General features: G+C 37.5%; 1 protein-coding gene across 1 annotated transcript; it reads right to left on the reverse strand.

The window, feature by feature from the left end:
* Positions 1 to 5,661: 5,661 nt before the first annotated feature.
* LOC149192718 (uncharacterized) lies at positions 5,662 to 75,832 on the reverse strand. Its single transcript, XM_089407071.1, has 13 exons — positions 75,291 to 75,832; positions 73,442 to 74,951; positions 72,642 to 72,839; positions 72,067 to 72,476; positions 70,681 to 70,810; positions 70,470 to 70,558; positions 65,858 to 66,102; positions 47,322 to 47,408; positions 47,125 to 47,224; positions 46,811 to 47,015; positions 46,386 to 46,716; positions 6,856 to 6,928; positions 5,662 to 6,615 (listed from the first exon to the last, which is right to left on the reverse strand). Exons 1-13 carry the CDS (start codon positions 75,336 to 75,338, stop codon positions 5,995 to 5,997), a joined length of 4,047 nt encoding a protein of 1,348 aa, XP_089263197.1. The 5' UTR covers positions 75,339 to 75,832; the 3' UTR covers positions 5,662 to 5,994.
* Positions 75,833 to 144,179: the final 68,347 nt, after the last annotated feature.

The raw sequence follows: 144,179 nt of genomic DNA on the forward strand, positions 1-144,179 counted from the left end.
AATCAGGTTGAAAGCTCTAAGTGGAAATATTTGACAACCTTGAGAGTTCATATAAATTTATATTCACCACCATTGGATAGAGACCCTATTAGACCTTGAACCCTTAAGTGAACTGGCTTTTTCACCAACACTATGTGGAGATTTGTGGAGATTCATGTTCTGACACCTTTCCTCCCCATCTAAATTATGACCCATCCATATTACTACTAGAGACTTGAGAAGGTTCCTCCTCAATTTCCTTTGCTCTACCTAAATTTTGTTGAAACTTCTTTCTAGTTGTGGGACAACAATGGAAAGTTATTGTTAGCAGTATTATAACATGAGAGTATGGAAACGGTATGGAAAGGGTATTGTTGCATTGTTGTTGATTCCCTTGCCCAAGATAAATTGAACTTGGAAGCCTTAGTAGAAATTGTGCTCAACCTAAAAAATTCTAGAATTGCAGCATAGCCAAAAAAAGTTCCACACTTGCACATTGATGGTGGAATCTCCAAATTAGTGTGTACTCAGGTTTGCAAAAATGCTTGGGTTAATATTAGCAACTGGATTTTCTTAGAACCACACCAACATGATCAGTGCAATGGAATCCCATATTTTCCTTATTGAATAGTTTAACTAGCTTCGTTCCATACCATATTTTATGAAAACCCTCTACCAAAGAGTAGGTCCACATATTTCTTTTTTCTGTCACTTCATATCATTCATTTGACTAATGGTGTCCACATCATATGCTTATGGTTGAGAGGTAACCACTCCATGATTATATGACATGTTGAAATTTTGTGCAAGACGAGTTTCTTGATAGATTTACATGATTGATTTTTGTTAATTTTGTGCAAGACAAGTTTTTTTTATAGGTTTACATGATAATTATTACTTTTTGTTAATTTAAAAATGTATTAGAATCCCCTAATTTGTAAACTATTCAATATAAGAATCATCATAGTTCTCAAGTTTCAACTTGAATTAACACCCAAGCAGATAAGGACTAGTTATTGGGTACATCTAAGACAAGGTTGTAGTTACACCATTGGGTATTTGGCGATTGATCAATTAGATTGAAATCACTGAACCACCCTATGACCAGGTAAAATTCAGAGAACATGTGATTGTTGCTTTGCAAATCAACAGTGGTTAGGTACAAGCTCATAAATTTAAATTCTCTTCTTGATCATAAGGCTTGTGGTTGGGCAGGTTATTCTGCGAATAAATGACTGTTTTTTTCTTTGTGATGATTGGCACAGAAAACTTTTGCCAAAGAATAGAAAAACCCATGTCAAACATTGTGTTTTGGTCATTGGACCTTTTTATTTGTGATTGGTTCGGAAAATTGATAAAAGATATTAAATTTACGAGGAAAACAAATGGGTAATAATTGCCAGAACCTTGATTAATGGATTTATCGTCCTCACAAACTGATTGGGAATATCAAAAAACAAAACACAAATACAGTTGTCTACGTAAAATCAAAACAATTTTATAGTTAAAAGTTCTCCATGTCATGGGCAATCACAAAAACCTCAATTCATAAAGAAAAATTCAAAACCTCAATTCAATAAAAGTTATTGAAAAATCAAAAGTTATTGAAAAATCAAAGGGAGAGAGAGAATGAGGCAAGAAAAAAAAGGGTCCAAAAAGAAAAAAGCAAGGAGGAAGAAAATACCCATTTGTATATTAAAATATAAACATACAAGATATTAGTGTTATAACATGTCATTCAGACACGTCTTGACAGGGTTAATTTTCATCGATTCGACTGGAAAGTTTTCTTCTGAAATAACGTGACATACAAACACCAATTCACCTAAAGTCACTTGTACCTAAAGTCACTTGTGAAAGATTGTCTCGTAATTCTCAGAAAAAATGTTTCACCAGCGTTTAGCTATAAATTCAGATAAAATCAAAATTTCAGTTTTACGGGCCACAGCATGAAATCGACCAACCTCTATATATTGAAACAAAATTGATTAACGGGGATCTAGTAGGTACCTCAAAATCAGGTTTTAAGGATTCAATGAATTATCAGGTTTGAATGATTCAATGAATTTGAACAAAGGAGTGTCAATGATTGCTTTGATTTTTGCTTTCAAAAAACTTGGGGCACCATTGGAAACGTCCTTTAAGAACAGAGGACAGCTATACAGGTAGTTTCTCGATATAGAACTCTTATTTTTATAAAACACCATATCAGTGAAACAAAAATCTCTAATTTTCTGATTTCAGGGTGTCAAGTTTTCCGAGTGCAATCTTGCTGAGTTTTGCTGATTATTTTCCCAATCTCCGCATAAACCCAGCTGACTTTTCTCTGATGCCACAGTTTTGCAACACTGCACCATATAATAGAACCTTTGGAATTGATTGTAATCAAGTTTCCAATATGTAAGCGTCTCTACATGCCCAAAATTTACATGAGAATTTCCTTAATGGGAAGATGTGAACCAAGAAAAAGTAGGAGGTTTTGTTTGTTTTTAAGAATGTTGCCAGACAACATGGAGATCTGCATGTTTTGTCATGTCCAACAAAGATGCAGGCAGTCCAGTCAAATCTAACTCGACCAAGCCATGAGTTTCAGTCTCACGTCAAACATAATTATAACTGGGCCTCGCTGGCACTGACATGTTTGTCAGAACAAAACTGACTCAGCCAAGTCACCACTTTTGGTCTGACTTGGCAAAAGTCTAGCCGTGTCAACAGCAGACACGGATCATTTTTTCGTGAATCTTTATCGGGTTCGTCTAACTCGTAATTCTGACTACACTGATTCAACACAGTTAATCATCACTTCCCACGAAACTATGATCATGAATGAAGCCTACATAACGTTTTTTAGAATAGAACCAGAAATCAATAGTATATAATGAATCTTACATATGAGATTTACAATATCCTTCGCGCTTTACACAGTTTTCTGAACATGTTGACCCAACTCAAATGCATACCAACACTAGTGTATTTACAATCAAAAATCAAAATTGCCGTCTAAATTGTCAATTACCAATGAAATTCACCTATCTTATGCATGGTGGTAGTGCACACGCATATAAACTTCTGTATTCAGAACCTAGTAAATGACTTCAAAAGACGCCGTCTTTTGAGACCTTTACCTAAATAAATGCATTTATAGCACATATACATGTAAATTTATACAGGTATATCCACAGCTATATAAAGAACCTTTACTTCCTGGGAAGTAGCATTCAGACTTGCAAACGGATCATATCCATAAAAAAACACTAAGATTGACTGTAATTTCCCAGCAAGATGAACAAAAATGAATAGATTTCTTTCATTTATAATGGAAATGAATTTATATTTAGCAAGTTAGATGTTAAAATGCACCATTATCACAGTCGTCCAGTGCAATTTGCATGATGTTGAACTGCTACAAGATGTCCAAACAATTCACCTTTTAAATTACTAGCAAATTAATGTTTTATTCTTCCCGAGGGAGCAAATAGCAGTATACAAATGTCAAAAATGAAGACAATGATATGTACCCAAATATTTGTATGTACTGTCCAAACGAAAAGGGCGAAGTGAAATTCTCATACTATTTTCAAAAGACAAGGCAACAAGCACTAGATGGGCACAACGGTCTCCGGGTACAATCATGTTCTGTAAACTTTTACACATATACATTACACCGACAATCAGAGAGAAGACTTTTAAAAAATGCATGTAATGTGGATCACAGCATAACTCAAATATTGACACAACTTGCCTCTTTCTTTGCAATTCCTCCAAAAAGAAAAGGACAAACTTTACACTAATTCCTTGGACATTGTTAACTACAGATTTGCATAAGCAATCATGCGGAAGCCAACAAATCCCCGTTTGAGAAATATCTCTCAACTTCTAGAAAATCACAATGGCTTCCTAATGAATCAAAACTAAAAGTTATAGGTGTTTCAAAATCTGTCCTTTATTCTTTGAACAGACAACACCGTGGCCAATCAAGTGGTAATCATATTTTACAACCAGTGTCTTAACCAGAGATAATTGCTCTCCTTTGATAATATCTTCTGTAAGCTTACTTCAGCCCCAGACTGCTGCTATATTCACATTGCACTGTATCAATTTTTCATGGTGCTCAACACAGCTGCAGCTCATAATGATATTTTCCATATAAATTATGGGCATATATCTTATGGGGTATGGCCCCTTTGATCACCTTAGTATGCTTCCATGCCAATAAGAGAAGCAGCTGGCCAAGAAAAGTTCTCGTTCACAAATACAAAATCACTTTTGGCCACATTACCACATAAATATGCACCAACTTTGTACATAGGTATTGAAATCCTGGTAACAGAACACTTCAACCATTTCCTAGGAAGTAGCATTCAGACTTGCAAACAGACTATATCCATAAAAACACTAAGATTGACTGTACTTTCCCAGCAAGATGATCAAAAATGAATAGATTTCTTTCATTTATAATGGAAATGGAATTCTAATATTTAGCAAGTTAGATGTCAAAATGCACCATTATCACAATCGTCCAGTGCAATTTGCAAGATGTTGAATTGCTACAATATGTCCAAACAATTCACAAATGTTGTATAGAGAAGATAATGATGTTGCGTGGGATTTGAACCAATGGTTAAGACAGTTGATATCATAACTGGTACCCAGGTTCAAATAGCAAGATCCTAGAGGAATATGTCTGGCAGGCATGTGCCAAGTGGTGGTGAATAGACCAAACAGATCATTACAGCAAAGCAAGATATTTATTAACATAATGGCATTCACTGAAACTCGATTATTTCTGGTAATTCATTATAAAATAATATGACTAATTACTCTGCTTAATAAATGCAAAGTAGATGCATGTATACGCCATAGACTCATACAGCTAGTTCTCACTTTAATGACCTTTCATAAAAGATCAAACAACATAATATTTATGTACATGGAGGCAATACCCAAGCTCCACAATCACAGCCACCTTTTAAATTACTAGCAAATTAATGTTTTATTCTTCCCGAGGGAGCAAATAGCAGTATACAAATGTCAAAAATGAAGACAATGATATGTACCCAAATATTTGTATGTACTGTCCAAACGAAAAGGGCGAAGTGAAATTCTCAGACTATTTTCAAAAGACAAGGCAACAAGCACCTAGATGGGCACAACGGTCTCCAGGTACAATCATGTTCTGTAAACTTTTATACATATACATTACACCCGACAATCAGAGAGAAGACTTTAAAAAATGCATGTAATGTGGATCACAGCATAACTCAAATATTGACACAACTTGCCTCTTTCTTTGCAATTCCTCCAAAATGAAAGGACAAACTTTACACTAATTCCTTGGACATTTTTAACTACAGATTTGCATATGCAATCATGCAGAAGCCAACAAATCCCCGTTTGAGAAATATCTCTCAACTTCTAGAAAATCACAATGGCTTCCTAATGAATCAAAACTAAAAGTTATAGGTGTTTCAAAATCTGTCCTTTATTCTTTGAACAGATAACACCGTGGCCAATCAAGTGGTAATCATATTTTACAACCAGTGCCTTAACCAGAGATAATTGCTCTCCTTTGATAATATCTTCTGTATGCTTACTTCAGCCCCAGACTGCTGCTATATTCACATTACACTATCAATTTTTCATGGTGCTCAACACAGCTGCAGCTCATAATGATATTTTCCATATAGATTATGGCCATATGTCTTATGGGGTATGGCCCCTTTGATCACCTTAGTATGCTTCCATGCCAATAAGAGAAGCGGTTGGCCAAGAAAAGTTCTTGTTCACAAATACAAAATCCCTTTTTGGCCACATTACATCATAAAAATGCAACAACTTTGTACATAGGTATTGAAATCCTGGTAACAGAACACTTCAACCATTTCCCATAAGACTTTACGCCACTTCTCTCCATAGAATAATTGCATGCAGCTCATTGTTGTAACCACACATGCAAGAAACAAAGATGCTATGGTTTCTAATATGGTTTTTACTGTATTGTCATGAATAATTGTATCAGCATACAGTATGGGACTGCAAAATGGAAGATCCTACTGGTAATGATACATCAGACTGAATCTTCCCAGACAGAACATTGCCACCACATATTTGTTTTCTTCGGCGGCTGTAAAAAAACTTGAAAGACTTCAGAACACTCAAATACCCAAATTCATCTTTGCTGTAGAATTCACTAGAGCATAGATAATCTGAATTGCCAACTACAATTCCTGTGTAGTCTTCTGATTTATCTGAAGCTTCATACTCCGATACACCTCCAGGTAATTCAGGTCTATCAAATAAAGCTGCACTTGCTTCCAAAGTGGATAAATGGTTATCCAAAGCTGTTGTTGAACCTGAACCACAGCCAACGGATAGTTGTACATCAGGATTCCTCGGTCCAAATGAATCAAACTGAATATCCTTTTTTTTTGACAATCCTAAGGGGGTGGTGATGACAGGGTGATTATTATCTGTAACATTTTGCTCATTCCTTCTCCTCTTGTAGATATTACCTTCACTCCTCCTTTTCCTTTTGACTACAGTTCCCCTGTCATTCGATCGAAGCTCCTCTGATATATCTGGTTTAGGTTCATTTCTTCGATATGAATATGCAACTTTCCGTTTTACTTGTTTCACCTGCACACCACACAAAAATTGTAAGACATTGCACCGAGTAGCTGAAGCAGCATTTTACAAGGCCAAGATTTTTATACTGGCCAATGATCAATTTGATGTGGATTACTGTGGCAAGCTGTGAATTCTATCTCTTACCTGAAAGCTTTAGAAAACAAAATATTATGGTTTTGAAACTACAATAGCTTTGAAATTGTATGTGTTCCCTGTTTAAGTGTATAACAGGGATAATTGCACACTTACCAGACGATTTGAGCGTGTAGTTGCAACAACCACCATAGATTCATCATCCACATCATCATCCACAGAAGTACCTCTGGGATTAACCATAACAGTGAAGAATCAGAAAAGAAAAAATCCAAATTATTTACTAAAATAATTATTTTCAAAAAAGAAACCCTCTTATTTATTTCCTAGCAGAAACTAAAAACATCCCCATCCTATATTTTGTTGAAATCTTCACACAGTTATGACTGTGCTGTACTCTAGAAGAGGCAACGATTATTATTTTCTAAAAGAAACAAGAGGATGCTCATAGAAGAAAGGGACCACACATATACAATAAAAACTTCACATGTTTGGCAAGAAGGCTATTCAAAATTTTCCTCAAAAAACTACACAATGTTCATGACAGTTCTCCCTCAGCAATTTTTTCTGTTGAAAAGGTGTTTTTTTTAGCTATTAATCTATTAATTTATTATTGTAATCGAGCATATACTAGGTTTAAGTTGTGTTTGCTTATGAATGGTTGGATTAGTGACTATGTTGCTAGAGGTCATGAGGAGAGTAAAGGGGGTGTTATTTGCATTGTTGCTTCATGGTTGGTTATGTTACCTTTCAGGTTACTCTGAATGTGTTTACGCAGTGTTTGGAGGTGCTTCATGAGATTTGGGGTATACATGGCCTATGTTCAGCCCCTGGATGGTCTGTGATGGATTGGCATATATTGAAGATAACTGACTTGGTGGTTGCTTAGCCTCAGTTAGGTGCTTATTTGGTATTTTTCCCTTGGGTGTTGAGTTTCTTTGACAGCTTGAGGGATGTACTTCATGATGGCCACATGGAGAGCTTGACTTGCTTGGGGAAAACAACACTTAGGAGGATCACTGTGCATCTTCGAGGAGAACATCAAGCCCTATACAGCAAGTGATAGTTTGGATTCCTGTATACAAGCTTGGAGTTGGCTCAGGGATGCTTGGGTCATGACAGTGTTCATGTAGGGGGTGTGGACTCGTGGTGGAGTGTGAACACACTTGTGTAGATACATCATCTTCTAGCCCTTAGTGTGTACAACATCACCAATGAGCTTTACATGTGTACTCTTGGATGCAGCACTTCACTTGTGTGAGCCTACATGTCATTATTGTGGGCTGCTTATAGAGGCACTGACCCACATTGTATTGTTAACCTCCCTTTCCTCCAATAAATAGAGGAAGGAGAAGATCCTTCATTCACTCAAGTTGTACTCATCATTCTTATCACTCTTGTGCAAAGATATGGCTGGAAGTCATCCTCACTCTCTTATATCTTCATTTTTTATCTCTCTCTCTCTCTTGGAATTGTTAGGGTTTCTTGATCTTCTTGAAGCATCTTGAAATCTAGGATTTGAATTTCATCCCTTGGAGATTAGGATATTAGGGTTTTGAGATAAACCTCAATAGTATTAGGTAAAGAAGAAGAGGAAGGGATGTCCTGCCTTGGAGGACTAGCTTGAGTGATTCACACTTTATTGACCTCCTTGGTTGAGCTAGGGTTTTACATTGTTTTCGCTAGCAAGGGTTTCGGATAACAAGTGAATTGCACTCGCCTTGTAAATCAGGCTAATGTGTGCACATCTTATGCATATCAATGGAGTTGTCCAATACTCTGTAAATTGCAGATTTGATTTTCCACCATCTATATTCTTCATGGTTTGTAATTTTCAGTGATATATGTCTCACTGATTTGACATAAGGGAAATTTGTTCAGTGATTTAACATTATAATTGAAGAAGATAAGAGCTGTTTTACTGTTGTATTACCGCTGTAAAAAATAGTTTCCAGCTCTGCTCTGTCCAATTTCACCGTATTATATTGCATAACAACCCTAAGGCTGAAAATTCTAAGTGCTAATATCTGGAAAACCTCTAGTTAAAAGGTGAAATTTCTGTTTTGCATTAACTGCCATTTTTCTAGAAACTTCAGTAGGTTCCACGTATTCTCAACAAAGTGGAACCTATGTCCCATTGTTGCCAGATAACTATGATGTTATCAAGGAGAGTTTGAAGTTTATGTTCAGTTTATGCCCCCATCCCATTGGCCACACACACACTTATGGTTTGGGTTCAAATAGTGTCTCCCATGAGCTAAGTGGGTCACTGAGGGAGATTTTAATATGGTTGAATGGGATAGTGATCATGTTGGATGACATGATATACACGGATCCATTGTGATGAGAAGGAGGCATGTACACATTGTTAAAGGTGTCTCAGATTATTTTGGGGGTCAAAAAATTCTTGAACCAGCAGGGCAGTACATATGGTCTAAACAACAATGTGGTACTAACCACATATATGCTAGACTGGGCAGGTTTTATGCAAACTTACATGTCACCATCTTCTCCACTACTAGTGAACATTAAATGCACATTGGCTTGACTAGCACTAGGTCTGAAGTTTGAACGTCTCTCTATATCCACTTGCATACATTTTGATAACAACTGATCTTCCTTCAAGCTCAATTTCTCTCTGCTTGAGTTCATCAATTGTAGGCATGCCGTTGCTTAGGTTTGGTTTTTATTTCCTACCCTGGACAGGGAGAGGGCTCAAATTTCTTGGTAGGAAGCAGCTAGTCTGCACAGCTAAGTTCATGCAACCCAATTTTGAACACACCTTCAAGTTATGCAACAATTGGAGTCGATACCTTTAGTGCTTTGTGTTAGCAAGATGTCAGAAAGATAGAATTGAAAATATAGAGATGTGAACACTGAGAGTATAAGGGGAAGGGAGCCAATATCAGGGAGTGTGTGCAATATAACACAAACATAAATCAGAGTGGATCCTTGCTTTACGAGACCTTAGTGGTAACCTTAGAAAAGATGGGGTAGAGATCCAACAGAGTTTGAAGATCATTTTCAGTTATCTCACTTCTAACCCTTTACAGATCGTTGTCATGGAGCTTTTCTATCTAGTTCTTCCTCAACAAGTTGAGACCCTTGAGACGACCTTTATCTCTAGAGAGATTTATGTTTGATGAACAACTGCCATGAAGGATTTCAAAAACAAGAAGTTTTGTATTCCTAATGGATTCCCTATCGAATTGTATACAAAGATGTGGCAAGCAATGGGCCCTGTTTATTTGAAGTTTTGCCAAGAAGCTATCAAAGGAAGTGGTATGGGGAGTTGTTAATATTGAGATCATCAAACTCATTCCAAAAAATAAACAAAATTTATTGGCTGGATAGCCCAATACCCTATTAAACATCACTTATAAAACATTTATGAAAGCCCTTGCCAAGGGGATTTGGTTGTTATGAGAGACTTGGAGAAGATTGTTGATATTTCAAGGGCAAACAAGCTAGAATAAGTTTCTTCAACAGATAACTACTTCCAATGATCATTTAGCATTTTATTCCACATAGCATTCATCCAATATCATTAAGCAGCTATACAGAAGAAATTTCAACCAAGAAGCATTAAGGAGCAGTAAAAAATAACCATGAGACAGTGAGGCAAAAGATACCAAAATTAGCCCTGAGGCCAAGGCAAAACCCACAAGGGAAAAACCCAGCAAAGTCCTTCCTTATCAGAGAGAGAGTTCAATTCATCAATACATCAGGTAAACAAGACATCAAGATAACATCTAACCAGAAACAAGAACTGCAAAGCCTCTTCTTTGCAAAAGACAACCAAAGTCTTTCCTTATGAGGGAGAGAGTTCAATTCATCAATACATCAGCTAAACAAGACATCAAGATAACATCTAACAAGAAACAAGAGTTGCCAAGCCTCTCCTCCATCCTTGAGGAATTTTGACCCTCCTTTCCTCTTTTTCCTTCGTTAGAACAGAGATAATCAAGACCCAAGTCGATGTGCCAAATGTCAAGGAAAGGTCTCATTTATATAGACTTTGAAAGGGGTCGAATGGATGCCTCCAAGGGGCCCAACCGACTTTGACAATAGGAGGCCAACTTGAGTGATTTGGAAACATAAATTCAAATGTAAATTTTCTTTTTCTTTTCATGATGAAAATACCGACCATGGCTACCATATTTCCAACACTCCCTCTTCGCCATGGAGGTACATTTCATTCTCTCTCAAGATCAATCTCCCTGACCAATTCACAGGTCTCACAACCACAACCTAAGGTAGAGATCACAAGTCTGATCAATAAGTTAAGATACAAAGCATCCAACACCTCCCATAAACCAAAACACAATGGCATCCAGGTCAATGCCCAACTACCCAACAGGATCAATCAATGAGGCCAGACCAATCATATGCACAGGGTACATCTCCCCGACCACAAACAAGATCTTTTGGTCCATGACTTAGGGGAGGAAACACTTTCTACATCCCTGACTATATAGTTTCACGATCCACGACCTAAAGGAGAGAACTAAAGATCAATATCCCCGACCAATCCATAAGTCTCACAGCCACAGCCAAAGGGAGAGATGACAAAATTGGTGTCCCCAACCAAACTCATTGGTCTTCTAGTAAAACCATAAGGGATCACTTTAGGCCTCAGAACAAAACTCCCCAAACACACAAGTCTCCCATTCCATGACTTAAGGGAGTATCAAGGACAATCTTCCTGACCATAACCAAGGTCTCCCAACCATTGCTTAGGGAAGATTGTTATGATGTTATCCAACCAATGCTCCATCTCCAAGTGGGGTTCTTAGTCATTCCAGAGCCCAAGCTTCTCACAAAAGCAAACATTAGTAGCCTACTCAACAGCAGAATTTGGAAAAGTATGCCATGGTCGAATCCAACAGACATCTATAATCACCTATTCATTCAACTTCAGTCATGGCTTCCCACAGAAGCAAACATCAACAACCTCCTCATCGGCAAACATGTATACCATGGTCAATTCCACCACAAGATCAAATAGATCAGCAAATAGCTTCCAAAACCATACTACTTTACAAATCAGCTACATTTCCAACTTCAATTGTGCTAAATGTAGTAGGGACATCTATGTCATTCATACCAACACATCACCCAGAAGTGCTTGCTCTTTCTTATATACATCTAGTCCAAATAGAGTCAACAATTACATGCATCAGGTGGATCAATGAGCCAATCAGAGAATCAACCAAGTCAACAATAGAGATTTGTAGCTTTTTCATCATGGAGATGTCTATAGACTCGCAATCCATTATGCCAAATCGCAACAAATATTTTTAACAAGCTTATGCCTTTACGAAAACAACTCGCTCTTACACATGACACAAAAGTCCTCAGCCCTTGTCAAAAACATATCATCAATACATAGCAAAAAAATCATGAGCTCATCTTCAGCAAATTTGGATCAACATCACTCTTCAAGACTTCTAGCCATCTTCATATTGGAAGTCACAACTGACTTCTTTACATAATGGATCAAAACATGCTTCATTTAGGTTGATCTTTTTTTTCCTATATTCAAGCTGTTGTGATCCATAATGAATTAAGCAAAGTCTTCTGGTAGAAATCACATAAGAGAAATTTTTGACCAACGCGTTTCGAACCAACAAGTGTGGTTCATCATCAAGACCAAATGAAGAGGCAGACCATGGCAAAGGCTTAAATAGAGAGCAATGTAAAGACATAATTTCAAGTAACGACTATACTTGAACAATAATATTTAAATTATGATATTGATTTATTAATATATTAAAAACAGAAAGGTTGATCTTGTTTGCTCCCTCTGAGTACATAGCTCATCCAATCACGAGTCTTCTTGTCACATTGTTCTTCCATCCATTTCCAACGATTGTCACACCTTGGCAGTCTCCATTATGTACCTGTGATCCTCACAAGGAGGTCATGGAAGAACAAATACAATCAAGCAAGATATGCAAAGATAAGAAGCAAACCAACATCAGTAATGATTAAAAAATAAAAGAAATACAAGATACTTATATTTTGAGAACATGAAAGCTCCCTCTTAATCTTTAGTCATCTTGCATCCAACTTGCAAGTCAACCTCATCATCAAGATGTCAAATCTTCTAGAAGCTAGGGTTCCTTTATTTAAGCGATAGCAATCAATCTGTAAGCCCTAGGATTTTATTTCCAACCCCTTTTGTCTTATTAGGGTTTGCAATCTGATTAGCTAGGGTTTTGACTCCAAACCCTAATAATTCTTTTAGTCTAGGGTTTACAAACCCTAGATGTGAAACATTCATCCATGCATTATTTTCCTACTTCATCATTTGTTTTTAATATCAGCATTAAGAATGATCAAACTTAGATTTTAGCCCACAAACCTTGGTCTCCCTTGCTAAGGTTTACAAATCCAAAACATTTTACTCTTCCAAACCCTAGATTTTGCAATCTCAACAAATTTTAAATCTATCATCAATAATTCGATCAAATTTTGAAGAGGAGCTTCATCCTCTTATCATATCTTCTCATTCTTGCATTTGATTCCAATGTCCAGCGCTACATGCCTGCAATGATCTTCAAATAAAGAAGTTATTTTATCACAGCGTTATTGTAACAGCAGCATTAGTTCATGCAATGAACTCCATCATTCCAAGTCTAGGCATATTCTCAGACTATTTTGCAGACTTGCAACTTGCCATCCATCTTCGTTGATTTCTCCAATGAATACAACAAACCTTAAAAGGATATTAAACATATGTTAGAGCCTTCCATAATTTGATTGCAATCATCTTAACATACCTTGGATTTACAACTTTCGCTCTTCTTATAAGGATAATAGCTTATAACAGAGAGAATATAAGTGAGGTTTTCTTGTAGAGGTCAACGTTCTCCCAGAGTATTTCATCCCTTCTTTTATATATAAAAAGAAACATTAGATTGAGCAGCCTTCTTCAGATTCAGTGCACTTTTATTAACAATCAGGCTTGAGGGCTTAGATCATTGGAATATCCTTCCAGGGTCCTTGACTTCTTTATGGCATTTCAGAGCGATAACACATGATTCTTAAAACCTTAAGAACAAGGAGAAGAAGAAGGCTCAAAGCTTCTAGGCATCATTTCACACTTAAATAACGACACTAACATGGGGAGTTCAACAATTACCTCAAAGAGCTTGTATGTCAATCACCTTCAGACCTCATTCGAGTTTTTGACCATTTCATGGGGGGCTTGAACTTGATTGAGCTTTAGACTTTCAGTCATACCTAAGTGTAATATGTTTTATAGATTTTGCATTGTTTGCAAGGCTGATGGAGCCTCAAAATCTACCTTATTTAAGCCTCATATCCACACTGATTTTCTCAAAGGTTTTATGATTTAGACCTCGCAATATTTCACAAAAATTTATGCTTCAAATATCACAATTTTCCATGGGAGATAGGATGCCTTAGATAGTTCAACAAATGCCACATGAGTGATGCCAAGATAGCTTGCATGAATCACCGTAGAGCTCAGCATAAATTACAAATACATAGTGCCACAGGCAGCTTCAAATTTTAACACAGAGAGATCGGATATTTACCTCAAAAAGATCAAATGAATATTGACACAGAGAGCTAGGATGCCTTCTCAAACTTCTATTTAATCATAGTCCCATAGTTCATACTACGTGACATTCCACGGTGTAATGTACCTCAAGTTTCGTACACCTTCCACAAGGATAAAAAATTCCTTAGGTCAACATGGTTTCCATGGTGCAATGTGCCTCAAACTTCATGCAATGTGCCTCAGAGAAGCTCACATAATAGTGAATAAATACCATAGAGAAGCTTGCCTAACATGTCACAAAGAAGCTAAACAAGATATCAAGGTAAAATCTAACAAGAAACTAGAGTTGTCAAGCCTCTCCTCCATCCTTCTAAAATTTTGGCCCTCCTTTCCTCCTTTTCCTTCGCTAGAACAAAGATAATCAAGACCCAAGTCAATGTGCCAAACGTGGAGGAGAGGACTCCTTTGTCTAGACTTTGAAAAGGATCGAATGGGTGCCTCCAAGGAGCCTAGCTGACTTTAACAATATAGGAGGTCGACTTGAGTAATTTGGGGGCATAAATTCAAATTTAAATTTCCCTTTTCTTTTCATGATGAAAATACTTACCATGGCTATTATAATTCCAAAAAATATTTCACACTCAACATGTCGAATTAGTTGGGATTTGGCATTGAGTGTCATTAAACTATAGCCATGCACTTCTCATCAACTTTTGCATGTCTAAGCGTGAACAAGGTGCTTTCAAAAGCTATTGTGTTGCAACACTCCATCTAATAGGGGTGTTTGGCACCGTATCTCTATGCCATCATAGTGGGAAGCTACCGGATATTAGACGGAGGTAACACAAATGCAAGGGAAATTTAGAGGTATTTACTTGTTGACGATAATCAACGTCTTAATGCCCACTTTGCAAATGACTTAGCTATAACACCTAGATTGATCCAATATTTTGTGATAGGCACAATGTTTATGATTGGATAATTTTGTGGATAATGCTACGGCAAACATTATTTAGGAGAAACGAAGCTTTTTCTTACCAGGCAAGATGATCACCCTTGTTGGTTCAATATGAAACAGAAGTGGGCATCAAACGTGTGGCGATCAATTGGTACTTGGGCATCTCCTTTGATGTACCAAATTTATCTTGTGAATCAATGCATGTGACCATGGGAAAATTTGAAAAGAAGCTCATAGCTTGTTCTCTCTGAACTTACCCTTGTTGGGTGCATTATAGTTGTGGGAAAATTTGAAATGCAAGTCATTTGTATTATTCCTCGTGTCTCTTTCCTTAGTTATGCAATAGAGGCATGTGGGCCCACTATATTTCATGATAGGATATGTATGTTGGCCAACTAATGTAGTGGACCAAGTGCACCATGTGTATTAATTAAGGACCACTAGGTAGTCAAAATTCAATGAATGTAATGTGGCCTAGTCATTATGAGTATTGTCCACTAGTGGTTATCGTTAAGTTTGTTATGTAGCCATAAACAAGGATGGAGTCCTACATGTCAGGATATTGGATATGACTTCTTCCATAAGAGTAACTAACGGTGATTCCCTACCTTAAGGGTATTTTATATATTCTTGTGTTGATTCATTCCTATCCCAAAATATATCTCTCGACTAAGTAGGATCCTTGCATTATTTGTACTAGCTCTGCTCTCTAGAAAAAGGCCCCTCCTGGGGGAAACGTGGATGATCAATGACAGTTGCAAGTAATGTTGAATTTAATTTCACTTGGTGGTAGTTGGTTTTTTGTGGAACCATTGTTGTAAAGTTACTTGCAATGGCATTCCTAATGTTGTTTCTCTCGGAGATTTGTGGAGATTTAAGCAAGAGTTGACCTTTACTCCTACAAGTACACTAACGTGCTTTCCATCATGACACTAAGTCCCTACCCATGGGGCCTCGGGCTCATAAGATGGCCTTCTAGCTTTTATGGATCTAAGCTTTCCTAGTTCTATTATTGGATGCATGAAGAACTATCTTAAACTTTGTTGTACTTATTTGTTCTTTACAGCAATATATGAAGCATTCTCATAACTAAAGAGGGAAAAAAATTTAAATCAAATCTAGCCCCAACATTCCTTTCCTAGCATTTCCTTCTTTTCTTCTGACATTATCATCTTGATTTGCACTATTCCTTATTGTGCACCCTATTCGATCAATCCACTACAATTGTTTGTTTTTCTATTTGGAGCACCTCTTGGCACTACAAGATGGCACTATTGTTTGTTCTCATACACACGAAGACATTGGATGCACGCACTCATGATTCCTCAAGCTCGATTTCAAGTGGGCTCAAACAAACTGAGTAGAGACCAACCACTATTTCTCAAGCTCGAACAAGACTTGCCAAATAGAAACTTGAAATAGAACTACATCTCATTTTCAAGAGTCCCTTTTACTATTAGATCAAAGGCCATTATTAATAGCATTTTTGTGATCTAGATGACTCCCTCCCAACTTTCTATCATAATCTCAACCAAAGATGCCTTGCTCTATTCATTAAAGAAGTATGCGATCAAATATCTTTATGTTTGCTCACGCCACCTCGATTTGAAATTCAAAGGAGGATCAATTCATATAATCACATCATCCCATATGATCGATGCAAGAAACCTCAATTCATATTATCAAGTCATCACATATGATCAATGAAACAAACCTCAAGTAGAGGTCAACCTCACACCCTATTAGTCCATCGACATCTTCGAGGCCTATAAGGTCTTGCCACTCTAGGCCACAAACCATGAACCTCCACACTCCAAAAAGACCAATCCTGGACAAAGCCCAAATTGAGTTCCACCCGACTATCAGACTAACCCCAACTTCAATCAACCAATGAAGTTTCAAAGAGTTTCTTCCACTTAAGTTTCAATTCCCATGAGGGCTCACTTTAAGCTATGGGGGAACCTTGAGGTAGTGGTCAAATGTGTGGTAGCACCTAGAGAGACCATATTAAACGGTTTTGTGTCTCGTGCACACATAAGTGGATCAAAGCCCACCCCCATGTCCTTTTACAATTTTTCCACACACACATAAGTGGATCAAAGTTCGCCACCATGTCCTCCTTTTCAATAAAGTTGAAGGATCTTAGCTTCACTGGTTTGGTGAACAATTGTTTCCCAAGTTGTGTGGGTTCAAGTCTCTGAAGACATATTCGTAACTAGCCCATTTGTGGCATTTATGAAATAGTTGCATCAAGTGTAATAGTGACAGTCGATCTTTCAAAGTTACTGATTCTCTAAAAATTCTCATTATAGTTAAATCTAGCACCTAGAGAGACCATATTAAATGGCTTCGTGACTCATGAGGCATGCACACAAAAGTAGATCAAAGCCCACCACCATTCTCCTCCTTTTATAATTTTATCCATGCATACATAAGTTGGTCAAACCCTGCGACCATGTCCTCCTTTCAATAAAGTTAAAGATTCTTAGCTTGAGTAGTTTTGTGAACAATTGTTTCCCCCGTTGTGTGGGTTCAAGTCTCCAGAGACAAATTGTAACTGGCATTTTGTAACTGGCTCATTTGAGGCATTTATGAAATAGTTGTATCTAGTGTGATAGTGTGCCAATCTGAGAGGTTACCGATTCTCCAAAAATTCTCATTCTAATTAAAAGAAAAAAAAATGAGCTTCTTCCACTTGGATGGTAAAACTTAAAAGAACAAACCACACTCGACCTTATGCGCCCCCCAGCACGCACGCACGCACACACACACAAAAACATACAATCAAGTCCCCTCACAGTGAATCACTCCTTGCCTTCAACTATCAGATACAAAAGGTCTTAAACAATTTAAAGAAGCTTTATAAAACTATATATATTGAAACATATACTTTGAAAAACATATACTAAGACTACCTTCTATGCAACACATAAGATACATACTCAAAGATGCGAGTAACCACAAAATTCTTACATAGTTATATTGCAGCATATGCAGCTATGTTTCAAAAGTGGATAATATACATCATCACATGGTTATGGAGTTGATTAGTGCAACTTTTTGGACTTTCCGGTGCCGGAATCCGGAGAAAAAAATTGAGGTGAAATATTGAATTGTGTTATTTAAACTATATTTTTGACTGTATATATGGATTTAGCACCCTGAAAAACCCCTAGGGCACTTCGATTGCACAGGATTACCCATCAAGCTTGTGATTTCAATAAATTCCTGCCAATTTTAGAGAAATTAGACCGGAAAACCCCACTGTAAAAGCTTCCAAAAAGTGGCACTAAAGACAACTCCTATGGTTATTAATTTCATTCAAGGCAAATAATTTATAGCTATACACTTGATGACAAGAATGACTACTAGGTTCAAATAAGCAAAAACTGTTTTGAATGAGACAGGAAAGAAAGAAAATTTAAAACTTATATTGCAGCATATGCACCTATGTTTCAAGCGGGAATCTAATATACATGATCACATGGTTATTACATTCATTCAAGACAAACAATTTATAGCTGTACACCTGATGACAAAGAATGACTACTTGAATAGACAGGATTAGAAGAATGGTGATGTTAGAAACAATAAAGATAAACTGATGTCAGAATGTCAAAGATGAAGATGAAGACGGTAATTCAGATAAACTGATGTCAAAATGTCAAAGATGAAGATGAAGATGGTAATTCTAATACAGCAGCCTCATCTTCTACCTTCGTAGGCATAGCTTTTTAAAAGAAGAAATTTGACGACATAAAATGTCAAAAGAAATATCTAATAAGATATGTTATATCAGAAGAGGATGAAAAAGCAAATAACCAGTTTTCGATAAAATGTTAAACAGGGAAATTTGGCTTCAATAAAATAACTAGACATTCCATACAAGGTTTTATATATATGTATGTATGCATAGAGGATGAATGACCCTCCAACTTTTAGTTATGTAAATTTAATGTAGCATTGAATACAAAATTGCGACGGCAAGGAATATCAATCCATTTCAGTAGTCAAAGGAAGGCCATTGTAGTGACTTACAAAGCATGTTTGCAGCACTGACAAAATTAATCTTTATCTTAATAATTTCCATGATTGATTCTGATTTCCAAGAGATAAAGGAGTTAGAACTTAAAAGACAGCATAAAACAAGCACAAATCCTAGTCAAAGCATCTCCATTCTCGATATCTTAATTTCAAACTGCAGAAAGAGTCCCAAAGGCTCCCACCTCTATAATCTATTGATACATGCACACAGTGCAATTGAGGAATTTGAAGTCGTGACTCTGAAATTTATTGTCATTGCATTACATAATAGCATGTGTTTATAGCACAATTTCTGATGAGGGACAAGAATGGTGACTGGAGATGAAAATAAAATATCCCTCAACCTTTTATAAGTCTTCCCTAAAATAAACTATAACTGAACAAAAAAGGCTCCTTTGAGAAAGGAGCACTATAATTAACTTAGAGCTAAAAAGAGGCAAATTGCAGATGTGCTAATCAATTCCTTCCTGCTTTGGAGGAAATTGTCCCCAATTTCTGCTAAAAATAGGGAACTGCTATAAAGTGTAAGCTCCATTTCCAACCAAGTATGCAATAGTCTACGTCTTTCTGTAGTATTCATATCTATGTGTGAATCTTATGATACTAGACTCATAAAATTATAACAGATTAACGTAAGGGTAAAACTCCTGTCATGAGGAAGAGGCTCACAATGATAAACCACTAGATGTCCTGCTTGTTTAACAACAATACTTATAATAACACAAGGCTATTGTATGCCAGAATGTGCAAGGATGGCGTAGAATAAACTGCATCATAGATCTGCTGAAAGGCTCATTTTATCTTCCGTCTGTCAGTCTGTTTCACCATTTCTTGCTTTAGATAGTGCATGACTATTCTGCTTAGCGACCTCTGTGGATTGACTGCTGAAGATATCAATTTATATAACTTATTGTTCTTCCACAGCATATAACTTTTGTGGTATACAAAATATACAGCCTTGCAATTATATTGTATGGCATACCACGGAGCAAATTACAATAACCCATATGTTAGAACGTATCGAATAGTGTCTATGAAAGGCAGACCAACAGTGATATGACACTTACAATTCATAAAATTACGCAGACCACCAGTACTTGCTACTAATCTCTCTAATGTGACAGGGACATAAATGTGTTAGTATAGGAAGTTTTCAAGAATCCAAATGATTCAACAGATGAGACAATCCAATTAATGTTATCTGTTATATACGAGTACTTGAACCAATTGATTTTTAATCTGGAAACTATAAGTGAAAAAAGCTTCTCTATTTGAAGGCAGAATACTAAATAGTCTGTGGTCATGAGAAATAATTGAGAATTAGCAGTGCTAGGATTACAAACTACAATTACCCTGACTTCTCCATTCTCCAATTGTTGTTCCATAATAAAAGCCTTCACCTTGTTGGTCTTTTACTTGAGACACACTTCAACAAAATGACCACAACTCTCTGAATAGTATGTAGTCAAAAGCACTTCACTATTGAAGGCAGAACACTCCATTGTCATGAGAACAAATTGAGATTTAGAGGTGGTAGGATTTACAAACTAAAATCACTCCCACTTCTATGTTTTCTAATTGTTGTTCCATGATGAAAGTCTTCGCTTTTCTGGCCTTTTGCTTGAGACACTCCAACGAAATGACCATAACTCCTATAATATTGACAAAACTTTCATTGTCCCTGGTCCCAACACATGGGTTGGAAATATTTTCCATTTTGCCCATTCATTTATCCATTCTTTCAGGTTGGGTAAGAACAAAATAGAAGAGGAAAATATTGATTTGTTTGGAGGAAACTATAGTAGCTTTGCCTCAATCCTTAAGGCAAACTAAAATGTTGACTCTAAGGAAGCAATATTAAGAAGATCCATTTTATTTTGAAAATCAATAAATAATCGTCCACAAAATTTAAGCTTAACTGTCTCATCCTGATCAGCAACCTCCAATTTGTTTAAGGGCTCGTCAAACTCGTCAATATATTGTTGAATTGTCCATCTACTCATCTACCTATGAAGACAAATTCCCTACCAGATTTGTTGCTTTGAACTAATCCGACGGTTGGATGTCAGGCTAACCTATGACAACAGGGAATGCATGGCATTGTGACCATATGAGAGATTGAATACTAATAATGAACTCCTACAATAATGACCTTTTATTGATTTCACACATTCTTCAATGTGCAGAAATAGGCTTTCGAATTTCGGATACAAGCATCAAATTTCTCACACCAACATACTATCAAAAAATTAAGGATATTGATCTTGATATCACACTTAAAAATATGCTAATTAATACATAATTGAAACTTTGTCAACTACACTTGTTTTCCTATCTACCATTATGTTACCCACCGAAATGGGTAACCCTATAGGAGAAAAAAATTCTACCTCACTCTTGATGGCCATCACCCAGTTCCTGAGCACATGTTGCTCCATTACACCAAAAAAGGATCCCTTGCATATCCCAACCTTGATGAGCAATGAAATGACTTGTCCTTAAGGGGTAATACAACTACAATATCATTCAAATCAAGCTCTAACCCTTTGAGCTACAAGTAGTGACACAAAGAAAAATCAAGCAAAAATAAATGGCACACAAGAGGGGTGGAAAAACACTGACCAAGTTGGTAACTCATGCATCCACAATTGCTTCCTCATCACATCTATACATTCCAGATGTGGATCCCCATCACGTTGGTCCCTTTCACCATAGCACTTGGTTGTCAAGTTTTCTCCCCTCCATACCATCATTTTTATTCACTAATACTTATCAATTGAAGGGTGGACTTAGGAAATGTTACTTCCCCTTAGGGGTTGGAAACACTTAATAGGGTTGTCCATTAGCTAGTCCTACCTAAGAAAGAAACACCATTGTGAGCTCAAGGCCCTAATTTTCAAAGGGAATCTCTATTTGAAGTATTAAATAGCCCATTACATTCAAGCTTGGTTCGCTTAGATGAAATAATGATTATTTTCCCAAATGACTGGTTTCTTTCACTAGGCTTATGTTGTGATTGTTAGGTGATTCAACAACCCATGTCATGGGCAAGTTACGAACATGTACCCACGGTCCCACGCCATTAGAGAAGTATATTGGCACCCACAGGTGAAACGTTGAAAGCCTTGGGTCTCAGAGTAGCAGTATCACATCACATATGACCCTAGGCACCTCATGCACCCAAGACATTCTGCCACTTTACACAACATTTGATGATTCTTTAGGATGATACACTTGGACCCTGTATGCCCCAGGTCGGCCTTAGGACCATACGAGGGATGGCAGTTGATTTAGGGCCCAAATGAGGATGGTCTCACCTTCATAGACTTGGGAGGGCTATTAACACCTGAACAGCCCTCAACGTTGAAGCAAAGTTGGACACTTTTTCACAATTAGAGGACCCAGGCGACCATTGTGTTGCCCCGACTAGATTTTGGGGACCACTGAGAGCCATTGACGGAAATTTGAGGGCCAACCCTCAAATGATGATCTTTAGATGCTACTACATCACACTTGGCATCTTGTAGCATCAACGCTTGGCAATCATAGCTCACACATGTGGGCATTTATTAGCATTTAGGTTGAGAGCTAGTGGGTTGCCTTGAACCCAAGGGATACTTGTGAATTAAATTATCATTAGGGGGTTTTTAGGCCAAAATTAGACCTTATCCTCCTCATATAAATAGAGGAGATGATCATTTCATTTCATTATCATCTCTTGGACTATTTTGGCCCTCCTTAGAGAGATTTCGACCTTCTTGTTTCTTGGTGAAGATGTAACCTATGAAGTATGCTTGTTCAATTGAGTTACTTTCTTAATTTTGGAGAAGTTGTCTTGGATCAATAAAGGATTATTCATGCATATTGTCTTGTAAGTGAGCTTTATTTACTATAAATTTATAATATTATGTCTAATGTATCGAATAAATTGATGATTTAGGGTTTTTCTACTATGCCCTAATTTGTCGAAAATCAATTGAATAAAATCTAGGTCTCATTAATGTATGCATTACTCATGTATGATATCTGAATGCAATTCCCTTGGTGAATCTTGATTATAGGGCATCAAACATACTTACTCACTGTTGAGAAAAGGTAACAAAGAGGTGTTTCCTAGTGATTTTGCCTTTTTCTCTAGGAAAAGGCATGAGAAGCACCTTTTTAGTAAGTGGCTTTATGAGTTATTAAAGTTACTTTATGAGATACTTTGGTAGTATGTACCTTTTATTATTAAAGTCACTTGATGTTTTTAAGTTGACTTTAAGGTACAAAGTACAGAAATTGTTGGAGAATGCAGTAGGGTTTCTATTGATTCAATTTCTCCTTAACCTTAATAATTGTTTGTGAACTTTATTTATCTTCTTGTGTTTCTTTATTAGATCTTTTTAATTATCAAGAGAAAAACACTAAAGACAATGGACACAAAATATCAGCTCCAAGCTAGGACAAAACCCCTCCAAGGGGAAAACCCAGAAAATCTCTTCTCTTATAGAATTTGCTTCAAATGAGAAGACCAAGACCCAAAACCCTAGACCAAGTCCTCCTCCAAGCACCAAGTGAGCCCTCCAAATAGGTCACAGGTCAGGGAAATCAATTTTGCTTCAATCAACTTCTAGCTTTAACTTAGGCCCCCCGGCTTCGACCTGCAATTTCAGTCTTTTAGGAGTTGCAGAAACCCTAACCTTCACACGTGTGAGAGAATAGAGCCCAAAAACAAACTCTATTTCTTCTTTGTTTCTCCTTGCTATCTAGACCTTCGCTCTTGCTTCTCAGCTTCAGATTGAAATTCTTCTTGAGAAAGATCAAATTGGTGACTAAATGAGGTCAATGTTGCTTCAATTTATACACATTTGTGGGGTTTGAAAACACTTCTTTAGGTCGACTTGTCACTACCAGGCTGACTTGTGCTAGGAGGTTTGTAATTTTTACATGTTACAACTTGCCCAATAGGGTCTTTTACAAATGATAATGACCTTCTTGACTCGACAAAAATATTCTTTTGACATAACAAACCCTAGAAGCATGAAGAACATGCTTTACCGAGATGACCATCAAAAATGAAGCATGAAACCCATGCTTTAAAATAAGATTTTCCTTTCTTCTTTTTCTTGTAACATAATGATTAGAGTAGCCCCAAGGGTTAGTTCAACTGGTCAAATAAGTGCCTCACCGTTCGGGAGGTCACAAGGTCAATTCTCCCCGAAGCCCTTGGGGTTAGGCCTAGCTATTGGTTGCGGGGCTTGATACCCTTGATCAAGCTTAGATATTTATGTGGACATAGCAGCCACCCAGTGACCATGAGTGTCCGTGAACCACACGTGAAAGAACCAAACAAAAAACAAACAAAAAAACATAATGATTAGAGTACATTGACAATTATGAAGCCTGAAACTAGTTACATTTTCCAACACTACCTCTTAACTAGGGAGGTATTCATAATTGGACACTCGGTACAAGGTTATTCTCAAACTGAAGAGTTCTCATAAGAAGAGTCAGATTGGTAAGCTATCTTTAAGGATCAACATCATGACCAACATTGTCAATATAGTAAGGCCTTAACTTTGACAAGCTCTTTCTTATACAAGAGCAATGCTAGGAAGCTTTACGTGAGATACCACACTACCTCTTCAAGGCACATACCCCATCCAGATGTTCAATAGGTATGTCCTAGGACTTATTCTTATCTTTGAATCCCAATCCTCAAAGAATATCGGTCCTCTTAGACCACTCGTCTTGGATACCTGTCCAATCCTCAAAGACTATCGGTCCATTTACTATCTTAGATTTTCCTATCCTCAAGGAAATCGCAGATGCTTATTCAATCCTCCATTCTCTATTCTCCCTCCATGGCCTTCACTTAGACTTACAGTTGTTAGTCCTGGTTAAGTGAATGACACATGAAGAAAAGAATACAAATGTGATGCTTATCATCACTCCCTCTCAACCAAAGAGGAGATCCTTATTCCGACTTGATTAGGGAATTGATCCTTGCTCCTTTTCATGCATTCAAGGAGACTCCTTTTACTTCCTCTCAAATATAGAGGAGACTCTTAACTTCCTTTCAATTTGGGAAGTCATAACCACAAGCTATTTGGCTTGCCTTCATAAATGTATTAGCTACCAGTTCTTTATGGAGATAGTTGCACGGCTCCCTCTTTCCTCATCATATTGAGCTTCTTCCTCCCTGGATATTATGGAGACATCTTCTTCCTTCAATCTTATGACAGGATTCAAGCCATCAATCTTGCATATCACTTTCCTCTAGTCATAATGAAGGCATTATATTGAGCCTTATCAAACTTCAAGCTAGTCATAGCTCCCTCTAAACATGAAAGTGATCTTTGTTTATGTAGGAACATGAACACCAAGTTATCTTCTTACATTGTTACCTTACAATCTCAAGATGATGATGTAAACACCTTGAGTACATAATTGCCAAAACCATATACTCAATCCATATGTTCTTTGAATTAAGTTCAATACCAACAATTGAACTTACCTCAATTGTCACACTGCAATATCTTTCAAGGTAGCAAAACAATGTGTTATATCAAAAATATTAATATCAGAGCTACCTTTTCATGATGGCCCCTTGATCAAAGTGTTTGCTTCCTTGATTCCTTTGAGATCAACATCCTTTCACATGATCCATCTCTACATTGTATAAGAATCCTTTTCCATGCATCCAATTTTAATCAGAGTGCCCATGGATCGAGCTTGATTACCATGCTACAATATCTTCCTTGGAGTTGTCTTTGTTCACTTTCTTTCTTTCTTCTGGAGACTATAATTGATGTTAATCAATATTGTTATACTTATGTCATGCAATCATGTGAGAGAGTCTTGATCTCCATTTACTCCAAAGCATGTCAAATTCCTTCTTTCATGCATCATGCATCCATATGGAAAATTTACAAAGCACATTTTTATCACCATACCTTTGCTTCCATAGGAGTAGAAGATAGGGCCTGCTTCTTATACCTATCAAAGATAGATTTCTTTCCCTAGGAATAGAAAGACTTACATTATGCCCTTCACACTGCAACTTGACCATCTATATTCCTTCATCCATCAAGAGTATTGATTCCCTACTTGATGGAATATATACTAGGCATAAAGTTGCTTCCAAGAATCTTCCAAAATGATGATTCTTATAAGACCTTGATGATCCCTCTTTGCAAAATGACTACCTCTAACAAGATGTTAGAAAATGCTTGGATGAACAATAATCTGCAATATGGTTCCAATTTTCTCATTCTTGAAAGCTAGATGATTCCTACCAAAGCAACTTGATCATGTAGACTCTAATTCTACTATCATATGCTTCTATCTATGATGCCATGCTTATACAAAAACCAAGACTTTTCTAAAGAATATAACAATGCATGTTACTCTACTTTCTACACAATAAAAGAAGGACAAATTACATAAAGAACTTGGTATAGATGGCGCTTCTGTCAATAGTAAAGATCCTTACGATCTTCTCCTTTCAGCTTCTTCTCAGGTTCTCCCTTCTCCTCGGCTATGTGAGTTTCACTTCTCTCCTTTCTTTTGTTATCTTTCTTGTTTGGACAATCCCTCTTAAAATGTACATACTCATTGCATCCAAAGCATTGAATCTTGGACATATCTATATTTCTCTTGGACTTTCCAAACTTCCCTTTCTTCAACTTCTTGAACCTTGCAATAAAGGCTCGAGTGTTGGAAATACTGAGAGGGGTGAATCAGTATTTCCCGTCTTTTTACAACTGGTTAGTTAATATTTAAACATTCAAAGCATTAATTAAGATAGAATCTTAAAAATCACATCAATTTAGCAATACATAAAATTTGTTGTCCAAACAAGCTTTGCATTATGTATACACAATTTACCAGCTAGGCTGGAAGGAAGTGAAACTCTCCCCAAATATGAAGATGTTTGCAGATCAAATCTGTAGGAGTCTTCAGCCTCCTTTACAATTAACCAATCAATGTTATTGCTTTTGCAATACATTACACAACTGCATGCGCACCTCACTATTGCCACACATGCTTCCTTCATTGCTGCACCTCACTGCTGCCACTAACACTCCTACTATCTTTGTTGCTGTTTTACTGCTAACACTTCACATCAACCCTTATTACTTCAGTTGTTGAAACCGCTGTCCATACTAAGCTTGCACTCTGCAACTGCAACATTCTTCAAGCCCCAATGTCAACACCAATGGAAAAATCATTGTTACATGCATCAAGTTGTTTATCACAGGTATCAAATCACTTTCACATGCATCAACATCAATATAGCTATCAAGTCACAAACCTCACCACTACTATCATCACAATCATCACTGCTCATATGTATACAAGATCAAGGTCACTGATACATAAAGTCATTTGCCACATCAAGGGTTTGTCAAGGTCACTGTCATTGTTAAGGTCATTGTCACACATCATCAAGATCTATGTTGCTTGCATTTGCTGTCAAGTGTATGATATCAAGCAAAATCCTCCATATTAGCAATCAGAAGACAATCCTGCAATTATACTCAGGAGACTTCAAAACATATCCAATGCTAATTGTTACAAATGCCCATTTCAGAGTGCTCTCTACAAAATGACAATTTCCCAAAATAATTCTACAAAATGCATTCCTTCACCCCTCTTAATTATTTGACAAAATAAAAATTATTTTTTCTAAAATGATGTTCATCAAGGCTCAAGCATATTATATAAAAGTGGGACCCGGTTTCCATTATCTCCACTTAATCTTTGATCTTTGGACACGGAATATATATATATATATATATATATATATATATATATATATATATATATATATATATATATTATCAATAGCTACCATGTGTCAACATTGTTTATTTGTCGTTCAACCATTACAATTAAATGCTTGTGATTCTATTAAAACTCTTATATATATGGTAAAAGCTTCAACCTTCAGCTCACAGTGTAATAAATTGATGTCGTGATTAGCATCAGCTCATTGCAATGTCACTGAAATCTAAATCCTTTGAGGGTTGAGTTCAATCCACTGTCTACTGGGTTATAGCAATTGCCCATCTGGAAAGATTTGATAGAGATATGGTCCACTGGTTGCTAAGTCAATATTTGATAGAGATACGGTCCACTAGTTGCTAAGTCAACATTAAAGTTATAAGCTGCATAATTTTTCACAGAATTAATTTCCACCCAAAAAATTCTTTCAACTGTCTACTTGTCAGAAATTCGCAGGTACATAGTTGAATCTTCAGAACATACCTATTCAGTGATGTTAGATGCCCTCAAGAAAAATCAAGCCACAAGGATAGATCATTCACAGCCATTTAGAACAAGGATGTCTAGCCACCTTGTGATTAGACTTCAGAAATTAACATGAACTTCTGCTCAAAATAAAGATTAAATTGTTGTCATGTGATCACAGATGAGAATTTGTCAAAATCCCCAAGAAACTGCCTAGTTTGCAAAGGCCAAAAGTAGTCCACAGATGGCTCAAATACAAGTTTCAAGAAGGTTATATTTTTGTGCATTCCTACCTTCAAATTATTACAAATGTAACCCTTAACAAACCAAAAAAAAACTTTCCAGAAGCCTAGACCCTCCAGACGAAACTAAAATACAGTCAGATGCTTCCGAAAGATACTGCATTTTCACTACAGGGGTCAAGACACTTGATCAAAAATATGAATTCAATTGTGTCTCAGAAAAATATCCTCAATGTTCAACATAACCCAGCATATATCCTGCAAACAAAAGGAAGAAACCCTTGTATGGAAGAAGCAGCAAATCCCAAAGAAGAGATGGCCCAAAAACCTTGTGAACGATCTTCCTTGTTCAAATACGCAAGACTACCACAAAATATTTCAGAACTACTTAATCAATCACCTGCCTAGGTGATGATTTTGGCAGCCGACCTTCAAATTCAAATTTTTATTTGAATTTTGTACCAATTGTTATTTTAATTAAAAAATCCCTTTGTGAACCTTCTAGATAAAATAAATATTATATTTCCCTCAATATGCCTTAAATCCCTTCAAAGATTATTTTGTTTGACCTTTGAATAAAGGTTCCACAATTAAACCAATTATGCTCTGCCACAACATCAGACTATGGGGTTTTGGCCACAATGAAGGGTGTGACATCTTTATTCAACCATAGCAAACCATGAAGGCCCACAAGGCGCTCCACATATCAACAGAATCAGCATGACAGGTAGAATCCAATGGCGAGGGCTATGAAGGCAAATTAATTGGTTTGCATCTCAGAATCTTCAACAATTGTGAGGTGTGTCCATTTTACAAGGAAGCCAAACCCTAGAGACAAGGTTTCATCTTGTGGCTAGGATTTCATCATCCAACTGCAACATCTTGTGGACATCGATGATAACAACAACCTTCTATCATCATCATGGGTTCAACGGGATACAAACCCTAGGGTTAGGGTTTCATCCTGCAGCTGCTTCTGCATTTTATCTTGCACTTGTTAGTCTTGTTGCATATGTTGCTTGACATCAATGACCACATACTCAACATTGAGACTTTTCATTTGATTATGTGTCATCCTTTGCCTTGATCCTAGATTTTTCCAAGATGTCTTCCAACAAGCCTTTAAATTGATGATCTTTTAAGAGAGATCAATATTTAAGATAATGCAACCTTCCTTCAAGATAATGGAGTCAACTAGAGAGCCCTCAACGAGAGCTTGTATTCTTCTTCCCTAAGCCTTCCTTTGATGAGTGTTGAAAGTAATATCCTTCCTTCCTTCAATGATAACTTGATCCTTCTAAACATGATGAGGTCTTCTTTCTACCCTTCCTTGTGTCCTTGGCAAATTATTCCCCTTGACAAACAAATCCTTCAAGATGATCTTCCAATTGCCTTCTCTTGCTCACCTTAGCTCTGATACCATGTTGGAGAATGCAGTAGGGCAGCAATTAATTCAATTTCTCCTTAACCTTAATAATTGCTTGTGAACTTTATTTATCTTCTTGTGTTTTCTTTATTAGATCTTTTTAATTATCAATTGCAAAACAATAAAGAAAATGGACACAAAATATAGGCTCCAAGCCAGGGAAAACCCCCTCCAAGGCAGAAACCCATAAAATCTCTTCTCTTCATATAGAATCTGCTTCAAATGAGAAAACCAAGACCCAAAACCCTAGATGTCCTCCTCCAAGCACCAAGTTAGCCATTTAAGAAGCCCTTCCAAATAGGTTAGAGATTAGCCAATTCAATTTTGCTTCAACTACGACCACCAACTTCAACCTGCGACTTAGACCTACAACTTGGACCGACAATTTCGACCTTTCAGGAGTTGCAAAAACCCTAATTTACGCATGTGTGAGAGAATAAAGCCCAAAAACAAACTTGTTTTCTTCTTCTTGGTATCGCCTTGCTTTCTAGACCTTCGCTCTTGCATCCTAGCTTCAGATCAAACTTCTTCATGACAAAGATTGAATTGGTGACTAAATGAGGTTGATGTTGCATTTATTTATACACATTTGTCGGGTTCGAATACCCTTCTTTAGGCTGACTTGTCACTGCCAAAGCCGACTTGTGCTAGGAGGCTTGTAGAACTTTCACTTGTGCCCAGCGCAGCGTGGATTTTAAGAATTTTGATAATATCTACAAGTGCTCGCTCTTCTCCATTGGGTGGAACAAATTGAGTTTTCGAATGCCTCCTTCACAACCATCCAATTCTGCCATATCGTTCGTGAACAAAACTCCATGTCGGTCATCTTATTAATGGTCGCTGATATTTTTCTTGGATCCCTCTCATTGAGAGGTGTAGGATTGATCTAAATATCATTCGATTCTGATAAGTATTCATGGCGATATGAATTTATTTGTGTTATGGGACAATTCATCAAGGTCGACAAGCAACCAAATAAACCCCACTTGTGCTCAACGTTTTAGTATAAACAGAGGTGCCTTGAAAGTCATTTGGGCACACATCCTCTTGGTGATCTCTTCCTCTCCACTTGTCTTTAAGTTTTGGCGGGAGGAGAGATGTAAAGAGGATACGCTGCCCTAGAGGATGCCCTAGATCCTAACGCTATCATGGAGGAGACTTTAACGCAGTGAAGGAAGCCTACATAACAAGGAAGGAGAGATCAAATTGCTGGTCTAAAAGAGAAGCTCGACGCTTGTCCTATACACAGCTTTATTGGAGAGCCCTATGCTTCCCTATACACAGCTCTATTGGAGAGCCCTACGCTGCCCTATACACAGCTCTATGGAGAGCCCTATGCTGCCCTATACACAGCTCTATTGGAGAGCCCTATGCTTCCCTATACACAGCTCTATTGGAGAGCCCTACGCTGCCCTATACACAGCTCTATTGGAGAGCCCTACGCTGCCCTATACACAACTCTATTGGAGAGCCCTACGCTGCCCTATACACAGCTCTATGGAGAGCCCTACGCTGCCCTATACACAGCTCTATGGAGAGCCCTACGCTGCCCTATACACAGCTCTATGGAGAGCCCTATGCTGCCCTATACACAACCCTATGGAGAGCCCTACGCTGCCCTATACGCAGCCCTATGGAGAAGCTCTATGCTGCCCTAACTGCAGTCCTCCAGGTGATATAAAGGAAGACTATTCAAGCATGCCCCAATCACAGCCATGGAGGAAGGAAGGTCTGAAAGCGGCTTGTATGACATGGAGAAGAGTGTTGAAGGGTATACGTTGAAGTCTGTCCAGCAAGGCAGCATATGTTAGGACTGTGTTGATAATAGTACAGTCACTTGAATGAAGAAAATAGTGATGATACATTGAAGCAGCATGATGTTGCAAGCAGCAGATATATTGCAGCAGCATGTTGATGAATGTTGCAGCATGATGGGTACAGCGATGAAGTGTATCATAACATAATGAGGGGCAGCACAATGGTGAGGTACAGCAGTATGATATAGCAAGTTCATAGTGCTGCTAGTATAACACACTGGTACAACAGCATGATACTTAGTGCAGCAAGTACAGCTAGCATGCCAGGGACAACAAGCAAGCAAGGGGCAGCAAGCTAGCTAGGTGCAGCAAACACATAGGTCAGTATGGTAACATGGTGCAACAATGGCATATGATGCAGTACAGTGATGGGTATCGCCATAGTTGATAAAGCATGATGAGATGCAGCATTGTGATGATGGGTACAGCATGGTGCAGCACGGTGAGGCGCAGCATGATGACGAGATGCAGCACGATGATAGGTGAAGGAGTCACCTTGGAGAATCAGCAGACAGCATGACTTCAATTGATTTCATGTATCATCTTCTTAGAGATTATCTATGCTCTCATCTAGATAAGTCAAAGTGTTGACTTCAGTTGTAAATGTACCATCTCTCTCTCTCTCTCTGCTGAACTAATGAAGAACATATAAGAAGAATCGATCAAGGGTTTCCCCACATTGGGGCTTGTCCCTGGCTAGCGCCACATCTTGTGTCCTCTTGTCTTGGCTTGTCTTCTGCGATTTATATTTATGTTTTATCTGCAGTTTACTTTAATGTTGATGTGATTGCTAATCTGGAAAAAAATATTGAGCTAACTGTGAAAATTGAAATAAATTGCTCTAGCATAGAACATACCTAAACTTAACATGGTATCAAAGGTGAGGTGAAGACAAAGCCCAAGCAAGAGTGAAAGAGCAATCACCGAAGACAGCTGGAAAACGACAAAAGGATCAATGGATTCCTTATCCCTCTTCAAATTCACCAAGGGTGAAATCGAAGCAGAGAATATTATCAAAATAGCGCAGCAGAAGCTTCTGATGGCCTACCTAAAGATCACTTCATTGGGAAGTCCGGATCTAAGGGTGGAAGGAAAGGCAGGTGCCTTGGTTGCAATAAGTTCAACCATTATGCGAAGGAGTCTCTGAATGACAAGGACACATCACTTGATGATGATAACAATCATTCCAGGGACATCTTCAATGATTAGAGGAATGACAGGTAAAAGGTCATCAAGGAAACGGCAGACACTTCAGAGAAAGCAAGGAACCCCAGGTATGAAGAATCAAATGTTGTTTTTGATAAGATAAAGAAGTGTTATCTTGTATTGGCCCTCTCCTTCAGATTCTTTGGGAATCTGGCTTATTGATTGTACTACTTCAAGGCACCTCATCGGATAGAAGGGTGCTCTCTCCAATTTGGTAGAGATGGAAACAACCATGAGATTATACTTGAAGTCGAAGCCACCTATCCCAGAAAAGGTGTAGGGAATGTTACCCCTCAAATGAATGTGGGTAACTCAACTCATTTACAAGAATCTCCTTTATGTACTTGATCACAAGAAGAACCTGGTGTCCATTTCGGCAACGGAAGTCAAAAGGTTTTATGGTGGCATTCATCGATGGAAAGGTACGTGTTTGGAAATATGATTTTCAAAGATGATTTTATCTTTTATTTCAGGGTTGGCAGGAAGTCCATTGGGGACCATGTCAGTTGACACATAGCACCAGAGGTACATGTCTGAGATGTACTAAAAGGAAAATCTTAAAAGGGGACCATTCCCCTCATGTAGCAGGTCCATAGGTTTGGAACAACCCGAGGGGTTTGAGATTCATGATCAGGAATCTCATGTGTGCCGGTGGAAGAAAGCCCTCTATGGCTTGAAGCAGATCACCCCGGGTTTGATATGAGAGGATTGATAGCTGTCAGATGAAGTTGAGATTCACTAAGAGTGAAGTCGATCCAAACCATTGTTTGAAGGTTGTGGATGATAGACCTCTCATACCGGCACCTTCTGAGGACGACCTATTTCAGACAGGTGCAAACCCTCTCACTTGCAGAAGTAAGAGGGAGTTGGATTCCGGATGTGGAATGGTAAACTGCAAGCCCGTGACTACCTCGAGGATCTTAACTTTCAGAAGTTATATGGTGATGATGCCAGACCAGATTTGGGAAATGCCTCTGAGTTTCATAAACTCATTTGCATTGATGTTCTTGGTGAACTTTCGTCCGAACATATGTTTTGCAGTTAGCATGGTGAGCTCATATTTGGTTGAGCCTCACTGGATTGGTGCCAAGAATCTTCTGAGATATCTTAGGGACACAATCTCTCATGGATTGAGATACACTGTCGGAGATGTGAGACTACATGGATATACCGATGTTGATTGGGCAGGCAGTGTGGTGGACCAAAAGAGCACTTCCAGGTGATGTTTATCTTTGGGATCTGCCTCGATATCCTGGATGAGCCGGAAGCAAAAGTCAATGGCTTTGAGCACTGCTGAGGCAAAATACATTGCTGCTAGTATGGCCTCTTGTGAGGCAATCTGGTTGTGAAAGCTCTTCAGTGAGCTGTTTATATTCACATTGGATACTACCGTGATCCTATGTGACAACCAGAGCGACATTCGTTTATCAGAGAATCCCGTATTTCATGATCGCTCCAAGCACATCAATATCAGGTAGCATTATATCCAAGATATGGTACAATGAGGAGCAATAAGGCTCCAACATATCGGTACAGATGAACAGGTCACCAACATTTTGACGAAGCCCCTGGGAAAGGTCAAATTCTTGAATTTCCGAGAACGACTTGGTGTCGTTGAGAGACCCTCTTATGAGGGTCGTGTATGATGCATATATTGAGCTCCTGGAGCTCCAGGGGGTGCAGGGTACTTCTTGGAGCGACATATGACCCCAGGGCGACTCACCATCCCCTAGTGGTGTGCTATGTACAAGGTGAAAGGTTCAACCTTCCTCTGTGACACCCTGTGGCAATTGTGGGACAGGATGATTGCTTCTCCTGTGGGCCAGGATGATTAGTTCTCCCGTGGCGACTGTGGGACAGGACGATTAGTTCTCCTGTGGGCCACAATGATTAGTTCTCCTACGACGACTATTGGATAGGATGATTGGTTCTCCTGTGGAACAAGATGATTAGTTCTCCTGCGACGACTATTGGACAGGATGATTTGTTCTCCTATGGACTAGGATGATTAGTTCTCCTGTGACAACTATTGGACTGGATTATTCGTTCTCCTGTGGATAGGATGATTAGTTCTCCTGTCGAGGCATCCTACCCATGCAGTCTGGGACTCAAGGGAAGTACCTCTCATCTGATCAATGAGCAGGGAAATGGGATTAGGGACCATAGTAGTACTATCGATGGACGCATCGTTGTATCTACCGTACTCCCTATGCTAGGATGACCTCCATTGCTCTGGGATCAATGAAATTGATCTGGGATCAGTATGAGTGGTTTGAGACACTCTCTTGTGATATTGATCTGGGATCAATAAAACTGACTTCGGGTCAGTAAGAGTGATATGAGTCATGACACTCTCTTCAAATGAAACTGACTTCAGGTCAGTAGAGAATGGTATGAGACATTCTCAATCAATTCTTCTTCTTCATGGTTCAGCAGAGCAGAGCAGTGCAGGGCACTGATGGCAGAGATAGTACAGTTGAACATATGGATCAGCAGATGGAGTTCTCCCCAATTGATATGGAGTGTTAAAATTGGCAACTAAGGGCAAACTCCATGTGGGTCATCTTATTAATGGCAACTGATATTTTTCTTGGATCCCTCTCATCGAGAAGTGTAGGATTGATTTAAAGATCATCCGATTCCGATAAGTATTCATGGAGATATGAATTTATTTGTGTTATGGGACAATTCGTCAAGGTCGGCCAGCAACTAAATAAACCCCACTTGTGCTCAACGTTTTAGTATAAATAGAGGTGCCTTGAAAGTCATTTGGACACATCCTCTTGGTGATCTCTTCCTCTCCACTTGTCTTTGGGTTTTGTTGGGAGGAGAGATCTAAAGACGAAACGCTGCCCTATAGGATGCCCTAGATCCTAATGCTATCATGGAGGAGATTTTAACGCAGTGAAAGAAGCCTACATAACGTAGCAAGGAGAGATCTAATTTTTGGTTTAAAAGAGAAGCCCTATGCTCGCCCTATACACAACTCTATTGGAGAGCCCTATGCTTCCCTATACATAGTTCTAGTGGAGAGCCCTATGCTACCCTATACACAGCTCTATGGAGAGCCCTATGCTGCCCTATACACAGCTCTATTGGAGAGCCCTACGCTACCCTATACACAGCTCTATTGGAGAGCCCTACACTGCCCTATACACAGCTCCATTGGAAAGCCATACACAGCCCTATTGGAGATCCTTACGCTGCCCTATACGCAATTCTATGGAGAGCCCTACGCTGCCCTATACGGACTATTCAAGCATGCCCCAATCATAGCCATGGAGGAAGGAAGGTCTGAAAGCGGCTTGTATGACATGGAGAAGAGTGTTGAAGGGTATACGATGAAGTCTGTCCAATAAGACAGCATATGTTAGGACTATGTTGATAGTAGTACAGTCACTTGAATGAAGAAAACAGTGATGATACATTGAAACAGCATGATGTTGCAAGCAGCAGATATATTGCAGCAGCATGTTGATGAATGTTGCAGCATGATGGGTACGACGATGAAGTGTATCATAGCATAATGAGGGGTAGCACAATGGTGAGGTACAATAGTATGATATAGCAAGTTCATAGTGTTGCTAGAGTAACACATTGGGACAAGAGCATGCCAGGGACAGCAAGCATGCTCAGGACAACAAGCAAGCAAGGGACAGCAAGCTAGCTAGGTGCAGCAAACACATAGGTCAGTATGGCAGCATGGTGCAGCAATGGCATATGATGCAGTACAGTGATGGGCACCGTCATGATTGATGAAACATGTTGAGATGCAGCATTGTGATGATGGTGCAGCACGGTGAGGCGCAGCATGATGACGAGATGCAGCACAATGATAGGTGAAGAAGTCACCTTGGAGAATCAGTTGAAGCAGCATGTCTTCAACTGATCTCATGTATCATCTTCTTAGAGATGATCTATGCTCTCATCTAGATAAGTCAAAGTGTTGACTTCAGTTGTAAATGTACTATCTCTCTCTCTCTCTCTGATGAATTATTGAAGAACATATAAGAAGAATTAATCAAGGGTTTCCCCACATTGGGGTTTATCCCTAGCTAGTGCCACATCTTGTGTCCTCTTGTCTTGGCTTGTCTTCTGCGATTTATATTTATGTTCTATCTGCAATTTACTTTAATGTTGATGTGATTGCTAGTCTGGAAAAGATATTGGGCTAACTATGAAAATTGAAATAAATTGCTCTAGCATAGAACATATCTAAACTTAACATAATAGGATTAGGGTTCTCTCATCATAATGCGACTAAAAAGGAACGGAAAAAGGAAAAGAGGCTCATTCATCAAGTGAATTTATGGAGAAGAGGAGCAAGGAGAAGGAGAAGAGTTGAGAATGTGAGAGCTATTTTGAAAGAGGAGATAATATACAGCAAGACCATCAAAACCAAGTTTCCAAGCTTCAAGCGCAGCACATAGGAGTGATGCCAATGTTGAGTTCAAGGCTGGAACTATGCATATCAAGCAAAAAAGCATGAGTTATCAAGCAAGGGGTTAAGCACACAAACCAAGGAGAGAAGTTCAGTTTTAGCAAGAATTACTAGGCCCGAAAATTTACGAGCAGCACAAATATCCAGCTAAGTGTTGTCATGGCCGAAAATTTAGGAGCAACGCAAATTTGGAGCTGAGTGTTGTCAAGCCCGAAAATTTAGGAGCAGCGCAAATTTCAGACAAAGTGCTATCAGGCATGTGGCACACTTTTCCAGGAGAGAAAAGAATTTGCATTGCTCCTAGAGGCAACAGGGAGAGATAAGTATCATGTATTTGAAATTAATACTGTAACATTACTCTGAGATTAGAAAAAATAAAACCCTCTTCTAAATAGGTTTTCCCCTTGTGGGTTTTTCCAAGGTCAGTGTTTGACCAAAAACTTTGCATACTGCTAACTATTGTCATGGCCAAAAATTTAGGAGCAACGCAAATTTGGAGCTAAGTGTTGTCAAGCCTGAAAATTTAGGAGCAACGCAAATTTCAGACCAAGTGCTATCAAGCATGTGGCACACTTTTCCAAGAGAGAAAAGAATTTGCTTTGATCCTAGAGGCAACAGGGAGAGATAAGTATCATGTATTTGAAATTACCACTATAACATTTCTCCGAGATTAGCAAAAATAAAACCCTCTTCTAAATAGGTTTTCCCCTTGTGGGTTTTTCCAAGGTCAGTGTTTGACCAAAAACTTTGCATACTGCTCCTCAAAGACTATTTCCATTGCCTCTACTAGGTCATCTCGATGAATCCATTGTTGGTTTGTTGAGGTTATGAACCTATTACAGCCAATGGACATCTGAATGGACTAGTTGTGCTCCTTTAACGTTTAGATATGCCCCTAGCCATCTCCTATCGAACAAGTCTAAGTTGAACAAAATCCCAGAGGAATTTTACAAACGATACATTCAAGTCACTTTACTAAATACGTCCCATGAGGTCAAAACCAAGATGGTCTTCTATCCAAAGCATTGATTGTAAATGAGAGATGACCCCATTATCAATCCAACCTATACTCTCTGCTACTAGATGTAAGCCCTCAAGATCCCTTCTAGTCAATTCCTCATTGGCTCTCATTAACTTCGATGGAGGTCAACCACCATATTTCATGAGTGCAAAGACTTGTTAACTCTACCATGTTGAGAAAGGGTAACAAGGAGGTGTTTCCTAATGCTTTTTGCCAAATCCAAGGAAAACAAGTGAACCCACATTTTTAGTATGACTATGTGATTATTAAAGTCATGTGACTTTTTAGTCACTTTATGAGTTCTAAAAGTACATTGCACTTTATAATATTTAAGTGACTTTATGTATCAAAAAGGTACATGGTACAACAAGTTATTAAAGTGACTAGAGGGGCTCATTAATGAAGGGGGAGACATGAAAGGGGGTCAATGGGAGATTAGATCTCCACCCTTGATCAGAAGAAGCTCAGATCTAATCTCAAACCTTGATCTTAGGAACAGAGATTCTCATCATTATGGAGACTAAAGAGGGAAAAGAAGCAAAAAGGAGTTCATTCTTCATGTGTAGAGTTGGAGAAGTGAAGAGTAGAAAAGAAGGTTGGGATAGTAGGCTTTTGCTAAAGGAGAGATCAACTTGCAACATGGAGAAAATAGCTACAAGCATGCATTCCCAGGCAGAGTTGTAGCACACAGACTGAGAAGGTACAGTCCTTCAGACAGCACGTTTTTCGAGTTTGTTACAGAAAGATTTTCGAGGCAAGTTCAGACCAAGTGCTATCAAGCATGTGGCACACTTTTCCAAGAGAAAAGAATTTGCGTTGCTCCTAGAGGCAACAAGGAGAGATAAGTATCATGTATTTGAAATTAACACTGTAACATTTCTCCGAGATTAGCAAAAATAAAACCCTCTTCTAAATAGGTTTTCCCATTGTGGGTTTTTCCAAGGTCAGTGTTTGACTAAAAACTTTGCATACTACTCAAAGATTATTTCCATTGCCTCTACTAGCTCATATCGATGAATCTATTGTTGGTTTGTTGAGGTTATGAACCTATTATAGCCAATGGACATCTGAATGGACTAGTTGTGCTCCTTTAACGTTTAGATATGCCCCTAGCCATCTCCTATCGAACAAGTCTAAGTTGAACAAAATCCCAGAGGAATTTTACAAACGATACATTCAAGTCACTTTACTAAATACGTCCCATGAGGTCAAGCCCAAGATGGCCTTCTATCCAAAGCATTGATTGTAAATGAGAGATGACCCCATTATCAATCCAACCTATACTCTCTGCTACTAGATGTAAGCCCTCAAGATCCCTTCTAGTCAATTTCCCATTGGCTCTCATTAACTTCCGATGGAGGTCAACCACCATATTTCATGAGTGCAAAGACTTGTTAACTCTACCATGTTGAAAAAGGGTAACAAGGAGGTGTTTCCTAATGCTTTTTGCCAAAGCCTAGGAAAGAAAACAAGTGAACCCACATTTTTAGTATGACTATGTGATTATTAAAGTCATGTGACTTTTTAGTCACTTTATGAGTTCTAAAAGTACATTGCACTTTATAATATTGAAGTGGCTTTATGTATCAAAAAGGTACATGGTACAACAAGTTATTAAAGTGACTAGAGGGGCTCATTAATGAAGGGGGAGACATGAAAGGGGGTCAATGGGAGATTAGATCTCCACCCTTGATCAGAGGAAGCTCAGATCTAATCTCAAATCTTGATCTTAGGAACAGAGATTCTCATCATTATGGGGACTAAAGAGGGAAAAGAGGCAAAAAGGAATTCATTATTCATGTGTAGAGTTGGAGAAGTTAAGAGGAGAAAAGAAGGTTGGGATAGCAGGCTTTTGCTAAAGGAGAGATCAACTTGCGACATGGAGAAAATAGCTACAAGCATGCATTCCCGGCAGAGTTGTAACACACAGACTGAGAAGGTACAGTCCTTCAGACAGCACGTTTTTAGAGTTTGTTACAGAAAGATTTTCGAGGCAAGTTCATGCCTAAAAATCAAGAGAGGAAAATGGCCTGACATAACAAATTTCGAGGCAGACAATGCCAGTCTATGGCCCAAAATTCAAGGGACAAAGTTCTGACAGTGGCCCAAATTTCTAGGAGGTAAATGGGCAAACAGAGGCGCAAAAATCAAGGTGTTAAAATTGGAAACTAGGGCCAAACTCCACATGGGACATCTTATTTATGATAGCTGATATTTTTCTTGGATTCCTCTCTATGAGAGGTATGTGATTGACCTAAAGATCATCTGATTCTGACATGTACAAATGAAGTTATGAATTTATTTTGATTATAGTCAAATTGTCAAGGTCGGCCAGCAAACTTATGTAGGCTCAGAAGCCCAACAGCCACGTCTATTCATCCTCAACGTTGCATATAAATAGAAGGTGACTTAGTCTCATTTGGAGTCTGGACACACTCATCTTCACACTTCTCTCTTCTCATTGATTGGGTACGGATTTCTGGGCCTCTCTCTCCACATGTCCGAAATTTCAGGAGGCCAAATTTTTGGACAGTTTGACTGAGTGTTGACCAGTGTTGACTGCAACTAGGGCTGACCGCAGGTAGTCTGTTTGACCAGACTTTGACTGGGCTGAATTTGACTGTTTTGAGAGCTGTTTTATCTTGCTGTTTGGAAGCTGAAATTGATTGAAGTTGACCAATTTGCTGAGGGTCAAATCTGCCCTGATGACCAGCATTGACTTTTCTGGTTATGGCTATTTTACTGCTGTTATAACTCATCAGATTTGTAAATTGTACTATCTCTCTCTGTTGAACTATTGAAGACTAAAATAAGACTTGATCAAGGGTTTACCCACATTGGGGATTGTCCCTGGCTGGTGCCACATCTTGTGTCCTCTTGTTTTGGCTTGTCTTCTACTGTTTATGTTTATGTTCTATCTGCATTTTACTATCATGTTGATGTGATTTCTAATCTGAATATCGACACTGGGCTAGTAAAGAAATTGATGTAAAATTGCTCCAAAGCATAGAACATACCATTGTTCTTAAAATTATCATGGTATCAGAGTTGAGCTGAAGACAAAGCCCAAGCAAGAGTGAAAGAACAATCACCAAAGACAGTTGGACAAGGGCAAAAGGTTCAATAGGTTCCTCATCATACCTCCAGGCTGAAGATAAGCTCCATGATAAATCTGACTATCATGGATGGAAGATGTCTCTTGATTTGACCTTGGAAGAAAAATAAGTGATGGACTATGTGCAAGGTACAATCCCTAAACCTCCTTCAAATGCACCAGCTGCTGCGAAGACCAAGTACAAGAGGACTGAAGTCAAAGCAAAGAACATTATGAGGGATTCCAATGACAAGCATCTGGTGGCCTACATCTCTGAATTGAAGACCTCCAAGGAGATCTACGACAGGTTGGTCGGTCTCTCTCTGCTGAACTATTGAAGACCAAAAGAACATTTGATAAAGGGTTTCCCCACATTGGGGTTTGTCCCTATCTTGTGCCACATCTTGTGTCCTCTTGTCTTGGCTTGTCTTCTATTGTTTTATGTTCTATCAGAATTTTACTATCATGTGGATGTGATTTCGAATCTGAATATTGATACTGGGCTAATAAAGAAATTGAAGTAAAGTTGCTCTAAAGCATAGAACATACCATTGTTGCCTAAAATTAACATGGTGTTGGAGTTGAGGTGAAGACAAGGCCCAAGCAAGAGTGAAAGAGCAATCACCAAAGACAGTTGGACAAGGACAAAAGGTTCACACCCCTCTTACTCACCATGTGTCATGAACCACACCTTAGGCTCTTTAAATACTTTTCCTAGGGTCACATAGGAAAACTTCTAGAACTAGGGTTTTAGCCTCTTTGACCCTTAGAATAAATTATTATTTCTTTCTTGGTCCTAAACCCCTTACTTGGGTCCAAAACCCCATTTTGGGAAAAAAGGCATGCAGACTGAGAAGGTATAGTCCTTCAGATAGGGCATTTTTCATGGCTGTTACAGCGGGATTTTTTAGGCAAGTTCAGGCTTGAAAATCAGGACAGTGGCCTGTCAGCGAAAATTTTGAGGCAGGAAAGTGTTGTCAATGGCACGAAAACAGTGCTGGTCTGTGGCCCAAAATTCAAGGGACAGAGTTCTGACATTGACCTGAATTTCAAAGAGGTAAAAGGGCAGACAGAGGCACGAAAATCAAGGGCCTGTGTGCTGAACAGTCACACAATTTTCAATTCTGAATGTCTGAACAGTGGCAACAATTCCAATGCAGATATTGTTGGACTGCGGCACAAATTTCCAGACAGTGGCACAAGTTTCTAGGAGATGGTCCAAGTTTCAAGGAGGGGGATAAATACCCTTGATGTGTTTAATGCTGTAAAAATTCTGAGAAAAGCAAATAAAATCCTCTTCCCACTATTTTTCGCTTCAAGGTTTTTCCAGGGTCTGTGATTGACCAAAAATCAGTGTCCAAAACTTTTGTGCATGCTTGCAAAATTATCAGCTGATGTAAACAGTAGTGGTAGCTTCTAGTGTTTCATTTGAATGAATATCCAAGTCTAATATCGGCAAATTAACCATGGGCCTTGGGCATTAAACTTGATGTGTAAACAACTTGAAGCAGGGTGGGTATACAAGACAATTTTCAACATACCACCTACAGGAGACCAAGATAGAGGAGTGATTCATTTTTTGATGCCCAGACCAGTGGTGTTTGGCTTTTTCATGAGGGAAACTTTCAACTTTTGACCATCTATGCTCAAACCACACATACCAGTAAATGCTCCTAGAATATCACCTCCTCCTCAATGCTCACATACAAAGGCAACATGAGGCATGCAAAGAGCAGTTCCACCACCTCATTTCCAGATTTGTGAAGACCTAAAGGATATCCTCAACCTCAACTCATTAGACTTTTGTTACAATGTTAGATCCAGGAATGAGACAATTCTTTCATTGACAACAGAAACCCTTCTTAACACTCATCTAGATGTCAAGAAAAAAGCAATCTCTTCCAAGCAGCATGTTGTGCCTAGGTCTTCCAACACTTGTAGATCGCCCAAACCATTAAGGCCATCCTCCATCCAGGATTTCTTCATTTCAACCTCAAATAGCATGTGAGATCCATTCACTACTAGCATGAGAGATCCATTCAAGTTAAACAACTTGAAGCTGGGTGGGTCTACAAGACACAAATTTTCTACATACCAACTACAGGAGACCAAGATAGAGGAATGTTTCATTTTTTCATGCCCAGACCAGTGGTGTTTGGCTTTTTCATGAGGGAAACTTTCAAATTTTGACTATCTATTGCTCAAACCACACATACCACTAAATGCTCCTAGAATATCACCTCCTTCTCAATGCTCACATACAAAGGCAACATGAGGCATGCAAAAAGCAGTTCCACCACCTCATTTCCAGATTTGTGAAGATCTCAAGGATATCCTCAACCTCCACTCATGAGACTTTTGTTACAATGTTTGTCTTGGCATGGGACAATTCATTCACTGACAACAGACAACCCTTCTTAACACTCATCTAGATGTCAACAAAAAAGCAGTCTCTTCCAAGCAGCATGTTGTACCTAGGTCTTCCAACACTTGTAGATCACCCAACCCATTAAGGCCATCCTCCATCCAGGATTTCTTCATTTCAACCTCAAATAGCATGAAAGATCCATTCACTACCAGCAAAAATTCAAAGGTTAGCAACTTACCAATCACACCCCCTCCCCCCACAAACCATCAGTGGGCAACCGATCCTCCAGGGAATGACCATATCCTCCATGTTCTTCCAGTCAGGACATTTCTTTCAAGTTCATCACATATAGGAAAGATCCAAAGTTACAGCCATAGTTGAAAACATTTATAAATGAGTGGGGGGATAAATTGAACACCACAATTCATAAGGCAATCTATGCAATTAATCAATAAATTGTAATCATGAAACATCATTACATGTTTAGATTCATTATGAAAATCTACAGTCGCTCTGTCATAACAGGAACTAGCAGGTTGGTGGATCATAATACTAGGACCTACAACAAGAAGTCCTCATTATCAACATAGATATGTGGTGAAAGGGTTTATGAATGTTGTTAAAAATATTTATGACTCCACAAAAGAGGCCTTTGAGATATATTCTTAATTTGCCCAAATTTCGCATGAACAAGGTGTCTTTACTTCACATGTCACTTTAAGCTATGTGCCCACATGTTACTCTGACAAGTAGCCAATGCCTTATCTCGTGATTAGGACTTGAGCACTTATTCTTTCATCCATCCAATGAAGAGAAACTACTTAGGATTTAAAAAAGTAGAAGACTTACTCTACATTTATAGCACACTTCATCTCATTGATCACAAGGCAAGAGGTACAAGGTGGGTCCTCTCCATAGCTAGGACCAATACATAGTGGGTGCTGTTTGCATGGTTGAGGTGCCACAACCAAATAACATTGGCCAGATACCTCCAGTTAATGCATAGAAGAAGACACAATTTTTCACAGTGATGCCTACCTAGAAAGCCTATTGATGAAGCACCTTGGTAATGTTGATGAGGAAGAGGATGCAACAGAACTAGTATACTTCCATCAAAGTATCAAAAACATTGCTTTTTTTATTTCATTTTTGGAAATGCCATCAGGTGATTTTTAATGTAGTATGTACTTGAATTTTGGTTCAAGAGCTATTTAAAGCAAAGTTCACGTCTACAGTTTTTATAAGGATTGTGTCTGTTCAATGTTGAATGAAAAAAGCCAAATTGTGAACATGTTTCGAACATGTCTATGAAGTTGAATATTGAATGATCTCGATCATGAATTTTATCTGAAAATGAATATGAATCATTGTCGATTTATAAAAACTTCAGTGACGTATTAATTTTTATATTTTATTTTTGAAAGTTTCTCATATATGTAACATCTTATATGCATATAAATTATTGCTGATATACAAAAATTTTGGGGATGTATTAAAAAATATATTTTCTATTTTTGAAAATTTTCCATATATATAACATTTTATATGCATTCCCCTGGTGTACCCCCATCCCTGTTTGAAAAAGTTTTATACTTGCACCACATCCATACCTACAAAGCCCGCAAACACAAGGATTTTTCTGACTGTAATCATACATAGGAGTTCATATAAATGAACTTTCTATTTAATTATTGTTTGTCTATCATTTTAATTTTATTCATAATTTTGTTCCATTTTCCCTAATAGTTTTCTATTAAGAAAAAGCTACTTTTAAATTTGAGTTATATGTGATCTGTACCTTCAAAATACCCCATTTCCTAAAACTTTAGGTGTTGATCTCATGACGCCCACAAAGCAGTTTTCTTTCGAATTTTCTGACAATTTGAAATAAAATACAGTCAAATTGAGATAGGCAGATTAAGCTTGGAATCATTGTAAAGTAAAAATATGCTACCAGATAATCACTTACGTGGAAGCTGCTACCAAGTGCATGTAATGGATACTAACATACATGTAACAAAGCCTTTCTAAACACTAGCTATAAGAACTGGATTCTATATCTAATACTGGATGATTTCAGAAAGCAGCCTGTAAATAATATTAAGGATTGAGAATAACATTTATGTTTGTCAAACAAAATATCAATAAAATTCTACACTGATAGTACTCTTTAGTCTCACTGACCTACTTTTGTGGTGATCTTATCTTATCTACTGAAATGCATAACTACATTCGAAAAATATCAGAGGGAGATAGAAGAACACAAAAAGTGAGAATTTGGGACAAGCTGTTAAAACATACTCAGACTGGCAGATATCTTCTGTTATATTTTCTTCGATTGTGTGGCCTTTTTTGGAAGCAGAAGTTGATCCGGAAACCTGGTGATCTTTTGACAATGACCTTACCATTTTGATATTAACACAACTCTCTCCTTCAGTTTTGTGCCACACCAAGCACCTGCGACTATCATAAGGTAAACTTTGAATAGGAGTCACAGTCTCTGCAACTTCAGTGGAAGATGGTCCTATTTTAGATGCAGTATTCCCAGAAAGAGTTCCTTTCTCAAATTCAAGACTTCCATTCCTCTTTCTTAGACGCAGCGCATCAACACCACTTTCACTAACAATTGTTCCTGTTGGTTGGGCAAGCACACGAAAGTGTGTTAGTTTATAGGTTGATAAATAATAAACATAATCCACTGGAAGAATTTGCAAATAAATCGATACCTGTAACTATTTCCTGTTCTGGACTGTGTCCTGTAAGTAACTTCTGAAGCGCTACGGTGTCTGGAAAACCTACAAAACTGAGATCTAACAGCTTTGATCTCTCAAATGAACTTATCTCCTGAAATCCAAATGCATTTTCCCATGTTGGCTTAAGCTCTGACACTGCTGGCAAAATTAGCTTTTCCACCCCCATGGAATGAAGCAGCTGGTCCCCAAGAATATGTCATTAGTTAAAACACCAGAAAAAAAAAACATACATTACTTGAAATATATAGTACATTTAACTCTTGAGCTTCAAAACACAAGGATGATACCTTTTCTAGCTCATTGACAAGAATGCGACACATTCCTTTACGACGATACTCAACACGAGTGCCGATGAGAGGCATTTCAGCAACTCTTTCTCCATAAATTCTACCCAAATAGAAGGTACCAAAGAGCATTAAGAGTACATGTTATGCTATGAATTGGGAAGCATAAATAAAGTGGCACTTGAAAATTAATCCCTTACCTCAGCGTGGCCACAGATATAAGTTCATCTCCTTTTTCCAGTATTATTGTATAAAATCCACGATAATTTAACCGATTTATATCAGATCTGAACACAGGAAACTTATGTAAATAATATATCATGCCACATATCGAGATTTGTTGGTAATAGTTACTGTAACACGTTTTCTGCTATCACACTAGAAATAAAAGTGGAAAAGCATGTCAGATCTAGCCACAAAGCTGGGTGTGCCTAAGAAAGGATTTCAAATTTTCAACAAGCATCTGTGTAACTATTCCCACTATGATGAAAAGTGCACGAACATAAGATTCATGCATATGAACTTCCCCAAGCATTATTCTTTCATTAATTCCAGAATTAAACAACCTTACCACAGGCAAGAATTAGTAACAACCCTTGTAAGGAAGGGAAGCCTACATGTATATACTATAAACAATAGTGTGCATTCACTTTTGGCTACTTAGACTAATGTTGCTGAAATCGGCATCGGGATAAAATCACAAAGGTTCGGAAAACAAGAAAACCTTAAAAATTGGGAAAATATCAGTAAAAATAGGCGAACATATTCAATATATATATATATATATATATAACACCAAAATTTTCAATTTTTTTAGCATCTAAAGCATCCACAACATCAAATAGATGCATTGCCACATAAATATGAAAAGAAAACTAATGTACAAGATATCTAATGCTACATCACACATCAACAGGGAATCACGTCCTGAATCCTGAGTGCTGACTCAGCCTCAAAATATCAACAAAAAATATAATAAATGTATCAAATCATCATGAACAATAAAATTAGATACATAACTAGTGATGCAGTTCACATAAAAAGTACATGGATTGAATGATTAGAAAATCTACAACTTAGGAAATGAAATTCAACAACTTCCCATGGTTTAATTAGCCAATAAATGCACATTAAATCTTGACAGCAGCCCTAATAAATTGCAGAAAAATGCATGGAAAACATGCATTTTGAGTCTCCAATGCACAAAAAATTGATTTTACAGGATAGGACATTCATCAAAGAGAATTACTTAACCATTAGAATGCATTCAAGGTGAGAATTATCCCCAATATCCAGGCAACAAAATACAAAGACGAATTCAAACTAAACAATGTTATCAGAACCAAACCAGTAGACCCCCCAAACCAGGAACCGATCAGCATCGGACCAGAACTGGTAATAAAACCAGACCAAATAACAGTGAACCAAAAAATACATAAAATATTTCAATTTAAAAAAACAAAGTATATATTCATGTGCATCCATATGAATCCAAACCATACACACGAAAAGTTCTAATTTATTATTATATTGCATGTAAGGGTGCATATAACCAAAACAGCACTAAGAGCAGTCCATCTTTGAACGAAAAATACATCGATAAACGGGCTCTAGATGGCCTCTAGCATCCAAACAAAATCAAGCTACAACAAATACTTACATATCATCAAAATAATTGCATATGTTGGTATCTCGTCATCAATATCACCCTATAATTCAAGATTTTTGAGTGATGGGTACATTTTTACTAGGGTCATAATAGAGGAGTTCAACAATCAATGCCACTGACATCAAGGTACACAGAGGGCTTTGTGCTCTTGAGTACATGCTAGTTCAATACCCTCGACATGACAAAATCTAATGGAAATGTTGCAACCTGTTGGACACCTAATCCATTAGGGTTATGGTTGTGTGAATTCTTACAAATAGAAATCCTACTGCAGTCATTGGTTTACTACTTGTTATTTCATTCAACAAGACAATGATGACACTACTGCAGACTACACTGACATACAGATCATAAACTGAAAATGAGACAAACACACAAGGCACACCGTTATTTTTTGAACAACACTCCAATGCAGGAGATAGAGGGTTTGTATTATTAAGCAAGCCTGAGTACAAGAAGTTGCCTCTCACACCGGCTAACCCTTCAGAGAAATCTCAGCAGCAAGAAATACATATGAGGGTTTACCTCATTCTCTAAGTCACAACTAATCCATTGAGTGGCCTGACTTCGGCAAGCACTGCGAAATCCCGGCACAATCCCTGCTTGGGCCAGCGTCTTGCCTCTCACCCCTTCTACTGGATTGATTTGTTGGAGGAAGACTATTGTTCAGCCCTCCCGGCTCAGAACCTCGTTCTCCAACAAAATCTCGAACTTCTGACAAATATCCTGCACTGCCACTGCAAGAGAACCTCTTGGCCTGCGTCAGCACTACGTGAGCCCCTTCCTGGGCTGCATAGGCCTCCCTAATGCTACTATTGCCTCTCTGCCCAATACTCTTTGGCTCAAAACTCCTTTCTAATCCAAATCTCTGTTTCTGCCCCTCTTACTACAACTCAGATCACATGTTCGATTTTCTCAGCAAACCTCGCCCCAGAAAAATCGAACTGACTGATCACTTGGTGTCTCTCCAACTGACCCTCAAGCCTCCTCTTATACTTTTCATGTTGATGAATCAACAATCGAGATTAAGTCCCTAATCAACGGCTAAGATTAAAACAGGCTTGATCCTCATCTCTTAGAAGTTTCTCACCCATATTTTTATTAATACCCATTAATGTTTTTTTCCAATGTTTAGACTTAGGAACCCCATTAAAAATATTAATTATTTTAAGAACTCACAATCCAAATGGAATTTCTCCAAAAGATTTCTAGGCCTTGGAGATCTCATGTGTTCTAGCCCCTCCACAAAATTTCAGAGTTAAAGCACATCCAATGCTACCCAAAATCAACAATGGTGTGGAATGTGAACAATTACGAGGAATCCAAAAGAACTTGGAAGTTGAATCCAATGGTCAGAACATTGTATTTATATTTGCATCATCTTCGATGAAATAGCAATTCGAGCTTACCTTTTATTCTAGTCTACAAGGCAAGCCTGGCCGTTTTTACAAAAACGATCAACTCTGCATCTTTCCAAAGCCTATGAGCGTTGCATCAGCAATTAGATGAATGGGGTGGATGAGGATCAAAATTGCTTGGCAAGCCCTCGAACAATACGCCCTGCACCATGCATTCAAAGTCGCAATTTTTGAGCCAAGTATTTGTTTAATTTTTTGACAATTAGTAATGCTAAGCTCACGATCATGCTTCATTCTCAGCCCAAATTGACTGTGAAGACTTGCTTCGCTACAGAGACCTAACGAAGCTACAACCATTTCTCAGCTCTTAGTTGACAGAAATTTGGTTGACTTCAGTGTATCGAAGAAGACAAAGAAATTTTTTAGACTCGAGTAGGACAAAGAGACTCCCTTATTCATTGAAGATGTTGCTAAAATATTATATCAAAAATGGATGTCTATCTGCAAATTAATGCTCCTGATGTTGGCCATGCATTTCACGTGTGAAATTATTGTTCACATGTGGTTCTCCCTTCCCTTTTTTCTTATCATTATTGTGATAGTCAACACTTTGTTTCATTGGATGGCATGTGGTTGTTAGTGCACAAGACCGTTGGAATTATCCTCTTGCACAAGGTACAATCATGAGTCATTTAAAAGTGTTGCAGAGTGCCTTGAGGCCATGGTCGGTGCAAATAATCCAGAGCACATCTTTGCAATTCAGGATGGTCATCTCCACAAAAAGTGTTCCTGTTGTATTTGTTCAAAAAAAATTACTTGCTTCTTGAACCACCTTCTGAATATCAACATCAAATTGCTAGGATGACTGAAGTTGAACGCATGCATATGACCTGTTTTGCATTCAGGGAGCCCTACTGTCACGCCCTCCAACCTATAGAGTTCTCGAGTCCCCTAAGGTGTGTGGCGCCGACATGGTTTCTTCTTAATTGAAAGACCAAATTAAGTTTACCACCACCAAACTATGCCTCTAGCCTAAGTACAACTTAGCAAGATCCATATCCTACTTGCGGAATTAGTATCCAATCATCTCAGTACAGTGACCACTTCAAATCTTCAACTTAACTTCACTTCCAATTTACTTCAATAACAGTTATGTATAGTTATCCAATTAACTTCGCAGTATGCAAACCAATACAAATCATCATACAAAATGAACAATACTATAATGGAAGGGGAAGGCCCAAATGACTTCCCTACAATTTTATATTCAAATATACAAACTTCGGTTTACAACAGGTTGGGTCGAGTTCCTTAACAACTTGTCTCAACTCTTTAGTTTCATTTGGTTTGTCCAAGCTTCCAACATCTCGCTGCCTCAACCCCTTCATACAGAAATAAACAATATGAGTTCCAACCCTTCGGTTGGTAACCCACAACCACAACCTGCAACCCTAGAGCAACATTCACGAACCAAAAATCCCCAGAAGACTGTCTTGCAGACTAGCACGATCCCTTTGCACTTCTAGCTCCTTACAATTATTTTATTTGTTCCTTGCTTGGCTTACTCCTCAACTCGCCTTGCCTTCCTCTTACTTATATGCAACCTCACTTCCTTCAAACAGTTGCATCCCTTGTTGGGTCGACCCACCATCGTGTAGCCAACCACCTTCGTTTGTGCATCCGACCTGTCTTGCATCACACAACACACCCCTTGCGTGCATTGACTTGCCCATCGCAGGCATCTTCTTGTCAGCTCGCTCATTCAAGCGATCCCAACCTTCGTCTTTGTCCATCGCGTTGAGAGCTCATCTCGGCAGGTGCCCATGACTTCGATTGTGTGGGCGTTTGTCTCAGTAGACATCCACAACTTCGGTTGTGCGCCTTCGTCCACCAACCCACTAATGGTTGGGCGCCTTCGTGCACCAAGCGATGTTGTGCGTCAAGCCAACTAGGGTGCACCTTCATGTGCACCCAAGCCCAAGTGCTTGACACCTACAAAGTATTATGTGATGGCATATTCATTCACAACATGGTAGGATCTCATCTCGATACAATCAACGAGGTTCTTTTTGGCCTTTAGGTTGGACATGTCAACGTTTTTGTTACAAGAAGTAACATTGAGGAGCCGAAAAAGCTCGAAGAGTCATTTTTTAAATCAAGTTGGCAAGTTGTAAACACACCATAGCAAGGTTTTCTAGGATCTACATGCGCTTACTAATCCCGATGCTACTGGAAAGGTGAATATCGACATAGTTTTCAAGGGAGATGACACACTGGGAATGTCACAGACACCGAGTGGGTTTACTTGGTATCCATGATGCAGCCATTTGTTAGCAGGTGTGAGGTGCTCAGGCAAGCATTTACCAGTGTCATGCCTACTTGGATTATTGCCTCAAAAAAGCCTCAAGGCCACGACAATGACCACACTTGTTAAGCTGAGCAATTTGGCATGAAGGCCACGACAATGACCACACTTGTTAAGCTGAGCAATTTGGCATGTAGACCATCGTATGACACTTAGTTGGAGGGGCTTTTCTATTTGGATCGATGATTGTAATTATGGGCAACAACGCGCAGCATCAATGTGGCTTTAGTGTCTTTTTTCTTTAGTTCTTTTACCAATCACTGACCTATGAGAGTACATGCCATGCCACTTCAAATGAATATTTTGCATTCATGGGTGATTCCTCCACATGCATAGGAATTGCAACTTTCACTATGATGTTGCCTAGCAAAGGTATATTCCATGTTGTTTGTTGAGGAGCCAGTGATTTGGCTATTTATTTTTTAGCTTGTGATTTTATCAATTCAAAGCATCGTCAACACCTTTATTTAGTTAGTCACGAGGAGGATCATAGTTTTGTATCTTCATCCATGTGAGCATTCTGGAAACATTTTCATCCTCTCTCTTTGTATCAAATAAGAGGGGATAGATGTAAGTGATTGATAGGCTTCAAGTTTTGAAGCACTATCAATCAAGCATATACAAACGAGCCTAAGCAACAACAAAAACCACAGTCTCAACTTCAGTGATCATTTGTCAAACATTAATAAAATTATCTTTATCATTTCTCTTTTGCATCACAATAATGAGTTAACAACCTCAAGCTTTCCACTTAGTCTACATTCAAGTTGTCTCTAATAATTTTGTAGATTAAACTATAGTTACTCCAACAACTCTCTACACAGCAAGTGTTAACAACTTCTGAAAGCACCCTTACTGCCAATTTATGCAAGATGTGTTAGAGGAGGAGCTATACATGTTCCATGATCTTGAGTTGCATGCAAGTCACCAAAGACTCCATGACACATTCACTAATGCATTTGAACAATTGGCTTCATGCTTGAGCATACTCCTCTTCATCAAGAACAAATTTGTCTAATGCAAGTATATATCCATTTCATACCTTTGGATATCTGTGCGGATTTTCTCCTAATCCCACCTCTAAATGTTGGTTGGGCCATTGAGAATAATATTTTGGTGCAAGAACAAATGCTAGCGCATGTAGTGGAACAACAAAATTGTGCCACATTTTCGCCACATGTTTATGGATATGATCATGCAAGATTGCATCCCTCGACTCAACAATGTCTATGATTTGGCCTTGCAAGTTGTCCATCAACACATACATGTTCCCAATCACCAACAAATATGTATCTCCAAACCAAATCATATTATAAATGGGTTTGGTGAATGGAAAAAATTTCCTAACACGTTGCCAAAATTGGCCATGAAGCATTGTATTCTCCACCTCCTAAATTCATGCATGTCAAGTGTAAATGTACCATTGTCTTTCAAAGTCTACAATGAATCACTTGAGACCACACTAGCCAATGCATCTCTTACCTTCAAAAAGCATCTAGAGATGAGGTAATGGATAGAAAATTTGGTTTTTGCAATCTTAAGTAACTCCAACTTTAGTAATTGCAAAAAATGAAGTAACCCATGGTATGATTAGTAATATATTTTATCATCTTCTTCCCTCTCTTGTACAAAGCACCAATCATCTATAATCATGGTCCTTCATTTAAATAACATCATGTTTCAAAAGGTTGACTATGTGAACCAACACCCTAACTAAAATATTTTGTGGTACCTATCCTCAATGATTGATCTTGTTGCCTTAAATTACCAACATTATCAATGATGACTTGAATGACATTGATGGTCTCAATCTCTTGAATAGTTTTTAAGGTTTTTGCAATATTAATATCATCTTGTAACAAACCAAGTAGTCATGGGAAAAAAGGAATACCGTGCCACAAGCAGACACACCAAAAATATTTATCAAGGCCCTACCTTTCACATTTATCCAACCATCAAATTTATGGTCACCGTTGATGGCTTGTGCCATGCCATGCCAATAGGGTGAGGAAAGGACATAGAATGCTACACCACATGCATAGAGAAACCTAAAAATTTGAACATCCACATCATCCCTACAACCTTAGTCAAGGAAATTTGATAATGTTCTAAACCCTTAATGCAAAGAGGAGAATCCACCATAAGGATGGTATTGGAATTGAAAACTAAACATTATTTGCAAAGTCTCATGCTCAACCCTTGATTTTTTGGATTTGTTTTGTGTTGCCTTCTCTTCCTTTTGATATTTGATCCTGTCTTTGGTTGGCACTTCTTGACAAATTTTGACTCTTGTAGCCTTACCTTAAACCCACAAATATGCCTCTCACACGAGCATAGGAACATATGTAAGTTTTATGAAAATGAAGCCATGTAAATTTTGTGGTTCTGCCACCTTTCCCTCCCCCAAACCTTGTCACATACATCCACAAGGGCTTTGATATCTCTCTAAATTTTCGAACATCTGCATCATCACTACCACTTTCATGATCATTGTCTCCTTCCATTTCTTCCTCCTCTCCATGGTATGTGTTGATTACTTCTATTTCTTCCTCACTATCATGGGTATCTCAACGTCCTCCATCTACCAACACCACCATCAAAATAAAAAATGGAACCAAAATGAGATATTACATTGGCATGCCCATCATGATTATCAAATCTTGAGAACTTGTTCCCTATATAATGGTGGAGGAGAACTGGAAAATAGTAGGTGAAGAGAACATTCAAGTCTTCAACATAGCATAATAAAGTAGTTTCCAACATATGAAAAGAATTTTTGGAAGGTCATTGATAACGCCACATTTTGTCATCAAACGGAGAAAAATGGACTACGCAATCGATGCTAGGGTTTGTTGGTTCTGGAGTTGTTATTCGACCGTCGCCACTTAGCATGGCTTGGCTTATACTTCCTTGAACAAGCCTAGCAAAGGGGAAATGATTTCATGTATTCAATATGGATTCAACAGAAGGGGACGACATGTCATGTTGGAGGAGGTTTGAACCGTTGATTGTTGCATCAAGCCCCAGAGAAGGTCCAAGAATACGTGTAGCTTGCCAGGTGTGGGACTTTTTCATTTCAAGACCATCGCATTTGGAGTATACAATAAGGTATTGCTTAGAGCCCATTGTTCTCTCCATTGTGACTTTAAAAAGTATCACAGTCCTCTATTCTCTCCATTGTCACTAAAAAAGTATGCCCTGTCTCATGGGCAGTGGAGTCAATGGCGGCCCCATTCTTTGTGCCCAAATGGTCTACTTTCCCTTGGGATTATTCGTCCTGCTCTTTGGGGTTTGCCATAAAATCCTACATTTTATGGCTTAGAAGTCATGACTCTATTTTCTCTTTAAAACAATTCATTGAAAAGAAATGGGGATTTCCTATACATTATAAAGTTCTTTAATATGATGGGAAGGTACTCAACGATTCTTACCAGATCCAAGATTATAATAAACAAAAACTCAACATTAATTCGAAGTCTGAGAGGAGGGTCATCAGGATTTGGAGCTTCAGGATCTAGGAAACCAAATGGAAATCTTCTACTTTAAAAGATGTTGTGAAAGGGAAGTCTCCTTCCCCTACAAATCAAACACAAAGCATACCAGGTCCTTGCATAGTTAACCAAATGAGGAAACCACCCACTTTAGACGTTAATCTTCCAAAAGTAAATTCTTTATTCACAACTCATAATTTAAGTCTTTATGCAGATTTAATGGCTTCTAGCCCAAACCAGAAGACTTACACTAGTGGGTTTTTTCTTCCTGGACAACCAACTGTGGCATATATTTATGTTCCAAGGGACTTTTCATTATACAATTTGACACATAGAAGGATTTGGATTCTGCATTAAATGAAGGGCCATGGTTTTGGGATAGAGCAGGGCTCTTTATTACTCCATGGTTTCCATAATTTGATGCAACAAATATGGTAGTAACAACTCTGTCAGTATCTGGGTGAGACTCCCAAAACTTCCCTCTTCCTTTTTGGCACCATCAAGTCTTAGAGGGCATTGGAAATACTTTGGGCAAGTTAAAAAGAGGGGCATGGAAAGAACAGAGGAAGGTATATTTACCTTTGCTAGAATATGTGTGGAGATTGACCAAATCAAAGGCTTACCCAATCACCTAATATTGAAACATCAAAATTTTAAGTGGTCACAACCTTCAGACTATGAGAATATGGCATTCATATGTTTTTTTGTTTTCAAGCAAGACATCTTTAGAACACGTGCCCATAGGCAAAAAAGAACCCAAAAAAGAAAAAGGTGCATAAACCAAAGGGATGGCAATTTTCAAATCCACATTTCTCTAATCAAGAAGATGAAGATAATAATATATGAAGAATCCTGTAAAAGATGGGGGCATGTAGGAAAAGTTTGGGAATGGCAACAAATTCAGAAGAATAGAGAAAAACAAAAACACAAAAAAGGGAGAAGATGAGTGATCTCTACATTACTTGATCTTCCCTCTTGTATTATAGTTTCATTTTCTCTTTTTAGTTTTTGCTACTCTTCAGGGTACTTTTGAGACTATCTTTTTGTTTGCTTTATAATAATATGTATCTATAATTTTGTTGAGAAATATAAGGCAGAGCGAAGAGGTGATTTCTTTAGTAATGATAACTACTCGTGAACAATTTTTACTTCTCTTGATTAGGTTCTTCTTTAGCTAGATAATTATAGTGATATTTTTATCAAACAGCTATCAAAATATTAACAGCAATGAGACAAGGGACACAAGATGTAGGAGATCAGCCAGGGCTAAAACCTCTCTAATCTTGAGAGCAAAACCCACCAAATTCTTCTTCTTATAGAACCTTCAATTGATGAATTCCAAGACCTAACAAACTCTCCAAGACCAAATCATAAGACCTTTTGAACAGTTTTTCTCCCTATCCAAGTCAACACAGGTTAAACTGACTTCATGCACTTCTATTCTCGGCTTCCCTAAAATTCGGCCTCTTTCCACAGTCCTGCAATTCTCGATCTCCCTGATACCACTGCGATTTCGCACATGTGAGCTAATTGAAGGAGTTTGGTGAGTCTTTTCTTCTTCACTTGGCTTGGAGACTTCCCTTTGTGATCTCAGCTAGCAAGAATGCTTGATATGTGACTCCTTTCTTGGCTTCTTCAAGGACTGATGTGACCTCATTGCAGAAACCCTAATTTCAATCACATGTGTGAGTAAGACGACCCAAAAACAATTCCAAAAACACTTTGATCTTCTTCTCTTTCCCTTTGCTGGATGAGAGGCTTCTTTCTACCCTTTACTTGCACTTCTTCTATTTCGGATGCTTAATGGATACACTCCAAGTGAGGTCGAGCCCTACTTTATATAATGATCTGCTCATGTAAATAAGTCGACTTGTCCTCATGCCTAGGCCGACATCTCCTTCTAGAACGAAATGTATCTTCTTTGAAAGGTCAACTTGATTGAGTATTTGTGACAAGGTCTTGGCAAGGTTTTTGACTCTTATAATGACTCAAATAAATTCTTCTTTTACAATATGTAACATGCCCAAATGGGTCTTCAATACATGACAATGACTCAAATGACTTTATGACTTAATGACCAATCCTAATAGCTCACAATGGGAGCTTGATCTATAACAAAATTCCTTGAGTATGAAACCCATGTCTCAAGCATAAAATAATTTTATTTTTTCTTCTTTACATTAATAACATAAAATCATGATTACACATGTCATTATGAAGACCAAACCTAGTTACATATTTCAACACTCCCTCTTAACTAGGGAGGTATTCATAATCCATACAAGGTACCTGGACATTCTCAATCTAAAGAATTCTCATAAGACGAGTCGGACTGGTAACCCATTTGTATAGTGTCATATCATCTAGCATTGTCACATAGCAAGGCCTAGATTAATTGCTCTATCTCTCCACAAGGTCAAAGCACAATGCTGGCGAGACCAATGATTTATAGACACACTCATCATTGTCTCTCTCGGAACATACCCCACTCGGGTTCTCTCGGAGTATGTTCCATCAGGAATATTCTTACCTTAGATTCCCAGTCCTCAAAGAATATCGGTCCTCTACGACTACTCTTATCTTGGATGCCCTAACACATCCTCAAAGAGTATCGGATGCCAGATGCTTACCCAATCCACCATTCTATCTTCCCAAGTAAAGACAAGAATGATGTGTCTATCTTTCCCTCTCAACTAGGGAGGATATACCCATTACTATCAAATAAATGTACACAAGCTCCATCTTAATCAGGGACTTGACCAAGCTCCCTCTTTACCAGGGATTTGCTTTCAGCGACTCTTTAGGTGGAAATCATGGGACAAACAGCTGCTTGTAGGACTCCCTCCTTCATTGTCATGAATTTCAGTCATGTCATCCTTCTTTTCATCGAAAAGTGATCCATTAGTCAATATTTGGCCTTCCTTCATGCCTTGCTACCTTCTTCATGTCATGTTTCCTTCAGGATCTTTCATCCTACCACATGAATATCCATTGTAGATGTCATCTATAGCTCTTCCCTCGGCATCCCTGCATTAGCCCATCCAGATATTGTTCCAAAATAGAAAATGAACATTTAAATCAAAATTACCTTTTGTGATGGTCATTCAGCATGACATCTCCTTGTTTGCGTTAACATCCTGCATATATTTTGACACATCTCCAAAAGGTATACAATCACAAGGGTCTCATGGAGATATCTTCATAATCATGGAGTCATAGTCAAATCTTTTAGTCCATGGATGTCAACTTCCTCTCCATAGTTACATTTTTCATGATCTTTTCCTTTCTTTATTCACACATTTCTTCCTAGGAACTTCCACTCATAGTTCCTTCAAACTTGTTAATCGCCTCATATTTCATATGAGGACATATTATGTTGATTTCATCTAGTTAATGTGTGAACCATGCCTTTACGCATTCTTCCAAGGCGGAGATCCTTTCTTTTGATCATGTTCACAAGGTAGAGCATTTATCCCTACAACCATATGACATGACTCAATTTTATCTAAATATATACTTACATACCTCATTTCTTTCTTTTGGTCATCTAGACTTCCTTTGGCAGCTTCCTTGATTGAAACAATTCAATCCCTTGACCTAATTCACTTCTTTTGACATCATATCATCATCCCATGAATCCCATACAAGTTGGAATTCCCAGCGAGACACTTGAATCTTCCAGTAGGTGATCCCTCCAATAAAAATTCCAATGGAGGATCTTGATCATCCTTATCCAGCAAATGCTCCTTTTGAATGATGTATGATGAACTCTATACTAGATGTCTTTCTTTTTCCCATAAATACTACTTATGCTTCTAATGAGGTTACCAAAAGCAACATCCTTTTATAGGTCACGGCCATAGACTTCGGTTTCAGCGAGCTTTCATGCTTCTTTATGATGATGTCATGAGCTCTTCCTTTCAATCGTATGCTTCTACGATGCCATCTCCTAACATGATGCATCCTATAATGTTTCTAATGATTCCTACCACAACAGAAAAACTTGAAAAGGACTAGGTGAGCAAGACTATCTCAATCCTAGTTGAGATCTTTTACTTCCTCCTTGGATTTATTTTTTTCAACTTCTTCTACTTCTTCAGTGATATGGGCTTCTTCCCTTCCTCTTTTCTTGTTGTCCTTCTTAAGCTTAAGACAATCTCTCTTGTAGTGCTCATATTTTTTACATCCATAGCATTGAACCTTTGCCATATCCTTCTTTCTTTTTTGAGAACCAAATTTCCCAAACTTTCCTTTTCTCTTTGCCATAGCAACATATGCTTGTGTTTTCTCATTTGATCCTACATTAGATTTTGGCTTCTACCTGGTTTCTTAAATTCTGCATAGTGACCATAAATCAATGAATGGAGTAGCTTCTTTCTTCCCATAGATACTTGATGTGAAGTTGCCCCATTCTTCCGGTAGTGCATTGAGCACTATGGTAGTCATCTCTTTGTCAGACATTATCTCTCCCAATTCTTGTAGTTGATCTCTTATTTCAGATATCCTCATAAAGTATGAGGTTATTCCTTCTTTTGATATTTTGATATCTTCATCTTGTAGAGTTCTTGCCTTAACGAGATTACTTATCCTGCAGTGCTTACAAAAAACAATTCTACAAGCTTGTCATATATTTCTTTTGATGTTTCTAATTTCGATACACAGGGAATGAGGGGATCCTTAATGGATTCTATGAGAATCTTTTGAGCCCTTACTTCCCCTTTCATATACCTTGCAAGAGCCTGAGCATCTTCCTTTGGAGTTATGGTGATTGAGCCCTTAACATGTTCCATGACCTCACTTTCTATGAGGTTTAAAAATGTTCTTTTCTTCCATGCAATAAAGTTTGAAGCCCCAACCAATTTGTTGCTTTCCTTGCAAAAAGACATTTTGACATATTCAGATGTAGACATAAATATACTTACTTGTGAAGATGCTCCTTCAACCTGCTTCCTTCTTGAATTTGATGATGATATAGGTAATAGAAAACTTCTTGATGAAGATGGTTTTCTTCAAAAGTGATCCTTGACTCCAAAGAGAGGGAGATCACCTTGAATCCTTTGATGATGCCAACAACTCCTTTCTTCTTGCTTCCCTTGGATGAGTATACTTCAAGATGCTTTGATTTGATGATTTCTTCAATTCAAGTAGAGTTAGGGTCTTTTGAGGTCTCCTTCCTTGTGATGATGATTTGAGCAAGGATCCCAAGAATGCTTTAACTATGGATGACTTCTTTGTTCGATCTAAGCTTTTGACCTGCCTAAAACCACTACAATTTCTCACGTGTGAGCTTATTAGAGGAGTTTGGTGAGGCTTTTCTTCTTCACTTGACTTGGAGACTTCCCTTTGTGATCTCGGCTAGCAAGAATGCTTGATATGTGACTCCTTTCTTTGCTTCTTCAAGCACTGATGTGACCTCATTGCAAAAACCCTAATTTTAGTCACAAGTGTAAGTAAGATGACCCAAAAACAATGCCAAAAACACTTTGATCTTCTTCTCTTTCCCTTCATTGGATGAGAGGCTTCTTTCTACCCTTTACTTGCACTTCTTCTATTTCAGATGCTTGATGGATACACTCCAAGTGAGGTCGAGTCCTCCTTTACATAGTGATTTGCTTATGTAAATAAGTTAACATGTCCTCATGCCTAGCCCAACATCTCCTTCTAGAACAATCTATATCTTCTTTGGAAGGTTGAATTGATTGAGTATTTGTGATTTGGGTCTATGATAGAATCTTAGAATCTCTGATGCTACCAAACCAAGAATCTCAACAAAGCTCCTTTACACAGTGGAACAATATAAAGCAGTAAATCACACATGCACAAGTATAGAGAACCTTTTACAAATTTCAACCCGACTTCGTTATATTAATTAACGTGTAATACAACTGTCTAAGGCTCCCATACAAGGGAAAATGGCCCTCAATTATCCACAAGTACAAGAATACAAGATATATTGACAGTCTCATTGCAATCTCTATGTTGTATCTCGTCCTGTCAATCCTTCTCTCTTGTTTTTCTCTCTAGTTGCCCCTTAGTCCATCAAAGGACAACACATTGAGTCTCCAAGAGCGAAGGGTTGATCCAATCTGCTCCTCTAGGCTAGCCAATACCTGAGCTCATTTTCCAATCTAGTAGCTTCTTTCGTCCATCAAAAAGCTACACATTAGGCTCAATCCTTCACCCAACACATAGTCCTTCTTGTCACGTTGATCTAGGGCTAATTTGGGCTACCAACACGCTGCCCTCCAACAGTCCAAAGGTGCCCAATACTTCCTCTGTGAAATCTGCTCCTAGGAGGGACTTCTAAGCACCAAGTCAGGCCCTCCAAATGGCTCCCACAGGCTGCATACAAAACTAATCCTTCTAGCAACAAACTCAACACCAAAACATCCTCATACCTGTACTTAAGAGTTGGTGCATTGTTGAAGTCTTGTAATTTTGGTTAAGGCATCAATGCATACCCTAACAGCCCTCTCAAATCACTGCAACAAACCTTAGAAAGAATGTGGCTTCCCTTACCTGTTCAATTGCCTTCCACGTTTCCTGTTCCTTGCATACTCTTGGAAATAAGCCTTATATCCCTCCTAAAATGCCCAAAAAAGACATGTGTTGCCTCTGTTGCAACCACAGGACCTGCAGCTTACTAACACGGGATAAACCACCCTTAATCTAGCACCAAACAGCACAAAATTAATGTGGCTTGCCTCTGTTGTACTTCGGCCTTCTTTAACCCACAAAACAGTGCTCCAAACTTGCCCTCAGCTACTTAGCCTTCTCCTTCTTGGACAGCGGCTACCACAGGTGATGATTCTCTATGAGATGTTGCACTTGGATGCTTAGAAATGATCTCCTATCCTATTTATACACAAAAAGAAGGGCTCAATGAATTCACGAAGAGGCATGTCTTTTGGACTTAACATTTCAAGCCTGCATGACTTGACTATCCAAAAAATTCATTGTCGACTTCAAAAATTCATATTAACATTTCAGGCCTACATGACTTGACTATCCAAAAAACTCATTGTTGACTTCAAAAATTCACATCTCATCTTCTACAACTCGAATTTCGACGATTCTTGTTGCGTTGGATTCTTCCTCGCCATCCTCCATCATCTCCATCCATCACATGAAGAAAATGCTCCATGGTTTTGGCCCAAACCCTCATAAGTGACTTTTGTGGCGCTTTACCCTCCAAACCCTCAACCCTAGGGCTTGGAGTACCTTCCAAGCTACTCAAAAATCAACATAACATGCCCAAATGGGTCTTCAATACATGACAAATACTCAATTGACTTTATGACTTAATGACCAATCCTAATAGCTCACAATGGGAGCTTGATCTATATTAAAATCCCTTGAGCATGAAACCCATATCTCAAGCATAAAATAATTTCATTTTTCCTTTACATTAATTACATAAAATCATGATTATACATGTCATTATGAAGACCAAACCTAGTTACATATTTCAACAAAATTTACTTTGCAATACATGGATCTGGGTAGATCCAAGTGAATGCACATGTCTAAGTGTGTACATACAAAATGTATTTTCTTTCAAATATGAATGGAAGTACGATTTTCTTTTCGAAGAATAAAAAATTAAAATTAAAAATTAAAAAAGGAATGGGTTTTGTAGCCCACCTCTTTAGCTCTTCAATGGTGGTTGAATATGACAATGGCAATCTTCAATCTTTCTTCCAAGCTCTCCAATCTCCCTTCGACCTCCCTATAGTACCCTTCAATCCCCTAAAGAACTAGCAAGAAGCCCACTCAAAACCTTCTTAGCAAAATGAATGAAATGAGATATAAAATGAAAGAAAAATGGAATAAGTGTTTTAATCCTAGCAGACCCTAGCCATGCCTTTTATAACCATCTGGAAACTTTAGACTTGGTACCCAAACACACACAGGGAAAAATATGTTGAGTTTGCCTCATTACGTGTGAGTGTTGAGGGAGCCTTTTTTCCTCCTAGGAGGCATTCAAGGGCGAATAGGGTGCGCAAATTTCTAGAGCAAAGCGCTTGGAGGAGGGCAAACGCTCCCCTGCAGCATAGTGCGTATGTAACAATAAACTATGATTATGCATGTATAGTGAGGTGAAAGAGCTATGCCCTAGTTTGCTAAACAAGCCAATGTAAAGCTACTCTAAGGCCAGGCGATAGGCATATTTTGAGGTTAAATCCCATATCCTATGCAGTCAAAAGATTAAGTTGTCAACAGGTGCTTACAGGAAATAGCGTCTTTATAAATAATATCAAAAACAAATATTAATAGGGTATAGTTGTTTTCCTACTAGAATGTACATGAAAACATCCTTCCAATATAAAAGGTACACTTAAAGATATTCAGTGTAATCATTTTATATCGAAGTATATCTTGCTGAACATTTTAGAGTATCATCATTAAGAGATAGGAGCTATGTTACCAGAAACAGAAAGGCACACTTAAATTTCCCGTAGAAAATGGCTCTTAAATGTAAAGTGATGAAAAACAACCATTTCTTACGAACATTTTGTTTCTAACCATCCTAAACCATTTCTCACAAAACAGTGTGAAACGAGTCATGTTTCTGTCTTTTTCCAGTATCATTTGACATTAACCCATCAGAAAGTCAATATTTAACTGATCACAAATTGGAAAGTAATTTGTTTATGTTTTTCGGTTTTCTAATTCAAGAAATTGCAGGCAATGCTCTTGCAGCCACATATGAGCCAATGACAAAAGCCTGCTTTTGAAGAAAAATTTGAATATGACCTCCTGCGGGGAGCTTGTAGAGAACAGTCAGAGTCAGCTATTTGAATCCCAGCAGCAACTTGACAAGATAAGGAAAAGGATAGAGTATCTCACAATGTGTTTAGTTTTGGCTGGTCATAAAGACTCTAACATTTGGAATTAGAACTTCTATCCAGGAGTGCTCTAATATATTAAGTGGTGCTCTAGAAGTGTAAAAATGTACTTTATTTATAAGACGTTTAATGAATTATAATTATTAGTAAAGATCATGATTATTTCAATATCATCCTCACAGTTCAAATTGGACTGACCTATAATTATTGGTAAAGATCTTATGACAATTTCAATATCGAACTCGATTGTGAATTTTTATTGTAGTTATTATTACATTTTCACCCATGTTAACAATGAATGTTTATGATGGATAGCTATGTTGATAATGAATGTTGATGATGGATGCTTTGTTTCAATTTTGTCAAACAAATAAAGAAAGGTACATCACCCAAAAAAGTATCAGGGCTCTGCAATCTCAATGCTCTTCTTCACCTTCAGTGTTGTTATTTTTCTCTCTCCTTGTTTCTTGTATGTGAAACCTCAAGACCCCGTTTCTTGTACCGTTCCCATTTCTTGTTCCATGTCCTGTTTCTCATTTCTGGTAATATGGGATAGAAGTACATCTTGGTAAACATCTTAGGGTATTACAGGTTCCTAATCATCATATGGAAAAGCATCTATCAATGTATTTATCCATTTTTATGTGATTCCTCACATCCTATATACTGCAACATCCCATATTTCAGTTTATCCAGATCCAGGACAATAGAACTCGGGCATAACAACTTCTAGATAACATAGGACATGAAAATGAAAGTAAGTCAAAATAGGGAATTGTGCAACATGAGAGGCATCAAGAAAATGTGTTGTTATCTGACAGATCAAACCATAGTTAAATAAGGGAACAATCATGTGGGCCTCTATTTTATTTACTGACCCGAGCCTTAACTCCATGTGAATGCAGCAAGAGACAGTTCCTATTAAAGAAATAGACCAAGAAACAGAGAAATGCAGCTAATCAATACAGTCTGGCTTCTTTAACATTAAGGTACTTTTTACTAACCCTCTATTAAAAATCACTTCCGCGACGAGATCCTTTTTGGTCCTTTGATCAATGATAGGTACAAAGCATTCATGCATAACACTGAGTGCAACAGATAGCTTGCTGTGATGTTCTGCCATAACTTCAACATTTGATGGATCGCAACTTTCATTGTCTTCTTCCCTTGACCTCAGTATTGTCCAAGAGAGGCCTTCAACACCAACTAAATTCACTACTCCAACAAGATTCCGAAGCCGTGAAAAAATCTATACACAGAAAATCTGTGTCAGTAGTAGGAACATGGATAACGTAATCCAATTTTCTTCCTATCAGTTATGATGTGACACTTCAATCAAAATGATGCAATTCTTTCAAACACAGCACTATAAAAGAACAAAAAATTGTTTTGAACTTATTTGCAAAATAATCTTGAAAAAATGGCTATATACACAAACTATAGCAAGCTAATAAATATTCATCTAGAGAAGGAATCATGGCCAGCACAGAAAAATATTATTTTAACACTTAAAAATAATATGGTATTTAAATCTCAAAATGACAAAAGCCAACCTTCCATCTCCTTACAAACTCTTGCTGAAAGAAGAGGAATCAAGTATGTTATGAATATAATATATATTTAATAATGTAAACATAAATAATAATAACAATCATAATAATGATTAATTAGTGATTAGTATAGAAGAGACATGTCTCTAAGGGCATGACTGTTCATGAAGGGGCACTTGCCTAGATATAGAAGCGGGCCCTCATTTGTAACAATCACATCATATCTCATATCTTCAGTACATCTCTTATATAAATATATTATTGTCCTATCATGGATGTTTATATATTTCAAATCTTCTGAGTATTCTGCTGTGTATACGAACTTCGTTCGTAACATTGGTATCAGAGCTGTTCGACCCTCTGGCCACTCAACCGCTGCATAGAACCAGTCTGGTCTGGACTCTAAACATCAAAACTATCCATCAACTTTGTTGCCGTCGCAATTGAGGTGTTTCGCTACATAGAGTTTGGAGCTTCTCCATTTGGCAGGTTTCTTCGTCAGGGATTTGGCCATTACAGAATTCTTTTAAAAAATAAGAGAGAGAGAGAGAGAGAGAAAATAAATAAATAAATAATATATATATACACACATGCCACCCACACTCAGCACCAAAACCTCCAGTAAGATGCCAAAATCCAGCAGCCCTGTGAGAAACTTGGGCCTGTGTGTCCCTCTCAAATAAAGATCACAAATGTAATGAATCGCATGGTCCACACAATATCCATGAAACTCTATTACAAAGATCACATCCATACAAAATCAAACAAAACTAAAATAAAATGCAACCTCAACATGACTGCAACTCAAAACAAAAACAGCATTTAGCATGGTCAAGCATCGATAGAATCTACTCAATAGAAGAAGGGGATCATATACAAAGGACTTCATGTGATTGCACAACCTTCTATTATCTTTCAAATCCTTACTGTAACACCCCCAATGTCCTGCCCAGTAGGAAATTTCCAGGCCTTATTTCTTGAAATATTCATCTTGATATGAGGGTCTCTCAAAGCCTCACCAAAAATAGTCACCCTCATTCGACACCAAATCTCTGGTAAGACATCCAAAACCCAATGGTCCTGTGAGAAAGTTGAGCCAAGGTGTCCCTCTCAAAAAAAGTTTATGCGCACGATCAATTGCATAGCCCACAACATATCATGACTGGTAATTCATAACACTTCTCTATCACAGCTATACCAAATCAAACAAAACTAGAATATAATATAACCTCGACTTTGATTGCAGCTCAAAAAAAAAAATCTTAGCATGGTCAAGCATATTTAGCAGCTACTCAACAGTAATAAGGGGCCATAAATACAAATCACTTTGTGTGATTGCACAAACTTCTAACATACATGTGGGCACAGTACAATATATTTTACCTGAACTTCATCCTATAAGAAGCTATATTGAAACCAGAAGGGAATTTAGAAACCAATAATTGAGCATGTGGAAAAGAGTTAAGTGACTAGAGGTCTAGATGACTTCACAGAAATTTACGCCTGTTTAGGTGACAGTGTTGTGAACTCAACCAGGAATGAAGGTATGGCTATTCTCAATTTCCAGACTACTCAAGCTTTCAAAATGATTCCATCACAATTCAAGGTCTGACTCTGACATGAATTCAATTTCGTGCCAGCCATATAGCATGCCAAAGGTTCCCTCTCTAATTTAGAATCAAAGTAAAAAGTTTAAACATATGTGGCTGTCAAGGTTTAAAGTTTAAACCTCTTGAAAATGTCAAGGTATAAACCCCTTGTAGTTTTCAGGTCACCAACTTAGTTTCAAAAAAATCTGAAATCTAATTACCATAGCTTTACACTATCAATTAATATTTTATCCATAACAATATCAGGGAAAATTCACCCTATAAAATCAAGAACAAGACTGAAATGGAACCTGCAATGTCTTCATAATTTTCTGAGTGCTCTTATGGTATTTTTGCTTTAGATTCTGGGTTTTAAAGTCACCTTTATGATGCTTTTATGTTAGTACTCTGACTTACTTTCATAAGGGAGAAGGTGCTATGATTAATTTCTTAATCAAACTGATTGATCTTCCTAATATGACAATTTTAATATGAGAATGCTAAAAATACAATTGATCATTTTCCCGCATAAGAGAAATAATTCCTATGCCATACCAGCAAAGAAATTGTTACAATTAGAACCAGAACTCAAAATCTGCAGGTGCTCACAAATAAGCACAAAAGCATCCACAAGCAAATGAAGAAGGGACCTTCTGGATCTAAGGAACAAAAAAGCAAAATCTCAAAAGGAAGAGAATGTAAAAAGCTATTTAGTGTCAACAACAGCTTGCCTAGACAGTTAAAATGGATAACTAATATAGCCCCTACCAGGGCTCAAGTCCTGCCAATGACGAGCCAGTGCCTGTGCTCATGCTTTTGGATGTGCGCCAAAGCACACAACAGTGGTTGGGGCTAAGTACAAGTCCTGAGAGACTTTGTTAGAATAGATACATGCCACCCCCAGCTGCCTCGCTGAAGAGAAACCAATTTGAATTGGGCCAAGGGATCCTCGTAAAGCTAAATATGGGCGTGTTAGCCCAAATCATGATAAGAGGAAGCTTTCTCATAAAAAAGTACTAGTTAGAAGAAATGAATACTTGGCAAGCATAGCACAATAAGGAAAAAGTTGTTAGGTCCATGTCTTTTCTCTTTTTATGCCCTTGCCCTTTTGCTTATATAGTGGTAGAGATATCGTGCTGCCATGTGCTAAATCCCCCATTCATAACAATGCTCAAAAGTGCTCTTTGCTCGTTGACTTGTTAAGTGGACACATGCTTCAATCATGTTAGTCAATTGCTTTTAGTTGTTTCTTTTTTGGAAAAGCATTGTAGACAAGTTTATAAGTGTCGGGAACTTGTTCACCCCTAGATTTTTGCTTTGCAAAATATTGGTAAAAGAACATTTTTTCATTTCAAACAAAGATACTACTCTTTTTAGAAATGTCTTCATGATTTGTTCTAATTTTAACATAATTTCAAAGCTAAATTGCAGGAAATGCTTAGTTTGAACTTTGGCCACATCGCCCTACCTGAAATGCCTTGGAAACACTGCTCGTTGTATAGTACAGCTGGTGGCATTTTCCAAGGCATTTCACCAGATTTCCAATGACATTTTGGTGCTTTTATGGAAGTTTCTGAACCCAGCTCATAAACAATCAGGGGCACAGGACCCACAGAAAAATATCGCCATATCTGTGCCAATGAACCTTTCAAGACAAAATAGAGATAGGGATTGAGCTATGAAGTGTTTGTCCTTTTGGTAATTACTAGTAATATTAAATGTTTAAAGTAAATTTTGAAATTCTCCTTTCTTACTTTCTCTATCCTTTTGCTGAAATCTTTTAACATTGCCATTAATTGATTTAGCATACTTGAGAGTGGTTCCAATCTTATTGGACTTTATATGGAGAAAGTAGAATTTCATATTCCATTCAGAATTCAGCAGATTTAAAAGATTTAAGGACTTTAGGGTTGGCAGGATTGTAGCATTTCCACTGGATTATATCATCCATGGGGGTATGGGATAGAGATTAGTCAAGACCACCAAGCTATGGGATTTTGCACATGTAATTATATACAAAAGTTAAAATAGACATGGGTATCCCTCTAAAATGTCAAATATGTGTATCATTTTTATTTTCTTGCTTATTTCTTGCAAGATAAAGTGTTATTTAGTGTGTGTATCATTTTTCCCCTGCGTACCGTTTTTCTTTCTTTTGTTTCTTGGGTGTGGGGGGGCATGTTTCCAGGCATTTCTATTTTGGAAACATGTACATGTTTCCATGTTTCATGCAGCTTAGTTTCAAACAAAAGGTTTAGATTTAATCCTTAGCACTATCTCACAGACCTGTTGCAAAAGAGTGCCTGCCTCTTTACAACAGTAATGGTATTGAGTTCGCCATTTGATTCAATAGATCTTCCTGAATCAATGTTTTCCATAGCACTTTTCCCACTTATATGGCTATAGCATATTTTGAATCAAGCAAAGAAACAATATTCATTAATACAAAAATGAATGGCAATGAAGTCCATGTTTACCTCTGAACATTTTTTACTACAAAACCAATTGCCTTCAGGACAAGAGTCTAATTTCGGCATCCCTCTTTCATATAAGCAACCCACATGATCTGCAGAAACATACCAGAATTACACATGTGAATGATCTGGATGAAGATGCACCAGTATGAGAGCAACAATCAAGTTAAGAACAAGAAAACACGTTTTCCCAATATCGAGGGCATAATCCTACACTGGCGTTCGCATTGATCACAAAATAGAATTGTCATCTCTGTGAAGCAATCTGGATCACCATTGAATTCACTCCCTCCACACAAAACACAGCGACATCTTGGACAGTACCAATTTCCTTCAGGAACAAGCTGCAACCGCATTTACCTTCATATTAGAGCAATAAAATTTACTAGAATATGCATTATTACATATCTTAACTTTTCAAACCAAAGTCTTCTTCTTAAATTTCATTGTTGAGATATTATGATAACCCTGGTTATAATGTTAGTGCTTCACCTTCCACTATATTGACAACTAAACAAAGAGGTCTAGTTTTAGATTGGTTAATCATAACCCATGAGAAGAAAAAAGCTGATTAGATCACATTGGTTACATCTAATGATTAGATATAACCATCAGAAGATGATGTCGTTTGTTGAAGAAAAGAAAAATGATGCCAGGGACTATTCTGCCCTTACGACGTCTCCCAAAGGAAACTCAACAAGTTTGGTGAATATGTCTCCAGAGCCCTTACCACCCTGTATGATTCTGGTGAAGATGAATATGGGCCACGCGATCTTACATGGACAGATAAACGATGAAATTTATGTTACTCACTAGAAACTAAGCTAAATCAAAGGGACTAGAGATTGCATCCATGATTCCATCATGAGAAGCCCATACAAAAACAAATTCCTCTGGTTCCCAGGCATTGTCAACCTGATCGCACTGTGCAGTTCATTTTTTATTTCTAGGGTTCTGAGACAGTTTGTGCATCTTATCAACCACTGGTGATGTTGTCATTGCACGCACCATACTTTTTATTCCCACTGACCTACTTTTATGGTATTTTTTGAACAATAATAAAATTATCTTGTCTTGTCTTGGAACTGAAAATGCCCACAAAGCAGTGAGAATGGGATAGAAAATTCCTTCATGGGTTTTTCATTCACTGTAAGATAAATATTTAAATATAACAACAAATCACTATTTCTAACAAAATATTTGTCAAAGTTGAAAAAGAGGAAGCCAGGGCATAAGAGTCTAAGACTAATATTTCATCATTTTAACACAAAGTAATTTCTGTTCACAACCATCAAAAAGTGTTCTTCGAAATCAACTTGTGCTATCTCCCACTTTCAAAGTAAACAGAATGACAATAAATAATCCCCAATAAGCCCATTACAAAACTGACAAACAAATTTATAGACCTGGAACCTCAGAACCTCATGCAACAACAAACAACATAGTATGGTCCTCAAGAAAAAATAATACATCAACCAAAACCAATGAACTGTAGAAATACACAACCTGAGAAAAAGTTCCATGCAGTAAAATATTATTAATAGTGAAAACATTTATCCAACCAAAAGATACAAGGAATATATTGATATAAAGTATCGACAGAACATACCTCCATTTGAATGCACTCTAAATGGAATGAAGATGGACAATGATCACACAATATCAATGTTTTAACAACATGAAAGATGTTGCACATTTCATCACTTTCAAATGCAGGAGTTCTTTTCTTCCACCTTTCTCTTGATGAAGCTCTACGCCCTTTTAACTTGTTGTTATTGTCCAGGACTTGCATCTGGCATTGCAGTAAAGATCTGCCATCTTCCAAAACGAGGTTTGCAGAAGGCCGGTGATTCTTGCTCCCAGCATGAGCTTCAAATTTTGTTAGAGAGAACAACCTATTACAACATGTACACACAATTCCCTCACAGGTTATCAAGCCTTCTGGCTGTGGACAATTCTCCTTTCTATTCCAATAGAAAACTTTATGTTTTGGGGCCACTATACCATTTTCTATTATCCAGTACAAAACCTATCGAATAGTTCGATTAACCTAGCCTGAAGATAAATCCTTTGATTTTCCTGGAGTAGCAGGAAGTACATGCATTCGGTAACCATTGCCTGGTTTCCCCTTTCTTTTCACAAGGTGGCATGGTCTTCCTTTCTTCCGTTTCTGACCTTCAAGCAAATCTTCCAAACCAAGTTTATGCTTTTTACTACCAAATCCAGAAACTGTTAATAGACCTTGCCTTGACTTTTTGAGTTTCGGTACTTCTGTGCTTGCACTTCTCATCACATTTTCCTGGTCAAAACTCTCTGATTCAAAGGTACATTCCTTTACCCTAGTAGCTTTTTCTGTAAGAGGAAACATTTCCCCTGAAACATTTCTCCTCTTATTGACACAGTTATGCATCTTATGTCTCCTAAATACCCGTTGCTTTAGTCCTATGCCACTTTCAAAACATCCTCAACAATTTCATTATTGTTGTTTTCATGTTTTACTACTTCCATAGACCTATAAACTCTCCTTGACCTCTTTGGACATACATCATTTGAAGACATGTTTCTTGCAACCCTTGCCCGAATTTTCTGCAGAGGAGTTGATGAAGAAACATTCCCTGAAAAGCATTTTCTTGACTTGTCAACCTCCACATTATCATCATGATTCCCATCTGTTACTCCCTAAATCTTCTGATGTTTCCTCCATGCCAAACATGCTTGTAAAAGGGAGTAGTAATTCTGACCTGTAGGGGAAATATAACGAACATGATGACATCCCCTTCAAGATTTGAACTCAAATCTCCATCCTATAGCTAGGAGATGCATTTTTACTTTTATGCGAGTTTGTTTCTTTACAGTCTTGTCCAAATTAAGATTATAGTTAAGGGCTGCTCGAGGACAATATTCAGCATCAAAGGTTTCTCCTTTTGCAGGAGACTCCCATGATTGAGCTGATATGCACTATGGCATGTTCTATTGTACAGGTTTTCCATGAATGCCTAAAGAAAGTGACCTGTCATTAGATATTCCTCTCCTCATTGAAGAGGTCACTCCATACTCCAACCCACTGGCTAGATCCTTCAATAATACCCCATCAAATTCACACTCTTCTTGGTCTTTCAAGTCTGCCTCCTTGGCTGGAGACTGGGACATAATTTTCTCAATGCAATCTGTTTCATTTTTCAAATCTGCTTCACTGGCTAGAACAAGGGGTAGTTGCGTTTGTTCATTTGAGCCTGACTTCAAACCTTCTATTTGTTCTTCCAGACCTGCCCTGCTGGAAGAATCCTTAGACAATGTTCTGTCCAGGAAATATTCTTGCTCCTGCAAATCTGTACCATTTGTCAGATTCTTGTATGACTGTCTACCAATTGATTCTTTTAGGGTTATTGAATTATCAGGAACCTTGGATAAATCTTTGTCTGGGCAACCAATTTGAAACCCAAAATCTGCTTCACTGGATGGAACCTCAGCTACTTCATTGACTACACAATTTGGCTGATCACACAAGTCTGGTCCCCCAACACAAACCTCCGGTAATTGATCCTTCGTGTGCTCTATTGGATCTTTCAGGTATTCACCATCAGGCTGGACCACCATCAAAGCATCTGAAGCAGCACCAGAATCGAGTGACTCTTTTAAGTGGAGTGGTTCACAGGAAACAATGACTCCAGTTTGGCTGTCTTGGATCAAACTAGAATCTACGTCTGTTTTGCACTCCTGATCCTGGGGCAAATGTTGCAATCCACTTGAAGGTAAATATACTCCTGCATATTGAGCTTGTGGGTCTTCCCCACTTCTTAAGTAATTACAAGCTAATGTCAGGTCCTGTGTGGACGGCTTGATGTCTGCTGGCATCTGACTTAACCGTTGATTTAAAAGATCCTGAACAACTTCTTTCATGAGCTTCAGCCACAAGCTCTTTTCGCCAACAGTCCATTCTCTTGCTCTATTAATAAAATCCCCCTTCTGTCTTAATTTAAACCAAATTTCTTTGATAGAAAAACCTTCGCGCTCAAAGTTTTCTCGCATGGTAGCCAAAATCCAATGACCACGGACATTCCAAGTTCCCCTTGATTCATCCCAGTCTTGTGTCACTCTAAGTTGCTTCACATGAAATTTCTGCTCATCACCTTCGTCCGGAAAAAACACCGACCTTTCTTCGGAGTCTTCTAGATCGTCCAAAAGCACGCCCTCCCACCATGCATCATCCAAAAGGGCATCCACGCAGAGCCCAAAGTTCCATTTCTTATCACAGTTCTCCAAAGCTGGAGGCAAGGGCCTGATATGGCCCCTGTAGGTTTTACGAAGTTTCAGGCTACTGGACAAACCATCAATAACGTGCCCGACTTGAATGCTTTCAACGAGCTTCGCATTGTTCGTTTCATTCAGAAGCTCGTTATACTCAACATCACGCTGTAATCTCTTTGCTTCCTTCACAACTCCAGCATGCCACGACCCCTGCAGCCCCTCCTCTTGTTGTCGAACCTGCAAAAAAAATAGGGTTTTAAATGCGCTCTGAGTCCCTTGGGATTTAAGGCTTGCATGCAGTAAAATATGCCATAATGTACACCAATTTCATCATTTCTGACATGATATGATCTCTCCTTTCGTCAATTGACGCCCTACGGCTGAACCCCGCAGCTCGTAACGAAAATAAATGAGTTTAACATACCTATTATGCAGAATTCTATTCTGTATCACTGCTACGTACTTTCAGTTTACTTTCTACTCGGTAAAATTAAGAGAAATAAGCACCCTGGTTCGAACAGAAAGTAACTACTATAGAAAGAAGCACTAAAGGCAAAACAGAAGTAGAAAATTTACCTCCACCTTCTCCCCTTGGAGCAGCTTCCTCTGCTTCGAAGGCCTCATGCGTAACTTCAAACCGACCGACCTCTGTTTCCAACAATTTTTCACCGGCAACACGACGAGCTGAATCTTTTACTATTTTCAACCTCAGGACCTCTAAAATTGAAGTTCAAGATACTAGGCCTATGCATGCTTTTTTCTTAAGCGCCAAACCCTAGCTCCAACCTTGAGTGGACCTATATGCAGAGAGCTCCCTGCAATTGACCTTCAGGGTGCCGCCATTTCCAACATTTACTACTCATATTTGAGCGTGGAGAAGGTTGAAACCTCAACACGAGAACCGTGAAATTCGCCCTGCATAATCACTACAAAGGGCATTGCCACAGAATTCCAGTTCCAGTCTTCTTAGAAGCTGCTCATGCATTCATGTTTAGCTTAGCTGGGAACTTCAGCTTAGACCTAAAATCCATCTCAGCGTGGGAATTTAGTTTTTAGACGGCGTTCGCTATTTTTAGCGCTCGCTCGCTCGCTTAATTTGGCGGCTATGGGGTCAGATTTAGTTGGTGGCAAGTAATTAATGACTTACGCGGCAAGAAAGCTGTAAGAAGAGCGGAATGAATGTTAACAAATATAATTACGAAGAATGTGCCCTTCATTGAAATGTGTGCATGTTTTACAACGTATATGTATAATATATATTTTAATAATTAATTTGATGGTTTTTAAATTTAACATGTAGATAAATCCATTTTATTGTTGGGTAAATTTACTGGCTTTTTAATTTCATAGGTGGGTAAATTTATTTAATTGTATGTTCAAAAATTGGGTGAATAAAGGGTTTTATTAACCTAATGTTTAATAGCCTTTTCCTTTCTTTTTCATATATTTTTTTGGGTTGAGTTTTATTTGAAATTTGGTTAAAATAGTTGAAATAATCCATTTATGGTATTATATAATTTTAAAATTTTAATTTATTGTATTATAATTTTTTTACGAAAATAATAAAATTATAAATAATTAGGTTTGGTTGTGGTTGATTTGTTGAGTGTTTATTTGTTGGGTTAAAAAATTGTGTGATTTGTTGAGTGTTTATTTGTTGGTTTAAAAAATTGTGTTTGGACCTAAGGAAAAAGATTAATTGTTTTAAGGCTCAAGGCTCAAAAACATTTTATAAAAAGTTTTTAAATGGCTTTATTTTGCTTAAATAAGGATGATGAAATAACTAGCATTTGTGGATCTTTTGGCTATTTGAAAAATATGAGTTAATTGATCGGGTTGTGAGTATATTTACTAAATTATTTTGGGTAAGGCCAAGCGCATTTGCAGATCTTCTTACAATTTGAAAGAAAAAAAAAAAAAAAATTGTCAACTCATTGGGTTGTGAGTATGTTATTTTTATTTTTTTTAAATCATAGTGAATCAAGTTGTATAACATCACATGGGTGAGTCATGAGTGGTGGGGGGCAAACATGTTGCTTGGAATTAAACCTTGGTGGTTGGGAGATCCAAACACTAAATTTCATCCTCAAATTTCGTTGAAATAGACAAAAACGTAAATAGCTAGACTTGGTCGTGGTTAATCAGTTGACAAAAACGTAAATAGCTAGACTTGGTCGTGGTTAATCAGTTGAGTGTTTATGTTTGGTTAAGAATTTGGGTTTGTGATCTTTCCACTATTTGGAAAAATAAAAATAAAAAACGATTAATTGATTGGGTTGTGAGTATACTTACAATTTTTTTTAACCATGAATGTGGCCATACATAAGCATTAGGTGGATGATAGAGTCCCTACACTTCAAACCCAGACATGTGCCTACCAACCATAAACATCATGCTAAGTGGACTATTCAAAAATTATGAGAAATTAGTAAATTACAACTACCTTTCACGGAAATGGTCATATGTGAATGAGTTACTTAATACACTTGAATCCCAAAAAATGATATCTAACCATAAACATATTTACTAAATTCTTAATAACATTTAAAACTAAAAATTATAGCAATTTTTAATTTAACTAAAATTATGCACTAAAACTTTTAGCTATATTAATATAATAATTATAATACAATTTAATTGATTGATATTTTTAACACTGTATTATCGGTTTATTGTTTATTTAGCTTTAGTCCAATTTTTTATCTATATCATTATGTGGATCCTCTTAATATTGATTTCCAGTTTTTATGATATAATTTTTTTTATTTAATAATATGTTAAACAATGTATGAGTCTATTTCCCCTTTTCCACATATTTTGTAAAACATTTATTCTCACAAGTGTTTGGGTTCAAATCTTCATGTTATCACTTTTCACTTCACTTTCACTTGTTTCTTTTAGTGTCGTTATTATTTTTCACTCTAAGAGGTGGTAGATATCAAGTTGTTAATTTACTTTATTTTTTATTTTTATTTTATTTTATTTTATTTTGTAAAGTTTTTTTAATTTTACTTTCTTATAATGGATTAATAAGTGAATGAATTCTTATGAATTTATTTTGAAATGTTTTTTCTACTTTTGTTTTCATAAATAGGGTGTTAACCAATGGAAAAACTCATTTCTAGGCTCAAATTTATTTATAATTTTCTTTTATCATAATATATTATTTTTTCAAAATTCAAATAATTAAAATCATTTTAAAATTCAACTAAAACATACAATATAAAAAAATCATAAATTGAATTTTAGTTACAATTTTAAGTAAATTTATTACTAAAATTGAGGAAAAAAAATAACAAAACAAAATTAATAGTTGTAGCATAGTCTTTGTTTTTAGTGTGAATTAATTGATTAGGGTTGTGCGGAATGCGGAAGAAGCATAATGAAAGATTCATCTGCACTTCTTCACTTCATGAAATGACATATCGCAATGACGATCGTTTTTTATTCGCATTTTGTTGTTATTTGAGAACGTTCTATTTCTGCAGGTCGCACCTCCACACTTTGCACAATGAAAGCTTCCTCCGCCTCATGCCACGCTTAATTACATTTTATTTTTGCTTGTGAACTCCTATATCACGTATGTCTGCCTCTCAATGGTAACCCACCATTTGTTATGTCACCAACCATGATGTTTTGATCAATCAAGCACCCACGAATTCGAAGATGCAAAGCTCCCCATAACTAGGAAATTTTTGCCAAAAGCATCAACTAAAATGTTGACAACGAAAATGTCATACGCAGAGGTGTGGAGCTTAACTCCATGAGTTCAGAGGTGTGGAGCTTTGCATAACCAAAAAAAACCATCAAAAGCATAAACTAATTAATTAGATCCACATTTTGTAAACCATATTTATGCTATCAAGATTTTCGGATACATATAAAAATGTTCTCGCTTTACCTAATCTTGACAACTATGACTATCTATTTGTGTTTTCATTGTTCAGTGATTATAAGAGATTTTTGTAGGACATTGTGAAAATTGTATTGAAAGTGGTCCAGAGGGAATCCTTTCAACCCGAAACATATGAAGTTTCATAAACCATAGGGGACCTAACATCAAGCTCACCCATGCTAGCCTATTCTACCATCATCTCAAGCAGCATGGGTTCCACATCTTTCTTGATGACGAGGAACTGCACAACCGAGATACTTTCACCCTTGCAATTGAAAACACCAATCGTAGTGCCTTAGTTCATGTTGTCATTTTTTTCAATAAATATGTTGAATCACATACGAGGATCGGGGGTATTATCTACATACAAGGATTGGGGGTTGTGAAGTGGAATTCCGACCAACTTCTCTCCTTTGTTAATACATAGATGGTGCCTCGATTACATATGTATTAACAACACACATTAACCCTATCCCACTATTATTTAGGCAAAAAAATCACTTCTTCTCAATCAAACAACTTTTATTCAGGAAGCTACTTAATAAAGGAATCTCCATTTGATTTGAGAAGACCGAGAACTTGTTGTTCGAGTCTTAGAGGGATTAGATTATATCGACATTTGGAACTGCCTCCAAAGTCTTTTCCAAAAATGCCTTATAGATATCAACAACAATGATGAATCTCAAAAATGATATTGGGTGAGATATTGCAAATTATAGAAGGACAACATTTAGGATTGTCGCAAGCATTAGCACAACATGGTTCAACAGTTACAATGCACAATCATGTTATGGAATTGGAACGACAAATTATTAGACAATATATACGTACAATGGATAAGAATGAGCAAAGAATATGAATGTGCGGAGTTACAAGAATGAAAAGGTGTGAAAGGTGTTTGTTTTCCTGCACATCTCGCAAGTGTTGGATCTTCTACCTGGATTCAATGATGACAATAGATTATTTGATTATCCCCTTGAAAAAACTTTATGAAATCAAAACTTTGTGAATATATAATTATAAGTATTAATGCATTTTAGTCCCTTGTTAGATTAAGATAGACAATCAATTCCAAATCCACGGAAATGCAGAAGTGCAAAGGTACAGGAGTGCGGCAATGCAGGAGTGCGAAGGTGTAGAAGGTGACTATTTTTGAAAACTGAAAATTTTCATGTTTTCATTGTAGTTGGAGAAAATTAGGCACATTAAATTCCTCACTTGTTGTATCAATTTTATTTTAAATCCAAGGGCTATTTTTATCCTTGCGAAAGTGTTTATTTACAAAAGTAAACTAATAAATATATATTTTGAAAATAAAAATGTAGTGACTTTATTTTTTTACATTGTTATTACCACTGAATAAATAACCAACCACTAAGTTGATTAGTTTAGTTTACTTAGATAGTTGTTGCCATATTCACATAACATTTAACTCGGTTTGGTTTACTTAGATAGTTGTTGACAATTACATATCATATTTAACTTAGTTTAGTTTACTTAGATCGTTATTGACAGATGCATATCACATTTATTTATTTTCTCTTGTGCAACTTGTTTTAATTAATGATAAAAGTTAGACAATGGGAAGAACATTACATGCTCCACAAACCATTGTGTATTGCTCGACGATTTTCTAGCAAACCAATCATTAAAAGAATGATACAGAGGAAAGAGATTTATAAATACACAATATAGTTATAATTTGCTTAATGCTAGAATGACGTAGATCAGTTCAATGTCGTGAGAATGACATAGATCGATGATGTGGCTCTACCGTCAGGAGAATGGCATAGATCAACCATGTGGCTCCAGCATCAGGAGAATGACATAGATGGATGATGTGGCTCTAAGCTAAGCTATTTAATGTTTAATGCTAACATCAAACACTGTGAATCAAAGTTTGGGAACTGTGAAACCGTGCTAAAAATGATATTGTTCTAAAAAGCACTTGAAGGAGTAGTTTTCAAACACTGCAAGCGTAATTTAATTTTCATTTGATGAAAAACCAACAACCCTGGCTTATTCAAGACAATTGGAGTTGTAGCACGCCACCCCACATTTACCCACTTTCACAAGCCCTTCAGGAAAATGTGAAGTGAAGTGCCACTATGACATGACCCAACCTCCTAGCTCCAGTTAAGGAAGTGGGGCCTACAACTAAGACTTTTTTACCACAAATAGACATGTTACAGAAACTACACATCTCCTAGGAGTTGGAGAAACACCCCAAGTGGTCAATCTCTGAGCTGGAACTTCATTTCAGTGACCTAGACTCTCAACTGCACCCTTGACATTGACTGCATGCGGTTGAAGGCCTCCAACCACACTCGCAAGCCTTGCTCCATGTGGTTGTGACCTAATTTGCTTAGTTCAGTGCCTGCAGTCCCAAGATTTAAGCCACAATTCCATGTTAGCCTCTAGACCACTGCCTATAACTTCCTAAGACTTCCAAGAATGATAAGTAACTCAATGGCAAGGCTAAACATACAAATTTGAATCAAAAACTTGACCTAACCATGACAGTCATTTCGTCAAGCATATGACGAACATGTAATCTACAAGTCATGAATGCATATCTGAACATAGGAGCCCAAAACTTATCTAATAATCACCAAGAATGTCTAATTCTCTCTCATAATAGTTGCAATAACATTTGTTAGCCCATGCATTCGTTAACCATTCATCAACTAATCAAAACATAACAAGAGTTATAGCTAGAACTTGTTATGGAATCATGCTTATAACCAGAATATTAACCACAATAGAGCAAACATCAAAGCCACATAATAACAAGTACAAGTACCCATGAATCACAATAAGAAAACAATTCTTATTAACATATGTAATAGCCAACCAAGCCAAAGATTTCCACGTACCACCCGACCATAGATTGGGTTGAACCAAATCTTTCCTTTAGCCAATCACCATCGTTCCATACTCTAAGCATGAATGTGGGAACACATGACATAAACAACTAGGACTTCTCGGAGATTAAACCACCTCCACCCTCAGGCTATTGCAATCCCACTAAAACCGGTCAACAGATCACAATGCCCAAAACAAGCTTGGACCCCTCATAGTTTCTTCACCAATACCTTGAGGAATTTTCCTGTCTCCACCCACCCGTTGAGGGCTTCCCGAAGATTAAACCACCTCCACCCCCAACCCTTGGGTAATTTTCCCAAGACCACCTCACCTTGTCCCAAAACCTTATGGCAATCCAAAGCTCAACCAGAAAAGAATCCCGTCACACCATGGTTATAGAAATGGAAAGGCAAGGCTGAAACCACTATCAAACCAGGAAAAATCCATGTTAATGACAACAAATGAACCGAATACACAAACACATGTACCATGCATTCACAAAGTAGCTAGGAAATCATACATGCAACCCGTTACCTGCAAAGTCCTCTAATTGAAGCTACTTGATCCAACCTTCCTTGCTTGTCCTTTGATTTCCTTGTCCTTCCTTTGCTTGATTTCTCCTCTTGGTGTTCTTCTCTCTCTTAAACCAATTCCAAAGCCAAATTCACAAAAAGCTAAACCAACAAAAGATAGAACTGACAAAAAGGTTGTGAATTGATCCTCATAAATGTTTTTATCATTGAGGCCTATATTTTCCTTCAATTTCCTCTATTTTTCCTTCAATTTTCCTCTGATGCAAACTTATGACCTTTCATCTCCCTTTTCTCCTATTTTCCTTTATTTTCATAAATAAATGCCAATTAATGTCTCTTCGCCTTCATCAATTTCCTTAGCCATAATAAATCAAAAGTGACACCAACAAGGATGTTTTGCCCAACATTCAACTTGGAATATGTGTCCCATGACCTTGGTCTTATTTTTTTTTATTAACTTTATTACATGAACTTTTAACCCGAGGTTGTTACAGGAGTGACATGGTATAAACGTCACCAACCCACCATTTGTTATGTCACCAGCCATGATGTTTTTGTCAGTTAAGCACCAACGAGTTTAGAGGTGCAGAGCTCAAAAACCAAAAAAACTCCACCAAAATCATCAATTAAAATGTTGACAACAAAAATGTCGTAAGCAGAGGTGCGAAGCTTGGATTTCTGCATAACTAGAAAAGCTCAGCCAAAAGCACCAACTAATTGTGAAAATTGTATTGAAAGTGGTCCAAAGGGAGTCCTTTTAGCCTGGAATATATGAAGTTTTCATAAACCATAGGGGACCTGCCACCAATCTCACTTATGCTAGCCTAATCTACCATTGTCTCAAACACTATAGGTTGCACATATTTCATTTGTAGAGGAGCAAAAGTGTGAGGAATATAACTTACATTGACAAAACAGTTATGGAAATGTAGGCACAAGAGAGATGCATCCATTTGGGCTTCTTACCTTGTCGCTTGGGCCACCACATCTATCACCAAATTTTCGAGATTAGGACACGATTCCTTGTAAAAATTGGCTGTCAGTTGTGCGTGCGCAGTAGCCACGATGAGCAAGAGGACAAAGCCCCAAATCACTCGAAGAAAATCCTTAGATAGACAAATGTTGTTCTTTAATCCAATCCAATCAAATAGAAAGCAAATTAACCTGTGAGATGGAGACGATTATTCAATCCAATTAGACAATGGTTATATATGGTCGATGTCTGGAGATGATTCGATGATTGTGCAGACAGGAAATGATTCAAGTAGTAATAAATATGTTAAGCTTTAGAAATGATCTCACAAACTCACGTTGGGGAACGATGGATATGGATGGGTTTCATCAATCTTCCTTTCAATTTATACTATACAAGTGTTGAAGAGGAGATAGAATGGATTGGATCGCAAGAATCTAATTGAAGTAAAATGCATGGGCGCGTTCATTCAAAAGCGCGCAACCATGGAAGGGAAAAGAACAATTAGATTTTACTGCCTCCTACTCTATACCAAGTCAGTGTCTTAGTACAAACAACGACCAAAATAATTGCATTCTCCTTTGTTGTTCTTCCACTCGGCCTGAACACCATTTTGTTTTATATATATTTAGCCAGTGTCAATCACAAACTCAGTCTCAAGACCAATTCGTTTTATATACATTTATCCAATGTCAATCATGGACTCAGCCTCAAGATCAATTTATTTTATATACATTTATCCAATGTTAATCACGGACTTAGTCTCAAGACCATTTTGTTATATGTGTGTGTGTGTGTGTGTATGTATATATATATATATATATATATATATATATATATATATATATATATATATACACACACACACACATACATACATACATATATGTGTGTTTGTGTGTGTAACAAAATGGTCTTGAGAGTCCGTGATTGGCATTGGATAAGTATATATAAAACAAATTATGTGTGTATATATATATAGTGGCTTGACAACTTCACTATATATCTCCCATTTTTATTTATTTATTTTTAAGTTTTAAATACAGCAAATGGAACCGACATTGACACCAATTTTATTTATTTATTTGGGTCAAGTATGGTGCAGGCTCCTCGAAAGTTGAAAGGCACCATTTGTTGTGAGGATAGTCAAAGTACACATTTTAGTTTTGATATTTATATGTAATGTGTGATTCATGGATTTTGTTTCATTTCATTAATGCCTGCAACTCCCATAAAAATGTCAAAACATAATGGAGCTGCCAAAATTCGATCACCCATATTGAGCAAAATGCAATCACCGGTTTTTTAAATCAATGTAATTTTTGCTTTCATATCGTTTTTATTTCTATGTTTTCATGAACACGTGGAGAACGAGATCGTTTTGCAAGTCAACAAAAGGATCGAGAAAATAAATAAATATAATTTGTGACACAAGCAATCAACGAGGTTTTGGGTGACTGACAATCACAGTTCTATGGTACAAATGAGTATCATTTTGCGGAGTGCGGAGGTGGCTTTTGTTGTGCAGAGTGCAAAGCCTCCTTCGCACTGCGCACACATTCCTTGCATTCAAATTTATTTTATCAACACTACGAAATTTGGTAACTACGTTGAAAACCTATGTTCTTTGTCGTTTGAAATACATGTCAATACATAAATACATATTGATTGTTGGAGGCAACAACAAGTATAGATGGGTCATCTTTGATGGCCATCTAAATCCACGAGAGAATAATGCTAACATATGAACAAAGAAAATGGAGACCAGGTTTGTAAAATTTTAAAAAATTTAAAAACCTGAACACAAGAGAAACAAAGAGAGCCGGGATATGAGATTTTAAAAAATTCAAAATGTGGACGCGGAGGAATACAAGTGACGATGGAAGGAGACAGAGATAGAAAAAGCGTGGGAGACAAGGATGGTGGAGGTTGTTGGAACCTCACTTCGGCCTTACAAAAGCAGAAAGAAACTTGCCCAAGCAAAGAAACTGTTAGGCCCCTATACTACCAGTGTAACCCCTTATTGTTATTAGTACAACCCCCTTATTATATTGTTGTACCCATGTAGTCCCCATATTGTTATTATTGTGCCCCATAGAAGCCCACTATTGTTATTATTGTTCCCTTACATTATTATTGTTATGTCGGCTCTAATTATATTATGAGCCCTTAGACACCTATATATAGAAAGGAGGTCTTGTCATTTGTATCATCCAAGAATTGTTCATTTGTGTAATGTAAAGGAGGTTTCCCCCTTGAAGAGACTTATTTATAAGGTGTTCATCTATCTTTTCTATCTTTTTGTGAGCTGGTTTCATAACATTTGGTATCAGAGCTTTGGATTCTAGGGTTTCGCTGCTCCAAATAGGCTATCGTGGAATTTTCTCTATAACATTTTCGCTACGAAGTTTCAGAAGCTAAAAAAAAAAACCCATTTGAGACGAAATCACGTTGAACCCAGGGTCCGAATTTCAAATCTTATCTCGCTATATTTTTGGAGATATGAACTGAGACAGTTAGGGTTTTTGCAAGCTCCAGAATTTCAACTAAAACAGGTCATCGTGGGATTTTCGCTATAATGCTTTTGCTACAAAGTTTCAGAAGCTAAAACAAAAACCCATTTGAGAAGAAATCAGTCTAAACCTCGGCTCCGAATTTCAGATCCTGTCTTGCTATATTTTCGGAGATATAGTCTGAGGAAGTTAGGGTTTTTACAGACCCCTGAATTACATTCCAAACAGGTCACCTTGGGAAAATCGTCATAGCTGTCTCTCTGAGCATCAGATTGAAATTTCGTAAGAAGTTACAGAAAGAGGACGGATTGTAGTTTCCTGTGTATATTTTTCAGAACCAAAGGTCAAAACAGTCACACGTGGCACTTCATACAAGTTCACTCTTCTAAAAAGGTATATAATCAAGTCATCTTGGGAGATTGTGCATAACTCTTTCTTGGAGAATCCAATTTTGATCAGACTGGTGGCATTGGAAAGAGGACACAGAGGGCTACTGTAATTCGCAATTTCAGAATTGGAAGATCTGAAATTACAGAGTTATAGTTGTTTCAAGATTGAGCTCCTAAAATCAAGAAAAGGTGATATGAGGAAGTTTGATGGCAAGGATCCGGTAAATTGGATACTATAGATGGAGCAATATTTTGATCTACATGAGGTGCAACTGTTACAAAAGGTACGTATTGCATCTTCATATTTAGAACCATATCAATTTTTATGGTATAAAGGGATTTGTTCTTGTAAACCACTTGTTACGTGGTCAATTTTCACGGAGGAAATGATAGCATATTATGAGGATACAAAGAGAAACACCTTCTTTAGCCAATTGATAAATCTCAAACAAAAGTGTTCAATGGCAGAGCACATTGAGGACTTTCAAAAATTGAATATAAGGGTAAATGATATTCCAGAGAAACAAAGGATTGATGTCTTCATAGGTAGTTTAAAGGATAACATTCATCATGAGGTTCGTCTTTGGGAACCTGATTTATTGGAGAAGGCATTTAGGTGGGCAAGAAAAATTGAAAGCGAAATTATGGAAACAAGGAATCCCACCACTCACGACTATAATTATGGAAGTGTTTCTTCTCCTAGCTTTCCACAACCTACAAGGTTTACACCACAACAATTGGAAGAAAAAAGAGAAAAATGGTTTTGTTACAATTGTGATAGCAAATGCACTAAAGGTCATAAGTGTGCCGAGAAGAAATTATTTTACATAGAGTATGAAGAGGAGGAAGAAAAGGATCAAGAAACATCAAAATAAGAGGATATATGCTAGGACCCAACCCCAGAGAAAGAATAAATGAATTCGACCATACCTTGTAAAGCATTGGCAAGAATTACCACTCCTCAAACTCTTAAGATAGAAGGACATATCAAGAAGAAAAAGGTTCAAGAAGTGAAAGATCACACCGAGAAAGAAGAAATGAATCCAACCATATTTTGTAATGCATTAGTCGAAATTACCACTCATCAAACTATCAAGATAGAAGGACATATCAAGAAGAAAAATGTTCAAGAAGTGAAAGATCACATCGAGCATCAAGAAATGAATCCGACCATATCTTGTAAAGCATAGGAAGAAATTACCATTCCTCAAACTCTCAAGATAGAAGGACATATCAAGAAGAAAAAGGTTCAAGCAATGAAAGATCACATCGAGCATCAACAACAAGTTCTCCAACTTTTAAATGATAACGCCACTTTGGTGCAGAATCGAATGAAACAACAGGTAGATCAACATCGCAGTGAAATTTTTTTTGATGTAGGTGATTGGGTATTTTTACGGATACATCTCAAGCAAGCTATTTATGAGAAGGAAATATTGGCAATACTACATGCACTTAAGAAATGGCGACCTTACCCTATGAGAAGACACTTCAAGGTAAAAATGGATCTTGATAGTCTTAAATACTTTTTAGAACAAATATTATCTTTAGAAGAACATAAAAAATGGGTCACAAGTATGTTGGGTTATGACTTTGACATCATCTACAAAAAAGGGAAGAATTTTTTTGTTGCAGATGCACTCTCAAGAAAGGATGAGGGTGTGGTAGCATTGTTTTGTGCTATTTCTATTATCCAACCAGATTGGATAAACGAAGCAAGGGATGAATGGAAGAAGGACAAAGAAGTGTGGCCACTCATTCAAAAGTTGCAGAATATCCCAATTCAAACAATATTGCTAGAACTTGAAGAGGAAGGAAAAATCATATTGGAACCTGGAGCAGTCACAGAAACAAGAACCTGACAGCTACGAAATTGATCAATTTCAGAGTATCTCATCAAGCGGAAGAACTTACTTGCTAAATATTCCACATGGGAGGACAATAATTTTATACAGAAGCATCAAGAACTACTCAAGCGTTGAGGACAACACTTTTTGAAGGAGAGGGGCATGTTAGGCCCCTATACTACCAGTGTAACCCCTTATTGTTATTAGTACAACCCCCTTATTATATTGTTGTACCCATGTAGTCCCGATATTGTTATTATTGTGCCCCATAGAAGCCCATTATTGTTATTATTGTTCCCTTACATTATTATTGTTATGTCGGCTCTGATTATATTATGATCCCTTAGACTCCTATATATAGAAAGGAGGTCTTGTCATTTGTATCATCCAAGAATTGTTCATTTGTGTAATGTAAAGGAGGTTGCCCCCTCGAAGAGGATTATTTCTAAGGCGTTCATCTATCTTTTCTATCTTTTTGTGAGCTGGTTTCATAACAGAAACACCCAGTAACTCAGAAAATACCATGAAAGAAGAGGAAGACGAAGAATATTTCTTATCCTCCAAGGAATTGACGAGACCAGTAATACCCGTGAGCTCAGCTGCCGAGAAATCAGAAAGAACAAGGGTTAAAGATATGAACAAGAAAGTTAGAAGACCAGGTCGAAAAACAAACAAAGAGAGACAACTGGAACAAACGGAAAAAGATAAAGGGTTGGGGTTTCAACACAACATCCCTCAGCAGTTAGCAGACCTAGGGTCCAAAGGAGGAAAGAAAGGAATCATAGTAGGTTCTATGAAAGGGACTTCCTCTTCAAAGTGTAAATAATGAACATCATCTACTGGAATTGTAGGGGTCTAGGTTCTGGGAAAAGAATAATGAAAGTGAAATCATTAATCCAAAAGGAAAGACCACTTGTTACCATTCTCTAGGAGACAAAGTTGGGCGACGCATAAATTTCCTCCATTCACTCCAAGATTTGGAGGGAAAGTAATATGACAGTGGAGAGATCGAGAGGCACTTCAGAAGGCCTCTGCATGATGTGGAATCTAGCACAAATGCAACTGGTAAGTTCTATAAAAACAACCCATTGGATTGCAACTACCTTTAAAATGTTAGAGTTGCAACAAAATTGTATTATAGTCAATGTATATATGCCAACACATTTTTGAGAAAAACAAGAGTGTTAGAAGTCCTTGACAAAGTTACAAAACTTTGATTATGGACGCAATTGTATCCTGGGAGGTGACTTCAATACCTTTATGGTCCAAAAGGAGAAATGTGGAGGTTACATTGTCTGGGATGCCTCACAAGAAAACATGGAGGATTTAATGCTCAATCTCAACCTTTTTTATGTAAAACCTACTAAATTTCTCTACACATGGAATAATAAGTGCTCTAGTCTTGACCATATTTCTACTCAGTTTGACCGTTTCCTCGCATCTGATAGACTCCTATCTTTGAATCTATGTTTGAAATCTTTTCTCCTTCCTTGGTGCAGCTCGAACCATCACCCTATATGCCTCCTCCTCTCGCCCTCCCATAATCTTGAGCATATTCCTTTTAGGTTCTCCCCCCTCTGGTTGTACTATCTAGGTTTATTTGATTTGGTCTCTCTTTCTTGGTCACATTGGGTGGAGGGAAACCCAATCTCTATCTGGGAATCCAAAATCAAACGGTTAAAAGGAGATATTCAGAATTGGTTCAAGGAGAATAAAACAGAAAGGAAATATGCAATAAAGGATACAAAACAACATCTTGCATCCATTCAAGGGAAAATTGAGGATGCCCTGGTCACTTATAGTGAATTCCAAAAAGAAGCTGAGACATTCAAGGCCCTCCACACCCTCCTCAAACGAGAAGAAGAATACTGGAGGCTAAAATCTAGAAACACTTGGCTTTCTGTTGGGGATAGGAATACAAAGTTTTTCCATAAACAGGCAAAGTTCAGAGAAATAAAAAACAACATATCCCAGATCCAGCATAGGGGGCAAATAATTACTAAATTTCAGGACATAAAGAAAGCTTTTGTGGAAAATTTCCAGAATATTTACCTTGAAGACTTTCAGATTGATCAAGAAAGTGAGGAGTTCCTCTTGGAGAAAGTCCCCACCTTGGTTACTTCATACATGAGTATTGCCTTGACCACCCCTCTGTCCACTTAAGAGATTAGAATGGTTGTATTCTCCTTTCTGCCTCACAAAGGCCCTGGTCCGGACGGGTCCTCTGCTAGCTTTTATCAACACATCTAGGAATTGATCAGTAAGGACTTGTGCCATATGATTGGATATTCCTTCAAGAGATTCATAATGGGGGGAGGTATCAACACTTCCTTTTTATCCCTAATCCTGGGGAGTCTAACCCCTCCTCCTTTTCCAGATTCTGCCTTATTTCTCTTTGTAATGTCTCCTACAAGGTTATTTCGAAGTTTCTCGCCTCTAGACTCAAAAAAATCCTACCAATATTGATCTTGGTCAATCAAGGGGGATTCGTGTCGGGTAGGCAAATATTTGACAATATAATCCTTCTTTAGTAAGTTATAGACTCAAGCTAGAAAAGAGGGGACCAAGGCATGGTAATTAAACTGGATATGGAAAATGCCTTTGATAGGGTAAGGCATAGTTTCCTATTGAAGGTTCTGAAGAAATTGGGGTTTGATGCAACATTTACAAAATGTGTTGCCCTATGCATCTCTTCTCCATGGATAACTCCTTTGGTTAATGGCTGAGTGGCGGGATTTTTTAGAGCTTCTAAGGGTCTAAGGCAAGGCTGCCCCCTCTCCCCATTTCTCTATATAGTAATGGCAAACTCACTGAGCAGAAGATTGGAGCATGGGAGAGATACCTCCGAACTACTAGGCATCAGATATAAGGAGGGGATCAAAAGTATCAACCACAGGTAGTTTGCGGATGACACTATCTTGTTAGGAGGAGCCTCTGTGGTGATTTCCAAACACTTTAAGGTTAATTTGGACAAGTTTCTCAACACCTCTAGAGGAGCCACAAATGACAACAAAATTCATATCTACACTTGGAACATCTCTCCTCAGAAAGCTAAAAAGATTGAAGAAATTTTGGGATTCAAGATTGTTCGGGATTGGAAGGACTTCAATTACCTAGGAATTCCAATATTCCTAAGGAGGGAAGCTCCCTATGCCTGGCAGCAAGTCCTAGAAAAAATCAAAACTAAAATTGTGAATTGTGGGGGAATCTGGTTGAATAATGTGGGCAAGACAATATTAGTGAAATCGGTGTTATCAGTCATTCCTTTGTACCAGTTCTCAGCTCTCTAGGCACTTAAGTATGTTTTACATCAACTTGGAATATATATCAGAAAATTTCTATGGGAGGGAGGGAAGCAAGATAATAAAAAATTCCACTTGGTAAACTGGAAGACTATCAGAGCACCAAAACAACACTGGGGGCTTGGAATCTGCGACCCCTCTTTGGTCGATCTGGCCATGGGGACCAAACTCTTTTGGCTGTTGAAAACAAGGCCTAAACATTAGTGGGTGTAGGTAATGAGAGCTAAATACTTGCATCAACATAACAACAGGGAAGAGCACATAGAATCAACCCAAGGTTCTCCTATCTAGAAACTCCTCCAGTCGTCTTCGACTCTCATATTGAGTAATCTCTGCAAAATTCTAGGGAATGGTCGTTCGATCAGCATTTGGTCAGACTCGATCATGGGACATCCACCTTTGGGTTTGGATCCCTCAATATCCCATCTAAAGGAGAATTTACTACAGTTTGGAGTTGTCCACTTAGACCAAATTTCTAATTAAGACAGGCTGGGCCTTTGGACATGTTGGAAATTCGATAATATCCCAGCTCATTTGATCCCTATTTGGGATATCTTAAAAAAAAAAAAATCAGTTGTGCCCCCCTTGCACAATCAATGTAGGACAGGTGGGGGTGGAAGAGCTCCTCCTACACGGTCAAAGAAGGCTACTCTCATCTGCTTTTTAATGACCAAATTCCCCCAAAGTCTTCAATATGGAGAAAAATATGGAAGACAAATGCAATTCCCAAAGTAAACTTATTCTACTAACTACTCTCCCACAAAAGAATTCTCACTGTTGAGAACCTTCAGAAAAGGGGTTTTGTTGGCTCCTCCAGATGTCCCCTTTGTGAGAACTCGGAGGAAAATATCACCCATCTCTTCCTTCTGTGTCCATTTTCCATATCAGTTTGGTTCGCGGCCCTTGGCCCGCTTCTCCATAAAACCCATTGGCCTACTGATCTCCCCCTCTTCTTTTCCTCTTGGCCCAAATTCTATTCGAGCTCCCCTCAGGACAAAAGCTCTTTCATATAACTTTGGATCGTGCTTCCTAACCATGTTTTCTGGCACATTTGGCTATCTCAAAACAAGGCGATTTTTAGTTCTTCTCATCCTCCCGTCAGGACCACTGCACTCAAAGCTCTTTCGTCTTGTTTCGAATTCCACTGACCATTCGTTGATCCTTCTCTTGACCTGGAAGAAACGACTTGGCTAAATCCTTGGGTTTGGTCCCCTCCCTCCCCGACTCCTGCGAATATATCTTCCCCTCGCCCTCCCTGGATCCTTTGTTTGTCTCGTGATGAGCTTGTTGAGTGGAAGTAGATATTTGATTCATGGATTCTCCAATTTGATGGTGCCTCAAAAAGAAATCTTGGGGTGGCAGGAGGGGGAGGGATTCTCATCAATACCGAAGGAATAATAGTTGATCATTATGCTCGGGGCTTGGGAATGATGACCAACAACCAAGCAACAACATATGGCTTATATCTTGGGCTAATTTTAGCTCATCAAAGGGGAATTAAGGAAGTGAAAATTCTGGGTGACTCATTCTTGGTCATAAAGCACATAAGCTCCAACTCTTCAGCCCAGAATAACAAGCTCAATCAGATTCTCAAAAGAGCCCTTGGCATGCTCCCTCCCTTCGAGAAATTACAATTTTTTTCATATAATGAGAGGCCTATATATGGAAGCGGATATACAAGCCAATAAGGCATGCCAACTGAACGAAGGCCATACTATGGTCAATGGAATTGAGGGTTACCTATCCATCCCCTAAGTTTAAGACTGATTATTTCTATTTCTATGTCAAAGTTCCACTCCTAAACTAAGGTAATCTTCCCAAAGTCCCTAAGCAAGGTGCATATGGATTATATTAAAACTAAATCCTCATCCTCCCTCCCTTTGGTTGCGCTGACCCTCCCTCCTCGCCTCCACTTCACCCTCCTTCTTTGCCTCCACTGGGCTTCCCCTCTCTTATGTTCCATACGGCATAGATTGAATCCTCCCATCTCACCTTCCCTGACATGAGGCAGTCGTATTTTAGTGCATGTGAATCCACTTGGCGTGGTTGAAAGGTTAAGTGTGGGAAACGTCCCTCGCACTTGGGTTCATTCACAGAATGATCAAGTGAACTCCATGCGAAACCCGTCTAAGAGCGAGTTGCATTTACTCCTCCTGGTTCAGATCAGATGGTTCACCCACTTGAAGGCTCATATGTGTGAGATGAAGGTTAACAGTGTAATTATGGAAACATAGTGGGATCATGGAGGCATGCAAGCTACTTCTCTGCATTGTACGAGGCTCTTGTTCAGCTCAATTTATAAATCGCGGGGTTACAGTGTGAAACTCTGCATGGTGTAGGTGTCCGACTTTGTCTTATGGGTTGTTAGTGATAGCTTTCTTTGGCAGGGTTTGGGTTGCCACTGGATGGTCTCAGTGGATAGGGATGCCCCTACCACCAGTTTAGGGAGAGTTTGCTGCAGGGAAATCTTGTTTGGTTTGGAGGGCAAAACTGGTCAGGGAATTTTGTTAAGTTCTTAGTGACTTCGAAAGCGACTGCAAGTTAGGTGGAAGGTCTCATAGTGTTATTTGCCATGGATTCTGGTTCCTGGGGATGCTGTCGTCCTCGCTCGGGCAGGGTGGTAGGTCACACTATGCATAATTAGGAAAAATGCCCTCCTCTAGCCACTTACTCTCCCCCTGCTTGTGGAACATGTTCAAGTGAACATGTTGAATTAAGAGTTGATATCGCCAAGTCGCATTTGCTCCTTCAACATTAGAGGATCGAGGCAAGTGAGAAGCAAGAGCTGAATGTGGATAAAAACAAGAAAATTGACCAGCTCAAAGACGAAGTTGGGGCACTTAGAAGCATGCTTGAGGACCTCCAAATTCAACGTGTCAAGTCGAACTCCCAGGCAACAAAAGAAAGCCTTGGCTTCGACCTCAATTGCCTTATCGTCCCAAATGATTAGTCTATTTTAAATGTCTGGTTTTAAATGTAATTTGCTCCTATCACAATTTTGTGAATTCTATACTAGCATAACAATAGTTTTCCAATCTTGTTTTGAAATTTTGAAGAAAAAATGGGCTAGGTTAGACAGACTATTCTTGTAGCTTATGAAACCCAGCATTGGCATTGTAATGAAAATGTAATTCTCCTGTTTTAAACTGCGACCAAGCACATATTAATATAACTAATACTCTTTCGTGTTAAAAAAAATAAGATTAAAAAATTAATATATATATATATATATATATATGAATGATTACAAAATTAAATTTATTTACTTAATCAAATTAAAACTTATTTCCAATAAAATTATTACACTAAAACTCTTCCTCATTAAATTTGTTCCACTAATTACTTAAATTTGTTTTCCATTAAAATTTTATTTTTTATTAACTTCTAAAATATTTATTCAGATTTTCTCACCAATTTAAAAATACAAAGTTATCAACCTGCACAGCTCTTTTCCATTAAAATTATTTCTCTAATTAACTTAAAACTATTTTACATTTAAAAGTATAACTTGAATTAACCTTTAACCTATTTCCTATCCAAACTTTTCCACCAATTTAACAACACATATATTATAATATTACTAAAAACCTCTACTCTTATCCTTTTAAATTGACCACTCCTTCCATTTATAACCTTTTGCAGGTTGAAATTTATTAATATCTGAAATTAAATAAACTTTATGCTGAAAGCAATTTGTTTCAATGTTAAATATAACTATGTAACATATTGTACGTTCACATAGTTAGTTTTTGCATTCTTATTATTATTTTTTTTAACATAATCTATAATTTAATATATATATATATATATATATATATATATATATATATATATAATTTAACATGATTTTAATTATATTTATTATTATTTTTTATTTTTTATTTCGTAACAAATATATAAAATATATTAATTATTTTGATTTGAGGTTTTGAGATCCATCACATTAATGCTTCACGAGATTCATATCATCACAACTTAAGTTCACAAATATTAATTATTATTATAATTTTTTAAATAGATATAGTACATTTTTTCTTAATAATGTTTTCTATATAATATCAATATTTGTAATAATTATTTTTAAATAATATTAATAAATTATTTGAGTAGCATGTAATGAGTTTTGGAGCAAGGGATTTTTATGATTTTGGAGGACAAACTGAATTTTAATATTTATGGAGTCTGGGTAGAGCCTCAAATAATCAAGTTGAGATGTATCTGCTACTTTAAGGCATCATTCTAGCCACATTCCATCAATCAAATCCCTCTTTATTGTAGGTGATTCAAACAACACAATCCAAAATCTAACCTTGGGGGCTAGTCTTTCTAACACAAAATTATCTCACTTATACAAAATATTTTTAGCAATTCTTAGGGCCCTCAACAATGCAACTAACCACTTGGCCAACCAAGCTTTGATCTTGGCCCTTGGAATCATGACAATAAATGGAACTTAGAGGGAGGCCCTGATCCCATAACAAATATTCATGAGTCGTCATTTAAAAGGTAGATGCTTGAAAGGCACTACATGCGACGATTATGGTAGCTGTGTAGAGAATCAAGAACACATGAAGTGGAGCCATAGGGCAATTGAAATTAGAGGTTGTGGAGATAGGTCTTTAGCCATGGTGATGCCCACAACGTATAAAGTTTTCAATCTTGCATTTGAGATGGAATTCCATACACGACAAATGAATTATTTAATGTGGTTGGAGTGGGTAAGTCAAGCCAACACAATGTATTGCAACAATCAAATCGTGCAAGCCTGTCATGGAGGATTAACGACACAAAGTGGGAATGCAGCATTGAGGCTAAGGACGAATAGAAACTATTATTCGACAATGATTCTCTATGTGCGCAATTCAAGTCATTGGGTGCTTAAGGCAATGCGGGTGGCATTTTCTTCAAGGGTGGTAAAAACATTTTTTTACAAATTTGGAGAGGAGAAATTGTAGGGCCATTTTGCAAGGGTGAGCAATGGGATACAGGTAGCAACAAATAGAAGACTCAGACCTTAGTGGACTCAAGTAGAATGGATGAGAACAAAGAGAAGAAGCGATGTGCAACCCTTGAGGCCTTGAGAGCATAGGAAGAAATTGAGATTGAGATAGCCATGGTTCGCAGGAAATTAGACAGGTTAATAGTTCAATTGGACACCTTGATAAGCATATTAGCTTACCATTGCTGACAACTTTATGAATTCATTGTTGAACTCCAACACCTCCAATCCTAGTTGCAATCTATGTTGGTAGTGAAACAGGGAGAAATTCAAGGCCTATGAGCTCATATGTCATTAACCAACTCTGTGTAACCAATCCAAAGTGGGTGACTTGATCTTAATGAGGGAGTTCCAACCAGTAATTTCATCATTATATATAATTCGTAGATAAAATTTAGAGTATTTTTTATCTCATATGTCATTTCAATGTGGATATATTTTAAGCAACTTCTTCATACCATATCCACACAAGCACAAATGGTGCATAGCAACAAGGTATGGTATACATTTGAAAGGGAAACTTATATTAGCTTTAAAAATTCTCGTTGCATATAGTATCAAGAAAATATGAATGTGCTTTCACATAAGTTTGCTAATATAAATATATGTAAATATTATAAAGCTCTTGGTTCAAGTCTTAAATGGTGTCTTTTTAAACTTATATCTTAATGGCGACAAAATCTAAAATAAAGATAGATGACAAAGTCATATATAATTAAATTCTTTAAATGATTTTAAATTGTTTATGTTTTTTTGCAAGTTAAAGGTTTTTATTAATCACATAAAAGAGTACAAATAACATAGCTTTGTTATCTGCATTGGCCTACCATACAAGAAAACCAGATCAAAGGCATAACACCAGAGTTTTTTCCCCCAAAACAAATAAATATAAACATGTCCACGATGATAGTACACTGACTCAAAAAACCATGGCATGATAACCATATAGCAAATGCCAATAACTAGCAAATATTTAGTGTCAAGATAACAAAACTAACAACCAAAAACATAAAAATGGTAACTGTAATCATCACTAAAAACATGTAAGTAGTCAAGACGAGGTGGAGATATTCATGGGCTCAAGATTCCCTAGACTATCTAGGGGATCTGGTCCCTTGCCACACATAATAACATTCTCCAAACAAGCCATACAATCATCCATATCCTAAAACAACAATTGCAATTCCTCCATTTGAAGAAAGAGCTCACCTTTGGTGTCATTCATGTTCAACATAACTTCCCTAAGCAATGATTTTAAATGCCATTTAAGATCAATAGGGTGGAAATATTGGTTTTTCCTTCCCCTGGTGTTATTCATATGAGGCACCCAGTCAACAACAGAAGCTAGAACCTTGGAATGAGAATGGTGTCCTCTATTAGAAGCAATTTCCCCCTCAGTTGCATGGATTTCCTATTGGATTGCCAAGGGGGTCTAGTAGTAGTATAATATGGCTGAAGTTTAGGCTATGGTGTGGGCTTGAATGCTATTGAAGTTTCCTCTTCCACCAACTTCTCGGCAAGAGCAAGCCCTCTACCTAGGCATTGGAAGAAAGTTTGTAGGAATAGACCAAAAGGGAGAGAGGAACCCCAGAGGAAGCAAACTGAGAACAAGAGGGAAAACCAACAACACAAAGGAGTGTGGTAAGAAAAAGCCCCTAGAGAACAAAAGCATTAACAACTCTACCTAACATTGAAGGGAGAAGCCCCCCCAGAAAAGAGACACCATCATTGAAAACCATATTGAGCATGCACCAATAAAACCAGATGTCCAACAATGAGCAAAAGAAGCACAATGAGATACCTATGTTGGTCAAAGCTCATGAAGACCTAAATTGGCCCAGTCTTGATGACATCGAAGAGAAATAATCACAAATGAAAGCAACAACTCTTGCAAGCCACAAGTGCCATACTACGCATTAAGAGCTCAAGAAAAATCCATCCTAATAGAGAGTAATGTGCTAGAGAGATCCCAGTAATCACCATTTTCAACCAACACACCATTGCTTTGGCTACTCGACTAAAGGGAGGGAGGAACCAGGTTAAGAGGGTCTGGTCCTTTCAAAGAAAAATTTGGAGTGTAGAACGAAGACTTGGGATTGCATAGGGCAAACGAAGGATAACTTTCCCCAAACATATTCAAATAACCTATGAGACTAAAAACACTTAGGTGAGATGATTGTAATAAATCCAAACTAGTCCCCGAGGTACCCACCAACATAATGATCCAAATCTAAAAAATCCTCATGTAAGTAAAGCACCAATCTTTCAATCACCAAATTGACTATTGCAATTAACTCCCATAGGGTTGTGGACAATACAAACCCCACACCATTCAATTCACACAAGTTTATAATAAGTTAATATGCTACATATATGTCTATGGGGGGAAGGTGGTAGCAATGTTGCTCCCCTTTATTACTTCAATTGATAAAGTGCTTCCCTTGCCACCCCATCCAAAGTAATGATTTCTAATTGTTATTCGAAATTAAATTAAATTAAATTCATTTTATCATAAAATAATTTTTATTATAAAATTTAAATTAAAAAAATTAACATTAAGAAAAACTATTGTAATTTGCATATTAAATCAAAATCGAGATTTAAAATGGATCTAAATTAGTTTACTTATTAAACTTTAAACATGCCACATTAAAAAATAATATAATAAAAAAACCATTAGTTAAAAATATTATAAACTAGAGAATTTTATATTTATATTTATATTTTATTTTATTTTATCTAAATCAAAATATTAAATATTACAACCTCCATCATTGTAAACTAAGTCTTAACCCAATAAATAAATAAATAACCTTTCCCTAAAAAAAACTTTTAAAAAAACTTAATTAAAATTATAAATAAATAAAAAAAAAGTTAACCTTTCCCTATAGAGGAAAAAATAAAAAACATTTTTTAAATTCCCTTTTTAAGGAAAATCCCCAATACCAAGAATGATCGTTAGAGGAATCCCGAAGGTTTCTTAATTCCAAGAAATTTTCCACGATATATAAAAATCAACATCACAATAAATAATTTAATACTGTTCGCAAGACAGAGCTCCCCGATCTCGAGGATAAACACTCGTGGAACTGGAAGATTCCTTCTTTAATTCGAACATTTTTTCCACCATATAAATTATTTTTATTTATTTAATTTTAACCATGTTTTCACCATCTATATAAATTACTATTTTTAATTATTATATTTTCTTAAGTTTCGCAGGATTATATCTTCATTATGTCTAATATGTCATTCCATTTGGATTGGAGAATTGAATTGGTAACATCAAGAAGTGCCTAAACATAGCACCCTCTCACCGTCTATCCAAAATCCCATAGACTTAATTATTGTATTTTAAGTAACACTCGTGGATCTGAAAGATTCCTTCTTTAATTCGAACATTTTTTCCACCATATAAATTATTTTTATTTATTTAATTTTAACCATGTTTCCACCACCTATATAAATCACTATTTTTAATTATTGTATTTTCTTAGGTTTCCCAAGATTATATCTTCATTATGTCAAATATGTCATCTCAATTGGATTGGGGAATTGAATTGGTAACATCAAGAAGTGCCTTAACATAGCACCTATCACCATCTATCCAAAACTCCATAGACTTAATTATTGTATTTTAAGTAACACAGTAATTTTAAATATATAATTATATTTTCATTTTTTCCAAATACGATATTTAATTCTAACCATGTTTCCACCAGCCATATAAATCGCCATCATTTTAACCAGTTTAATTATTGTATTTTTTTTAAGTTTCGAAAGATTATATCTTATTATGTCTAATATATCACCCGATCACCGTATATTTAAGACCCCGTGGACTTAATTATTGTATTTTAAGTAACAAGGTAATTTTAAATATATAATTATATTTTCATTTTTTCGAAACACGATACATGGTTTCTGCAAATTAATTGCTAAAAATTTAAGGGAATGTTTTTTTATTGCAATTGGAAAAAGTTTAATCTAAAATTGTTAAATGTACATGATTTAAGTGTTTTGAGTTTTTTTAAATATTAAATTTATTTTTATATTAAAAAATATAATTTGTCCACAAGATTTTGGAAAGACGGTGATAGAGTATTTTGTTAAAACATTTTTTAATGTGAAATTACCAGTTCAATTCCCCACCCCAATTAAAATAATATATTAAACATAATTAATCTTAACACACTTTAAAAATTATAGATAAAAAAATATAATTTAAATGATAAAAAAATATAACCTTATCCCAGATCAAATCATGACATTTTTATAAAAAAAATAAAAAAGTCCCTTCCTTAAACTATTCCAAAATTTAACAGAAGCATGATATATGCCATAATCTGTACAGAGAGAGGACAAGTGTGTTGTCCTTTTTAACACAATCATTGTACACAAATTCCCATGTTGATGAGATGGGCTTACACATTGTCTGGGTGTTGTCATAAAATGGGCCCCACTCATCATAGAAACACTCAGATATCATCTGAGAATGATCACTGGAAAGTAGAGGCATGTATTCACATAAATCATCGGTAGGACCTTTAAGCCCTGTAATGATTGAGATGTTTAATAAGAATGGACTTTCTTATTATGCACTCGTGTTCAAATATATTTACATAATTGGTAAACAAATCAATGTTCTCTATATTAATATTTTCTATCTTAAGAAATGAACATTTCAGGCTTAGCCTAATAAGTCTCATTTTTTATTTTCCCCGTTAAATTTTCGTTTTAGATTTAACTAATTTAAAATGGAAATTTAATAATATATAAACTATTATATATAATATAAAATTTTAATGATAAATAAATTTGAATTATTTTTTATAAGAATTTTGTTAAGCGTGTTTTTTTGATATTGGTATTCAAATTATTTCATTGGGATGGATTTTTTTTAGTTTTATTTTATTTATATGTATTTTGATATTGGAGTCGTCTATAATGCGATTTTTTGGAGATTTCAGTGACGGAATCTGGCGGAAAAAATTGAGGTTAAATCTTGACTTGTATTATTTAAAATAGTTTTTTAACTGCATATTTGGATTCAGCACCCTGAAAAACCCTTGGGACGCTTTGATTGTGCAGAAACTAGCTATCAAACTTGCGATTCCAATAAATTGCTGCTGGATTTTGACCCGAAAAACCTACCGAAAAAGCTTCCAAAAAGTCGCATTATAGACAACTGCTTTTGATATTTATCTGTAAAATTAAGATATAGATTATTTTAAAATTAATGAAAATTTTGTTGGATTAAAAAATTTGATTTCTTTTTTGTGTGCTTTATTGCATCTTTTTAGCTCATTATAGTAAAGTTGTTGTAATGTAATGTTTAACATTTTGACAATAAAGAAAAAGATTAATGTAATGTAATATAAATCTTTTAATTTCATCCAAAAGAATAATAATAATAATGGCTTGCCCGCATCCAGAGCCACTTCCCATGTCTTCTCTCACATATAGTGCTTCTTGATTCCAATGCTAAGGATGCAGCTTGGGCTTTCGTGGAATCCACTTTTGCTGAGCAAGATGAATATGATGATAGCTGGTTTTTCTATTGAATCCACTTCTTTTTGACTAGTTCATATGCAGATAGCTTTTAATTTTCAGTTTGAAGTTGTATATGTTTAAAGGCAAATAGAGTATGTACAAGGACATGATACACAAACTTATATAGCTTGGGTAGAAAGACTTATTACTTTTTGTTACTAGATGACTTATCATGCGGTTAGGTGTCCAACAAACTTGTATATGTTTATAGGTAAATAGAGTATGGACAAGGACATTATACAAACTTATATAGCTTGGGTAGAAAGACTTATCACTTTTTGTTACTAGACTTATCATGCCGTTAGGTGGCCAACAGACTTAGTTTCCCGCTGAACAACTTGAGGCCACCTAACTAGTTTAATGTGGTTGTAACTTGCTTATAATTACCCATGGTATTGAGAACCCATGGTATTTGCCCATGATATTCACGTGAAATATAGTCTATTTAAAGGAGGAAATTAAACCACCCTAGATCCATCTTAACTCTAGATCTACTAAGGGACAAGAGGGTTGAAATCCCTTGAGACGCAAACTTCTTTAAAAGGGATTTGATCCCTCTCGGCTTGGGAGTTAAGATGGATCTAGTCTGGTGAATAGAACTCCCATATTTTTGGATTAGTTTAAAATTGACCAAAATCTTTTGGGACCAAGTTTTATCACCATAACAACCCCTTTGTAAGTTGTTATTCCTTTACAATTGACCAAAATATCTTTGGACCAAGTTTCAAGGCCATAACCACCCTCCACGTATTTTGATATTTTTCTAGAAAATCCACTATTTGGATTGGTTTAAATTGACCAAAATCCCTGGAGGCCAAGTTTCATGACAATAACTCCCTTATGTATATTTTTTGTATTTTTACGGGAAATTGACATTTTTTATCAATTTAAAATTTACCAAAATCCTTCAAGATCAAGTTTTATGGCCATAACTCCTCTCTCGGAATTTGCATTGATTTAAAATTCACCAAAATCCCTCCTAACCAAATTTCATGGCCATAACTCCCTTCCACGTATTGTGATAATTTCCCAGAATTTATATTGTTTTAAAATTGACCAAAATCTCTTGGGACCAAGTTTCATAATTATAACTCCCCTCCCTCTATTTTGATATTTTTAGAGAAGAGCTACAATTGAAATTAATTTAAAATTTACCAAAATCCCTTTGGGGCCAAGTTTCATGGCCATAATTCTCCATATATTTTGGTATTTTCTAGAAAAATCAATGATTTGGATCATTTAAAATTGACTAAAATATTTTGGGGCCAAGTTCCGTGACCATAACTCCTTTACGTGTTGATATTTTAAAAGAAAGTTAACAATTTAATTGCCCTCCCCTTATTTTGATATTTTTAGAAAAAACCTACAATTGAAATTGATTTAAAATTTACCAAAATCCCTTTGGATCCAAGATTCATGGCAACAATTCTCCATATATTTTGGTATTTTCCAAAAAAAATAAAATAAAAGATTTGGATTGTTAAAAATTGACTAAAATCTATTGGGGTTAAGTTCCCTAATTATAACTCCTTTAGGTTTTTAAGTGTATTTTGATATTTTTAAGGAAAATTAATGTGTACTTTGATAATTTTAAGGAAAATTAACAATTTGGATTGGTTCAAAATTGACCAAAATCCTTTTATTTCAGATTTAATGGCCATAATTACTTGGGAATTTGCATTGGTTTAAAATTGACCAAAATCCAGAGGGACCAAGTTTCATGGCCATAACTTCCCTTACCATATGGCCATAAATCCCTCTCCTTTTATGGCCATAATTCTTTGAGAATTTGGATTGGTTTAAAATTGACCAAAATCCGCCAAGACCAAGTTTCATAGCGATAACTTCCCTTCCCATATGGCTACAAATCCCTCTCCTTTATGTGTATTTTGATATTTTTAAGGAAAATAAACAATTTGGATTGGTTCAAAATTGACCAAAATCCTCTTAGATCAAGTTTTATGGCCATAATTCCTTGTTGGGAATTTGGATTGGTTTAAAATTGACCCTCAAGATTAAGTTTCATGGTCATAACTTCCCTTCCCATATGGTCATAAATCCTTCTCATTTACATGTATTTTGATATTAAAAAAAAAAAAAAACAATTTAGATCAGTTCAAAATTGACCAAAATCCTCTTAGATCAAGTTTTATGGCCATAATCCCTTGTTGGAAATTTAGATGGGTTTAAAATTTGACCAAAATGACCAAAACTTCCCTTCCCATATGACCACAAATCTCTCAGAGATCAAGTTTCATGACCATAACTTTACACTTTTTGATATTTTTATTTTAAATTATTTGAAATTCTTTGAAACGAAGTGCCACGTATAAATTTCTCTTTCTACAAATAAAACTTAAACTTTTAATAAACTTCAACCAAATTCACAGTGAAAATATCTAAATGAAAAGAAAAGCTTTCAATATATTCTATTTCCCCATTAATAATAATAAAAAAGAAAGAACAATTTAAAATGATAAAAACTATTTTAAAACATCAAACACTATTTATACATGATATAATATGTCATCTATGTAACATTTTCACATTTAGGGAAATAAATTTAAGTAAACATATATACTTATTTTAAAATTCTAATTTTGTAACCAAATTTCTTATATTTTTGCATCATCAAAATCAATCTATATATATATATATATATATAATTTTTGTAAAAAGAAATTTTAAAAAATTAAATTAATATTATAATATTTTTTTTGGTCAAGTAAGAATGGATCTTTCTATTAACCGAATAAGTACATTACATATGCTACAGGGTAAACCAAAATTCCTTTTGTTTATCAAAAATGGTCCACATAACCTATCAAAAGCGTTATTGGCTTTAAACCTTTAAAACTCGGAACCATTCACTCTATCGGAAAATAAGGATTACACAGGAAATACACAAACCTGACCCGCAACCCATAAGGTCGGATTTCAAAAATAATACAACCGCAACCATAAAAAACGGTAGGTCCGCACGACTGCACCTCCACCGTTGATCTACCCCTCGTGGATCCAACGGTCCACGCTGATTTCGGGTGGACAAGTAGCATGAGGATTAACCACCCGAAAAGCAGTTTCCTCTCTCCTCCTCGTTGCTACATGTCGCTTAAAGAGTGGAATCGGAGGCCAACCTCGAAAAACCGGTTACCACTCAAACCCCGCCCGAAATACCACTTATGGTTCGAGAAACCATTCCCGCGCGAATTAATTTGCGCGCTCTTCCGCCAAGCGAATTAAATTGCACACTCTTCCGCCAAGCAACAGGCATACAGTTTAGGCTTCCCTATCCTCCCGCCTATCTCCTGATCCTCTTCGATCCATCCTGTCCATCCATTGCTCCCTATCTTTGGCAGCCTGACAGAGATAGTCCTCTAGCAGTTTACCTGGGGGTAACAACTCCAGAACGTGTCGAGCATCCCTTTCCTTATTAGTCACTCCTTCATTCGCCAAACGATAAGCTAACATGTTAGCTTTTCTTTTCACATGGACAAAGCTTACAATTTTTAAGGTTTGCAGGTACGATGAAAGACCTGCAATAACCTCCAGTGTTTCGACACTTTGTTCGATGATGTGCCATTACATATTTTCTTGGCCGCTCTAATAATCAATTCCAAATCTGCTTCAATGATAACATTATGTGAATTTGAATCCACCAAGATTTCCAAGCATTGCTCTAGGGCCATGAGTTTCGCCATGTTATTAGTAGCCTTCCCCAAGTGGCCATGAAAGATCTTCTTTATTTGACCCTGTTCATCTCTTATAACAGCCCCAAAACCAGCTAACCTTGGGTTGCCCTTAGAAGCTCCGTCTATATTGACCTTTAAGAAACCATGTGGAGGAGGCTTCCAAATATTTATATTTGCGTTTGTTTGGCTCACACCCTTGATTATGCCCTGTGGGCTTATAGACTGGAGACCTAAATGAAGTAGAATGCTTGCATCTTGGGGTAGAGGAGGGTCCTTAGGAAGTGACCTCAACAAGCTATTGACTGTGTCTTTGAGCTGCCTTAAAATTTGGTCAATTATGTGCTGGGGCTTGCTTTCTTTGTTCTTGAAGATCCGACTATTGCGCTCTTTCCAAACATTTCAGATAACAAAGCCTGGAACCAGAGTCCAGGCTTTATTAATGATTTCATTCCTTGAGAAATTTTTCCTCCAATTCTTCAAAGTGTTGGAGATGCTGAGTCTGTCCCTATCAGTGTACCTAAAGATTGAGGCCACCCATTCCCACATGGTGGAGGTGAAAGGGCAGAGGTTGAGAAGGTGATCCATCGTCTCCTCTTGTGAGCCACAAAGGTAGCATTTGGATGGTTCAGTGAAGCCTTTTTTCAGGAGATTCTCCCAAGTTAAGATTTTCCTTTGATGAACTAGCCAAATAAATAACTTTATTTTCATCTAGTGGGGGCTCTGCCAAAGATTCTTCCAAACTTGATTAGGGTTTAGATAGTTAAATCCTGTAACTACCTGTTTAGCTTCTTTGAGGTTAAAGTTTCCTTCGGTGTTCTTTCCCCATCTTAGTTGGTCAGACAAGGAGGATACCAGAATCCTCCTATGCTCTAGATCCTGGGTAAGAGAGTCTGCCTGGGCCTTCAAAGGACTCTCTTCACTGTGGCCTAGATCCTTCCAAGTTCTCCATTTTCCATTGTTCCTATCTTGGTCCCAGAAGTCTTTTACCATAAGTAGACCTTTGTTGTCTGTGTCATTCTTGAGAGCTTCTAATTCATCCTTATACAAGTTGGGTTCCTGTTGCCAGTTGTCCTCCCAAAATCGAGCTAAGTTCCCAGCTCGAATTTCCTAGAAACTATGTTGCTGAACAATACTTTTATTTTCCCAAGCAAGGTTCCAAATATGGGAGCCCTTAATATGCCCTGACATTCTAATGTGATCCTTTTCCTGCCAATGCTTGGCATATTTTTGTTTCCAAAGCTTAGCCCAGGGAGTTGTCGATTCCTTGATCCACCTCCACCAGAGTTTAGCTCCCGAAACTCTGCTGATTGTTTCAGGATCATGAAGCCCCAAGCCACCATGGTTCTTGGGTTTGCAAATCTTGTCCCTGGATAGGATGGAAGGAGGGATAGCAATGCTTTATGATCCCGAGGAAACTAAATTTCTAGAGCATTCATGGGGTTTAGGACATGTAACAAACAACCAAGTGGAAGCCTATGGTCTATTTTAAGGCTTTCATTTCACTAAAGAAAATCAAGTTCGTTAACTCATGGTGTTGGGAGATTCTCTTCTCATGCTTCAACATTTGGTCAAGGGATTCACTCTGAAGGATAAATATTTAGAGAACCTAATGAAAAGAATAAGGAAAGTGGGAGACACAATACCTTCAATAGCATGTTTTAATGTTCTTTGTGACTTGAATAGATTAGTTTACTATTTTGTTAATGAAGGTTGTAAAGTGGGGATGGGGAAGTTGAGAGCTAATGGCCTTTTCAGGCCTTCTATAATCCCCCAATTAAACTTGAAATCAATCTCTCTCTTCCTCCTTTACGGAAATGATTATGGATTTTTTATTGATTCTATCTAGTTTGAAGTCCAAAACATTTTACATCTTTCACAAAATATTTGTCCTCTAAGTTCAGAAGCGTCCAAAAAATACTGGTGTTTTTTATTTTCAAATTACATAAAACTATTCTAATATGGCTTGACTTATATATCCACCAAAATATTCCTAAGATAACTATATATTTGCATAATATAAGATAGAACTGAAAGATAAATTATGCATCAATATTGACCCGAATAGTAGGGTTGACTTCAATCATGACATTTTTAGGCCTTGTCTATGGAGGGAAAGAAAATAATTCCTCATTCATTTCCTCGATTTCCATCTCCTACTGAATTGGTGTTGTGCCCTACTTCCCTTCACATTCTTCACTCGCTTCCATGTTTGCTCCAGTTGTTGCTAATCCAAAGAAGGGTGACGTTATTTCTAGCTTGAAATTTAATCTTTCAAAAGCAACTTGCAGTTTTTCCAACTTTGACTGCATCAGGTTGATTCTTTGATTCAATAGTGTAAAGTTTGCTCAAGATTCTAACGACACCATTTCCCTTTTCCTGGAAAGTAGAGACACGATGAAACCCACTAATGTCATTAACTAATCTAATTGAATGATGATTTCATCTTTCTCAATAATGGAGTGTTGCTCCATGAGTACCTCCACGCCCTCGACCTTCCTTGCTTCATAATATATAGTAAACCAAACCAATATTCCCAGAGAAATAGTTATGCATGCCCATATTCTTATAAACATGTAAGTCAAACTCTCCGATCCCATTATTTGTTGCGGTGTTTCCCATGTGATAATAATTCCCTCGTAGTCATCAAACAAGGTGTTCCATCATTGAGTTATTTGCTATGTAATTTGCAATTAGTTCCATTAAGGCCAACCAACATAAGTGTGTATGTTGCATCTCAAGAATGAGAGAGTGATCACTCATATTCCATCTAGAATTAATAATAGGCTGAGTCGATATCCACCTATCCTCTATTGTGACACCTATTACGAGGAGAGCTAAGTGGATGCATGAATCTAACCTTCAATTAAATTGAGGGGCCATCAGAGAATGTAAGAAATAATAAGCATGCTCGAAATTCCTTAGTGGAGTCTGACATATGGACGTCGGACAACCCACCATTCCAATCCACCATTTAGTACCCTTGAGATATGTATTGAAATTGGGAATATCATGGAATATTTTAATAATTATATTATTGTCATTTTGAACCATCACTCCTTGTTCGAGGGAGAAACCTCGATTTGCTAGTGAGTTTGCCTTCGAGTTTAGATGCCTCTTTACATGAAAGAATTCAACTTTCTCAAACTTTGCAATTTGCAAGTTAAGTTTATGTAGGACGAAGGATTGAATTTGTGTAGGATCCTCTTCGATCTTACAAATATGTTGAATGACAACCATCGTATCTCCAAACACCATTAATTGTCAAATGTTACATGTTATTTCCAAGTCTAGTCACTGTCACAAGGCTCAGAATTTAGCCTGGTTGTTAGATGAGATCCCCGAACCACAAACATATTATATCTCTTTTTTTATCAGGGAGGAAAATAACCACTCCTGGCCTTCCTCCGCGAGGTTACCTTTCGAAGCTCCATAAAAAAAGAGGGAATATTGTTCCTTGTTTCTCCTCCAATTTTGAAATTCATTATATTCCATTCTTATTATGTGCAATTTGATAACATGAGTCTTATAGTTGAACTTTCCTGCCTAATTTGAGGTTTGACTAAGATTGAGTCAGTCCCTGTCACTCGACTACAAATCATTAAGTTTCTTTGGATCATAAACCCGAGTAGAGATTGTCTCAAAAAGCGACTACAATGCTTTAGAGATCGAGATAATTGGATTGGGTCGGATGTTATTGAATATTTCTTGATTATAGGCGATCCAAATCACCCAACATGGATACTTTTGGAGAGTCGTCCAACTTCCCATAACGATTGAGTTTGATTTTCGCTGCTAGGGAATTTTTTGTTTCCATTGCTCAAACATTTCTTGCCAATTCTCAGGGATGCTTGAAATTTCTCTGACATTTTCCAATACTATTTTTTAGACCTCCATAGTGAAAGTACACTACCAAAATACATGTGGAATATCTTCTTCTGCCTTCTCACATAAAACACAACGAGAGGGCCCTTGCATGTTTCTTTTTTTAAGATTTTTTGTTGTTAAAACTTTCCCATGAAACATCTCCTAGCAAAAAAAATTAATTAGGCATTCCATCTTTATTCCATATTCTTCCCCAGAGTTGGCTTGAAGTATGATGCAAAGAGTTTTGAATCAATATTTCATATCCCACCTTTATTATGTAAGCGTTATTCTTACTGCTCATCCATGTTCGTTGATCCAACCTATAAGTTACAATTGGAGCAAATCCCTTTAAAGCTTTGAACAAAGATAACCAATGAGGTTGAAGATTTGGGGGAATATTAGGACAACACCAACCAATCCAATGACTGTTGAGATCCCACTGTGAAATGTCAATGATCTTAACATATCCCTTTGTTTCCATCCAATTTACCAGTTCCTTAACTCCAACATTTTTTTCCACTAGATCTATTGTTGGAATTCGATCCTTCCATAGATTGATGCGAACTCCATTTTTGGTTTGCCATCTCAATTTATCAATGATGATAGGGGCTACCGCTTTACATAATTTACATGTCTTAGATCCCTGGTCTAGCCAAATTTCTCTTTCTGGTATCACAATATTGATAATAGCAACAAGAAATGTTAAAAATAGAATCTAGAAATTCCAATTTAATTTGTCATTGAATTAAATTGTAATTCTTTTCTCATAGCAACTTGTAAATAGTTAATTAAGTTTAATTAACTTAATTAACTTAAGAATTTCAAGTTGGTAGTCTTTCTAAAGTCATGTATATGTTCTCTCTATATTATAGGGGTCCACAATGAGTTAAGTATGAGTTGTAATTAGTTAACTCAGTTTATTGAGTTAAGTCCAGTTAAATTAGTTCCAAACTGTTTGAGAAACTAATAGTGAGTTAACAGTGAATTGATGCATTAGTGCACTCAACTAGTGCTACTCCAGTTAACTGAATATTCCCTCATTAGAAACTCATGCATGCCGATTCTGAGAAAGACCCAGTTGAGACTAGAGTGCAGGGACAATGTACTATTTGTTTTAGATTTTTTTGAGTTGCACTGATAGTTCATGCATTCAGGAACTGAGGAATTTCCCTTTAAATACAGGCTAATTCTCTTAGGAATTATGCAAAAAATTAGAATCTTGAAGGCTTGGAAATTTGGCTAAGTATTGGCCAAAGGAAGTCATCAGGTGGAGGATAGGAAATACTTGTGCAAGTTAAGCTCAAGTTTGAGCAAAGCATATTGTATTCATCCAAATTCTTTGACCAAGGGCGCAAGGAAATAGGGACTTGGAGAGTTGGAGAATTGGCTAAGTGTTGGCCAAGAGCTTGCTTATGAGTTGGAGATTGATTTTATTGAGTGTTGGGATTGTTCTTGTGAGAACAAGCATTGTATTATCATCTTGGATTTATGATTAATGCAATATAGATAGTGGGGTTTTGAAATGTGGCTTTCCCCATATATTTATTGTGTTATGTGCCATTGATGTTCTTCCTCTTGTCGATTATTGTTTTTCTCGATCTTTATGTGCTTCCGCTGTAAAGAGTAGAAGTAGATTCTTGTCTCTTGCTTTAGTACATTACATGAGCTTGTGAATCTATAGGAAATTCTACAAACAATCCTATTCTTGTGGAAGTATTTGCTGATAAAGGCCATCTTCCATCATTCCTTAGAGTCTAAGAGAAGATGTCACACTATCTTGGATCCCAAAGCCAAGTTTCATTAGCTTGGGATCTTTGATCACTAATCCCCCAAAGATTTTGGGTAAGCAAATAGTTTTCCAGTTCATTAGATGAAATCTGTTTTCATTATTCTTCCATCCTTGCCAAAGGAACTTCCTCAAGAGATCGTTGATTTGGTGAATTATTCCCTTAGGCTAGATCAATCATAAACCCATATACACTAGAAGGGAGAACAATACTGATTTTAATAGTATTGCCTTTCCTTCCACATTTAACCATTGTGTGCCCCAAGATTGGATTCCTTTCCTTAATTTATGCAAGACTTCTTCCCAATCATCTGCATTGGATGCACCTAAAGAGATTGGTATTCCTAGATATTTGGGATACCTTCATTCGAGGGCAACACTAAATTCTAAAGTCCATGAAATCTCAACCAATGTACTTTTAGAACAATTCCACCCATATACTTGACATTTCGTTTGTTGACCATCCCTCTAGATAGATCTATATAATAATTCATAACTTTTTTGAAGCTTAACGCTATTATTTCAAAAGGCTCCCTAAGCAGGAGAGTATCGTCTATGAACTTAGAATGGTTCACCCCCTTGATATTCCACACTTTACTTAGCCCCATCAACTTACCTTCCCACTTAGCTATCTCCAAATTTCTACTTAGAATTTCACCCATGATGATGTAAAGAAGAGGAGACAGAGGGTAGCCTTGTCTTAGACCTCTAGATGCAACAAAAAAGGGGTAGGTCGGCCATTAACCGACGATGCTATCCAAGGAGAATCGATATATGCTTTGATATGTTGTATAAAGACATTACAAAATCCCATTTTTTTCAAGCATTAAGAAAGGGAAAACATGTCTTACCCAATCAAAAGCATTTGCCATATCCAATTTAATCACCATTCTTAACTCGTTGGCGTCCTTACTTGAATGAATTACTTCCTGGACGAGAATAATATTATCCAAGATTTGTCTCTGTTGCATAAAGCCACCTTGGTTCTTTGAGATAAACTCTGTCAACAACTTTTTTAGTCTTGACACAATGACCTTCGTTAGAATTTTGTAGGCCGAGTTGCATAAATATATGGGTCGGAATCGAATGAAATTCACGGTATTCTATTCTTTGGGAATAAGAGTGAAACCATCTAGACCTGGGGCCTTATTTGGATCCAAGTTCCATATTGCATCAATAAATTTTGTCTCCTCCATTTCTTAATAGGAGATAAATTTGTAGAGTCTAATAAAATAGAAGTGATGCATTGAAGAAATTCCTAAGCTTGGGACATGTCAAGCTCTCTATTCTCATGATAGAGGGTCTGGAAATGATGAAAAGCTTCATGTTTAATGTCCTTAAAAGTGGTTATCTTCAACCTTGATTCAAGGACTATCTATTTAAATCTATTCCTTAATTCATGAGATTTTTCCTAAGGAGGTGTTTTGATCTCCCAATTGAAGCCACAAGCTTTAGGATTTTAATCACTAAAGTTCTTCCTCTAGTCTGCTTACTACAAATTTTTTCTTTGTTAACTCTCTTTCTTTTTCAAGATGCCATTGCTCTACATTACTTTCCTCAATTGGGCTTTGATGTAGTTCTAATTGTTTCATCAACTCCTTGCCCTTCTGCCCAGGGGGCTGGTAATTTTCTTGAGCCATTTCTGTAGTCACGCTTTACAAATTTCAATTTAGACTCCCACACGTATGTAAGTGATACCATCATAGAAGTTGTCCAGGCTTGTTTGATTAATTTTATGACGCCTTCTTCCTTCAGCCGAGCAAGATTATATCTGAACAGGATTGGACCCAAGTCCTCCATGCAATCCAACGTCAAAGAAATTGAGCCATGGTTTAATTCTCCTTTCACCTTAATTGAAGAAATACAAATAACTATGTTTTTTGCCCCCTTTTTTGCTTCCTAGGATTATTTTAGTTATTTTTCTCCATTTTCTTGAAAAAAATCAGCGCTATTTATCGGGATGGCGCTATTTTTGGTGTTTTTTGCATTGGCAAAAATATCTAGGCACTAAAATAGGCATTAATAGCACCGACAATTCCACCAAAAACTACACTAGGAATTCCACCATAAATTTACACAAAAAATTGCGTCAGAATTACTACAGAAATCGCGTCAAGGATTGTGCCATAAATTTATGCCATAAATTATGCCAGATTTAGCTCCCTGTGTACTGCCTAAATTCTCGCCTTGGTTACTCCCTTTTTAACATCGAATTTAGCACCATATGTGCCTAAATAGTTATTTAATTGAGGTCTTGTGGGTTAAGTGGATAGAAGCTTTGAGGATTACGAGATTTCGGGATTTGGGGTATAGGGATTAACGATTAGGGATTAGTAGTTAGGGTTTAATGGATTAAGGGTCAAGAGCTAAGGGGTTTGGCCCTTATGGGTTAGGTAGTTTAATGGTTAATGGCTTAGGGATTAATGTTTAAGTGCTTAGGGCATAGGGGTTTATGGAATAAGGGACTAGGGATTAGGGCTTAAGTGTTTAAGGGTCTATGGCTTAGGGTTTAGGGAATTTAGGGATTTTGCGTTAAGGGATTAGTGATTAACTAGGGTTGAGGGATTAAGGGTACTTAATTTAGGGATTAGGGCTTAAGGATTTAAAGGTCAATGCAGGCTTAGGCGTTACAGGATTTAGGGCTTTATCATAATTCTCTTGAAATGTCATGGAACATCTTCCAACACATCCAACGCCAATGTCATCCACCGATGTTTCACGGTGAGCAGTGAATAGGTCCAATGTTGAAATTTCTTCAAACTATTCTTGTATGCGTCAAAATTTGACATGGTTAGAGACTAGACACATGCCTTGATAGTATGTGAGGGTTTCAAGACTCAAGGATGCTTGATGTCCTCTCATAATCTTTGATATCATCCACTTTTGCGTCAATATTTATTATGCAGTCTCATTGTCATCATTCGTCATTCCCATCTATGGAATCTTTATTGAAACTCTCTTGAAATGTCATGGAACGTCTTCCAACATGCCAACCACCAATGTCATCCATCGACACCACATGGTGACCAATGAATGGGGCCAACTTTGAAATTCTTCAAATTATTCTTGTGTGTCGAAATTTGACATGGTTGGAGAAGACACATGTGTTGATGGTATACAAGGGTTTCAAGACTCAAGGATGTGTGACATCCTCGCATAATCTTTGAGATCATCCACATTTGCGTCAACGTTCGTCATGTAGTCCCATTGTCATCATTCCTCATTCACATATAAGGAATCTTTGTTGAAACTCTATTGAAATGTCATGGAATGTCTTCCAACACGCTCATCACCAATGTCATCCACTGATGTTTCACGGTGAGCATTGAATGGGGCCAACGTCAAAATTTATTCAAATTGTTCATGTATGTGTCGAAATTTGACATGGTTAGACTAGGCACATGCCTTGACAGAATGCAAGGATTTCAAGACTCAAGGATGCCTGACATCCACTCATAATCTTTGAGATCGTCAAAGTTTGCATCAACGTTCATCATGAAGTATCATTGTCATCATTCCTCATTCCCATCTAGGGCATATAGGAGTTAGAGAATACATTTGTATATGGGATTAGGTTATGGATCATATATGTTACTATTTAACAAGTATAATTGCTATGACTAAGGGTTTATTAGTGATAATGGTTACATTTCAAGAGTTAAGGGTGACAATGTTATGCTTTTTGGGATATAGTGGTTATGGTTACAAGTTATATTAAATAATAGACGTTAGGGGTCAAAATTAGTAGATGTTAAGGGTTATAGGGACTTGGGATTATAGTTGTTATGTGCTATACAATTTAAGGGTGATAAGGTTTGGAAATCATGGGATTAGTAATTATAATGGTTATGGATTTATGATTGGGAATTATGAGTGATAATAGTTATAGGGAATGCCCATAGGGTGTAGGGAATTTAAGGCTTTGATTTAAGGGATTATGGATTAAGGTTTTATGGTTTCAGGGTTCAAGGATTATGGCTTAAGGGTTTAAGGGTCTGTTGTCACATATAATTTTTTTATTATAAATTTTTTCAAAAAAAATCATAATTGGGGTCATAATTTTTGAAGGCTATTATTATACATCGGGTTCATATACATGGTTATAGTTCTTTTAATAAAAAATATTGGGCTCCTAGACTCAATATCTAAGTCAGAACAATTTTACTCCAACACATATGAAGCATCACATGTCGGATGTGTGTGTGTGTATATATATATATATATATTCACTACACATCAAGATTAAGCATCTAGGAGCTAGGATATTTAAATAACAACAAGTCTTTTACTCTATTGCATGTGTGATATTTCAAAGCGCCAAAGGCCAAAGTACCATATTTTATTACCTGGTTCAAAGGTCTAGATTATGGGAAGTTGGATATCAATGGTGAATATATGTTGTGGATTTTGAAGTGACCCGAAGTATAACACACCATTCAAATCTTACACTCACCGAGAAGAAACACGTGTCCCTTAACAAATTCAATGCGAGATTCTCTTATGGTGTTAAAGATCGTTCATTTCTCATCTTCGCACTCAACTACCACCGATTATCTAGAAATTTGATCGAATCAATGAATACAACAATTTGGTATCTGCTAAACACAATTGAGTGATTCACAAAGCATTATGTCTTAGGAACCAATCAGAGGGTTTCTTCAATTTTGTTAAAAAGTTCATATCCACAGTGTATGAATTGAATCATGAAGAAGAATTTCCAAGAGTATGCCCAAAGCTGAAGAAATGTCTCTAACTGAGTTCAACGTCATTAATAGGAGATTGGTTCTTATATAAGGACTATACAGTGATAAGGATTTATGGAGAAAAGGTTCAACCCTATAAACTACATATAAACATCAGGGTAGTTCAGAAATGGAAAGGCTAACAAACAAGCTGGAATGGTCAAATATTGAAAATGTTGATCAAAATCAATTGGGAAATGAAGAAAATTGCTCCAAGTAAGGGCAAGCAGAGACAAAAATAGTTACCCCAACTAAGATTGACAGTGAAGCTAAAAGGCCACTTACTAAGGATGTGATGTAGATAGATGAAGAATATGTCACTAAGGAAGAAAGGATAAAGAGGTCAAAATGTTCCCAGGAAAAAGATTTGATGCTTGTATCCGATAAGTCAAAGGAGAGATGTTCAACAAGACAACCTGCTATTCAGATTCATGAGCAATATTCAACAAAACCTAAGGTTGTTCAATCAGTATATAGAGGACCTCTATCAATTGAAAGCCTATCACAACCTATTACAGTGAAATCAAACAACAAGGTCACTAGGATAGATAGGAGAAAGTTGAACAACTTAAAAAACAAAGATCCTCCTCATTTTCTTATTGTGGTAGATAACAAAGACATGTCTTTAAATATTGCAGTGATAGAGCCTATTCATAAAGGAAGTAAATATCATGAAGGAGTTAAAACCACACAGTTCAAATTGAATATGAATCAATTTAATATTGTTGATAAGATTTATTTTTTCAAACAAGCAAGTCAACTCATTTGTACAAATTTGGTTAATGAGTCCACTACAAAAGAAAAATTATAATCAACAATAAAGAAATTGGAGAATCAATTGAAGTAAGAGAAAACACAAAACAAAGCTTTGCGACTACGCAAAGCTGAGTTAGAAAGAAATATTATGGAACTTGATGATGATGCTGCAAGTAATGTTGAAGTTTCAAATTTACCAGAAGCAAAAGATAAAATAATATAAGTCCCAAAGAAAAAGCTCAAAATTTCCCTTGATGCTCGTCCTCAAACTCTAGAGCTTCTTACAATACTTTAGGAAAAGTAGGACATGGAAAGAGAATTATAGGATGCTAAAGGAACCATTGGAATATTAAGAAATCAAATTGAAGTGTTAAGTCAAGAAGTTCAAACACTTTCAAAATCACAGTTTGAACATCTCTTAGGGGTTGATCTTGATATTGCATTATCCAAAGAATTGGAAAACTTGATAGTTAAAGATATGGAGTGCATAAAATTAAAAGAGGAGCTGACTAAATTAGAGCAAGATAATGAACAAAAAACAAAGGCCCTTGAGGAAGCTCTGGCTAAATAGAAAGAATTAAAGGCATGATTAAATTCAATGAAGCTCAATTTGATTGATACTAAATATGTTATTTGGAACCATCTTTCTCTGGAACTTAAAATATTGAAGGATTATTTTGCACAGGTTGAAGATGAAAAGAATTGGAAAATTCTTGTTTGACTCAGGCTTCCATTTTTCAGAAGGATCTAGGAGACAAACCTATGAAAGCCATAAATGCTGTAAGATTTCTTAACACAAGGACAAAATCTCAATTGGTTTTTTCAAGAATATAGGATAGGGCCAACCTTGTCTTTCAAGCTAGAAAGTATATTGTGAAAGACGACTTAATAAAAGACGTGATAGTAAAAGTAAATTATATGTTGGGTAGAGTATCAAATTTTAAACATATCTTCCAAGATCTTTTTGTGCAGGGTCTACTATGCTTATGGAATGATTAAGGAGTGCTTATTCTAAATGAAGAGTATTAGGTCAAGTTTGAAGAAAAGAGGAATGACACATCACAATTCGACCTTTTAGAAACAAATTTTAATCTTCTTAATCAAATAAGAAGAGTCATCAATGATTTACCACCGATATCTTATGCCTTTCACACATAATTGGATATTATGTACAAAGAGATTATAACAACATCATTTCCATCAACAACCATCTAGCAGAGGATAATTTCATTCAACGAGAAATGGATTGCATTGGAGTAGTCTTCTACTTTAATTGATCATGACTCATAAACAATCCCAAGATTTCTGCAACAAATTGCAGATTTACCTTGTTTTGTTGCTAATATTGGGTTTTGCCCCCAAAGATTGTAGAACTAAATATTTTGTAATTTTTGTATAAATTCTCTCATCATGATGAGGAAAAGGTTGGGATTTTGAGAAAAGAAAGACTATTGTGTGTATGTAAAGACTTTTTTTTCTTCCTAAAATTAATTAAAGTTTGTCAAGATCAGAAGTACTTCAAGTTTGTTAAGATCAGAAGTACTTCAAGTTTGTTAAGATCCTTTTATGTTTGCATGGATGATACTGAATGAGTTTGCAGTAAATGGAAGTAGAACTAAGAAGACTAAGCATAGGCCAATTAAGACTAGCTGGTGATTTGTCATGTTTTCATTATGATTGAGTTTTACTGTTTTACAGTTCACTTTTGGTTACAACATGAGACATACAATGATTAGTTAGATATCAAAATGTGTAATTGGCCCATGTTAATCACAATATTATCATGTTATTTCTTTCATGGTTTTTAATGTTCAATGTTGAGTATAATTCTCACAACTAATTATAGTAAAATAACAGAGGTGGAAAATTTAAAATCTATATTATTATCTTGACCCCTTTTCCAAAATACATAGCTCTACACCATGACCGTTGTTTCGTCTAAAGCACTGATGAGAACATTGTTATTATTCTCAATAATAATTACCCTTTCAATGATATTTACTTGGTGTTCTCTATGACCCTATGTATTCGGTGAAATATTTGATCCAACCATATTCACATATCAACATTCAAGTAGCGACTACGATGTTACCACCATAATTAGATATTTATGGAATATGTAGAGAAACAATGAATATTTCCATGTTGCTATGGAGGATTAACAACATAAATCATGTGTTCTTACAAGCATGCACCTGATATCCTTTATAGAATTTGCTGACATTTTGTAAAAAAAATCATGTATCTCAATTGGAAATTCTCAAGCCAAGTCATTCTAACTTCAGAAGATAAAATGTTGTCACTCTTTGCTCTAGAATCTGGTTAACAAATTATTTTCCCTTGGAATTTCTCTCTTTATAATTCAAAGAAAACAAGCACAAATATAATCTAATATTCAAAATATCGAAAGCCTCTAGAGATAAGACAATTTTACAAGCTCATATATGTTCCTTCTCTCATTTGAAATAGACGGAGAAAATAACATTATCCAAAGGTCATAAAAAATGAGATTGCAAAAAAGGAAGATGATCTTATTTCTTGCTAAAAAAATCTCTCTCTACTAAGTTTGTTCAGGGACCACCATGACAAAATGAGCAGATATGGCAAGGCTTGAGTGAGGCCTTTATTGTTGAAAAATAAATCTAAAATGTCAGTGGAGGATAAGGTAAATATTACTCAATTTTCAAACCCTACTACATCCTACAACTACTCTATATATGATATTCCAAACTGATCCCCCTAGGCCTTCTCTTAAGTTTCAATCCCTTTTATGCATCCCTCTTCAACGATTCCACTCCCCCACCTCTCTACTTTCAACAAGCACCAAGTGACTCTACACAACCCATTCTCCAACAAATATCCATCATAGTCCTATAGAACAACATTCATCATAAGTACTTGAATGTAATCAAAGAATTCAAAATTCATCTTTGATGCTCCGTTTTCATTAGAATCTCTGTTGATACAAAATGAATGGAAGAAGCATGCAAGTAATCATAATTTTTCTGCCAACAATTCATTACATATCTTGAACACTTTAACGATATTGCAATAGGAAATTTGTATTGATAGAAATAATACTAAAGAACTTCAAAGTTTAAGCCATAAGAATCATCAATTTTAAAACCTGGATTACAAATGAATGTGAAAATTGAGAAGTCTTGGTCATTAGCACCATTGTCTGCAGTAATGTCATTAATGTATCATTATCAATGTTTATATGATATTTCAAGTAGTTAGTATTATCATCATCCTCGCCTTGACCTGCAACATCTTCATCATCATTAAAATATGGCTGTAAACCATCCATATTGTTACCAAATGTATTTGGCTCATAATTTTTTATACCATCCATATTGTTGTCTTCCATAACGTCACCTAACTTTGTATTGTTCTCTTGTACCTGAACATAACTATCTTTAGCATCATCATGGATGTTAATTTCTTTTCTGTTCTCTAATCCCTCTCTCTCTTTTTGTTGGCCATCATTGTTTTGCTCAATATTCACTAATTCATATTCAAATACATACCTTAATCTTAAATCATAATGTATGACAAATATCCATTTCGGGTCTAAAATATCTACATAGAAAAATACATGCACATGAACGTGTACATACATATATTAGAACGAGTGCATAGATATATTAGACATATGGTATAACAATTTTATTGATTAATACACACATGTATATATTCGCAATAAACAATACATTAATATATTATTGGTCACTACCGCTTCTTCTTTGAGTTAAAGAAATACCCGCTCACAATGAATTGGTAGAACATAAGGCTCCTTATCCTTCAGTAGGAACATTGAGGAATCTATAGAAAACAATCCACCATGGGTATCATGTCTTCGTGTCCTCTCAAATGCTTCATACCATCTACACTTAAAAATACAACATTTAAAAGAGCGTAATCCAACTCAATAATTTCTTATATTTGTAGAAATTATGATGTAGATTTGCAACTGCTCATGAAGTTTTAATCAAAATCACAAGACATAAACCTACTCTACTGCTCTGCAGAATGTAATTCACAATATAGAACAAAAATTTCATACATGCAATAAGAAATAACACACATGCAAACAATATATTTCGTGGGGAAAGAAAACTGATAAAAACTCCAATGTCTGCTTGCATTAATATTATGAATAAAGATGTATTACAGTTGCTTTTCTCAACTGAGCACACCCTGCAAGTGCATAACCTATCTCTCTGCTCACTAAGAAACCCTAACCCAGACTTAGTCAATTTATGCCTCTTCTTGAGCCACTATTTCCTTATGCAATTCCTTGAGAAAATAGGCCCCTATTATTTAGGAATTTCTCCAAAATGGATTGAATAAATCCTCAGGTTGCATGCAACACTTGTACACTCTAGAATAGTCTACAACCGATGTTACACTGCCTTTTAATCTCCACCTCAACTGGGTATCTCGAATTCTTTGCATGCACTAGCTATTTTGGGTTGATTGATAAGTTAACTGGATGATCACTAAGTTTGACTGAAGTCCCACTGTACAAATGACCTTCCACTAGTTCCTCCAATAGTTGGAACTAGTTTAATGGAAAACAACTTGAGATAATTGACTTTGATTGCTACAAATTTGCAATTAAACATGCTTAACTAAGCTCTAACTTCTCCAAATCAAAATAACTGAGTAAAATAGGTGATACAAACCATGTCACATAAGTTAACTGCATCCAAGTTGTCTACTGATGTGTAAATTCAAAATTTCTCAATTTAATTAAGGGAAAATCAAATTGAGAATTTCTTGGTGCATTTTTCAAAACTCCCTCTCAATAAGAAAGGGATTACCAACCACCCTTATCCTGCACCTTTGGAACTCAAAATTCCCTCTTGACAAGGCTTTTGTCAAAATGTCAACATCTTGTTCCTCTGTCAGAATGTACTAAGGAAACATTATCCGCCTCTACAAATAGTCCTGTAAATGGTGATACCAGATATCTATATGCTTGGATCGATCGTGAAATACAAGATTCTTAAACAACTTGATGCAACTCTGATTATCGCAATAGATCACAGTTGGATCCATCATCTGACCAAAAAATCGAACAAATATCTTTCTCATCTAGATCGCCTCACACGCTACTTGACTTGCAGGCATGTATTTTGCTTCTGCCGAGCTAAACGCCACACATATTTTCTTCTTGTTGTACCAGGAAACAACTCCGGAACCAACACTGAAAATTCCACCTAATGTACTATTTCGGTCTGATGTACTCCCTGCCCATTCTGCATCTATGAAACCACACAACTTAACTCCCTCTATCTGTTTGTACCATAGTCCAAACTGGGTAGTGCCCCTGCGGTACCATAAAACATGCTTAACTACATTCCAAAATAATTTGGTTAGACTAAGCATAGCTTGGAATAGCTGGTTGACTACATAACACATATCTAATCATGTGTTCACAAGATACATCAATGAACCCACTACCCACCGATAAATGGTAGCATCCACTTCCTCACCTGAAGTGGCATCCTCCTTCCTCTAGTGGTTGCTAAAGGTTTTTCCATGGGTTTACAACTCTCCATGCAAAATCTCTATAGTATCTCATTTGCATACTTGCCTTGAGAGACAAATAGTCCCCATCACCTTGCCATACTTCCAACCCGAGGAAGTAGTGCATGAGACCCATGTCTTTCATTTCAAACTCCTTTTCAAGGTCCTTGCAAGATCTGATCAACTTCTCATCACTAGTTAAAATTAAATCATCAACATATAAGACAATAATGAGAAATTTACCTTCTACCAAAATATGATAGAGGTTTGCATCCGCCTCACTTTTGGTGAAGCCCAAACTAGTGAGATAACTATCAATCCTAGTGTACCAAGCACGAGGTGCTTGTTTGAGACTGTACAACACTTGCTTGAGTCTACACACATGAAACTCCCGATCAATAGTCTCAAAGACTTTTAGTTGCTATAGGTACACCTCCTGATCAATAAACCCATTGAGGAATGTTGTTTTTACATCCATCTGGTGGATCTTCCACCTCATCTGTGCAACCAAAGCAATAATTGATCTAATGGATGAGTACCTTGCTATAGGAGAAAAGGTCTCCTCATAGTCAAGCCCTTCAACTTAAGAGTACCCGTTGGCCACAAATTGAGCCTTATACTTCTCTATGCTTCCGTATGTTGCATGCTTTACCTTTAAGATCCATCTCAAACCCACAACTGATTTATTTGTTGGTCTTGGGACCACTTCCCAAACACTATTTTTTACAATGGATTTATATTCCTCCAGCATTGAATCAACCCATACAAGTTTCTCTATTGCTTCCTCGAAAGAGGATGGCTTAGTCTCTATAAGCTAAGTCATTAGAGCCATGTACCTAGTGTACCAATCTGGTGACCTTCTCTATTTATATTGATTTGAAGGAGCACCCACATTCTCCCTTGCATCCTGCACAAGTCTTTCAGCTTCCCTGGTTATTTTTTTTGCCTTCTGTGGATGGTTCTGCTTGAGTGGCTATCTCCACCCTCTGCTCCCTAATTTTTGGATGCTACTCAACTTCTTGAGGTTCCTTCTTTAGAGCTAAAAGATCCTTTTATGGTGGGATCTGAAGCTCCCTCTCAAGAGAACACCACATTGCTTTCTTCTCATCAAATTTTACATCCCTTCGCACAATTGTCATCCTGAGGGATGGAAAGTACACATGGTAGTTGTGTGGAGTTTCTGTGTAACCCAAAAATTCCCCCAATTCTATTGTCGATTCTATCTTCTTTTTTAATTATTTAGAGACATGGCAGTAAATAGAGGCTCTAAAAGTCCTGAAGTGTGACACATCTGGCTTCCTCCCCGAGAAATCCTCCTCTGGTGTAATCATGCAAAGAATTCTATGAGGACTCTAGTTTTTCAAATAGATTATTGTGTTGCATGCCTCAACCCACAAGTGTACAGGTAGGCCTTGGTGATGAAACATCGCCCTCACTACTCCCACATTGCTACGATTCTTTCTCTCAGCCACCCATTCTGATGTGGGTTGTGGGGTGCTATCAACTCTCATCGAATGCCTTCTTTTGCACATAAATTTTTAAATTCATTCGACACTTACTCACCTCCATTATCACTCATGAGAGTCTTCACCTTCTTGATGGTTTCTTTCTCAGCCAGTGCCTTGAATTCTACGAACTTGGAGAACGTCTCATCTTTCTTTCGCATGAAGAAGATCCAACACTTCCGTGAGAAGTTATCAATAAAAATGACAAAATATTTGTGCCTAACAGTGGAGGTTGTCGAGAAAGGTCCACAGACATCATATTGGATCCTTTCAAGGACTGCATGTGCTTTGTTGTCCCGATCATGGAATGTGGATTTTGCATACTTCCCTAAAGTACATCATTTGCATACATCACGTTACTCAAGTACTCCTTTGGGGAGGATTGTGGTTATCTGTTGCATAATCTTCAAGGCATCATGATGCAAATTGCCAAGTTCTATGTGCCAAAGTTCATCGACATCATGACTCTACACCTTCTCCGCCTTTGTGCTTAATGCATCACAAAATTCCACATCTAGCTGATATAGGTTCTTCACACGAACCCCGATCTACTTCACCTATCCCATGGCTATGTGTCTCATGAATTCCTTTCATTTGTTGAAGAGCACATCATAACCATGATCATATAAAACTGCAACAGAGATGAGATTTTTCTTTAGGCCTAGAATGAACATGACATCCCTGAGCCTAAGGGGGGAGCCCGTCTCCCTTTGAAAGGTGACTGTACCAATCCCGGTCATGCTATACCTTCCACCACCCCCCATATCGCTTTTATATCTGCAAATATTTTTCTTCCAGGTCAGTAAAAAAATATCTACACCATGTCTTGTGGAATGATGCATCTGAGTCCAAGTATCACACGCTTCCCATCACTATGCTAGCCATGCATGCGATAAGGGTAAATTCAAGCTTGAATCGTGAAGCCAATGATTCACCTGTTGGTCCTCCTGAGGTCTTCTTGCTTGCCTTTTTGTGTGGACACTTTGTGGCTTAGTGCTCGAACTCATGACAATGGAAGCATTTTATTTTGGAAACATCTTTCTTATGTCCCCCTTGGCTGGATTCTGGTTTGGATTGACATTTCTTCCCTTTTCCCTTCGTTGCCTTTCTATCCAACACAATTTTTTCTTCATCCTGGCCCTTGTATGAAGTCCAATCTCTAGTATTCTGCCTTATTTCCTCCTGTACCAAATCAAAGCATAAGCGCTCCCAATTTGGTAGTTTCTCCCTCCCATTCACCGAAAAGGCCTAGAAGGGATAGGGTTACTAAGTCTTCTTTAGGAACATTAACACCGACCTCTCCAAGTTCATCATGACATTGTGTGAACTTTCTTAAACACCACAGAATAATGTCATTCTTATGTATTTTGATGCTTCGAAGTTTATCCTTGAGCAACAATTTCCAGTGGTCACTATTATCCTCGAACAATTATGTCAGTGCTTTCCACATTGCGAACGAAGTTTCTTTTCCATGGATATTTGAGACAATCTAATCCCGTACTCCCTCTAAGATTAATTTCCTCGCCTTGGATACATATCTCTTCCACTGAGCAAGGTTTTTGGAAACAGATTCCAGTGGTTTTGTAACATCTGTCTTGATTTCTTTTAGCAATCCATTGTCATTTAATACCGCCTCCATGTGATCCTTCCATGCAACAAAATTAGAGGCTCATTCCAAGGCATACTCTAGCTTTAGTCCATTGAAGTCCATCTTCTTAGCTCTGAAGAGATCATCTTGCACTGAACTCCAAATTTGAACCTCTTGAGAAACAACTTCGAAATTCCTGCTCTAATGTGAATCCTGCTCTGATACCATGTATACATTATGATGTAGATTTGTAACTTCTCATGAAGTTTTAATCAAAACCTCAACACACAAACCTACTTTATTGCTCCGCGGAAAGTAATTCACAATCTAGAATAAAAATTTCAGACATGCTATAAGAATAACACACATGCAAATAGTATTTCTATCAGGGAAAGAAAATTGGTAAAAACCCCAATGCCTCCTTGCATTAATCTAATGAATATAGATGTATTACAATTGCTTTTCTCAACTGAGCACAACCTGCAAGTGCATAACCTATCTCTCTACTGACTGAGAAGTTTTGACCCAAACTTAGTCAATTTATGCCTTTTCTTGAGCCCCTATTTCCTTGCGCAATTCCTTGAGAAATTACACTCCTATTATTTAGGAATTTGTCCAAAGTGGATTGCGCATTTCCTCAAGTTGATCATCAGGTTGCGTGCAACACTTGTACACCCTAAAATAGTCTACAACTGATGTTACATTGCCTTGGAATATCCACCTCAACTGGGTAACTCGAATTCTCTGCATGCACTAGCTATTTTGGGCTAATTGATCAGTTAACTGGATGATCACTGAGTTTGACTGAAGTCCCACTGCACAACTGACCTTCCACTAGTTCCTCCAACATTTGGAACTAGTTTAACTGAAAACAAATTGAGATAACTGACTTTGATTGCTACAAATTAGCAACCAAACATGCTTAACTGAACTCTAACTCATCCAACTCAAATTTACTGAGTAAACGAGGTGACACAAGCCATGTCACACAAGTTAACTGCATCCAAGTTGTTTGCTGATGTGGAAATTCAAATTTTCTTAATTTAATCAAGGCAAATTCAAATTGAAAATTTCTTGCTGCATTTTTCAACAGTGTTTTCCCAACATATTGTAGATTCCCTTCAATAATATTCATATATTTTGAGCTTAATTCATAGGATTACTTGAAGTCAACCATGATGCCACATTAGAAGGATGATTTCTTTATATCTACATGTTTTACATGATAATGTCAACCATATTGCCACATTGCTGGACATTTCCTTCCCTATGAAAGACCATATATTTCGGTTAAAACAAATATAATGATGAATATTAAAATAATTAATGGTATCAAAACAGTAAAGAAACAAAATTCTCTAAAATTCCATCGGTACCTTTCTTTCACATCCTCTAGACATTGTTGTCACTTCAAATCGCACTGGCAACACAAGTGATGCAGGAGAGATAAAAAGCCCCCCTAGAGACAGCCTCTGGGTTGATTGCAGACCAATGCATAGGACATCTTAAGCAGAGGAGTGCATGGAAGATTATGAGTGGGGTTTCTTGTGCACTCCAATTGTCACGTAATGAAAATAAGAGGGGCTTGGTTCAATAGGACTTCATTAAGGTAGACTCAAGCTAATAGATGGATCCAAATGTGGGGGGTATATTGGGGTAATCTCAAAGAGAAATGGCTTCTTCTGGTGGCCGACACACAACAATGGGACATCTCAATACTGAAGTTGTAGTAATGGTGGAGAGGAAGAGAGGAAGGAGGGAAATAGATGTTTAGGTCTGTAGCAAACAGAATCCTCAACAACAATGTTCCAGTAGAAATATGGAAGAGGAAGGAGGTGGAGTGATAGAAACAATGGAGCACAAAAGAAGGTTTCAGGCCCAATATAATATGGGTATCATTGTCTGCCAAAAGCATAAGTAAATCTGAGCTAACCTAGGTACTGCAGGTTAATCAAATACACCAGTAAATATGTAATTTCTATAGGTACTGTATGCTAGTGAATAACACAAGTAAATATGGATTATGCTACAACATAAGTAAATATGTGCTCATACCGGTACTGCAGGTTAATCCAATAACACAAGTAAATCTATAGTTACTACAGGTATTGTAGGCTATTGAATAACACAAGTAAATCTGTAATACACATAGGTGTTGTTCTCTATTTAACAGCCAAGATAAATCCATGAATCAGAGAGAAACCAACAACTCATTACACCATTTCAGAGGAGGAAAAACATATTATGAAATGAGATTACAGAAGGGAAAACATACTGCACATTGATCATGCTTGGAATCACCAGGGGGTGTCATCAATCCAATATGAGTCCAACATACCAGTCCTTAACATCCGTCACAACATCAATCATGTCCCCCATGATTAGCAAATAGAACCAAAATGGCATCTCAGAATTCACACCGCTCGGGTGAGAAATTATAGAACCAACCAACCCTTGTTAAAGTGTTGCTTCTCGCAGTCTTTGAGGGTTGTTTGTGGCTTGTTAAAGGAGTTTAGGGCTGCCCTAGTGCCCTAACCAGAACAACCACGAACAACAATATACAAACATATTTGGAGCAACATTTGTATGATGTGTTGGCAGCTAGATACATGGGACAGCAAGGTCACTTGGTGGAGAAAGCAATAGGACAACAATCAATGACATGGTGCAGCAAGGCTACGATGGGACAACAACAATAGCATAGTGTTGCAAAATCATTAGGACAACAGCAAGGTACATCATGCCAAATGGGACAGCTAGGCAATGGTGCTTGTTGGAGCATATCAAATGGGACAACAATATGCCAAACATGGAATGGCAATGTCACTAACAGTGGGACAACAGTATGCCACATGTGATAGTAGTGGCTAGCATGGTGCAACAATGGCACATGGGACAACAAGGGCATGGAGGTAGTACAGTGAAGAGGGGGAGATGTAATTACAGTTTACAAAATATCTCAGCGTAGGGCCAACTGTCTGACGGACTAGCTGCCTAGGCCTGTGATGGCACTGTTGCCCAAAAATATTACAATAGGGATATGCTCCCTTTCTTGGAAATAAATGGAAATTGCGGAACTAATGAAAGAAGGAGGAAAATGGAAAGATGAAGGAGGAGGTATCCCTTTGCTATTCCATTGAAGGCCCCTGATCAAGCCACGTCCCTGTCATGATGCACTTCCCCTGCTGCTCGTTGGTTTCTGTCAATTCTGCCTTAATTGCTTGAGTAGCTCGTTCACTGGAGTAGGGAGTAGGCCGACTGTGAATGCCTGTCGTGGAGTGGGAATGGAGTGTGTCCTGGTAGTCCTTTGCTACATGACAGAGTGGAGCACCACCCTGTGCCATTAAGTCTTCCTGAGTCCCCCCCCATACTGATCTACTGCCGTGCCATCATTCACTACTTCAGCTGCTGACCCATACACCTTCAATGCCCTGTATTGTGCTATCGGGGCCTTGTTGTAATCAGGATTTTTCCTTGGAAAGATTACGAATCCGTGGGCTATGATCCCCCTCAGCCCCATTTAGTTTATCCCCTTTCCGATTTTCTTATCATATGACTGGGGGCTATGACCAGGGGCTTAGCCCTCGGGCACTAAGGCCTTCAGACTCCCGTCCCAGGGGCCTTTTTCCTTTGTTATGCAGAATAATGCATCACGACGAGTTGTAGTGTTTTGCCTGTGGCGTTTCCCTTTATCCTTGCAATTTCTAATCTACGGGATCAAGTCGACCAAAGATATCACAATCACAACCACAGAGAGGGGGACCTTTTACCTTCTTTCTCAGCATTAGCTGACTATCCAGACGCGGGAGATTTATAGGTCCGATCACATAATATATCGCATCTGGGAGGATCCCCGCTTATCGCAATCGCAGGCCGAGAGAGACTGAGGTGCATGAGTGCCTTAACCTGTGTGATCGATGATTGCCGATCTGCAAGGTGACGTCATCATTGCCACGTGTCACCCTGAAATGCCCCTATAGGACCCCTGAAAACGCCAAAACTGAGTGACATGTGTCCCTCGTATGGCCACATCACCTTCTGTACTGCCACGTGGGCGAGAGAGAAAGGGTCCGCCCGGCCTTGGTTTTTTAATGAAATCCTTTGTTAAATAGAATTGGCACCTCCCCGATGATTTAGCACTATATCACAAAATCGACGATACCACAAGGTTTTTAAAGTTAGAACCCTGCCGCCACGCCAATTACCAATATGCGGGATTTACTGTGAAGCTGCGGGGTTGCAGCACTACGGGACTGCGGGATCGAGGGACTGCGAGATCGTGGGACTGTGGGATCATGGTATGGCTAATATGCGGGATGCGGAATGGCTGATATGTGGGAGATTATCTCCCGGACCTCCTATTTGCGATTTTCTTTAAGTCTCTTCTCCTTGTCTTCTGCCTTTCCATGTGTAACTTCAACAGGCCATATCTTATGCTCCATAAATCCCTTTCTGGACTTCCATATACCATTGGAAAGCTCTTCCAGATCACTATGCAGTGGAGAGGTACTGATTAAGCTCTGATAGCTTCTGTGGCTTGGTAAATGGCTTCAACATCACTGCTATTTTGCACTCTTTTCATAGTTGCAAGCATATTTAGTGGTGAGTGACAACAAACATGTTGATTTCATCTTTTGTTATGTTATAATCTATACTTGCATCTTCTGTTTGATTTTGAATTTGTTCAATAACCCATTCTAGTGTGCAATATTTGGCCCATTCCCCTTGCAGATCAATAGGAAATGGGGTATTCCTTGGGTTCGATATCTTAAAATGTCTCCTTGCTTCTATCACTTCTTCTCTCTTTTTAACATACAAATCAATCCATTCGTTCATAAAGTCCATGTGGCACAAAAGGAACTTGTCGAGTACTTTCATTTACATGTATTACATGTCAACATGTTTATTTCAAACTCTAAAGGCCACATTGTTAATTTTTCAAATAAATTATAAAGAAAATTAATGATTGCAAGGAAAACAATTACCACATTGATCATGAATTTACTTACTAATTTATACTCCAACACCATTAGATTGTGGTTTTCCTCCATCAATAATATCTGATGCTCGTTCTTCATCCTGGGAGTGTTGCCCATCTTCACAATCCTTACCAAGGAATTTACATAGGGAGAAAAATGCATCATTCAATACATACCCTTCAGCCATGCAACCCTCTAGATGTGCCTTTTGTCGGACATATCTTTTTAGAGTTTTCATATACCTCTCAAAGAAAAACATCCACCTCGTTGATACGACACACACTAATTCAATGTCATCGACTAGGTGTATAAGTAAATGGACTTGTAGGTCCATGAAACTTGTAGGGAGCTCCTTCTCAAATACACATACAATTTCTGCAATTTCCTTCTTCCATTTTGGCACTTCACATTTGTGGATCTCCTTGGATGTCACCCACCTAATATAAGAATAGTAAATTAGTATGAACCTTTAGGCAAAAATTAAAATGCAATACAATATCTCTATGTCTCTCACACATGAACATTCCATACCACATACCTTGCAAATGTTGACAATCAACTTATGGCATTCCTCAAGTCAATGGTAAGACATGAATCCCCCCTAATTTCCAATGGCATGATATGTTGTCAAAGACATTTATCAAAGGTCATTAGTTATTTTTGTCACACAATAGAATATCATAATATATTTAGTACCTAATCAATTTTACCAATAAATGTTAAATGATGATATATAATACCTTCATAAAATTATAAAAATCATGTGATATGTCCATCAACTGTAAAAGATTTATCTAATGATGACCCATATCCAGTGGGTGTCCTTATTGAACATATAACGTTTTTTAGTTGGTCTAACTCTTTCTTTTTCAAAATCCATGGAGCTTCTGCGTATTTTTCATTTTCCCTATTTGGCCACAAATGTTTTCTATCAAATTTCGTATGTGAAAGAGCAATATCTCTCCTCAAAGATAAGGTCTCCTTCTCTTTTCCATCTATATGTTGAAATATTGAATTTGGGACATTTTTTAAGATGTGCATGGGATTTAATAGGTGAGATATTAATAGATCCTTCCAGTATGGGAGCTCATAAAATATGGATTTCCTTTTCACCCCTTCTGGCATCTTAATTACAATTTATTCTGGTCCTTCAATAGAATCACCCCCATCAAAAAAATCCTGCCAAGCTTTCAATTTAGCATCTCCATACTTCTTAAGCCAATCAATTGGACCCATAATCATGGGAGGGCCTCTATTTTTAACTTTTCCATCAAATTGATTCTTACGGGGTTTCTAAACCTATGATCTAGTGGTAGAAAAACCCTGTTGTTTGCATAAATAAATTTATGTAGATATTTATAATACCACCCTTGAAATTGTTCTAAACATATTGGACATGCAAATATCCCCTTTGTTTAAAGCCTTGAAATTCAATAAGTAAGGTTAATAACATCAAAATAATAGTATAAAACTAACTATGAAATTTGGAATGACAATAAATTATGAGTGTAAATACGTAAAAAAATTAGCTTACCAGAACAAACACCAAGTCCTAGCAAATCATGAATAGTCCAACATAGCATGCCATACAACATGAAGGACCTATTTGATGGAGGATGTGATATGTCATACTATTGACACGGTGAGTTTTCGTTGTTCCAACAAGGGGAACTAACCCGATCGCAGGCCTTGATTAGACCTACTTTCGTTTGGAGTGGCTAGTTCCAACGGGTTTTAAAGGATCCCGTAAACAGTTATAGGTGTTGAAATATTGCTCCCCGGAGGAAGACTTCAGTTAAATCAACAAAAGAAACAACTAACCTATATATATTAAGTCTTATCTATACTAATTCTACCTACATATACTAATCTATCCTGCAGGAGCATAATAAAAGAGATTAAACATCATATAGAGATTCCAAGTCCAAATGAATCAATTACTGAGTTCACAGATGAACAAGGCTGTATTAAAGATTAATTGCAATTTAATTATTCATATAAGAATGCACATTCCTGTTCCTACAAATAAACTTGCAACTGATGTTCAATATAGTTTCGAATCGGGGATCGCTCGTGAGTTAACCATGATAAAGAATTACATTCAAATAACCAAGACTAGTCATAAGCTATATCGCTATCAATCTGCACAAAGCAAAACACATTTATATTTATGCCAACAACAACACCCTGATTCTAAACACATGAAAGAAGAGGAAAATAAATCTGAAAAAGGCTCCTTCTTGACCCAAACAATCTTCTTTATTAGCACAATAAATCAAAAGCTGTTCTGCCCAAAAAAAAAGTCCTCCACCCATCTCCGGAGGTAATACTTATGCAGAAAAGACTGACCCTCCGTCTTCCCCCTGACTTTCCACCTTCCTGCTCTTTTCCATATACACATTAAAATATACAGATGTAGAATCGATCGGTGAAACGACTGACATGTAGAGGGCATATCTGCTGGAGCGCTTCATTTCCTAGGGAGATGAATAGATGTTGATTAAAAGAGAATGATTACGTGTCATCTCTTCGCACCTATATTGAGCGGACGCTATTCCCTATTATTTCATGAAGGAAACTAAAGATATTGCGCTCATCATCCCACACCTGGCATGATTGAAGGTGTGTTTGGAGGTAATAACATCTTGATGGATCAACGCTATCATGAGTGCTTCCTCTTGACATAGAGTGTGCCTCCATTATGAACTATGGCGGTTCGTATCCCTTTCTTGCAGAGTATGTCTTTGCAATATTGACATCGATGGTGCAGAGGTGTCGTCTTGATATAAATCACATTTAACCATTACTAGGTCCACTCGAACTCACCTTTCTTCTCTTGGTCCTCACCTGCAGAAATAGTTCATATTAGCTATGATTATGAGAAATATGACAAACATGCCCACAAACAAACCTTGCATTCAATCATAGTTTCTATTTAATCTTGCAATGCAGAGCAACTATAATTATTAAACCACTGAACCTGTTGTAACATGTATTCTCGTTGCCCATAATATTCATTTTTATTCAAGAATCGCTTGACAATGCTTCAAAAGCGGACCATTCACTCTATCGGATTTTCTTTTAAAAACCCAGACCACAACACTTTATCGGAACACATGGGAATACATGGGAAAACCCACAATCGAACCATAAGGCCAGACTTCAAATACTATACACCCGGATCTATAATTATCATCGGGTCTACTCATCGCCCCTTCGCATATCGCATGTCGCTTCACTTTCTCCGACTGCCGATTGCGATTTGCGATTGGCCGGACCCGAAAATATATAAGTTGCGTTTAATAGTCTTGGCGGGTCCGCCATATCGCATCGTGCCTTATGTATAAGCCTTGGGCTCCGCCGATTGCGATTTGCGATAGGTTGGACCCGAAATATATATGCGCTACGGTTAATAATTCTGGTGGGTCCGCCATATTGCATCGCACTTTATGTATAGGCCTTGGGCTCCGTCAATTGTGATTTACGATAGGTCGGACCCAAAAAATATATGCGCTGCGGTTAATAATTCCGGCGGGTTTGCTATATCGCATCGTGCTTTATGTATAAACATTGAACTCTGCCGATTGCTATTTGCGATTGGGGAAGTGGGCCCGAAAAATATACATGTTATGTTTAATAATCCCAGTGGGTCTGGTGTATCGCGGTGCGCCTTATGTATCAGCGTTGAAAGTGCCAATTGTGATAAGCGATGAAGGCATGCATCGAGAGATGTGTAAAGACCGAGGAAGTGATAAAAGGTTTTGAGGGTTGAGTCCATATACACCCATAGTAAAGAGTGGGGGTTGTTTATATGTGTGGGCATAGAGTACCATGAAGGTTTATGAGGATTGAAAAAGTCCCAATGAAGGATATGAATTAAGGGCAAATGAATCATGCTGCAGAGATTTATTCAGGGGGGTCTTAACCATTAAGAATTGAAGATTTGACTCGGCAGAGAGTTAAAATCCCTGGGATAAAAATAGATCATTCGGAGAGTTATCATTCGGAGAAATAAAAGATCAAACTTCTAGGGGACCCATTCAAATTTGCCACCAGAGCAGGTTTTAATAGGGTGGTGGTTGTGGCCACAACAAATGGCGAACCGCTGGGCGAACCAGTTATCTCTATTACCAAATAAACCTTGGATCTGTAGAACATCAGGGTGTTAAGATAAACTTGAAATGAAAACTGTATAGACAGACAGGCATGGGTTCCACTTCAGCATTAATGGCTTTAGGCGGGATAAAGACAAATAGCTTCTACTTACTAATAGGGTTTTGACAAGCATTTTCGAATGGTCGTATTATGGGATTTATTGACCTTCTTTTACCTGTTTTCTACTTTCAAAATCCTTTCAGGGCCATCACCGGTCTGTCAATGCCTGTTTAGGTGTGTACCTCAGCTCTTTATCGCTCATCAAACTTGATGTAGATATGTTTATCTGCACTTTATGTAAGAATTTTAGTGCTATACTTTCGTACGATTGAATGGGGCGCAATCATGGATCATCCCATATTTTTAAACTGCTTAAGCAAGGTTGGGCTTGCAGTGTCAACTGGTACTCTGAGTCCAGCAACAATCCCTACTCCAATCGGCTTCCCAAATAACCTGTCCTTCCAGATTGGCACAAGGACTCAACATTTCATTTTCTTTTACATAATTCCTTCCAGTTTTAGGCACAAGGACTAGAGCACAATTAAATTTTCCATAGGATATACGACAGCGAGCTTAGCCCATGAGAGGAGGTTTACTTGTAGATGACAGATATTGGAAATTTTAGTGTGGTGGACGAAACTAATGGAGAATGAATGCAAACGTCATAGACAAGTATAAGCTAGGTGTGGATGGGATTTTAAAAATACAGCGTTCCGCCATGCTAGTCCAGCTATGGTTACACATTTTTCATTTTATAAAGATGCCCCTACATGCTTTGGGTATCCAGGTTATCAACAGATCCTACCTAGTTCCCAACAGATGCCAATGAGTGGCTTTGTTTTGAATTTCATCGGTTATTTTCCAGTTCTCATAGGCTCGTTGAAAGTTTGCTTGATTTGCAAGGTAACGATATATTTAGGATTGGCAGACCCATCACCAGGTTACTGAGGGAGGCAAAAATCTGAAGGTGGGGAATGAGGGCAATATGAAGAGAGTTATAAAGGTGAAAATGAGACTGAAGGACCGAAATCAATTGGCTGAAAAGGACTGAAATTCAAAACAGAAGGAAAATAAACTTTGCGGAAAAACAAGAATGGACGGGACGAAAATATAACTTAAGCTAAGAACAAAAATAAAATTAATCCTAACATACTGGAAGTATCTCTTAAGATGTTGGCCATTAACAGGGAGTTTTTCAGTTTCTCCTTGTAATGTTTTCAATCTATAAGTTCCCTGACCAATTTTTTCCTCAACTTGGAACGGGCCCAACCATAAGTGTTGGAATTTCGTGCGCTTAACTTTTGGCTCACTCAACTTGTCCCATTTCAAGACTAGCTCTCCTACTTGGTAATCTTTATCTCCTGCCAGATGGCGATCAAACCATCTCTTCACAATCATTTGGTGATTTCTAAAGTTATTTCTGGCTTTGTCTCTCAATTCCTCCAACCTCACCAGTTGGTTGATCCTTTTTTGAGGTAAGGCTGAAGGGGTCCCTCTCGAAGCTTTAGAGAGCTGTAAAGAGGGAAGGGTAACGTTAGGATGAAAGATGACTTCTTGTACATAAACAAGGAAGTATGGGGAGTTTCCTAATGCTACTTTTATGGTGACCCTATTGGCCCAAAGGGCATTTGTTAGAGCGTTGTGCCAATTCCTTTGGTTGTCGGCGACAGATTTACAGATTATGCAGATGAGGTTTTTATTTGAGGACTCTGCAACTCCATTTCCCTGGGGGTAATAGTTTGATGCATACCTTATGTGAATTGATTTATTGATAGCAAATTCAGTCAATTTTAGTGATGAAAAGTAAGAAGCATTATCAAATATGAGAGCATCAGGGATGCCAAACCTGTTGATAATAAATTTCTCAATAAAAGATATTACCTCGTCTTCGTTAACCTTCTGAAGCGGGATGGCTTCGGTCCATCTGGTGAAGTAGTCGGTTGCCGTGAGTATATACTTATGCTACTGTGAAGAGTTCAGAGTGATCTCACCTATGACATCTAGGCCCCATTGCTGGAACGGGCGATAAATCATAACAGGCCTGAGGGGAATGACTAGCTTTCTTTCTCGTCCTGCGACAGTTTGACATACCTTGCATTTCCAAGCGTAGGCATGCGAGTCTCTAAACACTGTGGGCCAATAATATCCAACTCTTAATATTTTGTGAGTAGTGGTCTCTCCTCCATAGTGACCACCTGCTGGGCCGTCGTGCATTTCTTTCAAGACATGATCGACATCATCCTTTTCCAAACACCTCAAGCGAAACTCCATAATTTTTTATTTTTTATTTTATATATATATCTATCTATATATATATATATATATATATATATATATATATATATATATATATATATATATATATATATTTTATTTTTTTTTCACTTGGAAAAAAATCGTAATTTTCATTAATTTTGAAAATTACATTTTGTAGATGCCGAAGCATTGCAAAGACAAGGCTATGAAGCCTGACGAAAAAATTGACACAAAGGTCAAGTACAATAAAAGAAAAAACTGTTGTAATAAAATTCCATGGCTGGAAACAAGATGACTGATAGGGGAAAGATCAAGTTTTCCTCCCCTTTTTCTTCTCTACCTTGCGCCACTTGCCATGGCCTGAATGCATGGATATGAGTTGTAATGGGTTTTCCTCCTCAGGTCGAGGGATTTCCTTGTCGGAGTCTGATGTGTCCGATTTGTGCTGCCTTTTGGTTCCACTGAGTTCCAATGTGTCTGAAGCCTTTTCCGGTTGCGATTCCATGGGCATTTGTTCTTGCGGTTCTGTTGTGCTGTTTTCATTGGGGGTGGGCTTTTCCTCCTCTTCTTCTTCATCTTCCTCTGGATCAGGTGGTGGGAATGTCCATCCTTTTTTCTTTCCAGATTTCCTCCTTCTTTGGCTATCCTTTTTGAATTCTGGGCAGGTATTTTGTAAGTGCCCTGTCTGCCGGCATATTCTGCATCGGAAAGCTGTATTTTCATAATCTATTATTTGCGTCCAGCTGAGCTCTTTATGCTTCAGTACTATGCGATCCGGTAACCCTTTGCTGAGATCTATTTCCACACATATTCTTGCAAAAGTGTAGATTCCTTCTGCCGTTCGCTCAGTATCCATTTTAATATATCTGCCCAATGAGTTACCAATGCATGCAATTGTTTTTTGGTCCCAGAAGTGTGCTGGGAGGTTATGTAATCTGACCCATACTGGTACCCTAGAGATGATGTAGGTGTTTGCATCAAAATCCAGGGTCCAGGGTGTGATGAAAAGTCCTGAAGATCCCCAAAACCACGGTCCCTCCTGAATTACTAGGGCCCTGACCTCCTCAGATGGAAGTTTGACAATAAAAAACCCTTTGGAACAGAGCATGATCTCACTATTAAGAGACCATCTTGAGTAAATCCAGTGAGCTAGCTCTATGGGTTTAGGCCAAAATCCGTTCCAACGACAGATGAGAGCTTGTCTTTCATATATGTTACGTACCTCCTCTGCTTCTGCTGTATCTATTGTAAGTTCAGGAGTGTAGTTCAGTTGATCCACGATATATGCATTAGGTTCTGTGCCTGTTTGTTGTGGGACTGTAGATGTAGGCTTTCCCCTTTGTAGTATATGCTTATATGATGTTCCTTCACTTTTGTGCTGCTGTTGTGGATCTGGGCTGTGTTTAGCTTTTGATCCACTGCCCCCTTCTGTTTGTTTCCATGGTCCATTGGCTGCTGCGCCTCCCTGAAGTCTCATGTTAACAATAATGTTAGATATGGGCTTAATGTTGTGTTGACCAATTGTCCTATGATCTTGTATTGATCTGCCTTCAAAGAGCAAATATTGGTACCCTTCCGGGAGGCCAATGTGGTTGGCAATGTCATTCTTCAGTTTTGTGACTTTGTCTGAAGCTTTTACCCAGATCAGGGTTGATTTCCCAGAGGGGGGCTTTAAAAAGATTTGAAAACTTAGATCTGCTGAGGTTGCTTCAACCGAAATGGGAAGATCCAGCCCAGATCTGGTTTGTTTGAATCTGATCTCAGCAGGAGGGTTCAGATCCGCCCCATGAAGCCCGCCCCTGTTGGCTTTGGCACTGGATCCGGTGGAAATACTATCCTCGTCTTCAGGATTTGTGTTATTCAGTTCCGTAACCTGCATTGTAATGGAAACCTTTGTCCCATTGCAAGTCCAGTTTCGACTTTCAGAGAATGTGTCTGCCATCCCATCAAGCCCTCGACAGCCAAAGCCAAATGCAAGAGTATTCCTCTGCATTTGGGCGAAAGAAACCTGTCTAGTGCCTTGATTAAAATCGTATCCCGTTTGCCATGAACCAGACAACCCAAAACGGCTCAACGACGGTGTGGTGGAGCCGATGTCCAATTTCCTGCGTCCATAAACGACTGTCGCAGAGCTGGTAATGCTTGCCATGGCCGCCGTCAGACTAGGGTTTTCCCGGCCCCCGAATGTTATGTGCTCCCGTTATATATATATATATATATATATATATATATATATTATTATTATTATTTTGTTTTGTTTTGTTTTGTTTTTTTTTTGTTTTTGTTTTTGTTTTTGTTTTTTTGTTTTTTGTTTTTTTTGTTTTTTTTTTTTTTGTTTTTGTTTTTTTTTATTTGTTTTTGTTTTTTGTGTTTTTTTGTTTTTGTTTTTGTTTTTGTTTGTTTGTTTGTTTGTTTTTTTTGTTTTTTTGTTTTTGTTTTTTTTTTTTGTTTTGTTTTTTTTTTGTTTTGTTTTTTGTTTTTTTTGTTTTGTTTTGTTTTGTTTTTTGTTTTTTGTTTTGTTTTTTTGTTTTGTTTTGTTTTGTTTTTTTTTTTTTTTTCTGTATGATGTGTCATTGGCCAAGTGATACTGATTAGATTTCAATCTGAGTGCTCTCCTTCATGATGCATCCATGTGCTCAAGACATGATCCCTGTGTTAAATAAAAGTGTATGTCGTAATACCATGACTCAGGGTCCAAAGGGACTTCCGACGTTTCATCAGCGTCTCATTAATCCATAGGGGCTCCTCCCTGAATTCTACTTGTGCGTTCTGTATGCTCTACGCTTCTGGTTCTTCGAACACCCCTTCTTTATCCGCCAAGGCTTCTATGGTGAGCTCACACAATCCCTGCCCTCAAACTATCTTCACCGGCTTAATCTCGAGGTCGTATTCTTGAAGGGTGGTTATCCAATTCCCTCTCTGTTCACCCATTTCTTTCTGCACGAAGAGGGCTCTTACAGCAGGATGGGGAACGATTACTTTAGTCCTGGCCTTTAATAAATAAGGGCGGAAATGTTTTACGGCTTTAAAAACCACAAAACCTTGTTTCTCCACGTCTGGGTAGTTCAGTTATGCTCCCTGAAGATTAGAGCTCATATAAGAAATAGGGACTTCGTTGCCATCATCATTTTTTGAGTGAGGATTGCGGCATATGAAACATCAGAAGCGAAAGTGTACAAGAAGAATTCCTTGTCGAAATTGGGGCTGACCAACGCAAGAGCTTCTGCGATGGCCTCCTTAATTTGTTGAAACGATTTCTTAGCTTCATCGCTCCACCTATACACAACATCTTTCTTCATCATTAGCTGCATGGGATGCACTATTTCTGCGAAACATGAAACAAATTTCCTAACGAAATTAATTTTCCTAAAGAAAGATTGCATTGCCGTTTTATTTGCAAGGGGTTGTATTCTCATGATGGTCTCTATTCTTCCACGATCAATAACAATCCCTTCTTTAGAGAGGATATGACCCAGTAGTTTCCCTTCTGTAACTGCGAAGACGCTCTTCTTGGGATTCAACGATATTCTGTATCTTCGACATCTTTCGAAAATTTGTTTCAGGTGATAAATATGATCCCTTTTGCGATACGAATACACAGTAATGTCATCCATGTACACTACTACTGATTTGTTAATCAATCCTTGGAAAGCTATGTCCATAGCTCTCTGAAATGTGGCGCCTGCATTAATAAGTCCAAACAGCATTTTACGGTATGCGTAAGTGCCCCATTTAGTGTTGAAGGTTGTCTTAAGCTGATCTCCATTCGATACCAACACTTGATTATATCCTGAAAAACCATCCAATAGGGACAACATTTCAGACCTAGAAATGCACTGAAGAATGTGTTCCATAGAAGGGACATGATAGTTATCTTTCTGCAATGCTTTGTTTAGGTTTCTGAAATCAATACATAACTTGATGTCTCCATTTTTCTTTCTTACTGGCACGAGATTGGCTACCCAGCGGGTGTGCCTGACAGGAAAAATGATTTTGGCGTCCAACATTTTGTTTAATTCTTTCTTCACCAACGGTTCCAGGCTTGGATGCATCTTGCGAAGCTTTTGTTGGTATGGCCTAACATCCTTCTCCAATGGAATCACATGTTGCATAACACTGGTATCGAAGGTTTTTAAGTCGCCATATGTCCATGCAAAGACGTCCTTGTACTCTTTAAACAACTTAACAAATGCAGCCTTTTCTCGTGGAGAGCATCCCAAGCCCAAATTAACAATTTTTGGGTCTTCTTTGGTTCCAAGGTTGACCGATTCATACTTCATGGATGAGCTATGCATTTTGCAGTTAGTCGGCTTCTTAAATTTATCATGCAGGTCATACAAGTGCTCCATCTTGACAACTAACTTGGGAATTATATTGAGCTGCTCTTTTTCCTCATCTTCACTCCCATTCATAAGCTTGTCATGCTCTTTTTCATCAATGACTGTGTTTCTGAATGTCTTTTTTGCCATGAAGGAACTCAAGGATTTGCTCATCACCTTCGAACACCTGCCAATTCAAGATGTTATCAGGCACGGATGGTTTGAAAATTAATTCAACGTAACATTCATTCTTGTTTAGTCTAAGATTAGGCAAAAGTTTCGCAGCCATACCAGCCTCAGATCGACATCTTGGTTTTGCCCTCGAGGTATGTATGTGATATTAAAAGAATCAAAATTGTCAATTAAGCTCAATACCTCATGTTGGTATCTTACCAGGTGTGGTGAATTGCAGTGTATCCTTTTCCTTACCTTGTCCAAAAATTACCTGTGAGTCACCAAAAACTTTAAGATTTTTTACCTTCATATCAATGGATTTTTTCAGGCCCTGTAGCAAGCCTTCGTATTCTGTCATGTTGTTGGTGCACGTGAACTCCAACCAGCTGGCCATCAGATGTTGGTTCCCTTGCAGGTCAATGAGAATGATCCCAACACCTACACCTTCAAGGCAGTTAGAGCCATCAAAGTAGATCGTCCAAAAAATAGAATCTAATGTTACATTAAATGAACTGCTTCCTACGAAATTGGTTCTATCATCTACTATATTACAGGGTGGCTCATCAGTTGGACTACGGGGGAGAGCTTCCAACTGTGTGTTTGTCACAGTTTCTTCAACTGTCTCTGCATGGAATTCTCCGAAACAGGTTTTGATGGCACAAACGTCGAAACTATAATTCCCAAGGATAGAGTTGGTAAACATTACAGGTTCATTGGGGCCGTTTAGTTCTGTCACCACATACTTCATGTATCTTTCTCGATCAACTCTCAACATATCACCTTTTCCCTTCTGAGGCAGCAAGAGATGGGACCAATCAGTTGAGAAATATCCATTCAATTTTGCTGACCAGTCCCTACTAAGTAGCATTCCATAAGCCTCGGGTATGTCGACTACCACTATGTCAATGACTTGTGTGTACTGTGGTTTGGTAGCCATCCAAATCAACACATCTTTCAATTCCCCAATTACTTTCACATTCGTTCTGTCCAATTGCATAATTCGAGTTCTAGTTTTCTCGGGTATCGCATGAAGTCTTTTAGCAACAACGTAAGGCATAACAGTGGACGAGGCACCAAAATCTACCAAGCAATTGTGTACATTCATGTTGAAGATTTCAAATGTGATAAGGAAAGGTGGAGTCATGGATTTTGATTTCCTTCCTATCATGGCCACATTGACATCTTGGGGGGTTCAATTCATTTTTGATAGAGTGGCTTCCATAGCTGATGGTGTTTGGGCTGTACTGGGGGTACTAATAGGTTTGGATGCCAACTTCTTGGTTTGGCTACTCGGAATGGTGGGAGATTTGCAATTCCGTTCATTCATAGCTTTCAAGAGCAGATCTCTTTGCTGCGTTAATTTTAGCAAATCGAAGTATGTGATATTAGCTCAAGATTTCTTAACATCATCCACAATGTTGTAATCAATGTTATAAACAGGGTAGGGCAGAGTAAACATACCAGTTTTTCCGTTCTTAGGTGGGAGTTTACCATTTTGAGTCGCCTTCGTTGCAGTCAGATATGTATTATCTTTCTCTGGATGGTTTGCAACTGGAGTACTCTTGGAATCACCACTAGGTCTACCCTTCTCAACAGGAACTTTGGGAGTGGATGCCTTCAAAGGGCGAACATATTTCTTTGTCTAGTCTACAGGCTTCATCACGCTCGCAAGTGGCCCTTTACTTCGTGTGTGGATTTCATTAGTGTGGATTTCTGCCATACTATCTCCTTCGTCGTCATCGTTCTCATTTGTATAGAAATCCCACAATACATTGATTTGAGATTCCTCGTCCAAGGGCTCTTCTACTTGGTATTCTTCCTCATTTTCTTGTTCTGGCTCCAACTCCACTATAGGTTCTTCTTTGGTAAGGAGCGATCCGATAAGAGCCAGCTCTTCTGTATTTAAAATCCCTTCATTGGGTGGAGCAGGCAGCGCAAGTTGGCCATGACCACCTTCTATCTTCTTACGATAGAAAGGTTTGAAGGATTTTCTGTTGTTATAATCTCCTCCATTCCCATTTGTACTTTCTCCAAAGTTCCTTTTCATATCGATGACTGTGTTCGTCAATTTCTTAATGATTCGATGCAAACCTTCCACATTTGTGGTATCCTTTTCTTTGATCTCAGCCACTTTGTTATCACTCCCATTATTCTTCTTGGATGATTGAGAGGCTTTCTTTTCTTCAGTTGTATGATGACATGCTGTGAGACTGATCATTTGATTCTCGACTTTTACTGCTTCATCGATAGCACACTATAAGGTTTGTGTTACTCCTTTTGAACCACATTGCTGTAGGGACAGGGAGAGCAGTGATGTAGAATTCCATGAGCACCTCATCAGTAGGCCTATCGTTAGCTGGGATTCTGTTGAACAAAGTGTTGAACCAGATGTTAAAATCCTTGACCTTCTCTTTGGTTTCCATTTTCAAATGGGATAGTTCTAAAACTAAGGCTGCAGGTGTTTTGTCATCGCCAAACTTGTCTAAAAAGGCCTGTTGAAAGGCACCCCATGAGGTGATCGATCCTATTCTCAAGCTAAAGTACCATGTGGAGGCCGCACCAATCAGAGTAAAAGGGAATAAGCGACATACTACATCTTCATCGGCTACCCCCAACATGCGCATGACTAGGAAGAAAGAGTGAATATGGTTATCAGTAGTGTCTCCCCGCTCAGGGTCGAATTTAGGCAATACTCTTTCTGCATTCTTGGGTAAGGCATGCTGCTACCTAGGTACCGCTATGACATCTTGAGCGAGCCAGGGAGGGAGTGCTCCCGGAGGAGGTGGGGGTTGATTCCCACCCGGAGGAGGTGGTAGAGGCAGATTCCCACCTGGAGGAGGCGGTAGAGGCAGATTCCCACCTGGAGGGGGAACGTTAGCCATATTATGGATAGGGAGGTTCTGGTTGAAGGTTTCTTCGAGGCATTCTTTGTTAGGATTTTCCAAATCAAGCCAGGGATTACCTTTAGAGGGGGAATCCTCAGGAATTTCTTCCCAAGGAGTGTCGATACTTTGCAAGGACTCTAGCACAATATCTTCAAGAGAAGGGGCTGCAGATGTCTCTTCGCTTATGGTAAAGATCCTTGGCCTTCTTTTAGTTGTCAGAGGTAAAGAGTGAAAGATGGGGAGCTGAGAGAGGGAACGAGCGTAAGCCCGAGTAAGTACTCTGACTGGTTGTTCCTGAGTGACAGGATACTCCCACAGTCTCTCTTCTTTGGGTGACCCAAACACAGGACTTAGAGGGAT

The sequence above is a fragment of the Pinus tabuliformis genome, chromosome 2_2 (assembly GCF_031772625.1).
Source record: "Pinus tabuliformis cultivar Carrire ecotype Pingquan chromosome 2_2, CPIR1, whole genome shotgun sequence".
In the NCBI taxonomy this organism is placed as follows: domain Eukaryota; kingdom Viridiplantae; phylum Streptophyta; class Pinopsida; order Pinales; family Pinaceae; genus Pinus; species Pinus tabuliformis.

What these genes read in the sequence shown, in the direction of transcription:
- LOC149192718 (XM_089407071.1), bottom strand. Translation starts at nt 75,338, where the DNA reads ATGAGGCCTTCGAAGCAGAGGAAGCTGCTCCAAGGGGAGAAGGTGGAG. An exon ending in GAAGATATCTGCCAGTCTGA is followed by an intron (nt 6,929 to 46,385) that starts GTATGTTTTAAC and finishes GGTTAATCCCAG; the next exon opens with AGGTACTTCTGTGGATGATG. An exon ending in CTACACGCTCAAATCGTCTG is followed by an intron (nt 6,616 to 6,855) that starts GTAAGTGTGCAA and finishes TGTGGTGTGCAG; the next exon opens with GTGAAACAAGTAAAACGGAA.